General features: G+C 38.5%; 2 protein-coding genes, 1 long non-coding RNA gene and 1 pseudogene across 5 annotated transcripts in view; all 4 read left to right on the top strand.

The window, feature by feature from the left end:
- The first annotated feature begins 11,304 nt into the window (after positions 1-11,304).
- Positions 11,305-12,232, top strand: LOC148801730 (uncharacterized). Its single transcript, XR_016083793.1, has 3 exons — positions 11,305-11,483; positions 11,595-11,805; positions 11,940-12,232. It is a non-coding gene; the product is annotated as an uncharacterized LOC148801730 (long non-coding RNA).
- A 12,973-nt stretch (positions 12,233-25,205) lies between these two features.
- Positions 25,206-61,754, top strand: LOC104589773 (putative leucine-rich repeat receptor-like serine/threonine-protein kinase At3g14840). 3 transcript variants are annotated; one of them, XM_088901240.1, is made up of 24 exons: positions 25,206-25,477; positions 26,104-26,263; positions 43,235-43,306; positions 43,427-43,495; positions 43,609-43,680; positions 43,772-43,843; positions 44,002-44,073; positions 44,179-44,250; positions 44,358-44,429; positions 44,548-44,619; positions 44,699-44,770; positions 46,812-46,883; positions 47,002-47,067; positions 47,240-47,302; positions 47,411-47,446; positions 47,607-47,647; positions 57,688-58,070; positions 58,148-58,346; positions 58,674-58,820; positions 59,246-59,364; positions 59,488-59,698; positions 59,845-60,082; positions 60,886-61,036; positions 61,164-61,754. In XM_088901240.1, exons 1-24 carry the CDS (start codon positions 25,375-25,377, stop codon positions 61,560-61,562), a joined length of 3,033 nt encoding a protein of 1,010 aa, XP_088757366.1. In that variant the 5' UTR covers positions 25,206-25,374; the 3' UTR covers positions 61,563-61,754. The 3 variants fall into 3 exon arrangements, with proteins under 3 accessions (XP_088757366.1, XP_088757367.1, XP_010246510.1); XM_010248208.3 differs by having other exon boundaries at positions 25,207-25,477; positions 47,604-47,647; XM_088901241.1 differs by lacking the exon at positions 58,674-58,820 and having other exon boundaries at positions 47,604-47,647.
- A 3,305-nt stretch (positions 61,755-65,059) lies between these two features.
- LOC104589781 (protein trichome birefringence-like 23 pseudogene) lies at positions 65,060-65,963 on the top strand (annotated as a pseudogene).
- Positions 65,964-109,361: 43,398 nt separating this feature from the next.
- Positions 109,362-113,302, top strand: part of LOC148801729 (putative LRR receptor-like serine/threonine-protein kinase At1g07650) — a 4,021-nt gene continuing 80 nt past the window's right edge. Inside the window, exons 1-5 of the mRNA XM_088900414.1 lie at positions 109,362-109,398; positions 109,866-109,931; positions 112,689-113,071; positions 113,149-113,205; positions 113,281-113,302. The exon at positions 113,281-113,302 is cut by the window's right edge and continues 80 nt beyond it. Coding sequence (XP_088756540.1) covers positions 109,362-109,398; positions 109,866-109,931; positions 112,689-113,071; positions 113,149-113,205; positions 113,281-113,302 — 565 coding nt within the window. The remainder of the gene's footprint in view (positions 109,399-109,865; positions 109,932-112,688; positions 113,072-113,148; positions 113,206-113,280) is intronic.

Raw genomic sequence — 113,302 nt, 5'->3', positions numbered from 1 at the left:
CAAGGTGACGTGGACCATCTTATCATATATATAGATATATTTATACTCCTAAACTGAGCCATAAAGTATAAATACAAATAAGTGTAGTGCAAATACATACAAAATACAAGGTGTTGCACTCTACATACTTATATTTATACTCCTCCCAAACTGAGTCATAGAGTATAAATACAAATATGTACAGTGCAAATACATACAAAATAATACAAAAGACAAGGTTTTTCACTCTACATATTTGTATTTGTGCTCTTTCCAAACTGAGCCAGCCTGCGTTTGGTTATAGTGCAATCTTATTTGCACTAATACAAATGAATATGAGTGCAGATGAAAAGAATGTAATTTTTTGTTTAGTTTTGTTTTGAGTTTTACTTTATTCTGTTTCAAGTCTTATTTTACTTGATATGTACTGAAATCAAACAAAAATAAAGATAAATCTTGAAACAAAAATAAATAAGAATTTGGACCAAAAACCATTTGCACTACCATAGTTTTGCATCAATACATGCAACCAAACACAACATAGGCTCCATTTGGGAATTGAAGAGTGTAAATACAAATATGTACACTGCATGCAAAACCTTTTAAATGGTTCACATTTCTATTTTAAACTTTGTATTTTCACTGAACATATTTGTATTTACACTCTTCCCAAATGAAGCTATAAGGACAAACTCCGGTACAAAATATTTGTAGTTGAACTAGGGAAAATTCCGGATCAATACCTTGTACTTTGGCTCAAGTAACAATTTGGTCCCCCAAACTTTAAAATGCAACAATTCAGTACCCGAACTTTCAAAATGTGACAATCTAGTACCTAAACGTTCAAAATGTGACAATCCAGTACCTGTCGTTAACCAGTCCATTAATCAACTATTAAGTGACACTTGAAAAGTCAAAAATAACCTAAGAATGACATCTAATTCTCTTTATCAACCATCCAAACATTGACAATAAAATGAACAGTCCCAAATTCTAGATTCTTCTAAATAGTCACCAACTTTTTTGAATAGAAGAGGCTAGGATTTGGGACTGTCCAATTTTTGTCAATGTTTCGATAGTTGATAAAGAGAATTAGATGGCAATTCAAAGGGCATTTTTGACTTTTCAAATGACACTTAATGGCTAATTAATGGACTGGTTAATGACAGGTGCTGAATTGTCACATTTTGAAAGTTTGGGTACTAGATTATAACATTTTGAAAGTTCGATTATTGGATTGTCGCATTTTAAAGTTTGGGAACCAAATTGTCACTCGAGCCAAAGTACAGGATACTAATTGAGAATTTTCCCTTGAACTTAATTATGTATTCGACAATACAACCAAAGAACCACAAGAAGTTCAATGGAAGAATAACAGTCAATTTGGCTTTTCTGTGGAGTGGACTCTTTAACGGCGTTAAGAGCAATTAGCATAGAAAGCAAAAACCAAGGCAAAAGAATTGGCTAGTAAGAAATTGCTCTCGCCCCCTGTATTAACAATTTACTAGTGGAGGGCACTTGCGAAAGCAAGGGCTGGATTGGAATTGTAACATTGCTATTTGTTACATTAAAAAAAAAAGCAATGGTTTCTTAATAAGAAACTTGCAATTATAAGTACTCAAGTCTTGAAACTCATATAAAGACTTAAAAGAGATCATCATATTTTCGTTTTTTAAATATTGCTTCAGCAAAGCATCTCATATAAAAGAATACGATCATACAGTGATAGTTTTGAGTTCTACTTCATAGTTGTCCTTTGTTCACATCAAGAACTCCCAATTGACCCAGATGGTAGGACCGTTTGGCTTGGGAACCGTCCAGGTAACCAGTTCCATTTTACCCTAAACCTGGTCCCTGGCCAAAAATCGTTAAACCAATTCAACGGTTTTTGGACATTTTTTATTTTTAATTATTTTTTTATTTTTAATTTTTGTTGTCAAAATGGATCATCTATTCCAACCAGATGGTTGAACCGTTGACCTAGAAACCAGTGGCCATAAAGGTTCTGTTTCCGGGTCATTTTTTCTAGATGTCAGTAATTAAACAAAATAACTTTATAGTCATAGTCATGGGAAGACCATCCAGGCAACTGGTTCCATCTTACCCCAAACCCAGTCCTTGGCCAAAAATCATTGAAATCCACCAAACTAGAAAAATCAAGGAAAAAATCAGAAAATCGAGTCCAAAGTTCCACTTTGAGATGGAGCAAAACATACATGCAATCAAAGAAAGAGACAAAGCAGATCGTCTTACAAGAAAATAAAAAAAAGAACATTGCACAAGAAAACCCAAAGAAAAAAACAAAAGGAAATAAATAAAATGGTGGTAAACCCTAAACCGTTTTGGGAGGATCTTGAAAACGAAGACCAAACAAAAAAAAAACAAAAGTAGAAAATGAAAAAAAAAATGAACCTATTGCACACGCTCGAATAAAGCCCACAATAGAAGAAACCTTTGAATAGCGAAAATCCAAAAGCATAAAAAGCCATGGTTTTCGAATTGCCATTGACCCAGACAGTTGGACATTTTGGCCCAGGAACCGTCCAAGCAACTGGTTCCGTTTTACCTGAATCCCGGTCCCTAGCCAAAAGTTGTTAAATTGGTCAACGACCCATTGAATCGGGTGATCGAACCATTGACCCGTTGACTCGTTCAATGGTTTTTGTCCATTTTTTTATCTTTTTTTTTTTTAATTTTTGTTGTCAGAACGAGCCATCCATTCGAACTGGACGATTGAACCATCAACCCAAAAACCAGTAACCAAAAACGGACTATCCATTGGTACCAGATGGTTGAACCGTTGACCCAAAAACCGGTGGCCAAAACGGTTCCATTTTTTAATCGTATAAGTCACACACTTGATTTTTTACCTGCACTTGTAGACACCATTTAGTGTAGAAGCATAAAAAATTAACGACCCGTAAATTAATGGAACCACTATTTCCTCTTAACTTTGGGTCAGATGTTCAGCCGTTTGGGTGGAACATGTTACATGTCGACTCATGAAATCATATACTTAATATGATTTTAGGAATCTGTACATGAACATTTGAGTATATTTTTATTATTTTCTTTGATATGCTCTAAAGGACTACACAAGGGATAGTGGATTTAATCAAAAAGAGTTATCGTATTCAATGTTACGTGCCCATTGTGTGGGCATGGGTATAATGGGTTATATGTAGTCGTGTGAGAATTAGAACCTATATGTTTAGACTTTGTTAGAGAATCATCATGGAAGAATTTTCTCCCTAAAACGGTTTGGTTTTTATCGGAGGTCTCTCATTTCTTTGGAAGCAGACTAAAACTACAATTACGTCCTATCTACCAGGAATGTAACAAATGGTATTAGAGGAGTCTGGATTTTTTGCACTCGGAATGGTGTATGTTATGGGAATGAGGGTCCTGATAATGCCCTCGTTAGTGTCTTATTTTTTTTATATTTTAAAATAAAAACCTAAAAAGTAAATGAAGATAATTTGAATTATCTGGTGATGGAGAAAAAAAACCATTTGTGTGAAAAATAAGCAGAGAACTTAAGATTAAAAAAATTTTGAAACAGGGACTTTTATTGATGAATGGCATAAGAAAAAATTCTTCTTCTTCTTCTCACTTTTTACAGATCCTCTTGCAAGGTTTTGCTGCCGCCCCATCAGTGTATTTGCAAAAAGAATCCTTCTTCTCCTCTCCTCTCTTGAACACCTAATTTCAGCAAGGGGAAGATACACCAAGTGTTCAAACCATTATTAAACACCAGAAATGTTGACAAAAAAACCCAGAGAAACAGCAGCTCTCTAACTCAGTCCTTTCACTAGATAGTTGGCTCCTCTAACCCTTAAAACAGAAGAATGCATGTAACCATGGTTTTCGAACTGCTATTGACCTAGATGGTCGGACCATTCGGCTTGGGAACCGTCCAAGTAACTGGTTCCATTTTACCCCAAATCCGGTCCCTAGCCAAAAATCGTCGAATCAGTCAATAACCCGTTTATCCGGGTGGTTGACCCGTCGACCCGTTCAATGGTTTTGGGTTTTTTTAATTTTTAATTATTTTTTATTTTTTTAATTTTTTTGTCAAAACGGGCCACTCATTTGAACCGAATGATCAAATCGTCGACCCATAAACTAGTGTTCAGAACGGTTCCATTTCCGGGTCATTCTTTAAATCCATGCCTGTAATTCATCCTTGACTGAAAACTACAAAATTATCTTCAAACAATATGAGACTTGTAATTTCAGCTAAAGGTTGAGGACAAAAGCACAATTCTATTTGCATATGACTCCCACTCTTGATTGAAGATTTGAGAAAAAATCAAATTTTATTTATAAAACTTCTTCTCTAAAGTTGTAATCTTTAATGGCTTCTGCCCCTAGCTGAAGCGTGAAGAAGAAAGGGAGTTTTAAAATCGTTAATGGTATCCATCGATTCTTGTTTAAAAGAAATTACATCATACGAACATAATGGGAAAACTTGTCGTTTAGCTTTACCGCACATGCAAACTAGTTGTCCATGTGAAACTGCATGATGTGTTCAATTATGATTGAAAGTGCGTCCCAGCACACACCATTCCGAGTGCATGAGATCTGGACTCGTATAAGAGCTAGTTACCAATCCCGGTTTTAAATTTCAGATTTCACAATGCAACAAAAGATTCCATCATTAGTCATTGGCTAAGAGCAAATGATGGAGCGACTCATGCAAATGTTTGAGTCCCTCATGGCTCATATCGATCAAATGGAAGGAAAGGATGTGTCACTGGTGGATAATCTTAAGCATATGGAGGTCTGTGAAGTGGAGCCAGAGCAAGAGAGGCAAATCATGACGATGAAGTTTTTCGCATCGAAGTTCTGCCAAACATGCAGCTAGGGCTCTCAATTGGAGGTTCTCATTGGTGATGAGAATGAGATCAAAGGTATACAAGACAAAGAGGAAGAGCCCAACAAGCAGGAGGTTGTTGCAAATGTTCCTGAATACGCCATAGCTTCTTTTGTGTTTTAATTTCTCCCACACTCGACTTGTCCAGTTCCTCGTTAGATGCCACTACTCAACTTAATGATGCAAGAAGCGATGAGAATCTAAAGCAGACTGTCTTTAGATCTACAAAGTTACCCCTCCAATGTACTTATTTTTTACAAGAGAACTATTGGGAAATGGGGTCACTAAAACTTGGAGGAGAAGCTCTGAGGCGTGTCTAAAGACACTGTCTTTAGAACGTTATTTACCCCCACTTAGTTTTACTGAATTTGCTGTTGTGTTATAGGCAAATCCATTCTCAGAATACAACAGAGCATTTGGCAAGAATCTACAACTAGCAAAGTTGAAGAGTCTCCAAAAAAACCTTCTGTGAGACAATAGCAGACCGGACTGAGAGAGAGACAAAGTGATTTTCAAAATTGTGTGTGCAAATGCTTGATTCACACTCCTTAAAAAATTTCTAAAGAGTCATGGAGTAGAGGAAGGTATTGGTTTAGAAAAGGCTCATTGAATAGTCACAATTTCAAAAATTGTGACTGTTAAAAGGTAGTTAACAGTTAATGACTGTTAGCTTTGAACGGTGCCTCTTGATCACACCTGATTGAATCATACGGTCAGCCTCGCACCAAAAGTCAAAACTGCCATTCGCAAGCCACACGAGTGTGAGCAAAGTGCACCTCTAAAGCGCCTCATTGTGCCACACACACGTGTGTGCACACATTGCGTGGTAGCAAGCATCCATACTCTCCTCTTCATATTTAAGGAGTGTAAATCAGTTCCTATTAAAAAACCCAAAACAATTCTTGTAATTTTCCAATGTGGGACAAGTTAAAAATTGGTTTTAGTAAGAGAAAAAACTATTTTTTCAAGATATGTGTGTAGGTGTATTTTTTCATGTAATTGACCAATCAAACCCCATTGGATTTAATCTCTAATGAGATTAAAATCCAATAATTCCCCACTTTGATTGATCAATTACATAGGTTTCTCTCGATCCAAACTTCTATGACATAATTATGCATACAAAAGGTGTTTGATAACTTAAACCTTTTATTAGTACACATATTTCAGAGATTTGTCAAAGTTATTGGTGGCAAAACCTTAAACCAATTACTCTCAAGACAGACCAAAGATACCCATACACATAAAATGTCCGATCTCTGCAAGAGTTTCAAATTTCGCCCAACACTGTTATGGCCATATGCTTCTTTCTTGGTTTCATGAACAATCCCTTGAGCAAACCCAAGCTCTCATGAGAAATGACACCACTTCTATATTCACGTAGGTGAACTTCCACTATGTATTTTGTTATTTGGCACATTTTAGAACTTCATTTAAAGTTTAACTCAACCTCTCATCATAACAGACAACATTGTTTATATTGTGATGGGAAATTTCTTAATGTCAGTGCTAACAATCACATTGTTGTAACTTATTGTTACCTATTAAACCCAATACTGATGTTTTTTAGTTCATGTCGGATTACCATTACAGGTGACTAAGTAAAGGGTTTTAATCCCATCTCTTTAGTTGTCGTTCTTACCAATTCTCTGGGCAAACATTTGGTAAGTGGATCAGCCAAGTTTTTACTGGACCTCACATAAGTTATAGTGATGACTCTATCTTGAATCAATTGCCTAACAAATTCATGTCTCAGACGTATATGTCTAGACTTACCATTGTAGGTACCACTATAGGCTCTTGACAGATTTGCCTCACTATTATAGTAAATGGAAATTGGAAGCATAGGACTAGGCCAAAGTTTTATATCCAATAATAAATTATTAATCCATTCAATATCTTTTCTAGCAATTGATAAGGCTATGAATTCGGATTCCATGGTCGAGTGAGATATACAAGTTTGTCTCTTGGATGCCCAAGAAACCGCACCCCCACCAATGACGAAAATCCATCTAGAGATGGACTTGTTATCTCCATTACTAGTAATACCCTTCTAGTACAACTAGATAATCATAGTAGAATAAGCTAAGTTCTAAGGTTCTTTTGAGGTACCCAAGAACTCTCCCAATTGCCTTCCAATGCTCTGCACCGGGATTACTTGTAAACCGACTAAGTTTATTTACTCCAAATGCAATATCAGGTCTAATACAAAACATAGCATACATCAAACTTCCTACTGCACCAGCATACTCAAATTGTGCAATTGCTTTACCAGAATTTTCTATTAGCTTAATACTAAAATCATATAGTGTGCTATATTCTTTAAATCCTAAATACTTAAATTTCTCAAGTATTCTCTCAATATAATGTGATTGTCTTGATGCATAATCCCTACTATGCTTTTTAACTTTTTTAGTTGTTGAGATTCCTATAATGGATTGTGAAACTTGTAGTCAAGTAGAAGCTGTAGAACTATTGATATTTCCGGATATAGTAAGGCCTGACATTGCTCAATATACACTCATTTATGCAAAATGAATATGCTTTCTTGATGTGATCGCTACCATTATGAATCGGTAATTTTTTTTGCTAAATACCTTTTGGAGACTAGTTCTAAGAGAGATGTCTTCATTGGTGAGGAGTTGAGAGTGGATATGTGCTTAAGAGGGTTTTATGATTGGAAGGGTTAGAAATCAAATTAGACATGGCCAAACCAGATCTAGTGGCTGGCCGAATTTGTAAGATTTTTCTAACCTAGCCACGGGGAAGATGATTGGTGAAGGACATCTCATTCATGGTCTATATTGTTTTGATCATCATAAATTAGCTCTTAAGGCTAATAATACTCAAGAAGATGTCTCTCGGGTATGGCACAAAAGATCGGGACACCCATCAGATAAAGTGCTACATCTCTTGCATCCCACTCTTTTTTTGGATTCTAATAGTTGTGAAGTTTGTCATTTGTCTAAATAGCATAGACTTCCTTTTGCACGTGGCTTGCATCTTTGTGAAAAACCATTTGAATTAGTACATTTTGATTTGTGGGGGCCATCACCTATTGATTCTTAGGAAGGTTTTAGATATTTTATTACTTTCATTAATGATAAGTCTCGAACCACCTGGATTTATTTGCTGAAATCTAAAAGTGAAGTGTTGAGCATTTTCAAATATTTTTCCAAATGGTTCTTACTCAATTTAATGCTCGGATTAAATTTTTTAGAATTGATAATGGTACTGAGTATGATAACAAACCTTTTACATCATACCTCAAAAGTGAAGGGATCATTCATGAAACCTCTTGTGTAGGAACTCCTCAACAAAATGGAGTTTCTAAGCGAAAAAATAGGCATCTTCTTGAGGACACTAGGTCAGTTATGTTTCAAATGAATCTTCCAAAATATTTATGGTCAAATGCAGTTTTAACTAGTTGTTGTTTGATCAATAGGTTGCCTAGTAGAGTTTTGAATGATAAATCTCCTTTAGAAGTTATCAAAGGACACAAAATTGATATCTCTCACCTTCGGGTTTTTGGGTGCATTTGTTTTATTCACCTACAAATGTTGGAAAACTTGATAATCATGCTTCTAAATTTGTCTTTGTTAGATATTCTTCTACAAAAAAATGGGTATAAATGCATGATCCCAAAACTAAGAAATTATATATCTCTCAAAATGTCACATTTGTTGAGAATGAGTCATATTTTCAAAAATCTTTGGGTCACTCAAGGGGAGAATTATGGTTAGTTTACTCCTTTTCTCCTTTTTAGTGAAGATGTACATGTGAATGGCATTACAAACCAAATAAGTGAGCACAGAGATGTTCATGAAGAAGGTCCTCCAATCTCTACTTAAGAAGATAGTGTTGATCTTATGGAACCTATGGTTGAACCTAAACTTGATCCTACAATACAATCATATACACCATTCAATGACCAAAATCTTCCTCGAAGGTCTTCGCTTGTTCATCAACCTTCCGCTAGACTTCAAGATTTTTACACCTATCATGCAACTTCCTTCCCAATTCAAGACTATGTTTTCTATGATAATATATTTTGTTCTCACTTGGCCTTTCTAATTTCCATCGAATAACATGTTGAACCATCTAGCTTTGGTGAAGCTAAGAACCATCCAATATGGAGGAAGGCCATGGATGAAGAACTTCAATCCCTCAACAGAAATCACACATGGATGAAAAACTTCAATCCCTCAACAGAAATCACATATGGATCTCCCTCCTGGGCACCCACAATAGTCTCATAATGACTTGGTGTGCAAATTGATAAAATCAATATATGGTCTCAAGCAGTCTCCTCAAGCCTGGTATGCCAAACTTAGTTCAACACTTATGACTTGATTTTACAAGAAGTGCAACTGATTCATCTATGTTCACTAAAGGGAGTGGTTCAAAGTCTATTATTGTTCTAATATATGTGGATGACATAGTCATTGTAGGTGGCAATATTCTTGGTATCTCTAAACTTAAGGAACATCTTAAGAAAATGTTTGATATATATCAAAGACTTGGGAAAACTAAAGTATTTCTTAGGCATTGAAATGGCTCATTCAAGTAAAGTCTTGTTTCTTTCCCAAAGGAAATATGCCATCAAATTGTTAAAAGAAACAGGAAAATTAGGAGAAAAGCCAATTGGAGCTCCTATAGATTACAAGGGAAAATGCAACTTTAATAATAAAACTTTGACTGATAAGGCGAGATTCTAGAGACTTGTTGGACGATTGATCTATCTAACTATTACTAGACTGGACATTGCCTATGCTGTCAGCTTTATTAACCATTTTATGCATGATCTTAAAGAGGGATTCATGGAAGCTGTAGATCAAATTTTACGATATCTCAAAGGATCACCATGAAGAGGAATTTAGATGAGAAATGATGGACATGCAGAAATTCAAGGATACTCAAATGTAGATTGGGTTGGCAATCAAATGGAAAGGAATTCCACCTTGGGATATTATACACTTACTGGGGGAAATCTTATTACATGGAAAAGCAAAAAACAAAATGTTGTATCTCACTCAAGTGCAGAAGCTGAATATAGAGCCATGGTCTCAACAGCTAGTGAATTAATTTGGTTGCAATCTCTGCTTAACGATTTAGGGATTGCATCTGAGAAGCCTATAAAGATGTTTTGTGACAATCAAATAGCTATACACATAGCCACCAATCTAGTTTTCCATGAAAGAACTAAACACATTGAGGTCAATTGTCATTTCATTTGAGAGAAAATTCAAGCCAAAATCATTGGACTCCTTGTGTCTGAAGTAGAGAGCAACTTGCAGATATCTTTACTAAAGTTATTGACAAGGGACATTTCCAACAAATTTTATCCAAGTTGGGCTCCATAGATAATTTTAGCCCCAACTCGAGGGGGAGTGTTGAACAACTGACCTAATTACCAATATTCCTGCTCATTTATGGAGCAATCTTGTTATTCTTGGAAGTTGAATATTCCTTGTATTGTGAAAATATTGTCATGAGATTTCTTTCCCTTCTTGTACTTATTTTATCTTTAAAAGAGTGAAACCATGGTAGTCTCCCCTCATGACAGAATTGGGGATTACCTTTCGTGGAGTTGGTCTTAGTACTGAATCATGTTAAATTTCTGTGTTCTTTAAGTGGTTTGCGTAGGTTGTTCTTTTGTCATAGGGGGTCTTACTAAATATCTTTTAATAAAAATCTGTCATTCCCTTCCCTTCCCTTTTCTTTTTTTTTCTCCCTTTTCTTCTCTTTCTTTTTCTTTCCCTTTCTTTTACTTTTTTTTTTTATCTTTTTTCTATCTTCTTTTTTTTTTCTATCTTTTTATATGAGGTGTGTGTGAGGCACATGAGGCGTACACCTCTAACATGCCTCATCAAAAAAACGTATGAGGTGTACGCCTCTTGCACCTAAGGCATATGCCTTGGAGGTGTCAACGCCTCTGGCATACGCCTTGAGGAGTTTAAGGGACACCTCGCCTGGAGGCACACCTCCTTCAGAAGGTAGAAAGAAGAAATCAGCAGGTGTCATAGCTGGAATCATGGTTTCAGTAGTGGCCCTTGTCCTCACGGTTCTAGGTACCATTTGGTAGAGAGGCTGTCAAAGACACAAAAGCACAATGGACCAAGGTGGGAGAAACCATGTACAAATCCTTTCAGAAAGAATGAAATTAATCATTTCATGAAGGAGGGAGGGGATAAAATAGAAAAAAGAAAAAAGATTTATCCGTTGCTTAACATCATAAACAAATAATAACTGGTTTACAAAGTAATGAACTTTAACATAAAATAGTGACTTGAGGAAATTATACATATTATGAACATTTTAATCTTCAGAAAAGTTTAAATAAATAGGAAAAAGTTTTATATGTTCATAATTTATGGTCTATATTCTGCTTATCATTAATGTCCTTACTGACATGAGTTTGTTGCTTGTGAATGTGGACCCCTAGTGAAAACTGAAGCATAGAATGCAAGTTAATAGTTACAGAAATTTATTGTCTTCTAATCCACACTTATTCAGCTTTGCTTCTTTGACAGATTCAAGAGATCCTGCAAATTGGCTCCTTACATTGAAGCAAATAAAAGCTGCCACAAACAAGATAGGAGAAGGTGGTTTTGAGCCTGTGTACAAGGTATTCTATCATCTTACCATATTGATTGATCATTCTTTCATGTTCATCAAATTGCATGCATCTCTTTCATGTAAATGCCAAATAGAAGAAACTGTTGTTACTCAATTGCAGGGTCATTTATCAGATGGAATCATAATAGCAGTTGAGCATCTTTCTTCCAAATCAAAGCAATGAAATCGGGAATTTGTCAATTTGATGGGCATGATTTCTGCTCTGCAATATCCACATCTTGTAAAATGTTATGGATGCTGTATTGAAGGAAATCAAATTCTGCTAGTATATGAATTCATGGAAAATAATAGCCCTACTCATGCCTTGTTTGGTAAGATGAATGATATTTTGTTTCACTGACTTCTTTTCCTTTTCTCTCTTCTTTTCATCATCGTTTCTTGTGGACCAGTATATCTCAAAACTAACATATTACTTTGTGATTTGTGTTAATTTGATGATGTGAAGGTCCAGAAAAATACCAACTGAAATTGGACAACTAGGCAGAAGATCTGTATTGGGATAGCAAGAGGTTTGGCTCATCTCCATGAAGAATCAAGATTGAAGATTGTTCACAGGGATATCAAAGCTACTAATGTACTTCTTGACAAAGACCTTAACCCCAAGATATCTGATTTTGGCTTGGCCAAGCTTTATGAAGAGGAGAATAGGGAAGTGGGAGTTAATCTGCTCTACTCTGTTAAAAGTCATTATTGGTGGTTGTGAGCATTTTTTATATCTTAGCAAAACAATAGGGAAGTGGGAAAATCCACAACTTGAAATTCCTGACTTCCACTGAATAGTAATGGATTCTACCAGTTGCAGAAACTAGAGCAGTTCAGTTTCTAATTCATGTTACATTTGACTCTTTCCCTAGGAAAATATTTAGTAGAGGTGGCGATGTGTGTCCAATTACCTATATAACCAACATACCCATCGTGGATTAGTGCGTTCTGGATCCAGAAAGTTTAGACCCAAGAATTACTATGTTAAAATTTGGGGTTAAAATCACATTATTATGTTCAACTTGGACTGTTGGGATTCTCTGCACTTACTGCACTAATCAATGCGTGACAGGTTGACAGGTGTTTCATTACATGTGTGCAATGGAATGTTCATGTGTGGGTAAGGACACCTGTCTTAGTGATTGCTTGGTCCAGTTAGTGCAGGAAAAAAAAAAAGTGCAGCAGATCCCAACTCTAACTTGGATCCATAGATCCATTAGGGATTGGGTCCATATTTGGATCACTTTTTTTTTCCTTTTATAATCAACTGTCATGCAATGAAATTTATATTTTAGTGTGATCCAAAAGCATTTTGTCAATTTAAACAATACCCGATTGTTTCTTATCATTAGGTTCTGTAACTACCTATGTCATGTCTGGGTGACTGGGCCTTAACCCAACATGACCCTGATACTGATGCTGATAAGAGGGTCTGTGTCTGGGTATATATGGACCTGGCCTAAATAGAATTTCATGAGATCAACTTTTGCAGTATAAGAAATATTACCCTATAGTTTCAGGGTTGACTCTAATCTCATTTAAGTTATGTTTGGTTTGAAAGAAAAAATAGGGAAAGGAAGGGAAACATAGGAAAATTTATACAAGGCTTGTAAAGATTTTCTTACATTTCCCTTCCTTTCTCTATTTTTTCCTTCAAACCAAACACAGTCTTGGGGAAAATATAATGTGATAATCCTGAATCTTCGGTGGATATATGGCCCCAGAGTATGCAATGAAGGGTTACTTGACAAACAAGGTAGATGCTTACAGTTTTGGAGTTATTGCCTTGGGAATTGCCAGTTTGTCACTGGGAAGAGAAATACTGCTTTCAGGCCAGAGGATTTTATTCATCTTCTTGATTGTTTAATTGTGACAGAAAGAGATGAAACAAAAACATCTGGAGGTAAATGTGGCTGGATGTCTACTTTCCTCATTATCTGTATACAAGTTTTGGCTACTAAAATGAATTTTTTGTTAGTGACTGACTCCATTTTAGTAATAAACAAATATATATAAAGTTCTGTTTTGACTCCATTTTCATCGAAGGATTTGTTACCATCTGATGTGGATATCCTCATAGATTCCTTTCTATATTAAAAAATAATTAAAGAAACACTTCCCACCATAAATAAGCAGAGAACAACTACTCCGTGGAAATAGAAATATTGGTGTTGGTTCTTGCTTGGGCTTCTGACCTTTGAGGTCCACCGTCCATGATACCCCATCAAATGCAGTGTTTTCTTTCTTCCTCACCCAACGAATCTCTTGCCTGCACGACAAAATGCATGTTTGCAGTGCAAATCCAGATAAGATGCAAAATTTGCACTTGGATTTCTGCCCACAAAAAATACATAAATTGCACTTAATCCAGTTTGCATGCATTTGTTTGTGAATATGCTTTACACCCTTACTGCGCAATTTACACAAATGCTCAATCCAACTTACTCAAGTTGCACCCCTACGTAAGATTTGAATAGTTAAGACACAAATGCGCAATTTACACTCAAGTGACCTGTCTCACTAATAAAGTGGACAAAAAAAACAAGGTGAAAAGCTTTTGTCCGCTTATAATGGCACTATATTGTTCTATAAAGTGTTTTTTATTAAAATACCCCTATAATTTTATGAATTTATTAAAACCTACCTTATAATTTGTATTTTACTAAATCATTCCCTATAGTTGCAATCGATTTACTTAATCAACTTTTTATCAGATGATAATGAAAAATGACAGTTTTGACCCTAAGCATCTTTGTTTTTTTTTTTTTTTTTTTTTCTTTTCCTCTGCTAATGGCATGCGTTCCATTTTCTACATGGTGTTTGTTATGAAGCAAAGATAAGAAAAGAGAAAAACAATGGTAAATTACGTGAACATTTTTGTATTTGAGGCTGTGTTTGGCTGCAATGCAAATAAATTTGTGCTGATGCAAAACCATGGCAGTGCAAATGATTTGAGTGTAAATTCTGACCTATTTTTATTTTAAATTTTAGCTTATTTTGTTTGATTGTAGTACAAATGAAGTAAATTTAGACAGAAAACAGAATAAAATAAAATCCAAAACAAAATTAAACAAGAATTTACATTTTTTACATTTGCACTGCCATGATTTTGCATCAGTACAAATTTTATTCGCATTGCAACCAAACACATTAGGCTCTGTTTGAGAAAAGTGCAAATACATAGGCTCTAATTAATCTTAGCATCAGTCTCCATGATGCATCAGAATCTCCTATCAGATTATTTATATGCATTGACCAATTCATACCCAAAGAATTTGGCCATTAAGATAAGTAAATTAATCTCAACCACCTACGTATTGTTGTTTCTACGTGAAATGTGAAATTTGACGTCTCAACTATAAAAGCCAATCATTAGTCCTACTTTGAATACAAAACAATGTGGAGAATAACATAATAAGATGAGAGAGAGAGAGAGTTGTATGTCATTTGCATTCAGATATTAATTTTTTTAGGTTTTTTCACTCATTCATCTTAGTATTTGCATTTATGTCATGCTCATGGATATAGAAATAGTAAAAATCGATTTAATCATTAATAATTTAATAGTGGATATAATTTTAAATAGAATGGAATTACGAAACATAATTTTTTGGGTCCCAGTCGAATTAAGTCAGTCTAAGTCCAACTCAAGCATTATTTTTTGGGTTATATATAGTCGGTTCAGGAATAATTTTACTCACATATTATATCCAATTGAACTTTTAGTTTTTCAAATGCTAACTTTCTTGGGGTTTTAAAAGAAATTTATACATACACTTCCTCTCTTCTCTCCATCTATTTCAGTTTCTTATAAATAAGAAAGTTGTATGTCAAATTGTCAATTGCTTTTAGTCCTAAAATAATAAAAATATTTTTAATTATTATTCTTTATTTTCTAAATGGAATTTAAATGAGTTTTAAAAATTATATTTTGATTACTTGTATAGGAAATGATTTAGCCTGACCCATTTAATGAAATGCATGATAGCATGGAGTATGGATCTGCTCCTCACACCAACCTCACAGCATATACCAGCCACACATGGGAAACATCTCCCATATTTGTATGTTATTATTCATGGGAGATGTTCCCAATACATGGTGGGATGTGGTTGTGAGAAGTGCTCTGTGAAAAGCATATCCCAATTTGATACCATGGGTCTTGTTCTTTATTGTAGGGATGTAGGTGGATGGGTAGATTAGGTTTATAGTCAACCCAGTCCCAAACCCTAAATATTGGACCTAAGGCCTGATTGCAAATTGGGCCTGAGATCAAGCTTAACCTTTCCAACCTAAGCCTAGCCTTAATTGAAAATTGACATATACGGGTTGGGTCCAAGCCCAAGTCAAACTTGGGTAGTTGAACTAATGGCTTATTTGGTTTGAAGGAAAAGGTAGGGAAATGAAGGGAAAGGGAGGAAAATCTATACAAGATTTATAAAGGTTTTCTTACATTTCCTTCAAACCAAACGCAGCCTAAATGACCTCCGACCCAAAGGAAAAACAGTTCCACTTCCAGATCCATTTTTAAATATTGCTTTTAATAGATAGAACTATTCCCCTAGACTTTCAAATCTCCATGGGCCATTACCACCTTTGTCATCTACGGAGCTGATTGATACCCATGATGCATGCTTATCTGAATTGTACCCGATATATCTCTTATAGTACGCTTTGTAAATAAATGCATACCAGAATAAAATACAAATTTTGCACCTGTTTCAATTTCATACTTGTTTATTTGGCTCAATTTAGGAAGAAGGCAAATAAAAATATGTATAATACAAATACAAGGTTTAGAAACACTGAATATAAGGTTTTGCATTGTACATATTTGTATTTAAACTCTTCCCAAACAAAGTCTTTATAACTATGAATTGCATTCTTATCTGATACAAATTTTGCATCCTTCGTATAAAATGGAAAACACGTTATCTTACTTCACCTTATTCCCAAACAAAACTGAACTTTCCTCTTACGTCCATTCTCAATCAGAAATGGTGCATATCAATAAAAACAAAAATTGATAGCGAAGTAAACCAGAATTTATAATCGACGTATTTACATGGACTTCCATGCACTCACGCAAATGCAAATAGAATAATACACACTGAAAAGTGAAAACCAATCTACCAAATAGAATATATAATCAAATATAATATTTTAGACCTTGGGCCTAACAACCATGCCAAATAAAACATGTTCATCTTCTTAAAGAATTGTGTTAAAATGAAAGGCGCGTGATATAAATGATGAAGTCGCATTCGAACCCGCTGATTTGACAAAAATCAATCTACCAAAAAATAATCAAAAGTAAGGAAATATTATTATTTAACAATTAATAATGAAAACTTTGGAAAACTTTATGCCTACTTACCAGTTGAAAAAGACCAAGAATTGAAGATAAATTAATAATCAAAGAAGAGTGATCAATTAATTGGGTGGCTTAGTGTGGGGGGCGTGGTGGGAATCTCCTCCCAACAATGACTCGGGAGAGTCAAGGGTTTTTGGTACAGGGGATGGGACCCCAGATCAGCTATCAATACATGGTCCCAACGCACAATGTCCCAACCAGCCATTGCAGTCAGAGATGTTCCAAATGTGTAGTTGCAACGGCCTGTTGGGATAGTTTTGGGAGAATTTTGTTGATAATAGATCCCCCGGTATTGTGTTAGTGGTAGGATTTTTCTCCAATAAAAAAGCAGTTCTAATATGATTTGTGTCCATACATTTCACCATAAGATTGGGACCCATTATGGATACAAATCATGTTGAAGCGGATTGGAGTGATTCCTTTGGTGGGTGGAGATTGGGATTTGCTGCGTAGCCCAATAATAAAAGGAGAGAAAAACAGTTCAGCTCAGGGTCAGAATTTTTAGGCCTAAAGCACAGTTGGAGAGGTGTGAATTGATATCAATTCATAGGTGGGTATTGGTGCATAGAGTGGGGGTATTTTACATTTTGAATGTTTATAGGTCTGCAGTGAAATTCAAAAATCTGCAATGAGCCCGTCCGTACGTTTCCATAAAAAAAGTCAAGATGACTGTCTACGACAAAAAACATCCATATTCTCAATGATAACACTTCAAACTTCACAAGTCCACCTATTAACGATAAACTCCAAAATTCCCTCCTGAACAATGGGGTTTATCACTTTACTACCTAATCTTTGAAAAAAATTTAGGGTAAACTATAAAATCTTCCTTGGGATTTCATAAGAACCTCCCTTAATTGTTGGAAAAAAGAAACAAATACCTACCTTTAATTAGTGGTCGTTTGGCAAGTCTTTTTTGAAAGATCTTTTGGAAGCTCTGATAGTCAAAAGACGATGTGAGTTTTTGCATCAAGATCTTAACAGCTTGAAGACCATTTGGTTAAGGCGTGTCTGTTTGCACGAAGATGAGTTAAAAAAAAGGCGAAAAGTTCCATTTGGAGCTTCCCGAAAATAGCCCAAAGTGGGCTTCCCGTGTCTTTTTGGGGTTGCGGTTTTCGGCAGCTAGATCTTTTCTCAGCCAAATGGGAAAAGACCAAAACACAGCCTGTCAGGCTTCTAAAAAGCCAATAGCCTGCATGAAAAGATGCACCAAATGGGGCTGACTGAGGTGAGAATTTTACCAAAATACCCTCATGAATAGAGATGGAGAGAGCAAGAAAAAAGAATTGAAGAAGAACAATCTAGCAGAGCAGTTTGAAGAGGAAGATGAATACGATGAATGAGAGAGATGAGATTTGCCATCATTCTATTCACAAAGAATAAAAACTCTCGGACAATGAAAGCTAGAATAGGCTTAATGGTTTTACAAATCTCACTCAAGTGGGGTTTTTGAAAATCTGGTTTCAAGAAGATAGGGAAAGGTGAGGGGAAACGAAATTGACTCTCAATCAGAGTTTATAGACTCAAAATGAATTAACGGCTAGGCTGAAGAGGAACATGATTCTATATAGGAAATGGTTTATAGACCAAGCATTAGATGATGTAGGTGTTTGGCATCAATGTTGTTGCTTCAGAGATGTTTTATGAGAAAATGATGTTGTACGCATGAGGGTCTGTTGCACCGTTTTCTCAGAAAATTACTCCTTTTTTTGGCATCAATGCTACCACATAGGTTGTTTTCTTGGAAAACGGCACTAGTTTTGTTTGTTACTAGTGTTGTATAGCCCTTTTTGACATTGGTCTATATTATCCAATGCCCAAGATGATGTCACATCATTGCACCGTTGTCAGCAATAGGCTGTTTTCTGAGAAAACATTGAATTTGGCATTTTTCAGACCACACTTTTCCAATTTCTAAGGCGTGGTCTAGAGCAGTGCTTTTTCTTGGAAAAACAATGCTAAATAAAAGGTCATTTTCTTAAGCACCACTTTTTCTAATGTGGTGCCATTTTCTCAAAAAATGACATCAATGCCAAACAATGTTTTATGGCATGGTCCGGAGCAATGTTATCTTCTACACAAAACTCTTGGATAAATGAATAGTTTCTAAAACATTCTTTTATTTTTCATTATTTTTTTTATTGCTAGATCCCTTATCCCTCATCCTCTCCCATAAAAATCATAGCTACATAGATTAAAGATATGAATTGGGATCTACTCCTCAAAGAGCTTGCCTCACATAGACCTCATAGCCACATCTCCCCATGAATAATAAATACAAGTATAGGAGATGTTCCCAATGTGCAGTCATGATAGGTTTTGAGGTCAGTGTGAGGCACATTCTGTGAGGAGCAGATCCAGACTCTAAAGATACAGTTGCATCTATTTTCATTTTCAAGCAACGATTGCTCTTCGACATTCATTTCTACTGAAAAACCTCATACTTGTATAACTTCTTCTATGACCCACAAACCTTATTCCATATGGTTATGAAGATGAAGCTTGAGTTTTGAAAATGGTATGAAATTCTTTAGAGACCTCACATTAGATGATCTCGATGGGGATGACAAATTTGTTTTTTGAAACTCTTGTTCAGGATGATGGTTTTGAAGCTTTAATCCAAGAAGCTCTTTCCATCTAGTCAAACATCTCGACATCTGGAGAAAAAAAAAAGATATAGGTCCACACTAAAAGAAATCCTTAAATCTCCAATGAGATTGCACAGTATCCAACGAACTGACCACCACAGACATCATTGAAGCTACTACAAGTATCAATTATCTGATAAGATTTCTCCGATCGAAATTATGTTCTTTGGTCAATAAGTTTTAGTAGATGCTACTATTGGAAGGGTTAGAAATCAGATTATGTATGGCCGAACCATGCTTGATAGCTGGGCAATTTTCAAAAATTTTCTAATCCAACTCAGGAACCGATTTCCCGATGATTTTGAAATCTAAAATTTCTAGATCAATTTTGCACTGAATCGGACCAGATTTGAAAGCCAAGTTAAAACTGATCATACCTGATACAAAAACCACAAATTGAAGCACCTAGAGTAGTAGTTCACACCCAATATCAGTTTCAAAAATTGGCCTCCAACTAAAGATGACGCAATGTACAAAAGAAACCAATTCAACAACACCATTTCAACAAAACTGCTATCCAATTTGCTTGGATCGAATGGGATTTGTGAGCCTAATTTCCCTAAATTTTCTCTTGCAAAAATAAAGTAGAAAAACTGATAAAAATAAGTTCTTGTAATGGCTAGATCATGCTAGGGTTCCTAGGAGGCAAAGGAAAAGAGGAGAGAACAAGAGAGTGGAGAGAATTATCTGAATTGGACTCTCCCCTCTTTCTCCTTTATATAGAGCATTCTCTTAATCTAATTAAGAGATAATCCAAATCAAATTTGGATCAGGACTCTATAGTTAATTGATAAGCATTATCCTCTTAAGAGGAAAAGTGCTCCATACCTATATTTATGCCTATTTTCAACCCAAGTCACTTGACAATTTGATCGCTTAATTAATCATATTAGTAATGAGCCTTAGGCCCATTTTCTCCAATAGCTCATGTCCATAAGTGTTTCATGGCCACTTTCGGCCTGAATATTGTATGGCATGGGGGACCCCACAAAGGTCTCAGACAAGTCCATAAGGGTTTGACCCTACCCCTAAAAGAGGTTAGGCCGAATTCACTACTCAGGGTAATGAACCTCTAACCCAATCAGATTGGGCTTTGGGCTTAGTTTGAGCCCAACATTTACAATTAAATGATCATTGGATTCAACCACCCTATGAAGATACAAGGATAATGAACTTATGTAAAATAAAGCTTATTATGTAATCAACCCTATAATGGTCTCTTACACTTAACCTCTCAGCCCATAATCATCATAACATTACTCACAAGGAAGGACCTCTCCCCTGACTGCAAGATGTAAAGTCACACTCTCTTCTCGGATGGAACCCAGGATTTAAAACCTTTTGCAAACATTTTTCATAAAATAGTAATAATATATAAACATATTTTGCAAATCAGATTTCAAATACAATTAATATCCACTGCCGACAATTTAGGTTTCCATCAGAGAGAGTGTAAACCCTGATATTCACTTTGTCTAACAAATGGGCCAACCCTATCACTATGATCATTCACTTAGGTGATTTCCCAAACTGCCCAAACATGCCCAAGTATTTGACCCTCAATGGATCTCACTAGTTGGCATATCAAATGCAACTTAATCCAACACCTAGTGTAATATCATAATCAAGTATAGGGTAAAATGCAACTTTCTAGTTTTTGCCCATCTATCTCCAAGGTCCAGAACATAACTAGAAATTGGTTCAGGTTCAATGCTTCTTGTAAACACCCACTAGCTGTGCTTAGGGTCTAACCCTAGTAACTGAGACAAGCTGCTCCAACTGTTTAGCAGCACACCAGTGTCAGCCTTGTCAGGATAAACTCTCCAAGTATATCCAATGGTTGAAAACATTCTAAACTAACAAGAGTCTCTTAAGTGTCCAATTTAAGGGTAACTCAAAGAAAACATACCAATATAAACATGAAACAATAATGTACTTTATTCATTTATAGATAAATGTTTATGTACATCAATCTAATTGGAGTTAAGGATATACACTATCTAACAACTACAGTTTCTTCATTGTTGTCAAAACTATTGAAGTGAAATAAATAAAAGTAAGTTTGTTAGTTATTTTATGAAGGGTAAGTTTGGTAATTAAAAAATTTAACGCACTAAGTATGTTCCATCGTAAAGGATAATGGAAGGGAGGTTTGTTTTTATATTTTATGCAAAAATTTAAACTCTTTCTTTCTCATGTTTTTGCCTCCTTGAAGCTTCCATTTCAAGTTGTTGCCTCAAGGGACTAGAGAAACATGGAAGGCCTCAAATTTTAAAACCTGAGTTTTTGGATTATGACATGTAAAACAACCTTCCAAAAAATTGCAGGAGATGTGCATATGTGATGAAATCAGACTGGCACCCCACAGGTGCCTGACATGATCATCTCATTGTGCATTGGGAATATCTCCCATACTTGTTATGGGGAGATGTTTCCAATACACGGCTGTGATGGACTGTGGGGTGCATGTGGACTGAGCTCTGTGGAGCACTAATGAGAATTCATGTCATCTGGTTATACTGACCAAGTGTTTGACACTATCCTATCCACGCTTAACCCTTCAAAGACCAATGGGGAAGTTGTTGCATGGTTTTTAAAACCAACCTAGTGACCGAACTAGTTAGGGATCCGGTTACCGGGTAGAACGGTTGGCCCATTCTGACAAAAAAAAGTAAAAAAATTGAAAAACGGTCAAAGCCATTTGAATGGTTAACTGGCCGGTTCAACTGTTTGCTGACCAAAATCAATGGTTTTTGGGAAACAAGTGATTTTAGGGAAAAACGGGTGACCGGTTCCTGATTTTTTCGGTCCGACCATCTAATCCGGTCTAGTTTTGAAAACCATGAGTTGCTGTATGAATGGTGGGTCTGATTATTCTGATTTAAAGACCAAGAAAAACACCTTGCAACCTTTCCACTTTAAACCTGGTTTGCCGAGGGAAAAAGCCCTATTTCTAATGTTCAAGGTGGAAAACTCTAAAAAACAAGATGAGAGCAAATATTTTCTAAAAGGGTAATTTGGGTATTCAAAAATATGGGCAAGGAGTATTTTTTGGTCTATGTGATTATGGGCTTGTTTAGGAAGGCTTCTGCATTGATTGAGCTGTGCTGCTGACTGCTAAGCTGCTTCAAAGAAGCTATCCAATTTATAACTTTACCTGAAAGTTACTTTTTCACCTCTGGATTTTTTACCAAACATGTCGTTTTTCAGTTCATGTACCGCTTAAAGCAAATGTGTGAAATACCTCAATAGTAGTTTGTAAAAATTGTTACATTTTTTATACTTTTTTTTGAGAGGCTATACTATTGGAGAAGTCAATAAAGGCATCATACTATAAAATCTGGTTATTTTTTGCATATCAGCTGCATTTATCATCTAGACCTACGGTACATTAGAATCTCATTTGGAAAATCAAAATTCCTTTGAAATTCTAGATTTTTTCATGTTAAAGGCACCGTGGAATGGAGTAAAGACCAAAGAGGAGCTCTATTTTTTTTTTCTTTTTTTGCAGGAAACAAACAAGTTCTGCACATTTTGTAATTCAGAGTTTGAATCATGGAAGCATCTCTTTCTTTATGTGCCACTATGCCAAGACAGTCTAACTTACAACACAATTAGGGGGTTAACCCTAGAGTAGAGATGGCAGTTTATTGACCTACCCCTGTCACAGCCCGACTCACCCTATATATATATAGCCAAACATATTATATTAAATAATATAACATAGCTCTAGGTAGAATAATAAAAAAAATAGATTTATAAGTGGGAATAACTAAGAAGAGGCAGGGGGACAGGGTTGGGGTTGGGATTTCTAGCCCCTTTGTGTTATGTTTGGTTTGAAGGAAAAGGTAGGGAAAAGAAGGGAAAGATAGGGAAATCAATACAAGATTTGTAAAGGTTTTTCCTACCTTTTCCTACGTTTTCCTTCAAATCAAACATAACCTTAGGGTATGGGTGGGATATTCTAATTCAGGGTCGAGGATGGGGCATGTAAAACTCAACCCCAACCTGTCCTGTTGCCATTCTTAACCCAGAGGAAGTTCAAGACAAACAACTGTGTCACTTTGTCACTGAATCAACAACAACTAAGTTGAAGTCTCTATCAAAAGAAGAAGAAACACAATTCACATTATTAAATTTCTAATTATATCTCAGCTCATTGGGGACATGAGAAATGCTAAATTCCATAATAAAAAATGAATTTGTCTAATGCAGCTAGAGAGAGCTGAATCTTATTTGTATAAGAATCTGGAGATCAATATATTGTTAATTTGAATAATCAACATTCAATTCCTTCGGCGAATCTCTTAGTATATGTTGAAGGTTCTTACATGCCACACAGATGGGAGGCAATACTGGTTGTCATTCTTAGAAGTTGATTTGTTGTCTATGAAGAATTGAATGTAGAAGAAAGCATCGTCCTTAAGGCTGTGTTTGTTTGTGGTGTAAAATGTCATTGTCGGTTTGGTTTTATCAGCGTTTGGATGAAGTGTAAAACACTATCAGCGTAAAACATTACTTCCAGTTCAGTTTTGTCCATGTTTGGATGGAGATGAGATTTACATCGTAAATTAATGTAAAACGTCAATTATAGTGATGTTTTACATAATAAATTTTAAGCAATTTATGGAGTAACCAAGAGGAGAGAGAATTAGTGGCATGAGTTAAGGAATGAGAGGGAGTTAATGGCATAATTAATAAGAAGAGATAATTAAAAGAGTAAATGGGAATAGAGATACTGATGAGTTAACGAAAAGAGTTAAAAGTCTTAATGCGTCAGCTTGGCACATTCCATTTTAATATACAAAAGATATAAAAGCTATGTGAATAAACCTTTGCCCATGATTTGGCTTATGATGCATGTAAATATAATATAATAATATGTAAAAGTGGCACTCATCATCTAGAACAAATTCTTCATCTTAACGGAGCATCTCTTTTTTGGCCCAAAAAAAAAAAAAAGACAACTGGCAACTTTTGATACCACATTAGGGACAGGATGGGGTGGGGGATGGAATTTATATATAATTCTCTAAAAATCTATTTCAAACCTGATGATAAATTATTAAAATACCTCTGATTTTTTTTTCAAATTTTCAAGGCTATGTTTGATTTAAAAGAAAAAAGTAGAGAAAGGTAGGGAAACTTTTATAAAACTTGTATGAATTTCCCTACCTTTCCTTTCCTTTCCCTACTTTTTCCTTCAAACCAAATACAACCTTAGGGTTTAATAATCCCATTTTTAAAATACTCTTAGATTTTTATAATCCTATTTTTCAAATACCTCTAATATTTATTGTGCTTTTAAATAATTGGCACAGGGTGGGGAAACTTTGAAGATTCTCTATTCCCAATGGACTAGGAGGGGTGTCCGATCCCACCATTGGAGATGAGGCAAGAGAGGAGGCAGTGAATTCAAATCAGCCCCCCACAACATCCAGGTGTATTAAAAACATCTTGATAATCCTAAAAATAATGATGTCATCATCGAGAGATGTTCTCAATACATGGGGGGATATGCTGTATGGCACATTGCGGGGGACTGATTTGCTATCGGAGACGGTGCCCCGCCCGAAACCCGTTTCATTGTCACTCTTAATACTGTGACCTTGGTGAATGTGACTCGAAATAATAATAAAAAGAAAGAAATAGTGATGTGATGCGTTGATTTTATTTACAAACCAGGTCTTTGCGCGATGAGGGGCCCATCATTTCTTTTTCTTCCCGGGATTTTTGGGATTTATCAATAAGTTTCAGGCATGTTCAGAGAACAATAACAACCCCGAATTTGAGGTTCTCTTCCTTTTTTTCGAGAGCAAATCTAAGATTTGAGGTTAGTTCTCCTTGATTATTCCTCTAAAATTCGATCGCTGAAGATGATCTTGGAACGTATATTGGTGGTTTGGGTTATTGGGTTCAGCTGCTTATTGGCACTTGAGCTCGGAGCTGCTCAAGAGCCTACTCTCGTGTCTGATGAAGGTAAGAAGTAGATTCTTTTCCCTTTTCCTTTTCAGCTTAATTTGAAAAATAGAACTATACATCTCCTCTTCCTCTTCTTCCTCAAGAATCATTCTATAAACAACCTACCTAAATTTTGTTTCATTTGGTGATCGAAATAATTATCACTTTGATTTTAATTCTGGCCTAAAACAGCAATAACCCATAACCCTTCTTTGCTTTTCAATTGATCTGCTTATTTGGGTTGTATTTCATGCATTGTTGTTTTTACCGGAAACGCTTTTGCTGATTATTACAGACTGCAGTTTCTATCTGAAATGTCAATTCCCTTATGCATTTTTTTCATCAAATCAGATTTTAACCTAAAACAATTCCGATAGAAACAGCAATGTTACCAAACACAACCTTGGTGATTGACAGGCTTTTCTTGCTTTCTTTTTCTTTTCTATTTTCTATTGCTGCTGGAGGAACTTTGAGAAGTACAAATTAACGTGTAAAGCTAAAAAGTCGAAAATACGAAATTAATTTTGGGTAACATAGCAATCTGGAAAAGAAAAATGGAACAAATCACTACTCCCACGGCCTTTGGGTCTCTTCTGTTCTCTGAAAGGAATATTGTGCTGACTGTTTTGACTCTTCTGATGCAGTGGAAGCTCTCCGTCAGATAGCAACCAAACTGGGGAAGACGGACTGGGACTTCACCGTGGATCCATGCAGCGGTCAATCGGGATGGAAGACTGATGCACCCAAAGAATCTCGGAACGTCGTCGAATGTGAATGCAACGCCACTTGCCACGTCACCATCATGTACGATTCTCTCACTGAATGCCATATTGTCATACCATCCACATTTGCTACGATAGCATCGTAACCCTTTGCTTGGGGTATGTTTGGTTCTATTGGTTTTTATTGATTAAGGCCTTTATTGATGGAATGCCTATATAACAGTATTTATTCAATAAATGCCGACAGAATCAAACACGTAGTAAGTCAAAGTCTTTGATATATTGCTATGACCCCACCAATGTTAAGCTACTGCATAGATCCAAGGCGGCTATGATTTTCTGTTTTAACCGTATGCACTATAAATAGTACCATAGCAAATATGAAGATAAAGTTGCACCGTCATCATGGTCCCACTACGTATGAGATGTATAGTATCAATTTATGTTGAAAGCGTGTTGGAATACGTTTTGTTGGGAGCAGATTTGATCTCTAAATGGATATTCAATATCCCCTCTATATCAGTTACAAATCTCCCCGTATTTGAGTCGAACACCCCCCCACCACCACAAAAAAAAAAAAAAAAAATCAATTAATGACTAATGGTTGGCAATACATGACTGTTACTTGAGTTTGAGTATGATGCTTGAAATAGGCATGAGGTGTTTATATGTAATATGTGTATGTTTGGCATCGATGTTGCGGATAAAGAAAATAGTGTTTTTTTGTTTATGTTTGTTAGAGCAACAGCAATATTTTTTATTTAGTATCAGTGCTTTATTAGGAATGGTAATTTTTCTCATTTTTAACGGGGATCCGATTTCCCCGACCTGATGGGATCAGAGATGGAGATTGTTTTGGTGGGGCAGGGACTGAGACGGGGATTAATAGGAATCCCCAATTAGGGTTGGGTCGGGATGGGAATTGAGGTCCCCGCCCTGCCTAGACCCCAATTGTATATATATATATATATATATATATATATATATATATTATTTAAATAATATATTATTATATATTTATATTATACATATCAAAACATATTTAAAAATTATTTATAATTTAAAATTTTTATTTATTTTAAGTAAATTTATTTTTCAAATAAATACTTTTATCTAAAAAAATTCTGGGATTGGGTCCCCGCAGGGAACCCATCTCCATTGGGGATCGGGGATGGAGGACAAATTTTACCCCTGGCAAGGATATATATATATATATATATATATATATATATATATATATATATATATATATTGTTGATGTGATGAGGGAGATCTGTGGTCCGAGGTCCGATATCCGCTGTGTCCGGTACCCAGGGTGGATGAGAATCCCAATATCGATTCTACAGGGAAGGAGAATGTTAGAGGCCTTGGATGAATACCCGAGGTGAGGACTCTGATGGTCAAGTTAGCAAGAGGGTACAAGGTGGACGAAGTCTAAGATGAGAACACCCAGACGAGGTCACAAGAGAGCAAGTAATCTCAAGAGTGAGCTAGAGAGTTGGAGTATTTGATCCTTTACTTGGAAGGGGTTACCTCCTATTTATACTTGAGGCCACCAAGGGGCAGGTGACCTCGGACAGCCTAGATGCAGTTCGTACCAAGGGCACGATCATCTGGGAGTGCCAGGTGAGGGCATGCAATTGGCTCTGCAAGGCTTGCCAAGCCCAGCCTAGTATGCACCTTGATTGGTCCAACGCGAGGTGCTGACTTCAGCTTTACCCACGACCCGATTGGTTCCACTCTGTGCTTCGCCGCTTGACGCGTGTAGGCTCACCATTGGCCCAGGTGGGGGCCCGAGATAGAAGGGGCCTCAATTTCGGCCGAAGGGAGTGCATTGTCTCGTACTAGGAGGCATCGATGGACATGTGCGCATCGTGGCCTATGGTGGCGTTAGTATGCCTTTGAATTGTGAGGATGACCGAAGCTAATGCAGGGCCTCGACTCAGTTGCACCTGTAGAGGGGGGCCATGGCTTCGGCTCTAAGTTTTCTATGGCGCAAGGTGGGCGAAAGGGAGGTTTGCCCCCTAGTCTTGTGAATGTTGGGTGCATCTCGCGAGGCCTTGTCTTCGGCTAAGGGTGCCGAGGAGGAAGCACAAGGGTACCCGAGCTGGTGACTTGGTTGCTTTGTAAGGGAGTCTCTTTATGCAGTGTCGTGGGTCATGAAGAAAGTAGTTCCCGGAGCCAGATACGGGTCACATTGGTCGGGAGTCCCCGAATAGGCGAGTTGGGGGCCGAGTCCTCAACAGGTTGCTGAGTAATTGCCGTAGGGAAAATGGGACACGAGTGAACCAGACCACGGTTATGCTAAGTCAACACGGTTGGGCTGACTAGTGAGTCACAGTGAGGAGGTGCTTTGGTTTGCCAAACATCGTTTCATCTACCCGAGGTAGGCCACGCGTGTCGGTCAGCGGATAGGCATCAAAGGTGGTTGTTCATCAGTCGTTGGATCCCGCGTGATCTGGGCCATCCATTTTTCTTTAAATAGGGGCCTCGGCTTCGGCCATCACTTGTTCACTAGTGCCTTTGCTTCCAAGAGTTTCTTGCTTCCCTAGAGCCCTCGGTTTCAGTTGCTCGCCTTCATCTCTTTCGTCCTCGTCTTCTTGCGTTTTGTTTGGTGCTATTTTCTTGTAGAGATGCATGTGGATGCCAAAAGACTGCTACTAGAGAGTGCCTTGACCAGGAAGAATGGCCAAGTAGAGGACATCTCGGGGGGGCAGACTCCGAGGAGAGTGGTTGTGGTACCACCACAAGGGTGGAGAAGGGGTCCACGCCCGCCAGAGGGACCCCATGTCCATAGGCCCCTGCTGGTGGGGCCAACAGAGGGAAGAAGAAGGCCGAGAAGGATTAGCCAAAGAAGACTAGCTAGAAAAGGCCAACCAAGGTGCCACCAGCACCTCCCGCAAAGAGGCATGTGCACAGGGACAGCCCAGCCAAGGGCGGTGTGCCGAGGAAAGGGGCTCCTACTACTCCGAGTAGACTGCCTGCGAAGGGCTTGCTGCTAGGCCCTCATTTTCTCCTCCCTCCACTTCCAAGCCCAACAAGGGGGGAGCGCCTGAACTGTCTCCACTACCCAAAGTGGGGCGTCCGCGAGGGGGACTCCATTGATACCGAGGGAATCGACACAGCCCTTGTCAAGGGGATGGTCCCTCCGGGGGACCGCTTAGACATGATGCAGACAGACCCCATTGCCATCGTCGACGAGGGGATGGACTTCTTGGCCGAGGTGAGTTTCCTTCTCTTTTTGACGTGCTGCTTGCTAGCTTTTATTGTCTTTACTAATGGTGTGCTTGGTGCAGGTCTGCCGTCACTATGTCAGCCTCGATGATTGCCTCCGCCTCCTTCTCGAGCATGCGACTCGACTTGAGAAGAAGAATAAACAGCTTCAGGTGTGGGTGGCTTCAACGAAGTGCAACCTAGACGAGACCCTCATGTTGTTGAAAGAGGAGAAGCTGCTCCGATAGACGCTGAAAGATGACTTAAATGCCGAGAAGGCTCTCATCGCTAGAGCTGAGGACCGATTAAGGAGGTCAAAGGCTGAGGTTGAGGCAAAATACTGAGATGCTATCGTTGTTTGACAACAGACACTGGAGTACCAACAGTACCTGGGCGCACTATAGATCCGCAACCTACTTGGAGGGGATTGACGACACCAAGAAGGCTCTTTTGAAGATGGTGCCAGACTTTCCCATTGACCAGTTGCAGGTGCTCCTTGACTCTCTCGTCCTCGGAGGACAAGGCTGAAGTTCCCACCAAAGTTGCAGACGCAAGCATTGAGGATCCTACCATTCCTCCAACCGAGGGCGAGGCCTAGCCGACTTTAGTTCTTGTTTCTATCTCTGTTATAAATGTGCTTGGCCTTGAATGCCAAAAATTTTATAAGTTGAGTTGTGAAGGGGAATGAGAACTTTTTGTATACTTTGTGCCTTTGTCTTTCTTTTCTTCTTCCTCTTTCTCTTTTTTTATCGAGTGGTCTATGCCCCTTCCCTTTCAAATGTTACAAGTAGACAAAAAATAATCCAAAGTGGCTCGTTAGACGTTCGCTTTAGAAAGTTAGCCTGACACTTATTCCCTTAGACGAGGCCGAGGTGGACCTTCGAGGTGATTGAGGTCACGTGCCAAGGTGAACCGTCGGGACGGTCAGGGTTACTATCCTCTTTCCCTTGCCGCGCTATTGTGGAGCCAAGGTGGCTGCCTGCTACCGAAGAGGTCCCCAAGTTGTGTATCTTATGCCTTTTTGCGGTTGCATTTCTTCTTGTGTTTCATGTAGGGGTCGGTACCCCCTTCCGAAAGGTCACAAGTTGCAAAAATTCATCGTTCAATAACCCATATGCTCAATTGCCCAGGTAGGTAAGGCCAAGGCCCAGCTTCGCCGCCAAAAATCCGGGACCCCCTTCCTTAGTGAAGAGAGGGAGGCACACGCCATTTCTGTCCTGGCTACCCATCTTATGGGGAATAGGGCACATGAAACCGCATCTAGCCAGGGCTGCGTAGAGCTCATCCGGTGCCATGGACTGCACTGGTCTCAACAAGGTGGTGTTGTCGCCTTCAGCATGTCTGTTCTACCATGAATTGAGTTGAGCAGTGGGTCGATGCCACTTCTTGATCTTGGATGAGGACTCACTCATTTGGAGGGTCTCTCCGAGGTTGAAGCCAAAATTAAGGGCTGACTCGTTAGTTGCAGTTGAGGTCCAATAGGTTCCCTCTCAGAAGGGATGAGCAAGAGTGTGACCTCCAGCGGGCCATATGCCTTGGGCCGACGTCTGGTCTAAGTGTATAACCTTGGCAAAGGTTGTATACCGTGGCCAGGCTGTATAGCAAGGTGGGGGACCTGGCGACTAGGCGTACTACCTCCTAGGGTTGTGTGCCTTGGACTGAGGTTGTATGCTGCGGAAGGGTGCTCGGTCGAGACAAGAATGTATACGTTGAGGGTTTGAGGCGAGGTAAGAGAAACTTGCTTTATTACAAAATGTGTACATGGTTGGCCGAAGTCGAGCTCTTGAGGTTACATAGTTCGGCTTGCGGGTACAGCCAAGGCCGAAACGTTGGTGATGACTGATTGCAACCGTTGCTATTGGGTGAGGTGATGAGGTCGGATGAGCGACTCAATCTCATCTTGAAGGTCGTAGCACTCCTTGGTGTCGTGGTTGATGCCATAGTGAAACATGTAGTATTTTGTTGGGTCACCCCTCTTAGGGTTCCTCTTTCTCTTCCTAGGCCACTTTACATACTCCTCCCCTCCTACTTGCATGAGGATGTGTGCTCGGGTGGAGTTAAGCAGCGTGTACTCGTCATAGGATGAGACCGGTGGCTTCCTGTTGGTGTCGTCACCGCAGTTATCTTCATGTCGGTGGTTGCCATGGTAGAGGTCAGCCTCTCCACCTCGGGGCTCGCTGACCGAGGCTTCCTCTGTGGCGATGTACGTCTGTGCCTTCAAGGCTGGAGCCTGGAGAACCAATGCTGAGCTGCCCCCTTGAGAGTTGCCTGGAAGGCTCGACACATCTATGTGTCAGAGTACCCATACAAGAGCATGAGTACCCAGAAGCTCTCTAGGTTCTAGTCTAGATTTGAGTTGCCTTCGTAAGTCTCTAGTATGGGGGCTTTAAAATGTTGTGGAAGAGGCTCCGAGGTGATGGTGGCAGTGAAGGCACCCATCCTAGTGGAGGGATACTGTCTTGTCGAGGTGTCACCTCAGCTCTTCTTGACTTGCCGAAGTTCGTCCTTCACCACGTTGAGTTGTGCCTGTATATCGGTGATCTGCTCACCAGTGGGTACCTCGGCTTCATCCCATTCTCCTCGTCGGTGGGACGGGCTGGCTACGTCTCAGTTCCTTTTGGCCCATCTGTCGTCGAGGTAGTCTCGAAGGTGCAAGGTGCGAGATGGAGGTGGTGTTTCTTGTCGGCAGCGGTACCCTTGGCTTTGACGTTGGTTGCAACACCATACTGATTCATTCTCCCTTCGACTGAGAGGTCTTGCATGCCGAGGGGGTTGGCTCACACGTCGGTTGCTACCAGGTTCAGAGGGCTCGGCCTGGTGGGAGTCAGTGGAGCTAAGGGCTAGCGGGTCCGCAGACTCGCACTACCCCCACTAGCCCGATGCCCGGGCGGGGCGGCTTCCTGCCTGGGGACACACCTTAACACGCCGACGAGGTGGTCCAATCGGTCTAGGACCTCTTGGAATTGCTTGTTGGTGACTAAGTTCTGGGCATTCCTGGTGTTTCATATCATGTTGAAGGAAGTCTTTATTGCAAGTTAGATTGAAGGAAGTCTTAGCGACATTCCCATAGACAGCGCCAATTGTTGATGCTCAGATTGGCCGTGGTCAACACTGTCAATTCACCCCCAAGTCCAAGTAGACCCGAGGTACTAGAAGTCTCAGGACAGGTGTGGCTGAGGAGTGGAGTCTGAGATCAGGGAGATCTATGGTCCGAGGTCCGATATCTGTTGTGTTCGATACTCGAGGTGGATGAGGATCCCAGTATCGGTTTTGCAGGGAAGAAAAATGTCAGAGGCCTCGGGTGAAGACCCGGGGCGAGAACTCCGATGGTCAAGTTAGTAAGAGAGTACGAGGTGGACGAGGTCTGAGATGCGAACACGCAGACGAGGTCACAGGAGAGCAAGTAATCTTAAGAGTGAGCTAGAGAGCTGGAGTATTCAATCCTTTACCTGGAGGGGATTGCCTCCTATTTATACTTAAGGCCGCCAGGGGCAGGTGACATCGGATGGTTTGGATGTAGTTCGTACTGAGGGCGTGATCATTTGGGAGCACCAGGTGAGGGCGCACGATTGGCTCTGCGAGGCCTGCCAAGCCCAACCTAGCATGGGCCCTGATTGATCCAACGCGAGGTACTAACTTCAGCTCTACCCGTGACCCGATTGGTTCCACTCTATGCTTAGCCGCCTAATGCGTATAGGCTCGCCATTGGCCCAACCGAATGTGCCAACATCATATATATATATATCAACAAATATGACCAATAAGGGAATATTCACGGAGAAATTTGATTGGTCAAGGCTCTTTCGGTATCATTCAGTATCATAAACTCTATCTAAACTCTCAAATAGTTTAAACTGAATCTAACTACTTTGGACGATTAATGGAATTGACCTTGGGGTCTCAAAAATATATCATTATAACCAAATTTGATTCTTATATAGTGTACCAATGATGATGTTTTGATTATTTTATATTAAAAGTTTATTTATTATTTATGCAAGCATGTATGTTGTTTGGGCTTTAATTCTAATTGGGTTTAGCCTAATTGAGTGGCGTAGATCATATTAGAAATTGTACCAAACCGTAATCGTATCTTATGGTATGAGATTCTTTCTAAAATGCACCAACTGGACCATGAATACCCCCAATAAGCATATTTTAAAAATGTGTGCCATTTACTGGTTAAAACTTACCTGTCCCAAAGCAGTTAAGTATAATCATTCTAGCTGAAGTGACTTTCTTATGAAGTATAATCATTCTCACTAATTTGTATTGATCAATCCAAAAGGTTTCAGGTAGATATATTGATTAACCCAGATAAAAACAACAATGATACCAAATATAATCAAACTTGGTTGAAAATAAGAGTTGATAAATTATATTCTAAGTAATAGTTGTGCATGACAGGGCTTAGGATGTAATTTAATTTATTCCAATATCAGTATTAAAATAAATAAAAATCATGAAAAATAGAAAAGAAATCCCATATAAGAGCCCCAAGTCAAAGAAAAGAAATACCCACTTTGAGAGACCTCGGCTATATTATATCTATGACTAAAATGATAGCAAATACGTAGAAATGAAGCGAATAAGGCGAATTTGGAATATTTAATTTTGTATTTCTCATGAAAACCAACTATCAGAAATGTTCAAATTGATATTTCACCTATTATTGTTGCAAGTACCTGAAAAAGTAATTCAAGCCCAAAATAATTTGTCTTTGGTTTTTCTAAGAACTTAAACTCAGTAATCGATAGGCCATACAGCAAATCATACTCTTATTGTGTACATCAGTTGACTTCAATATTGGAAGAAGGTACCTTGATTCTCCATAGTGTGACGTCAATGCTGAAATGGATCTCTCATCAGTAATGTCAATGTAAATTGGTTAAGAATAATAGAGAAAGAAGTGAAGCGTTGAGTAAATGGAGGGGCTAATGGAAACCTTTCCTAAAGATCTTTGGAAAGCAAGAAATTAAAAGAGGGCAAGTAGGATAATTTGTTAATGACTCAAGTCATGAGTGGAATAGAAGGAGCTCAAATCCTCTAATGTTTTACTTGTGCAAGGCAAAAAAATGACATTTCATATTTGGACAGTGAAATTGAAATGGAAGACAGATATCTTGAAGAGAAAAAAAATACAAAATTTGGGGTAAATTGCTGAAACTTCTCCTGAAGTTTTTGGTTGTTGCTGAAACCTCCCCTGTTAGTTTGGTAATTGCAATCACCTTCCCTAAGCCCTCTGTCATAGCCGCAAGTAGACCCCCTTTGTTATAATCTTCTAAAAAGAGGCATGAAAATGTTCAAATACCCATACAGTTACTTCAGGCCACAATGTTTATTTTCCAAATTTTCTCTTCATATGAATTGCTAGTTCAAACCCTTCCAATCTCTTTTCCAAAATAGATTTATTTTCAAACTTGACCTTCATATCAATCACTCAAATCTAAAGCTATTATTTTAAATTCTCTATTTTTATTGTTTATAAAGTTTGTATTGTTTTTTTTTCTATAGAAATCAACCTCAATAGTAATTGTATATGTATTTTGGACATTTTGTACCTCTTTTTTAGAAGATTCTAACAAAGGGGATTTACTTGCAAATATATTAAAAAAGTTAAGGGGAGATGATTGTAATTACCAAATTTCAGAGAAAATTTCAGCAACTGTCAAAAACTTCAAAGGATGTTTCGGCAATTTACCCAAAAATTTATATGAAATGTATTGTAATTCAAGGGGGAATGAAAAATGGGGGACAGAAAGCAAAATAAGATAAAACCACACACACAAAGGGAGATGATATTCTGATAAAGGGCTATGAAGTTTATGGTTAAAAAAGATTAATAATGTTGTGCGCTTATAATGTTATGCTTACTAGATTCTGACTTAAAGTATACAATAGATACTTTCCATTAATAACCTATTAAAAAATGATGATCTTATTATTTTAAACACTCAAATTTTTAATTTGTTCATGAATTACAATATTGGAGTGTCTATTGACCAAAATACCTCTAAAAACTTTTTTTTTGACATATTTCAATAAAAGGAAACACTCCAAATACGTAAAGGAACCATCTTTAAGGCATTTTTGTACTACTTATAGATGATTTTTTTTTATTCAAAAGGAGATCCCATGGTGTTTGATGTTTGTTGATGACATGGTTTTAATTGATGAAACTAACAAAAGATTTAATGTAAAACTAGGTTTGTAGACATATACATTAGAAACAAAAGGTTCCAAAATAAGTAGAACTAAAATGAAATATGTACAATGTATAATAATAATAATAATAATAATAATAATAATAATAATAATTAATAGGAATGCAAACCAAGGTAAACTTAGGATTGGAGACTAAGTAGGCTATGTTTGGTTTGAAAGAAAAGGTAGGGAAAAATGGTTCTTTCCCTACCTTTTAAATTCTTTCAAACCAAACACAACATAAAAGATAACTTAATGTCACATTTTCCAGTGTAGGGGTGATCATGGGCTGAGCCGGGCCGGGGTTTGCACTTATGATAAGGGCTATAGCTTAGGCTCAGGCCCGGCCTGGCTTGGGGCTTTGGGCCTGTAACATAAGCCATAGCCTATGTCTACACGGGCTTGGACTGGGTCGGGCCTGATTCTGGGCCAATGTCTTTCATATATAAAACATTACATATCTAAAATATTTTATATTAAATGACATAACATGCATATAAACTTTATTTTATATATTATACATGTTATGTTATAATATTTATATATAATATAATGTAAAATAACATGTATACATTATACACAAAATATGTAAGTTTAAATATATGTGGGCCGGGCCAGGCTTGAAGTATTAAGTCCAAGCCTGACACTAAAATTTGCGGGCCTGATGTGGGCCCGGGCCCGAACACAAAACCCAAGCCCAAGCCTGGAATTTCCGGGCCAGGCTGAAATGATCACCCCTAGTCTTTTGTGATTGGAGAATATTACTTCATCTAAAAGGACAATTTTGTAAAATAAAAGTTTGGGCAGTTAAAAAAATCTATGCTACTATTAAAATTATGAATGAAAGTGTATAAATTTTGTTTGATTAAAATACCCCTATCTTTGAACTTGGTCCCTCTCTAATTATGAGGATAAAAAATTTAATTAAACTACTACTTTTCACCCCTCTCGTTAAATCTTATATTCAAGGTATTCATGATAAAAATGTGCTTATCTTTTAACTTGCTCTCTCACTCTTATTGTGAGGACAAAAAAATGTAATTTGAACTGCTTTTTACCTCATTCCATTCTCTCTCATTAAGTCTTATATTTGATGTATTAATTCTCATTCTATCTCATTAAAGCTTATATTTGAACTAATTTTTTTACTAATAAATTCTATCATTATTTTCTTTGCTTCATATAAAGTATTTCATCTACTTTTAGCACTATTAATAATTAATATAAAACCCATGTTTAAAACCAACCCAAAAATGACATCATTCTTCCATCTTGGTGGTGGGTATGTAATTCAACCATCCAAGTCAAATGGGTCAACCGATGATGTCATAGTTAAATAGCAAAACTTTTAAAATGAGAATAAATACAAAAAATTTAAAAAATGTATAAAATTGGGAATATGTATTAAAGATAAGGATGTATGGTAAACAATGATTGTTTTTATTGATGTTGGAAATGAAATACAAAATTTAAAACTGACCCATAAAAATGAAATTGTATTCATATTTGTGGGTGTATCAACAATTCAACCTTTTGGATTAAATGTGTCAGGCCTTGATATCAAAATTAAATAATAAAAATTTTAAAAATGATAAAAACCAAAAAATGAAAATAATACAAAAATTCACTAATATTTTAAATTAATCATATTAAATAAAATAAGTGTGATGAAAAAGAATTGTTTTATTGATGATGAAAATGGAATACAAAAAATATAAGGCTTATGCAAAAATTAGCTTACATTATTATCTAGTAGAGGGTCACCAATTTAACCTTTTGGGACAATTGTGTCAGCCCTTTATATCATAATACAAAATATAAAAAAGATAAAAAACAAAAAAAAAATGAAAAATGAAGAAATTTTGTAGTAAGACATTTGGGCACATCTCTAATATTATATATCCATCATGTCATACAAAAAAATAGAAAATAGAAATAGAAAATTTTGGTGGTAAGTCAGTAGTTCAACATTTTAGCTCAAATGTGTTAACCCTTGATGTCATAATTAAATAATAAAATTAAAAAAGGATAAAAACATAAAAATTATAAAAATAAATAAATTTTGTAAAAACCATTTGGGCACATTTCTAATATCATATATTCATTATATTATACCAAAATAAGAGTGATAAATAGGAATTATTTTTATACACAAAATATAAAAAATTGTTGAAAATTTTGAATACATATTATTATTATCATCATTATTGTCAAATATTGCCACGTGCAAAGCACGTGCTTACTTATTAGTAAGGAGTATGGTAGAAATACAAATGCTTAGATTGATGAGTCATGGTAAATCTTGAAAGGACAAGATTAAAAATGAAGTCATACAAAATATGGAATAAAATGAGAGAGAGAGAGTATGTATAAAGAGATTGCTCAGATCACTTGTACAAAAAACCATATATGACACTTTGTTTGAATAAGTGATCGATAACAAATTAAAAGGGATAAAAGAGTTTGGGGAAATTAAAAGCAAAAATAACTTGGGTAGAAGTAATCAATTACAAATTAAAAGGGTAACTCGCATTATCCTTCTGTTAGTTAACCCATCACATTTTGTTTAATTATACGTAACATCACATGATATTAGTTTTGCCCTCCACAAAATTTCCCAAGAGAAACAAAGATATTTTCCTGGGCAGATTTTAAAGGTAATCAGTTTATTATATATACTGGTTTGATGAAAAAGCTGTTATGAATCCACAAGACTTTATTAGAAGGGCATAAAATAGGTTACCTAATACTAATATAAAAAAAAAAAATGTTGTAGTTAATCCTCTATAAATACCTATTACACCACTTTTATCCTTTGTGAAGCCACCATAGTCGTTATTGCACAAATCAGGAACCTATAAACCTTCACAAGTTGCTACTTATATTAAAGCTTCTGGCATGAGTGCCCCTTCAAGTTGTTACCCAAATTTTTAGTGGACAAATGTAAGAGTGGCAGTGAGATGAAAAACTAAGATAGATTAATGATTGATGCACAATGTCAGGAAGGATATGAGAAAACAATGAGAAAGAAAAGGGTTAGAGAGGAATGAACAAGATCATGTGTTTGACTTTATCAAGTGTCAATTTCCATTTTGAGCTTCTGGTGTTTGATTGTTGTAACCACACCTTTGACTTTATATATATATACATAAGTCAAACTATTTTGCAGAAGAATACTCCTTGTTGAAGTTTGTTTCATTTCCCCATATTCCCTACTGTTGGACTTGTTACATAGCCATGGAGACCAAACCCTTAGTACCCCTACATGCATGAAGTAGTGACTAAGGTCTAAGGTCGCTAACCTCAACGAGCTATGAAACCAAGAGGATCACATTACTATCTGCTTTAGTCCTTGATGGTCGTAGTATTTATGTTGTCATCAATTGTTCTTTGAGAGAGATACTCCATTTTGGAACTACCGACCACACCTCCTGGTATCTGAGCTAATGGCATATGGGCATAGAGAGGAAACGATACCAAAGAGAGTTTTGTTTGAGACTTGTAGAGGAACAACCCCTCGATGTAGGACCTTGAGAACTACATCACCAACATCGACAAAAGATTGGACCAGATTTCAATCAGGTCTTACCAACTTGGTTCATGAGCTTTATTATAGGAGGACTTCCAAAAGGTCTCACCTGTCCCTTCCCCAGTTCCCCTTCCTTATCTCACTCACCCCATTGACATCGCATGGATGAGTATGGCAATGCCTCAACATCATCCACTTGGCAATTTCCAGAGTTAGACTGTTATCACGCCAAACATAATGCAATCACTATAAAAGCCCTACTGTGACACTATGATTGTCGAATCAAGTGAGAGATTATTGAGTTTGTTGGAATGCTACACCCTGAAGACTTTGTTGACTAGTTAAGTAGAATTAAAAAGTTATTCAATTGCAAATGGGTTCATAGGAGAAGAATCTTCCTTCGTGGCCCTTAAGCTATGAGGTTGATCCCTCGCGCCCGGATTTCCTACCAACTCAATTCTACAATTCTCTCTACTTACCCAATAAAACAATGCCACACGTCTTTTGAGTCTTTAACATTGCAAATAACATGGACGGTATTATTACCCCTCCGTTAGACATGTATTCCTTAAAAAAAAATATGCATGATTTTGCCTTTCTCTTCTCTACTCGGTGTTATCTCCGGCCCATGGAATGACTATAAACCCAAGTGCACATCTCCGGCCCATGGAGGCAAGTGCCATAATGCTGTTTTATAGGAAGCCGTTTAAAAGTTTCAACTTCCTACCAGTGCACATCCCAGCCATACTCTCTTAACTAGTTAAAGAAAAGGAGCTAAAGTGAAATTCGCAAAGTGATGTTTAATAAACTTCTCAATGAGTAAGTCATACACTAAAAAGGTTTGGTGTGATGTAATAATACATATGGATGCTTGCCATTTGCTTCTAGTGAGGCCCTGGTAGTATAACGGGAGGGCCAACACCTATAGTTTCACCAAGGGAGACGTGAAGTATATACTTAGGTTGTTGTGACTCCAGTGAGGTCAATAGAAAACTTGTAGTATTGCAATCACTCTAATGGATTACAATGAGTTTGTAGGGGTGCAAGTCAGGTTGGCCCGAGTTAATAGTTTACACTGTTTCGGGTTCGGGCTTCGGATTGGGCCTATTGAAAATTTGACAAAATCCTAACCCTTACCCGAAAAAGTTGCACCCCTAAGTTTGAATGTAAGAGAAGTTAATGCTGGTCCTTAATGAGTACACACACCTCTTTCTTGAAGAATTACTAGATAGCCTCCCTCCTCTATGAGACATCCAGCACCAGATTAACCTCGTACAGGTACTCCCCTACCTAACTGACCCCATTATAGGCTCAACCATTGGGAACTTGTAGAGCTGTGGTGACAATTGGAAGAATTACTCAAGAAGGGACACATTAGGCCAAGCTGGCCTTAGTCCCTGTGCTATCCTTCCCTTGCTCATTCCCAAGAAGGATGACTCCTGGTGGTGAATGTATACAGACAACTGTGTCATCAACAAGATAACAATGAAGTATTGATTTTGCATATCATGATTGGGGGAGATGTTGGATTAACTCAACCAAGCCATAGTATTTACTATGACTTGAAAAGAGATTAACATTAGAATCTCTTTAAGCCAAGTGATGAGTTAAAGACAACTTTCAAGACCAATGGAGGATTGTACAAGTGGCTAGTTAGGTCATTTGGGTTGTCCAATGTCCCGTCTACTTTTATGAAGGTTATGACTCAACTTTTGTAGCCTTTTCTAGGCAAACATGTCATTGTATATTTTGATGACATTCTTGTACAGCTGAAGTACTGATGAACACACGTAGCACTTACAGGAAGCTTTTTATGTTCTAACTAGGGCTGTCAATAGACTGGATTCGGGTTGGACCCCATCTAGTCCAAATATCTTTTGGATGGGTTGGACGGTCCAAAAGATTATATGGACTTGGACTGGTCCAAATATAAATGGTTTGTACACATAATGGACCGAATTTGGACAAAGCAGTTTGCCCAAGTTTAATATAAAACTACTTTTATTACAATACTCTAAAGTACTTTGAAGTATTTTTATGAAATCACTTTTAAGAAAGAACTTTTGCAAAAATATTTTTATAAAATCATTTTTACGGAAGTACTTTTATAAAAGTATATTCATAAAAGTACCCTTATGAAAGTGTTTTTATGAAATTACTTTTATAAAAACACTTTTATAAATATATAGACTGTCATGGTCAATGACAATTCAAAAACATTGGTTCAGAGGTTTAGGTAAGTAATGTCTAGAATTTAGAAAATCGTCCCCAAACCTGTCCTATTGCCATCCCTCGCTACCCCAATGAAAACAAGAAGGGGAATTTTTTTTTTTTGTTTTGTACTTGGAGGGAAGGTTAAAGAGTTGGTCGGAATATACAGGCGAGGTTTAAGTATTTTATCCAAAATAAAAGCACTATGTAGGGGGCATTCCACAATGTGAATTGTTTTTCTTGTTGTGGGTTCCAAAAATAAATCAAAAATATCTGGTTGTGTTTGTTTTCTGTTTTCAAAACTAAAATAGAAAAACATGTTCTTGAATCTGATTTCAAAAACATATTTTTATCTAAATATTGAACTTCATGTTCCATAAATCATCTACTTTCTATACTAAAAATTTTGTTTTTGTATTAAAAAGTAAAAAACAATATTTTGTTGGTTTCAAAAACACATACTGTTTTTTGACATAAAACCAACTTGTTTTTCCTTTTGAAAACAAAAACAGAATTAAAGGACATGTGTTTTGTTTTTTCTAATGTGACGATTCCAAAAACAAATGAAAACAAAAACATTCATATTGTAGAATGCCCCTATTCGTTTGACTTTAGTTATCTATATACTTAAAGCATTGGGAGGGTGTACGACAACATTGGGGCGTTGACATTTACATGTTTTTTGTTCTCTAAATTATTGACACGCCTCTCTCTCTCTCTCTCCCTTTTCTTCTTTATTCTCTCATTTCTCCCACCTCTCTTTGTCTAGAAAGTTACAAGGATGTTACAAATAAGACAAACCTCCATATATAATTGCTTCTATAATATTCAAAAATTACAATAACGTCACATATAAGACAAATCTCCTTATATAATTGATTCAATGGCATTTGAGAATTCTAATAGTACCACTTACAATTATTTATGATTATGACATCCTATAAATAAAATGCCATTCCTCTTCTTTCTCAACTCTCTCTCTCATTTTCTCTATCTCAACTTTTACTTATTCATTTATTTATTTTATTATTATTATTATCTAAACATTTATTTATTTAATAAAATTAAATAAATTGTTTATTTTAATAAAATAAATTGGTAGAATAAAAGAGATGTGACATTTAGAGATAGATTCCAATAAAACATTTATTTATTTATTTTACTAAATTATTTATTTATCTATATTTAATTTACTAACAAATTATTTTCTTCCTTTGAGCCCAATATTTAGTGTTGTCAATTGGTCGAGTCTAGTTCAAGATAGCCTATACTAGTCCCATCTCAATAGACTTTTATTTATTTATTTAAGAAAAACTAGGGCTGAACTAATGGGTTGGGTCTATCTTGATGGAGCTAAATTGATTGAACATAATTATAATGGTTTTTGTTCCATAATTTTGTCTTGATTAATTATTGAATTGATTCTCATTCTTACTTGTCTAGAATTGATTCAGGTCTGGAACCAAACATTTTATGAAATATATAATTTTTTATCTTTCTTGTATTTTTTATCATGTTTTATAAATAAGATAATATTAATTAAAAATGTTTAACTTATTAACATAAAAATGAATTAGTATTATTTTGACTATTGTTTTTAATATAATAAGGTTTATGATTCCATCCAATTAAACAATCGGTTCAAGACTAATTCTACGTGATTGTTTATTATTCATAATAATCTAGTTATAGTTATTTTATTTTAAAAATATAAAAATTAATATCTCCAAATAAGCTAACAAAATTGTATCTCTAAATGGCATTTTTAAATTTTGCCGCTGCTCCCCGCTAGTAGATATTAAGCTGGTCTGAACTCTGAATACATTTTTTAGGTCGAAAACTGGTTTGAATACTGCTGATCTCTAAAATCCTACTTGTTTGGCCATTGGAGTGCAGAGTCCTTAAATCTCAGGGTCTACCAGGCGTGCTCCCGTCAGAGTTGGTTAAGCTTCCGTACCTCAAAGAACTGTAAGAGCTTCTTGTATCATCCGTTCTCCCTTGAGTTCTACTACTATCTCCTCATCACACGTTCGTTTATGTTAAAGTAGTACCTAACTTAACTAAAACTCATCTCGATCTTTGTCACAGTGATCTCACCCGTAACTATCTCAACGGTACAATACCTCAGGAATGGGGTTCTATGAAGTTGGAGATAATGTAAATAGTGTATTCGCTTATTCTCTTGTTCTCATGGCGTAACTTAGCATTCAAAAGTTTTTTTTTTTTTTTTTCTTTTCTGTTTTACAATCAATCAACTGTTGTTACTGCAGCGCCCTTCAGGCAAACCGATTATCGGGTTCAGTACCCAAAGAACTTGGGAACCTCACCACTCTCCACCAGCTGTAACTTCTGTTTTTCCCTTGTTTTACTTAAATATTTTCAGCGGTATAGTTTTTCTTTGTTTATTTTAAAACTAAATAGTTTGAATTTCAGGGTCCTGGACTCCAACCAACTCTCTGGAGTTATTCCTCCAGAACTTGGCAATCTAGTCAACTTAAGAAGATTGTAAGTTCCTTCTTTCATTACGCGCTATTTATGGCTTCTTATACTTCTGGTTTTTATCGAATTTCCATACTTTTAAAGGATCTTATTGTGTAAGCTGGGTTATTTCTCTTTCTTTTTTTTTTTTTTTTTTTTTTTTTTTTTTCTGCTGGCTGTTCCAGGGTACTTTCATCGAATAATTTCACGGGGCAGTTGCCGGGGAAACTTTCTAACCTGATCAGCTTGACGGATTTGTAAGTTTCCTCCGGAAACTATATGCCTAAATTTAGATTTCTTGTCTTTGTCATATTGATTCTTTTTCTTTTTAACTGTTGATGATAATCTGTAACGTAGTGCAGCCGCATAAGTGATAATCAGTTTAGTGGAAAAATACCTGGTATTATTCAGAACTGGAAAAACCTCTCAATGTTGTAAGATATTTTTCTTTTTAATTTTTAGTTTCTGAATGTCTTCTAGAAGTAGAATTTAGAAGCCACTCACAATCACATTTATTTCATTTACATTTGGTTAATGGCAGATGGATACAAGCAAGTGGTTTTGAAGGGCCCATTCCTACTGAGATTTCTCTTTTGCAAAAGCTAACGGACCTGTGAGCAAAGATCCTCTTTATTTCATATTGTCTTTGTTGTTTTGTGATAAATGAATATTTTGTGATCTTTAATGAAGTAGTTTCTTGTATTTACTCTTGGTGAATTGTTTAAGTGCAGGAGGATAAGTGATACAAATGGACCAGAAGAAAGATTTCCACAACTGAGTAACATGACAAGCTTGATGACACTGTGAGTTGAATTTTATATATATAGAAGATTATCTATATTGTGTTGTTTGAATTGACACTATTTTCATTCCTTATTATAGGATGTTAAGGAGTTGCAACATTACTGGAAATTTACCTGAATATCTTGGACAAATGACAACTTTGACAACTTTGTAAGTCTCCCCATCTTCTGGCTACCTGCTACATGTAAGTTCATTTGAAACTTGACGAATCTAGCAAACTTATTCCCTTACACCAATACTGACATCAATCAGAAGGATAAAAGAGAAAATATTAGGAAAACTAGATTAATATGATTTGGATACAGAAGACCAACTACCACATCAACAAGTTCTTTTTTTTGGTTCCCAGTTGCCCAATCTTGCAAATTCATCCTCTTATACCAACGCCAATGTCAATTAGAAAGATAAAAGAAAAAAGTGAAAGAAAGTCAAGGATGGAAATTGGTAGGGTAGAAGTAGGGATATCTGTTCTAGTGATGGAAGCTCATTTTAATCAAACAAACCCTTGCCAATCTCAAATTATATTTGTCAGTCATGTCTGTTTACAAATCACTAGCCAATATCCTGGATAATGGAGAAGGGCTCCATTTGGGACAAGTCCAATGATCTGGAGAAATTACAGTTAGAGGATTGGGCTCAGCTTTCATATCAAAAGGAAGAGTACTTGGTATACAACATATCCAAATAATGCTGCTCCTTCTCTCAAGTGACAATGGATATTCTGGAAAGATTACAATGTGTGTTGGAGAAGAATCATTGCAAGCAAGTATTGTTGGGAATCATCGCCCTTCATGGAACCCTATGGATATAAATGTCTGGCACATTATTCATTATCATTTGGCTGGTTTTAACAACCAGACATGTAGTGGATTGTAAAACCTTCGGCTGAAAATCATGACAATGCGGGTTCAAGTCTAAGGGATGCCACATTGTGCAAAAATTGCCAAAAGTTAGGTCCTTATCATGTCCACTCCTCCCAAGACCCCAAATAATTGGGACCAACATTGGGTGGTGGACTTTATTGGAGAAAGGATATTAGATCCAATTTTTGGGGAGATAGCTGGTGCAGTGGTAGATCTTTGTTCCTCTCCTTATGACATGGTAGAAACTAGAGAGATGGTGTTGTAAATTATTTGCAACTAGTGGTTGGGATGTCAATTTGATGAGTTTTCTTTTCTTTTTCTTTTGTCAGACAGTGAATGGAGTCTAGACCCTAGTGATCACTTATCCATCAAATCATTTTTTTTCTGGTGTTTGTTAGCTAGGTTATCAATTATTTATTTTACCCTTTGGCCAGACAGACAGCCATTTGAGCAGGAAAATATCATATCTAGATATTTCTACACCATCTGATTTGGTGAGAGATTTTGGGTGCAAAGATTTCTCCAAATCAGTAACTAGTAATTTGTATCCAAAGAAAGGATTAAAATATTGATACATGGGGTCTAGACTGTAGTGATCACTTCTCCATCAAATCATTTTTATTTTCTGGTGTTTGTTAGCTAGGTTACCAATTATTTATTTTACCCTTTGGCCAGACAGACAACCATTTGAACAGAAAAAGTGCACATCTAGGCATTTCTACATGATCTGATTTGGTGAGAGGTTTTTGGGTGCAAAGATTTCTCCAAATCAGTAACTAGTAATTGTATCAAGTGGGTATCAGTGTGTATTGATATGACCGATATGTAGGTGTTTTTAATTTTTTTATACTTTTTTTTTTTACTTATAGGTATAAGAGGGCCCCACTCCCACCTTTAAACTTTTAACAGTTTTTAAGAAGCTTTTGTATTGGTGTATCCAAGTGTATTTGGGTACACCGAAACAGATACGGTATCCCCCAATACGGGCATATTTTGTTGATATTTTAGTCATTGGTCAAATGAATTGTTTTATCAAGTCTAATTTAAATTAAAAATATTATCATGGAAAATTGGAGAACTTTTAGATTCATATTAGAAGTATAATACTAAAAAAAAGGTGTAGGTACTTAACTGGTGGTTATGTACATGTCTGTTACTTGACTTGTGGATAGGTACATTACTCTAATGAATTGTTTTGAGATGTTAATATAAACATTCAAAGTTAGGAGTGGCCTTTGATGGAAACATTTAGAAACAATGTGATTGTAAGGAATACTTTGGGCCAGAAGCTTTTCTTTTATTGTATTTGTGACCATCTTTCTCTGCAGAGACCTCAGCTTTAACAAGTTGACTGGGCAACTTCCAGATAGCTATGAAAAGCTGTCAAAAGTGGATCGCATGTAAGTGTTATAATTCTGGTGTTGGAGTTGTCACAAATTTCTAATTGCCTCTCACAATGCTAGGATTGTGCAAACAATTACTCAACCATGTAATACCACTGATGTCACTTTTTTTTAGATTTCTGACTGGGAACATGCTAAATGGTTCTGTGCCTAGTTGGATGCAAAATAAAGGAGAAAGCATGTAAGTTTTCTGTCAATTTCTAGTTAGGTGATGCTTATTACCTACTTATGAAATAGGAAGTTTATTATTTCAATCTAAAGGAAATTAATATTGTATATATTATATCTTATTATGCAATGAACTCTTTTCAAGAAGATGATTGTTCTTTGTTCTTTGTATCTTTAAAATACAGTGATCTTTCTTACAACAATTTTACATTAGAAAGCTCGAGGCAAATTAGTTGTCGAGGACACATGTAAGAACATCTTTTCTTGATTCAATGTGCTTGTAATTCCAGTTTGATGTGGCTAGATATTTGTCTTGATTTCTAAACTTTTTGCTTTTATATTATTTTTTTTTCCAGAAATTTGTTTGGTAGCTATTTTTTGGGAAACTACTTGTAAGTTTCTACTTTCTTATTTTGGAGAATTTCATCATAGGTTTTAGATATAGTGAAGAAATAATGAGTCATTGCTTTTTGATTGTTTGTTCCCTAAAAAAGTTATAGTATGATAATCTCATAATGTTCACTTACTATTTACTTCATATTGATCTAGAAGTGGAGCTGATCCATGCGTGCAGGATCTTCCTTGTCTGCGAAGTAAGTATATGCTTTTTAATTTAGAATTCAGGATTTTCCTTTCTGGTTATGAATTTATTCTGTGATTTTATTATCTTATCTTTTCCCATTATAAATGTTACATTGTGCATCATCTCTAACTAGATGAACCAAGAGTTTAAGCGATCAATTCATTAAGGACCAGTGAGCCATTTCAAATAAAGATACATATTGGGCTTTGATCAAGTGAAATGAAAGGGCGTTTCACTGATTGTGATCGGGTGGATGGCTCAGCATTTCAATATTCAATTGGCCCTTGGTCTCTTTGCTACTTATTAGAGCTTTTTTTATCATTAGAGAGTTGATCTTTGTGGTTACAAGGCCACAGCCAAACCCATGAGGTAGAGACGTAGAGTTGCTACATACTAATTCAAGTATAGGACCCATCAAAATCATACATTTGAAAGAGATAAATGTCCAATATACCAGGGAAACATTGATGATATTGCTGCAGTATTTTGTTGCAGGGTTGGTTCCCTCCCTTCAAAGTTTGTGGGTCTTCCATCGGGAAACCACTGCAAGTCAAAGGAAATTTGGGACCCACTGATTCATAGAATAAGATCCAAATTATCCAGCTGGAAAAAAAATAATTTATCTAAGGTAGGTAAAATTATCCTAATCCAGAGTGTTCTCTCAAACCTACCTTCTTACTTTATGTCCATTTTTAGATCTCCAGCCTCGGCTTTGAATAATATTGAGAAGCTGAGAAGGGATTTCTTGTGGGATGGTAAAGAGGAGGATAAGAAAATGCATTTACTGACTTGGGCAGAGGCATGTAAGCCTAAACACCAAGGTGGAGTTGGCATTCAGCCACTGGAACAGATTAATAATGCTCCCCTAACCAAATGGTTATGGCGGTTTGGTACTGAGAAATATGAGAAGTGGAGATAAATTAAATGTAAGTGTGGGGAGGCTGGTCTTGGTTGGGAATTAGACCCTGTTATTGAAGCTTATGGCACTGGTTTGTGGAAGGAAATCATGAACAACAGCGATATCTTCTTCAAGTATTGTCATCTTTAAATCAGGAACAAGTGAGAGCATGTGCTTCTGGAAAGACTGGTGGTATGGAAATGGCCCACTCATCTTTGCTTTGGCCCAAGTTTAAGCTGCCTGAATCTGTGACTCTTAGAGGAGAATGCAAATGAGATTGTATGGTATACCACATTGAGAAGTAATGCCAATGATTAGGATGTGGAGACCCTATTAGCATTGTTGCAAACTGTGGAACAGGTAAAGCCTCAACCAATGCTTGAAGACTGATTCTGGTGGCCAAATGAAAAATCAGGGGTGTTCACAGTCATATCAATGTTTCAAAACTTGGCCTATGTGGAGACAGAGAAACCCTATTGAGTGTGGATCTAAAAGTAGAAGGTCCCTCAAAGGTGATATTTTTCCTTGGGGGTGCTATCAAAGGTAAAATCCCAACCATAGATGTTCTGAGAAGAAAAGGAATGTGCATCATCGACTGGTGTTGTGTTTGTGGGCAGGCTGAGGAAAACGTATAACATTTGCTAGTAAACCGCAGCTTCTCCTATTCTATTTGGTTTCATGCTTTGCAGCCTGGTGTGTGTTGGGTGGTCCCTTCTGATATTGAATCCTTGGTTTCTTCTTGGAGGTCCCAAGTCTTCAGCAAGAGGGGTAATGTGTTATGGAATATGATCCCTCTAGTGATCTGCTAGTGCATTTGGAGGGAGACAAATGGCAGAACCTTCAAAGAGCAGTTCCTTCCCATTGAGAAGATGTGTGCTAAGATAGAAAGAATCATGCTGCTGAAATTGGTAACAATTCATATTTTGTTCAGGGGATTTAAGTCCAACCGTTTTCAGCAGTCTTGGGGAGGTATTTTATGGGACGACAACTTTTCCGTGTTATGGTTGTAATGGCACTATGAAATGTACTGTTGTACTAGGTTGTTGAGGAAACATCTCCCTCTGCAGCCATTTATCTCTATTCACCACCTTTCAAAAAAAAGAAAAAACATAGGTAGGAGGCTCTGTTGACAGTGGGGAAGGGGTATCCCCACCAATCCAAAATGATTGCTTGCTTAGGTGAGTTGAAAAAAGTGAGGACATTTAACCATTTTCAAATCGAAATTAATGCTACAAGGTTAGAAGGAAAGAAGCTCGTGCCATTATCTGTGTGCTGGTCATTGTTGAAGGAGTGTAACAGTTGAGTTTGGTACTTTGGAGCATCATGTGGAGTCAAATATTCTGGGTAAAGCTGAGAAGTATATGGTGTGGTGGGCTAGATGTTACGAAAAGATGCAGCATTTAAAGCTCCATAATTTCTCTTCCCTTTGGGGGGGGGAATTATTTTACAGTAAAATTTTGCTGTATACTTTATCCATTTCATGCAAAACTGATGCTCATTTACATGTTTTGTTGAGGGAGCCTTTCCCTCCTATTAATGAAATTTATACTTCACCTATCAAAAAAGGTTAGAAGGAAATAAGAAAATGTTTCAAGTGAAATTTTTAGCATAAACAAAGATTCGAAGTATTAGAAAAAATTCAAACTGAGTGGAACAAAATAAAGGAGGGGAGCTTGTGTCAATATTTCACCACCTTGGAAAAAATCAGGCATTGATAGTCTTGTCCTGTAATGCTAATTTTTGAGCATAATCGATGAAATTTCTTTTATCAATAAAAGAAATTTTGTTGTAATTTTTAGGAATAAATGATTTTACAATTTATTTACATGATTTAAGTGATACAATTTTCTTAGAGAAGTAAAGAGGATCTAGAGAAGGCACAAAAAGAGCATAGCCAACCACAAGAAATAGACCACTGGAAGGCTTAGTTTGAAATGCAAATTCATTTGCACTGCTGTAAATGCATGGGAGTGCAAAAGGGCCGAGTGCAAATTCTGGTTTACTTTTGCTTCAGATTTGACTGTCCTATTTGTTGGTGAGAACTAAAATGAAGTTACCTCCATTTTATATGAAAATGAATGGAGGTAGGAGGGTTATCTGTTTAGGAGTGGGGTAGGATGCAAGGTGAGGTGGTCCCCGACTCCCCACTTTATACGAGAGAGAATTGAAGTAAGAGGAAGGTGGTGCAAATTTTGTTTCTGTTTTTGGGATGCAAAATTTGCACTGCCAGTGAGTGCAAATGACACAAAAGAGTGCAAATTTTGTATCAGGAAGGAGTGCAAATCATAGTTACAATATATAAACAAGCAGATATAAAACTGAACTGGGTGCAAAATTTCTACCTGGTTGAGATTTACACTGCCAACAAACAGAGCCTAAGAGTTAAACCAAAAGTAGCCTCCATCCAAGGGATTAGGCCTCTGAAATTTGATACAAATTGGCCCCTCAAACCTCTTCTCTGTATTTGTTTGTATTCAGTTCTATAGAAGAACAAGAAGAGAATAGAAGAAAAAGAGGTTTAGAAGAAATGGGCAGCACCTCTCTCCAGCTCTCCAAGACAACTTTTATACTAGGGCAATAAGAAAGAGATACAATGACAAATCTACCCTTGATTAGTAGGCAGTAAGAAAAACATAAAAACAAAGTAGGCCCGGGCCCATTTAGCCCAGGAAGTTACACAAGTAAATGTTATGACATAACATAAATAGGCCCAAGCCCACAATGCTAGGCTACAAAACGCTCCCCCTCAAGCTGAGCATAGATATCTATCATGCCCATCTTGCATAACAGCTCCACAAATCTGGATTTTGTGAGTCCTTTAGTGAAAACATCAGCTAGCTGTTTTGTTGATGGCATGTAGGGAATACAGAATTCTCCAGAGACAATCCTTTCACGTTCAAAATGTCTATCTATCTCGATATGCTTCGTTCTATCATGCTGGACTGGGTTATTTGCAATGTTAGTTGCAGCTTGATTGACACAATAGAGCTTGAGTGGTCCAGTTATATCTATCCCCAATTCCTTTAGGAGGATTCGAAGCCAAAGAAGTTTAGCAACACCATGAGCCATGGCTCTGTATTCAGCTTCAGCACTTGATCTTGCCACAACAGCCTATTTCTTGCTTCTCTACGTAACCAAATTTCCACCCACAAAGGTGCAATACCCTGATGTAGATCTTCTGTCTCCACGGGAACCAGCCCAATCAGCATTTGTGAATGCTTCAACTTCTATTTTGTCATGCTTCTTAAATAATAATCCTTTCCTAGGACATGACTTGAGATATCTCAAGATTCTCTCTATTGCTTTCATATGTGAGACTTGTGGATTATGCATGAATTGGCTAATTACATGGGTTGAATATGCAATATCCGGCCTAGTGAGAGATAGATACAACAATTTTCCAACCAACTGTTGATATCTTTCTTTATCAGGATAAGGTTCCTCATCACCTCCTTGCAATCCATGATTTTGCTCTATGGAGGTGTCAGCAGGTCTGATTCCGAACTTCCTGGTCTCCTTCAGCAAGTCAAGAGCATACTTTCTCTAACAGATGTAAATCCCTTCCTTGGATCTAGCCACTTTTATTCCCAAGAAATATCGCAAGTGCCCTAGATTCTTGATTTCATATATTTTGAGGCTAAGAAACCTTTTAATTCCATAATTTCCTTTGTATCATATCCAATAACCACCATATCATCAACATAGATAATCAGAGTTGTCAACTTCTCACCATCCCTCTTATAGAACAATGTATGATCTGCACCACTTTGTTTATACCCTATTTCCTTCATTGCTCTGCACAATCTCTCAAACCATGCTCTTGGGGATTGTTTGAGACCATACAAGGCCCTTTTTAGTTTACACACCTTTCCTCTCATGTTGTATCCTAGAGGAGGGTCCATATACACTTCTTCCTGCAAGTTTCCATTTAGGAAGGCATTCTTAACATCCAATTGATGCAGTTCCCAGGAAAAGTTTGCTGCTACAGAAAGTAACTCCAATTGTATTTAATTTGGCAACTAGAGCAAAAGTCTCCTTGTAATCAATACCTTCCCTTTGGTTGAACCCTTTTGCAACCAATCTAGCTTTATATCTTTCAATAGTGCCATCTACTCTATGTTTAATTATGCAAGCCCACTTACGCCCCATAGTGTTCTTCCCATCTGGTAGATCTAGCTCCCAAGTGTTTGTTTTCAATAATGCTCTCATTTCTTTATCCATAGCTTCCTTCCGTTTGGGGTCAACAACAACCTCTGAGAACGTAGGAGTAAAAACATAAGACAATGCACAAACGAAAGAGTGATAGGTAGGAGACAAATGAGAATACGAGACAAATATATTTATAGGATGGAGAGGCAAGATCGAACTGGTTTCCGCAAAGCAATGGGAAGATCGGGATCAAGACTAGTGGATGTAGTGGGAGCAACCATACCTTGACCAGAATCCAATTGGTTGCAATCATGAACTAGCAAGTCTCTCTTTCTTTTCCTTTGATAAACACTTACATCACAATGGTTAGGAGTAGTCACTTCTTTGGCTTCTTCATCACAATGGTTAGGAGCAGTGACATCTTCATCAACTGGACAAGTAGACTCAATAGGTTCAGAAGGAATTGGATCAGGAGGAGCAATTGGAAGAGGAGTAGGAGCAGGAACAAAAGGATTAACCCCCTAGGAAGTCTCTTCCACCCCATTAGTCTCTCCTTGAAGGGGATTTTGAGGAGGGTCAAAAAAGGATCGAGTCTCATGAAGGGTGAAGTCTTTTGTAATGAACTTCCTCCTAGTAATTGGATTTAGACACTTGTATCCCTTTTGTGTAGGAGAATAGCCTAAAAACACCCCTTGGATTGCCTTTGGATCTAGCTTTGTCCTTTTAGGATCCTTGATATGAATGAAACACACACAACCAAAGACCTTTGGGGGTAAGGAAAAAGTAGGTTGATTTGGACACAAAAGAGAAAAAGGAGCCTTCATACCCCAAACTCTAGTCAGTATCCTGTTTATGAGATAAGATGCAATGAGAACAGCATGAGACCAGAATTTCTTTGGCACCTTGTTTTGAAACAAGAGAGCACGAGCAATTTCCAATAGATGTCTATTTTTCCTCTCTGCAACTCCATTCTGTTGTGGAGTGAAGCTGCAAGAGGACTGATGTAAAGTTCCCTCATCTTCAAAAAATACATTTAGAGAATTCTTGAAGTATTCTCCTGCATTATCAGAACGGAATTGTTTAATCTTATTCCCAGACCGATTCTCAATCATTTTATAGAAAACCATGGTGATTCTAGGTACTTCCTCTCTTCCTTTCATCAAGTCAATCCAAGTACATCTTGTAAAGTGGTCAATAAAACTGATAAAGTAACGATAACCATCCATAGAAGTAATGGGTGAAGGACCCAACACATTGGAATGAATCAAATCAAAAGGAGCATTAACTTCATTATTAGAGTTCGGATCGCTTGTTCTACAATGTTTAGACAACTGACACACTTCACAAAATAGACTCTCAATTGACACATTTTGAAATAATTTTGGAAACAAGACTCTTAACAAGGTAAAAGATAAATGACCCAATCTAGTATGCCAAAGATAGATGGTAGCATTAGACTCCTTGCATTCCCCAATGTGACTTGTTGAAGCTTGATGAGCTGAAATGATATCTTCATTGAGGTAGTAGAGACCACCAGCCTCATGACCACTCCCAATCGTTTGCCTCGTCAGCTGATCCTAGAAAACACAATGTATGGGGGAAAAGGTCACAATACAATCCAAGTCTTTGGTGATCTTAGAAACTGAAAGCAAATTTGCAGTAAAGTTTGGAACATGCAAAACAGATTTAAGAGGAATATCCTTTCCAAGTTGGATATCCCCTTTTCCATGAATAAGGGAAAGAGAACCATCAACAACTCTTACTTTATCTTGCCCAGAACCAAGACGATAAGATGAGAAATAGGAAGAATTGTTTGTCATATGTTCAAGGCACCTGAGTCAATCACCCAAGGGTCATTCGGATGAGACTGAATAGCAGTAAGGGCAGAAAACATACCTGTCTTAGCAAAGGATGAGGAAGGAATAGTGGATTGTTTGAATTGAGTCATAGCTCGATTTAGAATGTCTACCTCTGCTGCTGTAAATTCAGGGAAGCTGCTTGGGAAAGTAGTGGTCTGTCCCATACACGAAGAAGCACTCGAGGTGATAGGCTTTTGCAATTCATCCACCAGATTTGAACTTGCTACATGTCCATAAGGTCTTGGACCTTTATTCAGCTTTTTCTCCTTCCTAAGAGCTGCTGGTTTAAGGTGAGGATGCAAGACCTAGCAGGTTTCTTTGGTATGTCTCTCTCCCCCACAACGAGAGCACTTCAGATTTCTTTTATCTCCTCCTTTCCCTCCTTTTTGTGTGGTTGAAACAAGTGCTGAATGTTCACCCAGCTGTGGAGGGGCTTCTACCTTCATTTCTTTTCTCTGGATCTCCTCATTTCTAATTAAGTAGAAACATGCTGCAAAGAGGGAAGTTAATCTCTCCCCAAGATCTAAGAACTGATGCTCTCATAAGAAGAGTTGAGTCCAGCAAGAAATTTGAATACTCTCATTTCCTCAGTTTGCTTTCGGTGCATTTTTTGGTCCTCAGAGTTCTTCCAATCAAAAACAAGATGATGATCAAGCTCTTCCCAAAGCCCCTCAAGAGTAGCAAAGTAAGTTGCAACTGATAAACTTCCTTGAGTCAAGGTTGTAATGTCTTGTGTCATTCTAAAAATTCTTGCATTGTTTTTCCTTTGTCCATAGGTGGTAGATAATTTTTCCCAAATCTTATGAGCTGTAGGATAGTGTTGGACTGTTCTAGCAATCTTTGGTGTCATGGAAGATAACAGCCATGTCATAACAAGTGCATTTTTTTTTCTATCCAAGTTCCATATGTAGGTTCTTCCTTCTTAGGTTCTTTGACTTGTCCATCTATGTACCCTAGTAAACCACGACTTGTGATGTGAAGTTTTGCAGAAATGGAGCACTCCTTGAAGTTGTATTCATCTAGTTTCACATCAGTGATCTGAAGATTTGGGAAGCTAGTGTTCTCCATGTTGAATAAGCTTTCACTTGGCTGACTTTCCTTGGAGGTTATGTCACTAGAGTTTGAGAACATAATGAACTGTTTCTGATGTGAAATTTCACCCAAAAAACAGAAGAGAACAATCTGTACTACTGGCCTGTAGACTGGAGAAACTCCTACACAAAACAACAGGACAAAAGTAGAGGAACTTGGGCTGCAACACAAAACAAACACCTGGTCTGCAACCAGACACTGTTCAGCTTCTAAAAAATTGAAGTAGAGGGCAACAACCTGTACTTCACTCCCACTCTGATGGGAGCCTCTAACCGAACATAAAAAGTCTTCCACAAAGACATCTAAAAACCTTCTTGGACTGCACCTTCCTGCAGTTCAAAATCTTAACCTGCTTACTGCAGGTTACTGTAGTAGTCCAGAGACTACTCACAGCTTGTCTTGCCCTATTGGAGCATTACCGAACTTTTAGGTTCCCTTGGATCTTCTCCCAAGGGAAAACCCAAGAAAGCAACTGGGTTTAGAGCACCACAAGCAGAACTAGGGTTTCTTTAACACCCTAAGTAAAGAAAATGAAAAATAACAGAACAGTATATAAGATTTTGAATCAGTGGTTAGGATAGTATCAATGCTCTGATACCATGTCTGTATTTGTCTGTATTCAGTTCTATACAAGAAGAAGAAGAGAATAGAAGAAAAAGAGGTTTAGAAGAAATGGGCGGCACCTCTCTCCAGCCCTCCAAGACAACTTTTATACTAGGGCAATAAGAAAGAGATACAATGACAAATCGGCCCCTGATTAGTAGGAGGTAAGAAAAACATAAAAACAAAGTAGGCCCAGGCCCATTTAGCCCAGGAAGGAAGTTATACAAGTAAATGTCATTGACATAACATAAATAGGCTCAAGCCCACAATGCTAGGCTACACAACACCTCTCCAGTAATACTGAATACCTATACAAGGATGTCATATCAAGTTGATGCTCCAGCTTTGTCTTGTCCATATCTGGGTCATGGGTTAAAATATCCATACATTTCCTAATATTTCCATGACATATTTCCATTCTATGGGTACCAACATAAAATATTACCAACATAAAGTATTATGACATAGTTGATGATGATACTGTAGATATATGGAGTAGAGATATTATTGCCTGCCTAATGGGCATGATTACTTCTTTGAGCAAAGCCCAAAATTCTTTCAATCATGAAGTCAAATCTTTATTATGCTTTGCTTAATAAATTATTTGGGTGATCTATTAGAACCACTTGCATTTTCTATGAGTTTAAATTTTGCTTGAACTCACTCTATCATGTAGTTTACAGGACAACTTCTCAATGTATTATTTTGTCTACTAAACTTAGATTTTTTAGATTTGTTTGATGGTTGGGAACAGGGCAGTAATTTAAAAGGGTGTACCCATGCTTTTATCATTTCATAAAATATCATTCTATATGCTCACATATTTCACAATGTGTGTACCATGTATATGAATTTTATATTATTTCCATATGACATTTCCAACATGTTTCCTATATTTTGATGATCGATATATTATCCACTGACACTAACATTCTTAAACCTTTCTCTGGGTAACATAGTCTCTCCCTTTGCAAAACCTGCAGCTATAGAACAGCTGATCTAGGACTTGACTTGAACAAGATTTTCACACCTAAAAAATCCAAGGGTCGAAATAAAATAGATGAATGCCTTCCAGGAGGTATATGTAGGAAATAAGTTGAGGGTGATGACCCTGAAACTAGAGGAAGCCCTCACCCAAATTCATAATTCCATTAACCAAATGAAATCTCCATATCATGGAAACTTGAGAGAAATGCAACAGCTCCAAATCGGGGAACCTTAAGTCTTTGAACACAATGCTTCTTTGTACTCACATTTTATGGTATAAAACCTTGAACTCCTCTAGATCCATTATAGGAGGCCCAACGAATGATACATTTTTTTTATGTTAACCTTTTCTGTGTTTTAATCTCTTTTACAGTTTAGACTGGAAGTCTAACTATCCAAAACACACCCTTAGCCAACTATGGCTTATCCATGATTACTAATCTGTTGTTGCTTTTGTTCTAGATTGGCATGAACTCCATATAAACTGTGGTGGGAAAGAAATAACTATAGGTGATATTACATATCAAGCTGATCAAGAAGCAGGTGGTCCTGCAACATTTTTCCAAAGTAAATATGACTGGGCATTTAGCAGCACTGGTTACTACCCGGATGATGGCATCACTGCAGATGAGTATACGAAAACAACTACATCAAGACCCTTGAACAATCCTGAAAACTCTGAATTGCACATGTCAGCACGTCTTTCCCCACTCTCTCTCACATACTATGGATACTGTTTGCTAAATGGAAGCTACACTGTGAGGCTCCACTTTGCAGAGATCATATTTACAAATGGAAGAAATTATAGTAGTCTGGGAAGGCGAATCTTCAATGTTTATATTCAGGTAGCTTTTATTCAATTACATTTTAAGATGTTCATTCAATATCTTATATGATTCTAATTGTAACTTGTGTAATGCAGGGAAGATTGGTGCTGAAGGATTTCAACATAGCAGATGCAGCAGGTGGAATTGGCAAGGCAATCAATAAAACTTTTAGCCCAGTTAATGTGACAACTGGTACTTTAGAAATCCGCTTCTATTGGGCTGGGAAGGGGACAACTGTAATCCCTTCTAGTGGTGTTTTTGGTCCTCTAATATCAGCCATCTCCATGGAGCCTAGTGAGTCGAATACTTTTCCAGAGGTCTTGTTCTAATAAGCTTTTCTCTGTACTGTCTGACATGAGTAACATATGTCATAAATATTCTGTTCATCATCAAGTGTGAAAAAAAATGACAATGGAACATGGGCTACTAAAATTAGTGATTTATATTGACGAATAGGGTAAACCTAATTGGTTTTTGTATGCTTTCCTTATTGTTTAACTTGTTTGCTTGTGTCAATGAAATACTTTTACAAAATTGGTTTGCCACATCCTGTTAACTTGATAGTTGTGTTTTTCATCTATCTCCAATATGTTAAGCGTGGAATATTGTTTCTTCATGCAGACTTTGTACCTCCTTCAGAAGGTGGGAAGAAGAAATCAGCAGGTGTCATAGCTGGAATCATAGTTTCAGTCGTGGCCCTTGTCTTTATGGTTCTGGGTACCATTTGGTGGAGAGGCTGTCAAAGACACAAAAGCACAATGGACCAAGGTGGGAGAACCCATATACAAATCCTATCAAAAGAATGAAATTAATCATTTCATGAAGGGGGAGAGGGATATACTTAATAAAAAAAAAGGAGACTTCTCTTGCTTAATGTCATAAACAACTAATAACTTATTTACAAAGTAGTGAACTTTAAAATAGAATAATCACCTGATGAAATTATACATATTGTACACACATGAACTACTGACATATAAAATTTAATTAAAAATTAAATGATTAGAAAAGTTGGCTTTATATGTTCATCATTTGTGGTTCATACTCTGCTTATCATTAATATCCCACTGACATGATGTTGTTCCTTGTGAATGTGGATCCCTAGTGAAAACTCAAGCATAGAATGCAAGTTAGTTACAAAAATCTATTGTATTCTAAGCCATATTTCTTATCCGGCTTAGCTGCTTTGACAGACTTGAGAGGTCTAGACATGCAAACTGGCTCCTTTACATTGAGGCAAATAAAAGCTGCCACAAACAACTTTGATTCCACAAACAAGATAGGAGAAGGTGGTTTTGGGTCTGTGTACAAGGTATATTTTACAATCTACATAAGAACCCACAATCTTGGTTGATCACTCTTTCAGCATACATCTCTTCCTTGTAAATGTCAGATAGAAGAAACTGTATGTTGTTTACTTGTTACTCAATTGCAGGGTCATTTATCAGATGGAACCATAATAGCAGTTAAGCAGCTTTCTTCAAAATCAAAGCAAGGAAATCGGGAATTTGTCAATGAGATAGGCATGATTTCTGCTCTGCAACATCCACATCTTGTAAAGCTTTATGGATGCTGTATTGAAGGAAATCAGTTGTTACTAGTATATGAATTCATGGAAAATAACAGCCTTTCTCATGCCTTGTTTGGTAAGATCAATGATTTTGTGTTCCTCTGATTTCTTTTCCTTTGCTCTCCTCTTTCATTTACTTTTTTTTTTTTTTCTTAGGGACCAATATTGTATCTAAAATCTAACATTTTACTTTCTGATTTGGGTTAATTTGATGATATGAAGATCCAGAAAAATGCCAACTAAAATTGGACTGGCGAACTAGGCAGAAAATCTGTATTGGGATAGCAAGAGGTTTGGCTTTTCTCCATGAAGAATCAAGATTGAAGATTGTTCACCGAGATATCAAAGCTACTAATATACTTCTTGACAAGGATCTTAACCCTAAGATAGCTGATTTTGGCTTGGCCAAGCTTTATGAAGAGGAGAATACTCACATAAGTACTCGAGTTGCTGGAACCTTGTGAGTTCATATACTCTACTCTGCCTATAAGTCATAATTGATGTCTGTGGGCATTTTCTATGTCTGAGAAAAAAAATTAGGAAGTGGAAAAATCCACAACATGAAATTCCTGAATTTCCCTGAATGGCTACCAGTTACAGCAACCAGAGCAGTTCAGTTTCTAATTCTTGTTACATTTTAGAACTGAGTGCTATTATGTTAGATTTTGGGATTTAAAAGACACATTATTATTTTTTCAACTTGGACCATGGCGATTTTCTGCACTTATTGCACTAAACCAATTTGTAATGGCCTGACAAGTGTTCCATTTCATGTGTGCGAAGACATTTATATGAGAGTAAGTACACCTGCCATATAGTGATTGCTTAGTGCATTTAGTGCAGGGAACATGTAAGTATATGAAATGTATCTTGAAGTTTATAGGAGGGAATAGAGAAACTGCACCTTTTCCTTTTATAATTAATATCATTTAATAAAATTTATATTTTAGTGTGATTCAAAAGCATTTTGTCAATTTCAATAATACCCAATTAGTTATTATTATTTGATCAGTCCAGATCTGAAGCCACCTATTTCATATCTGGGCCTTAACCCAACCAGACCCTAGGGCCTGATACTGATGCAGGTAGTGGGGTCTGGGTCTGGATGTATATGGACCTGCCCCAAATCTGACATGTCAGCATGCCCTGTTAAGTAGAATTTCATGAGAACAATTTTTGCAGTATAAGCAATATTACCCTACTTTTCATGGGTTACTCTAATCTCTGTAGGGGAAATATAATGTGTTAATCCTGAATTTTCAGTGGATATATGGCACCAGAGTATGCAATGAAGGGTTACTTGACAAACAAAGCAGATGTTTACAGTTTTGGAGTTGTTGCCTTGGAAATTGTCAGTGGGAAGAGAAATACTTCTTTCAAGCCACAGGAGGAATTTATTGATCTTCTTGATTGGGTAATTGTGATTTTTGATTTATCCAAAAAAAAATATTTCTATGTTTCTTTTTCATCATTCAGGACATCTAGATGTTTTTGTTTCATCCTTTTTTTTTTTTTTACTTTTTTTTCTTAATAATGTCTAGGCCCTTATCCTGAAAGACCAAGGAAGTTTGTTGGATCTAGTGGATCCAAGGTTGGGATTGGAATTCAACAAGGATGAGGCTATGAAGATGATTAATGTGGCTCTGTTATGCACTAATACATGTGCGCCACTAAGGCCTACTATGTCTGCTGTGGTGGGCATGCTTGAAGGCCAAGCCTCTGTCACAGAGTTTGTATCAGATACAAGTATCTCCAGTGTGGAGTGGAGGTTTAAAACTATGATGAACCATTATTCACAGGTTCAGGATCATCCGAGCATCAGCGTGAGCCAGACTCAGAGTATGTTGGGCGGATCATGGAGTGGGTCCTCTATGTCAGCTCAAGCCTACCAATATGGATCCCAAATATTGGAAGAACAGAGAGCAGTGCATGATGGGTGATTGGATGTACCTGACATGTATATATATGGTGTATATTTTCCTCATTTTTTATATGCTAATTAGATACATGGAATTCCATCATGAAAAACAACCGTATTCAAGTTTTGGCTACTAAATGAAAATCGTCTTTAGACTCGGTCCATTTTACCAATAAACAAATGTATATTTGATATAAATAATAAAGGTCTTTTTTGTCTCTATTTAGATTGTACTAGTGTTCTCAAACCAACCACATAGAAGCATCAGAAGCAATTGGAGGAAATACTAGTCTTTCGGGTAACAAGGGGACAAATTAGTTAGAAAAACTGGTCTTTTGGGTTTTCAAGCATGCCTATGGTTTTCCTATGGTGACAGTAGCCCTCCAAACTTCCTTGTTGTAGGAGACTGGAGTCAAGCACTAAAGTGGTCTGTGTGAAAGACGGCAGAAGGCATGTATGTATGTATGTATATAGTTTTTTGAGCTTGAGTGGGATAAGGTTGGGCTGGGCTCACATTGCCTAAGGGCTAGGCCTAGGCCTGACCTCAAAAATTAAGAAAGCCTAAACATTTAGGCCTGGGCTCCACCCAATGACTGAAAATCCAAGCCCAACCCATGTAAATTTGTAGGCTGGGTTGGTTCAGACTCGGGCTGGGCTTGCTCAAATTGCACCCTTGGATATAGATCCTCTTTTAGTGTAGACACCTACTAAATATGAGTCCATTAGTTTGATTCCAATATGGATCCATATGTTATACAACAGTTGTAAGTGTAAATTATTTAACAAGCCAGTGCTTTATGTTACCCATTTAATTAGGTAACTTATTTATGTAGTTAAAAAATCCTAATTAACTTAATTAGGTAGCATAATTATTAATTGTTATTACTAGGGGTGTTCACGGGTCGGGTCGGGTTGGTTTCATGGGATTTTCCCAACCGACCCGACCTAGTCGGGTTACCAGAGGTGGGAACTGAAACCGACCCACTGATAGGCCAAATCGATCTGGTCGGTTTGAGTCGGGTTGGGTCGGTTTGGGCCGGTTTCGGTTTTGCTCCTGTACAAAGCCGAATAAACTCTGAATTAGTTGAGGACTTGAGTTGAGGGGGGCGGACCAACCAAGTTAAGTTAGAGAATAGAAGATTTTAAGAGAAGACAAAAGTAGAATTAGAAGACTAGTAGGAAACTAGGAATTCTAATTGTAATTGCCTAATGGGCCTTCTAGTTCTAGTAGGAATTCTAATTATAATTGCCTAATCTAGGTAAAAAACTAAAAAATGACACCTAATTAATTGAATTCTAATTGTAATTGCCTAATCTAGGTAAAAAACTAAAAAAGGACACCTAATTAATTGAATTCTAATTGTAATTGCCTAATGGGCCTTCTATTTCTAATAGAAGTCTAGAAGACTAGTAGGACTAAGGAAACTACTCAAACTAGGAAGTAGGAACTACCAAACTAGTAGAAGAAAGACTAGTTCGGTTCGGGTTGGGTCGGTTTCAGTTTTCTTATGTCAAAACCGAAACCGACCCAAAATATCGGTTTTTGTATGTGCCCAACCTGAAACCGACCAGTACGAATGAAAACCCGGCCGACTCGGATTGGGTCGGTCCGGGTTGGTCGGTTTGGTCGGGTTGGGCATTCTTATGAACAGCCCTAGTTATTACTAATAAAGCTATAAAAGTAATAATTTTAATACATTTAAGTCATATTTAAAATTATAAAAATCAAATTAAATTTGTTTATAATAATAATAATGATAATTTTTATTAATTAAAAGTCCAATTAAAGTACTAATATTATAAATAGAATTAAGTTGTAATAAAATTAGTTTTATAAATAAAGTTAATTAAAAATATTAATCTTATAAAATTAATTTTACTATGAAAAATTTATTAATTTTAAAACTAATTTTTATTAATATAGATTATGTTTAAAATAATTACATTAATAAAGCTTTAAAGTAAGCCCATAGCCTAACCTGACCCATGACCACATCTAATTAAGAATATCATAGGGCTCCTTTTACCTCATTTTCTCTCAAAATGGTCTATACATAATAAATATAAAAGAAAAAAATGTCAACCCAATAACCCATAAACCAATTTCAAACTTAAATTAATAGCTCTTGAGTTTTCAAAATGTGTCACAAATAATACAATTGAAAGACTACGATACGTGTTGGGTTGGTATCAAGTTGAACCCTATAGGGTTGGGTAGGTTGACACGGGTTTGACTCAACCTACCCAACCCTCCCATGCTTCCACTCAAACCCAACCCATCCCGACTCAATATTATACAGTTTCTAAACCTGCCTCACTCGGCCTGTAGGATTCAACTCGGTATCAACTCAACCCGTCCCATTGTCTTTCAATTGTATTCTTGTGATACTTTTTGAAAACTCAAGAGCCATTAATTTAAGTTGGAAATTGGTTTATAGGTTCTAAGGTATCACTTCTCCAAAGTGAAAGAAAAAAGTGAAAAATATCATATACTTTAAGGTTAGAGGTTAGAAGTTAGATCAAATTATAAGAATACCCTTTATATGCGTAGGGGTATTATGACCTGATGGGCGGAGGAGGCAAACCTGAATCCGATTTGGGTTAAATAATCAAAACTCTAATCTAACTAGGGGTGTTCATAAAAAACCGAAAAACTGAACCGCAAAATGCGGTTAACCGAATCGATCGGTTCAGTTTTGGTTCGAGATTTTTGAAAAACCAAAGGAGCGGTTCGGTTTTCGGTTAACCTACAAAAAATCGACAATTAACCGAACCAATTGGTATATATTTTTAATATATGTCACATATTTTCTATGTAATTTATATAAATATATATATATATATATATTCATTATATATATAAATATATACTTATATTATATTTATAATGACCTATTTATAAATATATTATATATATTATATATTTTTCAAATATTTATAATATATTATATATCATTTATTATATAATATTATACATATATTTGTATAATATATATTATAAATATAAAAAACCGAATAACCGAATCGGTCAAAAACCGAAACCGGTGGTATCGGTTCGGTTTCAGTTTGGAGAATTGGAAATACCAGTATCACCAGTTCGGTTTAAAAAAAAGTGCCATAGTTTGATTAACCGAACCGTAGACACCCCTAAATCTAACCCAACGCCCGTTTTAAGTTAAAACAATCATTGAAAGAAATCATAAACTTTAAGGTTGGGGGTTAGAATTTAGACCAAATTATAAGAATACCCTTTATATGTGTAGAGATATTATGACCCAATAAACCATGTTAGTTAAAATTGCACACGATTTGGGTTAAATAATCAAAACTCTAACCTCACCCTACACCCTAATAAACCCTAATAAGTCTGACCCTAAATTGATCATGTAGGGGTGAGTCAAGTTGAATTTATCATTTAACTTGACCCCTTGACATCCCTATAAGAGATTAGCCACTCTCACTACGGCTTCATTTTGGATTGTAGTCAGAACAACTAAACATAACTCAAAAATATAATACATGAGTCATTGGTTTGGATTAAATTGGCTCATCAATTATAAATGTCATGAGGCTCTTTCTATTTTAACTTTGCATACATTATACGGGTCCCGCAACCATGTGCAGTCACTGCTTTGCGTTCTCTCCAAGGTAGAAAAAGCTGTACAAGTCTATCATGATGAAGAATACAGATCCAGAACATGGCACTTCCCTTCCTACAACCTCACTCTCTCAGTGATTTGGTCACCTTTCCTTGTAAAAGATGCCATTTCTGAAGACATTAACGGAATCTCAACATCTGAAGTACAGCTTTATCTCGACAAACTTGGAAAGAATTGGACAGACCAATACCAAAGTCTAGATCACATGATAATTTCTGGAGGACAATGGTTCCTCAAGTCTGCGGTCAACCATGAGAATAACACTATTGTGGGTTGCCACTACTGCTCAGACAAGAGCTTAACTGAGCTTGGATTCGGCTATGCTTATCGCAAAGCCCTTCATCTGGTACCTACTTAACCATATTAATTGCAACATCCAATCACAAGGGGCTGATTTTGTTCAGGACTTCAACACAAGATCATTTAATTTTGAGAATGGAGAATGGCACAATGGTGGGACTTGCGATAGGAAGAGACCATTTAAAAAAGGGGAGATTGAAGCAAAATTGGCAGAAGAGATTGAGTTAGATGAATTTGCAAAAGCAGAGAGCATAGCATCTGAAAATGGGGTGAAACTGAAACTTTTTGACATAACCCAGCTTTGTTTATTAAGGCCTGATGGGCACCAAGGTCCATACCGACATTTCCAGCCATTTGCAGTGGATAAAAATGCAGAAGTTCAATATGACTGCCTTCAATGGTGTTTTTCTGGGTCCATAGACTCCTGGAACGATTTATTGATGGAATTGGTTGTAAATGGCTGAAACCCTTCTGGGTTCTTCTGAATAAAACATTGTTATTATTTCCTTGACATCTAAGGGGATTTTGAGGTCTTCGGATCGCGATTATTGGAGAGATTGGAGGGGTTGATTCTGCCTTGCCTTGTCGTGTATCACCCTATATTTCTTTCCAAATGTCTGTCTCTTTGTATGGGTGGGATATGACCACCATCCGTTGTCGAGTCGGGCCGATGACTAGTCTTTCTTTGTGTGTATTGTCTTTTCCTTTGGGCCTTCGTGGGGTTGGGGATGGAGCTGGAATTGCATTCTGAACTGGAATGAAGGTAGCCATAGCATTTGGAATGAAAATTGTAATCTACAAAAAATCAAACTTTAGGTACATAGTGATGAATATAATGGCAATGATTGCATCAATGTTGGTGACGATTCAGGTTTGAGAATAAAAAATACCAGCAATACTCTTTGTTCACTTTGACTCCAACCCATTAATTCTTAAAAATGTTTTTTATGTGCCTGACATCACTAACTTATTATTAGTATTTTATCATTTCATTTAGAGCTGTTCACAAGGAGAACCAAACCGAGCAAATAGGACGAACCCAATTCGATTTCGTCAGTTTTTCAAAGGTATTGGTCCGTTTTGATTCTTAAACTGAAACCGACCCGGTCTAACCTGAGCACATGCTTATCTAAGGTTTGGTCAATGGGGGTGTTGATGCTCAGAATGGGTTGAGGGCAACTCTGTAGCTTTGTTTCCCAGACGAGGTGGTAGATGGAAGAGTTCGTTGTGGCCGAGGTCAGCTCAGTTCAAGGAGGACCGAGGCCGAGGACCAATGGGGTCTGAGGAGGGCCTAGGCCGAGGACCAGTGGAATCCGAGAAGTGTCGAGGTCGAGGACTAGTGGAATCCGAGGAGTGTCGAGGCCGAGGACCTACGAAGAAGGGGGTGGGGACTCTGGCAGTCAAGGTAGTGAGTGCGTAGCAAAGAGGGCAGATGAGGCTTGAGTAGAGTAGCTCAGACGAGGTTGCCTAGGACATAGAGAGCTTGGAGTAGCGGGTTTCCAACCTAGGTTTTTTTGATGGTTACCTTGAGGGGGGTAGCGCCTATTTATACTTGAGATTGCCATCCAAGGTCGCTGTGTATGGCCATGCCATTGGTCCCGCGTTGCGCACCGCACTCAACCTCGTGTCGGTGTGCTACTAGCCTACCTAAAGCGCTTACATCAGGGGGTTTTTACCATGATTTTCAAAACCAGACTAGATTGGATGGTTGGACTGGAAAAATTGGGAACCGGTTCATTTTTCCCCAAAACCGGATTTTTGCTAAAAATCGTTGATTTTGGTTAGCAAACTATTGACCCGAGTGGTTAACCATTCGAACCGTTCGATGGTTTTGATCGTTTTTTATTTTATTTTTATTTTTTTTGTCAAAATAGGCTGACCATTCGGTTCAAATAGTCGGATTGTTTGACTTGGGAACCGGACCCCTGACTAGTTCATTGTCTGCGTTGGTTTTAAAAACCTTGGTTTTTACTATTCAGTCCACCCCTAGAAATCTTAACTCCACCATAAAGGTAGAATGAATCCTGATCATTCATCGATGCCAAATCCACGGGCAGGATGTGGTTTATAGGGGGGCTATCAGTAGACTAGGAGGGGACTATAATTTCAGATTTCTGAGATGGATTGCAGCCTATTTATCCGTAGTATTATTTTTTATTTTATGAAAGTGAGCAATTTAAGTCTAAAACCTAGCTTGACCCTTAGGCATGGTAGGATGTGTAGTATACTGACGAGATAATAACAAATTAGTAGGTTGATTTATATTTAGGGGAGTTAGAAATCAGATTTATGAGCAGAATTGCAATCCACATCCTGCCCATAAATTTGACATCAATTCATGATCAGGATGCATTACCCTGTACTATAGGGCTGTAAAATTCTGATCTGGACTGATTGGTCATTCTTCCATTATTATTATTATTATTATTATTATTATTATTTTAGAATGCATTTATTAAATGAGTAATCTAAATGCTTGTACAATTGTAACTTAAAAAGAATGTTTTTAGGCAACTATACTAGCAATTACTTATGCCAACAGTGAGGTTTCAACCTTTGAGATACAATTATGACAGAATAGATAAAAGTTCCTTTGGGTCATGGGCCCAAACCCCAATTGGTCTCAGTTGTTGAAAATGAACAAACCGACCATCCAATAATCCTTACTACAAGTCGGTTTTATGTCTCTTCCCGTCAGTTTCGGTTGGCAAACTAGTTAATCTGAGATATTCGGTTTGGTTGACAAAATTAAATATAAGTGAATTGAACCAATCTGTGTCCAACCCTAATTTCATTCGTGACTACAATGTGATATTTAAATTTCATCCTTCTTTCTTTATTGTGAAAGATCAGCAAGCAAGGCAAATACTACTTTGCAGTGCGAATAGCAAGGTCTATATCAATTATCTCTGCCAATGACATCTTCTATATGGTCAACATTAGGGTTTCTTTGGACATTTGGCAACAGTGGCACAGTCGCCCATTTAGCTCTACTTTTTCTTCCATTGTTCTTAAATATAGTCTTCCTGTTAGTAACACTATTTCTTCATTCTATCAATCATGTGTGTTAGGTAAAACTCATTGTTTGCCTTTCTTTTCTACTACTACACATGTATCTTCACCTCTTGAGTTAATAGTATTGGATTTATGGGGTTCCTCCCTAGTTCCATCTGTTCATGTCTTCAAATACTACATGGTTTCAATTGATTGTTTTTCACATTATATTTGGTTTTCTCTTCATGATAAAAGTGAAGCATTCTCTACATTCATACAATTTTAAACTTGGTTATGAATTAGTTTAGTTTGCCTATTGTAAGATCTGGAAAGATCATGGCTGGTTCAAGACAAGGAGTAGCCCACTCTCAATCTACTACCCACAAATTGTTACTACATCCCTGCCCACAAAACACCATTGTTGTGTATTGGGAATATCTCCCCATGAATGAGAAGGGACTTGTGTGTAGAAATTGGAGCCTGGAATTTGCCACCCATTTTTTTTAGAGGAAATAAGCCCTCATTTCAGTTTTGACAAATTATTTTTTCCTAATATAGTGACTCCATTTTTCCACCAAAGAAACATTCAACGAAAAGATTATTGATACGAATGGATTGGGAAAGGTGAAGTGTTAGACACCTCTTTCTCCAAACTATAATGACAACACAATTCTGAGATGTTCTTCTCTTCCTCTTGGATCGATTTGAACTCATCTTTATAGAGAAAATGGAAGAAACAAGTATGAAAATCGTTCTCCATGTGTCTAGGATTTTAGGAGGAGGTTAACATGTAAGAAACTAATGATTTGTGCGTGGAGATTGCTTGTAACCCATTGTTCTTTGTAGAGGCAATCATTTGCCTTAATCTGGGTTTGATTTGATGTGGTTTCATGCATCTAATGTGAGGCCTAGGCATGCCTAACAAAGTTGGATCAAATTTAAGGCTTCCAATAATACAAAACATAAATTGGAGTTATCCATAAAGGCCGTATAATCTTTTTTAAGCTTTAAGTGGGGGTATCTTGGGGTTTTGGGGCTTTTTAAGTCTAATAGGCATAAATTTATTGGTCTAAGTGGTTTGGAGAATCTAATGGAGGGTTGACATCAAAACCCACCATTTTGAAGTCTTAGATTGGGACAAATGAAAGAGTAATCTAATCCAATGTATAAAAACAAAATCTTCCTAATTTAATGGTCAAAGAATAGAGTTAGGTTATGAAATTTGATATACTAGGATTTGTTGAATCTCTAATCCTAGTGGTGAGGTCTGACTAGTCAAATGAGGCTTGGATGATGAAGACCTATGGCTAGTAAATTTTTATCAATGAGATTTAATAAAATAGAATTTTAATTTGATGGTGGGTCAAATGATAGAGTCCTGGGATGAAATTTGATGGATAATCATTCCGGAATGTCTAGAAATCATGCACATATTGGTTGTATTTGTTTATATTGGAAAACACCCCATTTTTGCCAAGATTACATTTTAACGACCTTAGATGAATAAAACTAGAATGACCAAGATCAATACATTTTCCACTAGGTCAAAGCCTTTCACATGATTCAACATTTTAATATATACATGCCAAATTTCAACTCAAAATTTCTTTGTTTAACTATTTGATCATCAAGGATTTCAATTCTATGTTCATGACTAAATCATACCTTTATAGGCCAAATAATCAAGCCCCTCATTTGAGTTGAAAAACCTCAAAATTTCCTACCCATCCAACCCAGTCCTAAATTCCTTCATTTCTTTCTAAAACTAGTGAGATTCCATTTCAATCCCTCATATGTTGATGAATTATAAGCCAAAACCTTAGTCTAAACCAAAAACAACCAAAATGTGCATGATTGTTCTTTTCAACACAAAAATGGGGTGTTCTCCATTGTAAATTGTTTAGTTCCATAAACAAATCAAATAGATTCAGAAATCATGTCATTGTACATGTATTTTTATTTATAAAACTGAAAAAAGAAACAAATTCTTGAATTTTTTATTCGAAAAGCATGTCTTCATATGGTGATAGAAATAATGTTTCATAAATCATAGAAATTTGTTTTTTGTTTTAGTAACCATTATTTTGATGGTTTTGAAGACATGAATTGTTTTCTTTTAAATAAGGCCAACTTATTTTTACTTCTCAAAACAGAAATATAGTTGCTTTTTTTGGCTCTAACAATTTTGAAAAACAAATGAAAACAAAAACAGTGATCAAACCAAATTCCATGACATTTTCACATATGTGTAGAGGAATGAACACTTCTTGGAAAAGACATAATTGTGCAAAGATGGAGTACATTATTTCTATTTGTCCATGACTTACGGTGTTCTCCACGAGAAGTCAAAAATAGATTGTGCTCCCTAGACAAAGACAAACTATATAACATTGAAACTCTAAACCTAGGCTAGCAAGGCCTATTAACCTCATGTGTAGAGTGTTGAATTTTAATCTCATAAGAGATTAAATCCAATGGGTTTGATTGGTCAATTACATGAGAAATTGCACCTACACACTTGATCGAAAAATTAGTTTTTCTCTTACAAAACCCAGTTTTGAATTTGTCCCACATTGGAAAATTATAAGCTTTGTTTTCGGTATTTTAATAGGAGTTGATTTACATTCCTGAGAAATAGTAGAAGAGAGTATGGCGCTTTAGAGGTGCATTTTGCTCGCACCCGCGTGGCTCGCGAAGGGTGGACCAAGATTTGGTTAGCAATCATGGACTTGGCCAAAACATGTTTGACCTATGCGGTTGAATTGTTGACCTATTTGATCTAGTCATTGGAGCACATGTTACAAATTACAATTCATATGAAAAGTTTTGAAGGCCATAACTTTGTACTCAATGGATTGGGTGATTTTTTTTTTCAATTTGGTAACGTTTTTTCAATTTATGTGTTCCAAGTTGTTGAAGTAGGGGTGCATTCGAGCCAAGCCGAGCTGAATATTTGGCTATTCGAGCTCGGCTTGTAGGAATAGTATCAGGCTTGATTTCGAGCTTGGCTCGGTTCATAGCTCACAAGTTCGAGCTCGACTCGTGGCTTGAGCTTGACTAAAAGCCAAGTTTTTTTGAAAAATAAAAATTATATGTATAAAATTATTTTTTTTTATTTTTTAGACAAAAAATTAAGAGTTATAAAAATTATTTACTATTACATATATATATATATATAAGTTATTAATGCTTAAATCATTTTTTACTATTACATATTAGTGTAGTAGAAATGTGATCCTAAAATGGATGAGTGAAAAAGCTAAAATGGTTAGGATAAAAAATGAAGTCATTCCAAGGAACCTAGGGCTAGCTTCAAGAGGTGATGAAATGAGAGAGAGAGAAAGAGAGAGAGAGAGAAGATTAAGATGGTTTGGTCACATGCATAGCACACAACCAACCACTTTAGTTATGTATAATTAATATTACACACACATTCAACTCAGGTAGTTGAACCAGTGACCTGCGACCCAAAGAGAAAACAATTCTGCCTTCAAGTTAACTTTTAAAATACCCAACAAATTTATGTTTATAATTTTCTACTATATCCATGCATATTTGAATTGTATACGATATATCTCTTATACTATGTACGGAATTCAAATTTTGCATCCGCATCAATCTCATACTTGTTTATTTGGCTCAATTTGGGAATAATGCAAATAAAAATATGTACAATGCAAGCACAAAGGTTTAAAAATACCGAATATAAGGTGTTGATGCTCAGAATGGGCTGAGGACAACAAGGTAAATTTGTTTTGCTTCTTGGATGAGCTAGCTAGTGGATGGATCCGAGGGCTGCCGAGGCTGAGGGCTAGAGGGGCCCGAGGTGCGTTGTGGCCGAGGGCCTGCATGTGTCAAAGGTTAGGTGAGGCTGTGCTCCTGTAGAAGCCCGAGGCCGACCAAGGTCAATTCTGCAACAAAGGGAACGATAGAGGCCCTGGGTGATAACCCGAGGTGGGGACTCCGATGATCAAATTAGTGAAGGCGTAGTAGAAAAGGTGGATGAGGTTTAAGGAGTTTGGACGAAGTCGCCAGAAAACTAGAGAGCTAGGGAGCTTGGAGAGATGAGAGTCTGGCCCCTTACCTTGGGGGAGTCACGCCTTATTTATACTTGAGGTCGCTTGAAGGTGGGCGGATCCAGACGGTCAGGATGCGATCTGGCCCTGGGTGGGCGGTCATCCGAGCCCGCTGCGTGTGGTCGCGCCATTGGTCCCGTGTTGGGTGCCGACCTCTGCCCTACCAGACTTGCCGATTGGCTCCACCCTTGGCCACGTGTCGACGTGCCAATGGCTTGCCTAAAATGGCTACACCATTTGCCCCCCACTCTCGAGGGCGTGATGGAGGTCTTAGCTGAGAACCTCGGCTTTAGCCGAAGAGAGTGTCATCCTTGCTGGGAGGCACTGAAAGGCGCTGAGTGGCCTTCTATGGCAAGGACCTCGATTGTAGCTAGGTTGGAGAGAGTGGTCTTTGGGCGTGGAGGTGTTGGTCCCAATTTTGGAGTTGTTTAGGATAGCCTGGCTTGGGAGCATGTAGACAACGGCTATGGCCAGGGCCTCATTAGAGGTAGTCTGGTCTATGAGCATGTAGACGTTGTCCTCGGCTTCAAGGGGCTTCCATTAGTTGTTGTGCCGAAGAACATCGAGGTGTTGGCCTCGGCTTCAGAGAGCTCGGTACCGTGTCTTGCACGGGTACGAGGTGTACGTGCCCCCCCTGTCATGTGCTTCAGATGAGCTGATGAGTCCGTGCACAGGCCAGACATCAGCTTCTGTTCAGTCACCATTGTGTGAGGTGCAGATGATGGGAGGGTGTGTCATGGCCGCGCACGTGATGAGTTCTGGCGTCGGGTGTTGTCCGCGCACATGACGGGTCTCAGCATTGAAGGTCTGGACTGTTCTCGAGGTGGGCATCGAGCCGTAATCGTACACAAGATGGTGGTGGTGTTCCTTTGCATCTAGTGCAAAGGGCTGGTCATTCAGGTTAATTTGGTGAGGAGCCGTGCTGAGCCCCTAGTGGCAGAGGAAGCTTTGACGCGGGCTGGCCTCGGCTTTACTCGCCTAGGTAGGAGGATTTCTATTGTCGGCCTGACACGTTGACTCACTTTCCCATTGATAAGTATCGGTTAGCTTGTGCTTGTGTAAGGATATCACTGAATGCCAAGGACTTACTTCTTGATTAGGTCAAGTTGTTGGAGAGGACGCTGGGCGAGGGCCCGTTCGGCAGACAGGTGTCAAGAGGGCACCACAGTCGGGTTGGTTAGTAGGGCACCTTGGCCAAGAGGGCACCTCAGCCGAGAGGGCATCTTGTCCAGGTTGGCTAGGAGGGTGCCTCGGCCAAGTCGGCCGTATGGGTGGCCGAGGGGACAATGCCCCAAGCCAAGGAGGTGAAATCTCAACGAGGAGGGGCATGCATCGGCTGAGGTGAATTTGCCCCAAGCCGAGGTGGTGAGGTCATCGATGAGGAGTGGCGCTTGACCGGCGAGAGGCGGGTAGAGAGGGCCACTAGGGTGTAGCCGGCATTGTGGTGATGGGGCAAGGTGAGCCTAGAGAACCATCGGTGAGTGGCCGAGGAGGAGACACATCCGAGGTCTCAAGTGCCTGCGTCGGAGGCCGAAGAGGTCGTTGGGGTTTAAAGCCCATTCTAAGCTGCCCAGCATGGAATTTTTATCTTGTGCCTTTGTTGTGGTTGCGTTTTTTCTATGTAGGGCTCGGTGCCCCCCTGTCGAGAGTTCGCAAGTTCTAAAGATTCCATCGCTCAATAACCCATCTTCTCAAGCACCCAAGTGCGTAAGGCTGAGGTCGAGCTTCGCCACCGAAAACACGGGGCCCCCTTCCTTAGCGAGAAGAAAAGGGAGGCATACGCCATAGCTCTCCTAGCTACCCTTCCCATGGGGGACAGAAAGCGTGAACCTATGTAGGGCCGAGGCTGCGTGGAGCTCGGCCGGCGTCACGGACCGCCCTGGTCTTAGCGAGGTGGCATTGTTCCCTTCAGCATGTATGTTCTGCCATGAATTGTGCCAAGCAGAGGGCTGATGCTAGCTCTTGAGCCTAAATGGGAACCCGCTCGCTTGGAGGGTCTCTTTGAGCGAGGCCGAGGCCAAAATCAAGGGCCGTCTCGTCAGCTACAGTCGAGGTTCATTAGGTCCCCTGTCAAAAGGGGTGAGTAGGCGTGTGACCTCCAGGGAGCCGTATGCCTTTGGCTGACATCCGGTTTGGGCGTGTTAAAGGAAGGTGTAATCCATCATATGGATGGCCGAACCATGCTAGATGGTTGGGTGAAATATCAAAGTTTCCTTTCACCTTCCTGGAATGAAATTCCTAATTTTAGAAAAATTGCATTTTTCAATGATCATTCTTGCATTGAAACTGGATCAAATTTGAAACCAAAAGAAGGGAGAAGAATACCTGATACAAAATCCACAGATGTAGCTTCCCAAAGTGGTAGTTCACACCCAAATCGAATCCCAAAACCAACCTCCATTGAAGATGGCGTAGCTTGAGATGAAGCCAGTTCAGCAATGCAGTTTTCAGCAAAAATGCAATCCAACTAGGTGGATTGAACAAGGGAGATGAGCATGAAATTTCTCTGATATTTTCTTGCAGAAATTAGAGAAGGAATTGATCTAAATCAGTACAAGAAATTTGTGGTCGAACTAGGTGTCTAGACGGCAAGAGCAGAGGGAGAGAACTGAAAGCAGAAGATGATTTGGAGTAGTTCACCCCCTCCCTTTTTATAAGCCTTAAAAGAGCACCTCTCCTAATCTAATTAGGAGATTTGTAATCTAAATCTTTATTTGGATCTGAACTCTATCATCATATAGGCCTTATCCTCTTATGAGAATGGGTGCTCCAAACCCATATTCACCCATATCACATGACTGCTTAAGCTGTCATGCGACATCTTGATTAATCTTATTAATCATGGGCCTTAGGCCCATTAAGCAAGCGGCTTACGTCCCTAGTTAGTTGTTGGTCTATTTAGGCTCAATTTGTATGGCATGAGACCCTAACAATGACCTTACTTAAGCCCACATGGATTCGGCTCAGCCTCTGAGAAAAGGCTTGGCCGAATTCACTACTAAATACAGTGAACCCCTAAGTCCATCACTATGGGCTCAAATGGGCCCAATATTTATAGTTAAATGATCCCCGAGTCCAGTCATCTTATGAAGGCCCAAGGATAATGGACTTAAGCAAGATATAGCCCATCAGGTAAATATCCCTTAATGGTCTCTTACACTCAACCTCTCAGCCCACAATGATTAAACACTGCTCGACAGGGAAGGACCTCTCCCCTGACTGTATGGTGTAGTGTTGCACTCTCTACTTGGATGGTCCCGAGAATTAAAAACCTTTTGCAAACATTTTTCTTGAAACATAATATGTATATATATATATCATATAAATATATTTTGTAAAACAAATTTTAAACACAGTTGAAATTGATTGTCGATAGTTTTGGTTTCCATCAGAGAGAGTGCAGTCCTGATCATTCACTTTGTCCGACAAAGGGGATGATCCTGTCACTATGATCACTCACTAAAGTGAATTCTTAAACTTCCCCAACATACCTAGGTTTTGATCCCCAAAAGATCCCACTGATTGGCATCTCAAAGACAGCCCGATCCGATACTCAGTGCAGTACCATAATCATGTCTAGGGGTTATGTGTAACTTTCTAGTTTTGCCCATTAGTCTCCAAGGTCCAGGGCATAACTGGAAAATGGTTCAGGTTTAGTGCTTCAAACAAGCACACACTACATATGCTTTGGGTCTAACCCTAGCAGCCGTGACAGGTTGCTCCAACCTCTTTAGCAGCACATTAGTGTCAACCTTGGTAGGATAAACTCCCCAAGTCTATCCAATGGCTGAGAACATTCTAAACTAACATGAGTCTCATAAGTGTCTAGTTTAAGGGGTAATTACACAGAAACACACCAATGATAACATGAAACAATTATGTACTTTTATTCATTTACAATAAATCTGATTGGAGCTAAGGGCGTACATTGTCTAACACATGTAACCTTGGTGAAGGTTGTATGCCGCGACCAGCAGATCAGTCGAGGTGAGGGACCTGGCGACTAGGCGTATCACCTCCGAGGGTCGTGTGCCTTGGACTGAGGTCCAGTCCAAGTGTGTAACCTTGGCAAGGTTGTATGCTGTGGAAGGTTGCTCGATCGAGACGAGAACGTAAACATTGAGGGTTTGAGGTGAGGTGAGAGAACTTGCTTTAATTCCAAAATTTTGTTTACATAGTCGGGCCTGCAAGTACACCCGAGGTTGAGCTCTTATGGTCGGTCCTACGGGTACGTCCGAGGCCGAGCTCTTGATGATGACTGATTACAATCGCTGTTGGGTGAGGTGATGAGGTCGCTGCCGACATACTGCTTCAGATGTGGATGATGCCACAATGATACGTGCAGTATTTTGCTGGGTCACCCCTCTTGGGGTTCCTCTTTCTCTTTCCAGGCCACTTCATATACTCCTCCTCTCCTAGTTGCATGAGGATGTGTGCTTAGGTGGAGTTGAGTGGTGTGAATTGGTTGTAGGATGAAGCCGGCGGCTTCCTATTGTTGTCGTCGTCGCCATGGCTATTTCCGTGTCGGTGGTCGCCATAGTTGAGGTCGGCCTCCCCACCTCGGGGCTCACTAGTCGACGCTTCATCGACGATGATGTACTCCTGCGCCTTTTTCAAAAATTTTGCCTTAGTTCTAGGCAGCGTCTTGGCGGCAGAGCACTTAAGGGCTGAGTAGGGGAGGAGGCCTTGGATTGCTGCGTGCATGGAGACCATGGGGTTGAGGTTGTAGACCTTGAGTTCTTCTTTCTTGAAGCGGTCGATGTAGGATCGCAGGCTCTCACCGTGTCGCTATTGGATGACCATTAGCGAGACGACACTCTTCTTGCATCGTCAACTGCTGATGAAGTGGGCGAGGAAAATGGTAGCGAACTGCTCCCAGGAGCTGATGGAGCAAGGTGGGAACCCGGAGAACCAGCGCCGAGCTGCCCCCTTGAAGGTTGACTAGAAAGCTCAGCACATTAAGGCATCAGAATACCTGTAAAGGAGCAAGAGTGCCCGGAAGCTTTCCAAATGTTCGTCTAGATCCGAGGTGCCATCGTAAGTCTCCAGTGTGGAGCCTTGAAGTGATGTGGAAGAGGTTTCAAGGTGATGGCGACAGTGAAGGTGTTCATCCGGGTGGAGGGGTGTTGATTTTCCAAGGTATCACCTCGGCTCTCCTTTACTTCCCGAATTTCATCTTACACCCATCGAGCTGCGCCTGTAGATCAGCGATTTACTGGCGGATGGGTACCTCGGCTTCATCCTGGTCTCTTCGGTAGTGGGACGGACCAGCTGCGTCTTGGTTCCTTTTGGCCCATCAGTTGTCGAGGTAGTCTCGGAGGTCTGAGGTGCGAGATGGAGGTGGTGTGTCTTGACAATGGCAGTGTCCTTGGCTTCGGCTTTGGTCGCGAGTCCGTGTTGAATCGTTCTCCCTTTGGCCGGGAGGTTGGAGGGTCCTTAGCGAATGACTCACACTTCGGCCGCTTCTGTTGGACGTTGAGGGGTCGGCCCGAGGAGGTTCAACAGGGCGCTTAGCCGGAGAAACCCTGCGAAGAGCGTCCACGGCGATACCCTAGGTTTCCAACGGGGTGGCCACTCTGTAGGCGGCCTCCTGCCGATCGCCCCACCTCATCTAGCTTTTGCAAGAGGTTGTCATGCCAATCGAGGACTGCTTGGAGTTTGTCCTTTGTGACCAAGTTTTGTGTAGTTCTCTTGTTTCTAGCCATCTCGTTGGAAGCTTAGCTGTAGATTAGGAGAAGTCTTAGCAATCGTTCCCACAGACGACGCTTGACGCTAATTGTTGATACTCAGAATGGGCTGAGGACAACACGGTAAATTGGTTTTGCCCCATTATGTTCCTTTTGCTATTAATTACGTCTTCTGTCAATATATGGGTCAAACCCCATTCCATTACTTTCCTTCTTCTATATCATCTTATTCATGATTTGTTTCTTTTAAATCAAATTTTCTCTTTTAATTATATAATTTCTTTATGTTTTAAGCTTATTTTTTCTTTTTTATTAGTTCCTGCAACGAATTAGATATGGTCTTCAATGTTGTTGGCTGGATTTAAACATATTTGATACATTGATCTTGATGAGTGATACTGGTGAACATTCAACTTCAGTTGAAGCTAATTCAAGAGAGGGTGTAAATCGACAGAACCAGAGATGAAGCAGAAGCATCTGTTGGAGATCAGGTGGATATTTTGGTTCCATAACCAGCAGAAGGCTAAGCAGGGTGCCGCTTGCGAACCTCTTTCTTCACAATGTCCACGCATCTAACAATTGACACCGTTGAATACCATCAGATATTTTAGACTAGAAACATTTACGTAAGTGTATTTATCCATATGTTCTTTTACTTCCTAGGTACATAAATAAATGTAATGGCCATTTCAGCCATAAAAATTCATTATTAATTAAAAGGAGCATTTTTATCCCATCAAAGTGTTGGCAACTTTCTCCCAGATGAGAAAAGTTATTTATCCACTTAGGAGATGAGGGTAAGTGATACTGATGAAAGTAAATTTTCCTTGATCCCCACATAAAATCTAAAAAAAAAAATAAAACATGAATTTCTTGATCAATGAAAACTAAATCCCATTGACCAATTTTTCACCTCTCAAAATCTAAATAAACGATTGCCCCTATGATATGGGATACGTCAATGAAAGCAAGTGGACTGTTATAATCAGCAAAAATGCTGACTTTGACAGGGTTGAGGCCTTGATGGCTCTAGTTGCAGAGCAATTCGACGAAAGTAATAAGAATGTGGTGTTGTTGCAAGTGTAGGTCAGAGGCAAGATTAATTTGCATTGTGAACTAGGATAGCAACCAATGAAGGTGCTCAATCGAGCACCTAAAGCTTCTATGACGACTCCAAGAAGGATAAATCAATCAAAGACTGGTTCAATGTGAGAGAACTCTTGTGCAAGATGAAAAATTGTGCCCCAATCTCACTTTTTGTGAAAATACAATGAGAAACTTGATCATATTATTATTATTATTATTATTATTATTATTATTATTATTGATGAGGGTTAGCTTGGCCCAGCCCACTGACACCTGACAACGTCAGCCATAGTAGGAGGGAGCCCTACTGCCTCTGTATGGAGCCAACCACAAACCGTCAGACGTACCCACCAGGGCCTGCAGCCTGACCTTGTATGGCTCTTATCTGGGGCATTCATCTTCACCCACCCCCAACACGCTCAAGTATAAATAAGAGGTAACTGCCCTTTAAAGGGGGCCGGAGTAGAGAAACTTCAACACCACTCACTCATTTACTCCCTGCACCAACCTTGTCTTCTTAGCATTAATTCAGGGAGATCTAGTGCATTCGAGGACTCTCTCCAAGTGCTCTCCTGCACCCTCCCTTACTCTACACGTCGTACTAACTTGAGTGTCGAAGCCTCTGCCTCGGGTATCCACCCCGAGGCCTCTGACACTCCCTGTCTTGTAGTATCTTTGGTCACCAGGGACTTCACCTTGACTTGTAGTCCTCAGCTACCATAGTCCTCGGAAGGAATATTTCGCCTCGGCTTGTGGTCCTTGGCTTCAGTCAATCTTTTCCAAGGCCCCGGGGTCCTCGGCCAACACTCGGAACCTGAAAAGTGAATTTACTTTGTTGCCCCTGACCAATCTGTGTGGCAACAATTATTATTATTATTATTATTATTATTATTATTATTATTATTATTTCTTCAAGCCAAGAAGGAACCGGGGTCCTCGGCCAACACTCGGAACCTGAAATGTGAATTTACTTTGTTGCCCCTGACCAATCTGTGTGGCAACAATTATTATTATTATTATTATTATTATTATTATTATTATTATTATTATTATTATTATTATTATTATTATTACTATTATTATTATTATTTCTTCAAGACAAGAAGGAACCGGTTCCCAATTTTTCCGATCCGATCATCCGGTCCAGTCTGGTTTTAAAAATCATGGTTTGAAGAATTTGATGAATTAACAAATCACAAGCCTTTCTTCACACCCTCTTGGATTTTATTATTCTGAAAATTTGAAGAATTAGCAAGGGTAAAAGAGATTTTTAATAATTCAGTTAGATGTACTTTAAGAGGGGAGGTCTTGGCCCAATTTGAAAAGGGGAAGGTTTCAGTGTTTTGAAGAACTATTAAGGAGGTTTAACTCTTTTATCCATTTAATAATGAAAACTTTGAAAAACTTTATGCCTGTCAATTGGGATCTCCAATCTCCTACTCACCATTACACAAACCATTCCCACATCCATACCCACACCATTGGTAGGACATTAGGATTAATTGCCCAATACAAATGCTCCGTAGGTATGGATGTGGAGACAATTTGTGGGTAGGAGATATGGAGTGATCAATTGATTGGTGGTTGAATTGGGAAATAAACATTTCAACACCCCCCACTCAGAGTTGAGGATTATGTACAAGCAAACATCTCCCATGAATGAAAAGGGAGATTTTGACTCTACTTATGCTTAATGATTACACTTCAAACTTTACATAGTCCAATTATAAGGATAAAGTCCAAAATTCCCTCTCCCGAACAATAGGGTGTATCACTTTATACCTAAGCTCGGAAAAAATTTAAATGTTCCTGAAAGAGTAAAATGACCATATTGACCTCGTTACACCCTCAGAAAATAGAAAACCCATTATTGTGATCATGGTTTTTAAAATCGACTCGGAGGCCAAATCGATCAAAGGCCCGGTTATTGGGTCAAACGGTCTGATCGTTCGGATTGAATGATTGGCTTGTTCTGACAAAAAAATAAAAAAAAAATAAAAAATGGTCAAAACCATTCGAACAGTTAATCGCCTGGGTTAGCGGTTTGTTGACCAAAATCAATAGTTTTTGAAGAAAGCCCGATGTTGGGGAAAACCAAAACCGGTCACCTGACTGGTTCTTGGTTTTTTCTGGTCCGACCATCCGGTTCAGTCTGGTTTTGAAAACCATGATTGTGATACGTCACTGAGCTGACACCGTTTTCCAAGCTTACACTAAGGTGATGTTTGGTATCGATGGCGATTTTTTGAAAATCACTGTTATGTCAGAGCCACGTTAGTATTAGAAGAATTTGTGTTATGATTTCTGTTTGGTTGGTTGATTGTGGTGATTTTCAAAAAATAACCAAAAATTAATTATTGAAATCAATCCTTTTCAGGGATCACCTATTTTTTTGGTGATTTTCTGATTTCTAGCTGATTCTAATTTTTTTTTAGGATAATATGGTATCCAATATGGCATTGAATAATAAATCTAATTAAAAATAATTGTCCCTTAAAAATGAGTACTAAACAGACTCAAAAATTAACTTACATGGCATAAATGATACCAAACAACAACTTTTTGTGATTTTTCAAAAATCACTGATTTCTGGATAATCAACAAAGAAAAATCATCATTAATGCCAAACAACACTGCAATTGAAATTTTCATAGGATTTTTAAGTGATGATTCACCCGCCCTAAACGCAATCATGAGTAAAGTTTCTGAAATGATGCATGAGGCATGGCAACGGGTCGGGTTTGGGCGGGGCACCCCCTCCCTGCCCCCACCCCGTAGTCAAAATACTTTGCTCTGTCTCTGGTGGTGGGGTGGGTTAAGGGCAGGGCATCCACTCTCCGTTGGAGACGGGTAATTTTTAAATTTTCCCTGCATCAAAGCAATTATTTAAGAATTATTTATTTTACAGACAATTTATACATATAATATAGGAATTTGGAGGTATTTTTCGAATTGAATTATAATACTTTGGGAGTACTTCAAAAATGGAATTATGGGATTTTAGGATTTTAAGAATTTAGGAAAAATTTAGAGATATTTTAAATATTAATATTAAACCTAGAGATAATTTACTAATTTTACCTTCGGGTTCAGGGATTTATATACAAAACCAGTCCCCACCCCGTCCTCAGTTTGAGCAAAAAATATTTTCCCCATCCCCATTTAGGGTCGGAAAAAACCTGCCCGTTCAAGGCCTCCCTAGTTTTAGTACTCTTTTGTAAGTTATCTCTTGTGCAGGAAAGAACCGTAAATGTGATTAATAGCGGCCTAAAAATCTTCTAAGAAACAATTCTTAACTCTTGGATTAAATTATGTCATGTGCTTCCACGAAAACAAACTCCGCTCCTTCATTTTTTGAGGCGAGTGTCCTTTGAAACAGGGGGCTCTTCTTGTCCTTTGGAAAAAAAAGGGCAATTTGGGTATTGAAAAATATATCATATCTCACATTATCACATGATGAGCAAGGAGCATCTCCTAGTCTATGTGATTATGCATTGATTGAGATGTGTTCACAGATAATTTTACTACAAAGTCAAATTTTCAGCTCATGTAAAGCTAGTTTGGCTTTCTGGTTTTCTTACGAAACATGGTTTATCTTCAACTTTTGTTACTTCTTTTTTCTTTTTAGGGTTTTTTAGGGCTTACACAACTGGATTAATCCATTTCCCAATGTGCTCGCATCGTCTTCATCATCCTCGAAGTATATAATTCCACATCGTCAGTTCATTAAATGTATTAAAGTTAAGGGATAAGTGGACTGCAATCCACCATTGCAGCCTCCTCTTAATCTATTAAAAATCTTAGCTCTACCCTAGGAGTGGATTGGGAGCCCAAATTTAAGGGACGTCTTGACTCCAAAAAACTTAATTTTTATTATAACTTGCCCTGTTCTCTTGAATTTCAATGTGAATTTTCTCATCTTCTGTTCTTTTTCAATCTCACCTACTTCCACCTCACCGGACCACCAGCCTCGCCATTACAAGTTCTCTCCCTTGTTTTTTTCTCTGTTTCTCCTTTTCAATTATTTTTTTCTCTCTCCCTCCGAATTTGTCGCCATTACAAGTTCTCTCTCTTGTTTTTTTCTCTCTTTCTTCTTTTTAATTATTTTTTTCTCTCTCCCTCCGAATTTGTAATCCAATCTCTCCTTCCGAATCTGCAATCCAACCCTCCCACCGGCACAGCTGCAACCTCCGAATGCCGCTACAAGAAGATCTTATGATGATGGAGCTACCTTCATGTGTAAATTTGAGTTCTGCTATGGTTTGAAACTCATGCTGGTTGCCATATAGACGAAGGATTGCAGAAAATTAAATTTGAGGCGATGGTTACAATCATATATTTTATGATAAGGGAAGTTTAGTTTGCTTGTTTTTAGAGATTAGAATTATCAAAAATCCTCTGTATTGTGGTTTAATGAAAAAGTGATAGGATATATAGAGAATATGATCTTAATTTTTAAATAGATTGTCTCATTCAATAATATGTTATGGTCTTAAACCTTTGCAGTCTACAGGCATGGATCCATTTCAACCACTATAATAGCCATTGTTGCTTGCGAACAAGGTCTAGAATAGAATCACTTTGAATGAAACAAGAAATAGGGTGGGCTGTAATTGGAAGTCCCAACAGTTTTAAGCTTCAGATGTATCACAAAAAAAAAAAAAAAAAAAAAGAGATAGGCTGGAGAAGGTTGCAATGGAAGGCGGTAGCAGCAGCGGTGCCGGTGGATAGACCTGTTCATAGGTCAGGCTCGGGCTTGAATTTTGTCAAATTTTGAATGAGGCCCAGCCCAAAACCCGAGTCCGACATAGTGTAAGTCAAGCCCAAAGCCCAGCCCATGAACAGGTCTACCGGTGGAAGGGATGGACTGCATATTCAGAGGGAGAAAGAATAATAATAAAGGACTGGAGGAGGGAAGAGAGAGAGAGAGAGAGAGAGAGAGAGAGAGGAGAAAAATAAGGGAATGATCTTGCAGTGGAATAGCTGGTGGTCCGGTGACAATGAAAGTGGATGAGGTTGAAGAAGAATCCAAGCAGAGAGAAAGAGAGGTCAAGATTCGACAGAGCAAGGTGGGTACTTAATTTTTTTTTTTTGAGTCTAGATGCCCGTTAACTCTAAGGGCCTGATCGTTAATTTGCTCTAAAGTCTAACATCTGAAAGTGCAATAATTACATTAATAGGTATATTGGTATTGGCGAACTTTTTTTTCCTCTAAACTTTGAATGCAGAGAATGTTGTTTTGAATTCTAAAAATTATCAAATATCCATTTTGACCCCATATATGATAATTTTTGTTTGTCTTTTTTGGGGGTATCATTGGAAATAAAAAAGTTGTACGACTGAATTTTAAGAGATAATAGATAACAGGAAACTAACAACCATTTTTTTTAAAGTTAAAAGATTTCTCGTAAGAGATAAACAGGCCCACAAATAACGTGGAGTTTGTGATCTCTCCCCCAGTCAAGAAAAGCATCATACTGTGTTAAATCTGGATAGAGAGTTTTTATAGATCAGCTGCCTCAATCATTAACAAGCTTTCTTTCTTTCTTTTTTGTTTTTTTTTTCAACAGAGATTCTGTACCTTCTGTAGTAAATGAACTTTCGATGACTTGGGTAAATGAATCATGGGAAGTGACTTAAAGCGCTTTTAACTGTTTTATCACGTAATTGTAAATCCAAATGAGAATGTTGTATAATGACCGTTTTATCAAAAAATAAAAAAACAAAAAGGTGACTTAGGTAAATGAACCATTCAGAAATCATTTTTTTTTTGTGGGGCTTATTAATATGGAAATATAAATTCGAATTTTTCTTTTTGTTGAACCCACCAACTTTTAACACAACCCCATGATAGAGATGAAACTTGCTTTTGAACTATACACCTCCTCCTCCTCCTCCTCTTCTTCTTCCTCAGGAATGATTCTATAAACAACCTGACTTTTATTTCAGTTGATGAAATATTTATCATTTTGATTTTAATTGGGACCAAAATAATAACCCATAAAATATCGCACCACCCTTTTTTGCTTTTCAGTTGTTCCGCTTATCTGGGTTGTGTTTGGTTTCATTGCTGTTTTTACCTGAAACACTTTTGGATTGATCCATAGTCCCACTCATGCATTTTTCTAGGTGAGCTGAAGTGATTATGATGTGTGTTGTGATAACAGTATAATACATATTTCTCACCATTTGTTAAATTAGGTCAGCCTAAAATGATTGAGGTAGAAACACCATTTGATCTTGCTTCCTTTTTCTTTCCTATTGCTTCAGAGAGCTTTCAACTGAAGTCTCTGCAGTCCAAATTTATACAACCAAAAGCCTAAAACACGAAACTGATTTTGGGTAACATCGGAAGAAGATGGTCCAATTAATCTTGATAAAAAGATGGAACAAATCACTGATCAGCTTGTGAACTGAGACTGATTCCTACGGCTGTTGGGTCTCTTTTAATATAATCTCTCTAAAGAGTAAAGAATCATGTTAACTGTTTTGAGTCTTGTGATGTCAGTGGAAGCTCTGCGTCAGATAGCAATCAAATTGGGGAAGACAGACTGGGACTTCACCGTGGATCCGTGCAGCGGCCAATCGGGATGGAATGTTGATGCACCAAATGAACCTCGGAACGTCATCAAATGTGAATGCAACGCCACCTGCCACATCACCACCATGTACGTATTGCCTTACTAGCGAGTAGCAAAGTGCCCCCAATGATCAAGACCCAAGAGAGTTGCATACTTGCATATCCATAAAAAAGAAAAGGTCAGGAGGGTTGCACAGACATACCATTAAGAAGACAAACGGAAGGAAGAAAAAATCTGCTGCCAGCCTGCCACCATGGTTATAGGCCACTAGGGCCTAGGGGTGATCACTTTCAGCCTGGGCTTCAACATGCATTAGGCCCACAAATTTCAGGGCCAGGCCTGGGCTTAAAGCCCGACCCAGGCTTATGTTTTAGTTCTGGAACCTGGGCCAGGTTGAGCTCAAGCCCGGGCTACATCTCATATGTGCAAGCCCAGCCCATGATCACCCCCTAAATGTGACTCCCCAGTGAATGGCTATCAGTATTGTATTGCGTTTGAAATAAAGAAAAAAAAAAAAAACAGAAATAAAATAAAATAAAAAATCCATAACACAACCAAAAGGCTTTGACCCAAATCAAATCAATTGATGTGATCAACATATGGTGTTCATCAGTGATCGGAGACTAAAGTTTTTAAAACCGATCAGACAACGAATTGGTCAGGGTCCGGTTCCTGAGTTGAATGATCCAACAGTTTAATTAAACGGATGGTCCGTTTTAACAAAAAAATTAAAAATTGAAAATAAAACGGCTAATCTATTGGATGGTTCAAATGGTTTGATCGCCCAGATTAGTAGTTTGTTGACTAAATCAACGATTTTTGATAAAATAACAATTCTGGGGTAAAACCGAATCAATTACCTGACTGGTCCCTGTTTTTTTAGTCCGGTTTTGAAAACCATGTTAGAGACCATATATGACCACGGTTGCAGTAGATTTTTCCTCGAGGAAGAGTATTGTTCATGATTTTGAAAATTGGACCAGATCAGATGGTCAGACTATTTGACCTGGGGAACTGATCATAACTCTGAATCTGGTTTTGGATTCAAAACCATTTGACCAGGGTTTGGACCAGATGATCGGATCATTTGACCCAAAAACCGGTGGTCAACGTGATTCTATTTCCGAGTCGGTTTGAATGCAGCTCTTCTATAAGTTGCCTGCTTTGTCTTTATTGGTACGATCGAAACCAGTATTTGGTATTGCCCCTCTTGATACTGAGCTGCCATACCGGTTAATTTAAGAGTGCATCCTACACCAGGCATCTGGAATATTTTTTATATGTCTCACGGGACCCAAGCAATATTCCTAATTTGTGGTGTAAGATGCACTTGTAAGAAAACTTGCTAATGTCTAATGGTTTGGATATGGGATGATCATTTCAGTCCGGCCCGTACAAGCCCAGCCCGGAAATTCTGGGCTTGGGCCTGGGTTTTGTGTTCAGGCCCAGGCCCAGGCCTACATCAGGCTTGTAAATTTTAGGGTTGGGTTTGGGCTTAATACTTCAAGCCCAGTTCGGGCCTGGCCCATATATATTTAAACTTATACATTTTGTGTATAATGTATACATATGTATACATATTATTTTACATTATATTATATATTTTATATATAAATATTATAACATGACATGTATAATTTATATTATGTGTGATATTTTATATTATATAATGTATAAAATAAATTTATATGCATGTTATATTATTTAATATATAAACATTTAATGTTTTATATATGAATGACATTGGCCCGAAATCAAACCCGAACCAATATAGATTTGAGCTAGGACTTATATTTCAAGCCCAAAACCCCAAATTGGACTGGGATCAGGCTTAAACTATAACCCTTATCATAATTACAAAGCCCGGCCCATGATCACCCCTACGCTACATGATAAAATTATTACAAAATAATTCATGTGAAACATAACACACATGATAGGAACTAGGAAGCATATTTTTGTCGCGTTTTCCTTTCCACTAGAGAGTGCCGTGTGCATCTTAGAAAACGGAAGAAGCATTCACACATGGAGAATTATCATAAACGCTTGCAGTTGTATTTTCTACCTGGGGGTTGATCAATGGTTGGCATACAACTGTTACTTTAATCTGATGGTTGAAACAGGCATTAGGGGTGTTTATCTGGTCCTGTCAAACTGAACCAAACGGTTTGGCTTGTTTTGGACTCAGAAACGGTTTAGTTCATTTGGGATTCTTTTAGATTTCAGTTTGTACTTTTGGGTCAGTTTCTTGAATTTTAAAAATCAAATCAAAGCAAACCTTAAATTAAAAATATTTTTAAACTCCTCATTCTCTCTAACTCAAGTCTTAACTCTCTCTCTCTCAACTCAATATTTGAATAGTCTAAATCAAACTAAGTCTTTTGGATGATTAATGTAATTGACCTTAGGGTCCTAAAAATATATCATCCTAACCAAATTTGATGCTTATTTAGCGTATCAATTATAATTATAATGATTCAATGATTTTATGGTAATTAAAAAATTATATTTGTTATTTATGTAAGCATATATACTGTTTGGGCTAAGTCTAATAGATAAGAATCCGACTATCCACACATGACATCGCAGCTACACATAGGAAATATCTCATCCTCATACATAGTATTATTATGCATGAAAAGATGTTCCCCATACACGAAAATGGTGTATTGTGAGTAAAGTTATTGTAGACAGGAGATCTAGAATCAATAGGATCCTACAAAAGCGATATTGGATTCATGTTTATTAAAGCATAATACACTCAATGAAGTGATCCCAAACATATATTAAAGCATAAACACATTTGATAAGAGCAAAAAGTGGATCAAGAGCAACGATTGAGTTGTAAATTATCTTGTTGGGTCATGAGAAAGGTATGCAAAAATAAGCATAGAAGGGTTTATGTTGTTTTTCCTTTTCCCTTGTCTCCGCCACAACTAAGTCACCATCAGTCAGTCATTGAGTAACCATATCATTTACGAAAATGTTTGAGAGCACCCTTCATATCACACATGATCCCACCCAATCCCTTATTTGTCTTTTTTTGATTAAAAGCAGATATTCTTTTACCCCACACCCATGAGCACTTGTGATGTTGGAAAAATCCCCTTATCCTGGGCTGTATTTTCCAACTAACCGAAAGTAGTCTTTCCCTTCAACTAGCAATCCATTACTAACTTGAGAGAATTAAAGTGGGTGGTAATTTTCTTGGAGAAGACTTAGAAAGAGCATAAATGCATATTTATATTATAACTCTTTTCAAATTGAGCCATTTGCTCTCTAGATATTTGTATTTATATTCCTTCCAAACTGAGCCTAAGGCTTGGTTTAACTTTGAATCTGAAGTATCGCTTTTATAAGAGAATTGTCGTTGACATGTTTTTGGGGATTAATTATTATGCATTTTGTCTTCCCTGCCAACCACATAAAATCATTTTGTGTGTTTGTGTATTTATTTTTTCTTTAAGTAGTTTCTCTGTTATCTTGTTGTAACATTAAACCAGCAACGATCCTGACCCAATTATAATTGGAATTGGGTCAGTTAGGTTTAGATAATTAATGAATTGTTTATCAAAAAATTGGTACTCTTGTTTTCTTAGAAATGTTTTAATTTTTGGATAGAAGACTTAAGTATATCCTGAGTTTTCATAAATTAATTTAAATATATTTTCAGTTTTTCAATTAGATTAAATATACCCTTTTACCATTATCTTTGATGGTTTAAATGAATGGACAGTTCTCCCCTTTATTAAAATGCATGTGAAGCATGCATGGTTGTCTTCTACTTTGAGACATCACCCTGCAAATGGGGGACTTCTTCCAACATACAAAACCGCAATCTTGTCAGTCTTGGAACCAATGAAAAAACTAAATTTCGAAGCCATGTATAATAAAAAAGAATCCATATCACCATTTCAATGTGAAGTTCGAATGAATTGATAATTCCTTGAAAGGAATTTAAAGCCAATCCTAAACTAGTAAATCCAAAAAATGGCAGAAAATCGGTGCACCATGTGTGGCTTAACCACATAATCTTTCATCTTTTTCGTCTTACATTTATTTGCTTTTTGTTTGTTTTTACAGACCTTTTTATAGGTTTCTTTACCTTTCCCTACTTTTTCCTTCAAACCAAATACAGCCTTAGTGTTAATGAGCAAAAAACTAAACTAAGTGCTCAAGAGGGAAATTGGGCAGAGGCCTCCTTGGGCAATAAAGTCTTAGGACATGCAAACTCCATAATGAGCTTTGCCTTCTCCTACATTGGCCCAAGTTTAGGACATGCAACCTGTGATCACTATGTTATTGACATACAGTATAAACACTACAATCTTTTACTTGCCCTCTCTTTAAAAAAAGTTTATAATTTGATTGACATTGTTGTAACCCTATTTTCTAAACAACCAAGTGGAACCTATTGAACTAGACCCTTGGTGACCGTTTCAAACTATATAAAGACTTCCTTAACTTATACACCTTTCATTCACTGCCTTGAGCACAAAAGTTAAGGGCTGAACCATATAGACCTCCTTCTCTAAATCATCATTCAAGACGGCATTTTTAATGTCCAATTGATGAAGCTCCCAACCCAAATTAGCTACATAAGAAAGTAGAATACTGATAGAATTCATTTTGGCTATAAGTGCAAAGGTCTCTACATATCTTACTCCATATACCTATGTGAACAGTTTTGCTTCTAATGGAGTCTTATATCTCTCCAAAGTAACATCCACCCTATATTTCCCACATACCATTCTTATGTAGTGTATTAATTTATTTCTTCATTGCATTTATCCATTTATGAACAAATAAAGCCTTTGCAACACCTATAGAAATGGGAATACTGCCAATGGTAGAAAGGAAGACATGAAAGGAAGGCAATATATTATCATAAGAAACATAATATGATATGGAATGTTTTGTGGTGCACAATCTAACACCCTTCCTCTTGGCAATAGGAAGGTCTAGATTACCAACAATCGATATATTAATATTAATGGGTTTAGAGATATTAATAGGAACAAGAGTACCTAGTTGGGGAGGGTTTTCCTCCAAAGAGTCTAATGATATTGGTTGCATCTTGCATGGCTTTAGGTTATTCCATGACTCTTGAATTTTGTTGACCCTTGCAACAGTGGAGAAAGACATGAAAGTGAGGAGGGTTAGGAAGAGAAAGGAGCAGAACCTAAGTGGATTTCTCCTCAACCCTACTCTCCCCCAATGGAGAAATAGGAAAAACAGGGTTCATTTTTTTTTAAAAAAAAAATGACACGTCCATGGAAATATAATCTTTATGAAAAGCAGGATCAAAGCATTTATAGACCTTTTGAATAGAAGGATATCAAAGAAAAACACAGGGGATTGTTTTAGGATCAAACTTACCACAAGTGGGGGATAAATCATAAACAAACACTAGCAACCAAAAACACACATTGGAATGGAAAACAATGAAACCTTAGGGAACAAAAGTTGGTGTGTGATCTTGTATTGTAACAACTGAGAGGGCATATGGTTGATAGCATATGTGGCAACTAAAACATCATCAATTCAAAAAATGCTTAGGGACATGCATATGTAATAACAGGCCCAAAGAAACTTCAAGGAGAGTGATTTTTCCTTTCAACAACACCATTTGTTGGGATGTTTTTACACGAGTTTTGATGAAAATTTATATTTTGATTTAAAATTGGATAAAGAACATATGTTGGAACTCTTTCACAATTTTTGGGACTTCTCTAGAACACATTAGATAAACCCATGTGTAATGGGAGTAGTCATCAATGACTGTGATAAAATATTTATAGCCAATATTAAGAGGGAGAGTAACAGGGTTCTATACAGTAGAATAGACAATATGGAAAGGGAAATCCGATCTTTTATTTCTTAATGGAAAAGAACTTTTACGATTTTTACTCAATTAACACATTTAACATTATAATGTAGTTATTAACATAAACATAAATGGTTCTGAAAATAAAAATTTCAAAGACTCAAAGGACATGTGACCAAGAAGGTTATCCCATAAATAGACTTGACTATCACAAGACTGACTCATATACTTTGTAGCTGCAAGACCAACTTTATTATTCGGCATGTAGAAACCATTTACTAAGTTCCCTTTACCAATTATCCTCCCATATGCCAAATCCTAAAAAACACACACAAGAATGAGGAAAAAATGTTACTAAACAATTTAAAGAACAAGAAATGCTACTAATGGATAATAAGTTAATAAGTAAATTAGGAATATAAAGCACATTTAAAGGAGAGAATTCAAAAGGTAGAGTGATAGCTTTTTGACCAGTTATGAAAGAGAAATAACCATCAGCTAGTCTTACCTTTTCTCTGTTAGAGAGAAGGGTATAAGATTGAAACAAAGAGGATTTAGCGGTCATATGGTTGGAGGCTCTGGAATCAAAACCCCAAAGAGATTCTGAAGGCTTAAAGGATACATGAAATGCATATGTGGTATTATTTAATGTAGATGCAAAGGAAATCGAGGGAATAGGGGTGGAATCCATTTGTTAAAGTGCCTTACCATATAACTACAAATGGTTACAAAAGGAATTGATGATATCTTCATTGGGATCCTAACTAGAAGGACACCCTTGAGATGTATTCATGGAAGAACCAATTGCTTGCTCTTGAGAAGCCATATTTACAGAAGTATAATTCTTTTAACTTAAGGAATGGCCCTAATGTTGAGGACTTGGTTTTTTGTTCTACTCTAGTATTGATTTCTTACTTAATTCTTGAGCCCACTTTGGTTTGCCAAATAGGTCCCTACAACAATTTTCACGTGTGTATATAGGTCTTTGACAATGAGTGCACCACAACTTATCCTTATCATCCCTTTTATTTTAGAAAATCACCCCTCTTAGTGGTATTCATAACACTCCTTGTTGCCAAAGCTATTTGCTCCCCCTCAAAAGTATTCATTGCACTACTACTTTCCTTGAATTGTATCAACACATACACTTCATTGATAGAGGGAACATCCTTGACACCAAAGATTTAGACTCTAATGGGTTCAGCCTAAGTAAAAATGCAAACACACATTGTTGAGAGACAAGGGCCTTATAGGCCTTAACTAGAATCCTTATCACTCTCCCACTCAATGTTCTAAAAGTGGTCAAGTTCCTTCAAAATGGAAGAGAGAGCAAAGTAGTAAGCAAACAAACTGTGTTCTCCCTACTTGCATGTAAAGGACTCTTCTTGCAACTAATAAATCCTAGCATAGTGCCTCTATTTAGAATACGTGGATTTTGCGTATTCCCAAATCTCATGGTCTGTATCGACCCATATAAAATTTTGCTTAATCAATGACGACCTGGTGGTAGGAAGCCAAGACATGATTAAGAAATTCTCTTGATTCAACATATCATGTTTAGTGGTACTAGTTTTTCTTCAATGTTTCATTGATGTAACCTATCTTCCCCCTATAAATGATGTACAACTTGGACTAGGCCAAATAATTTCTACCATCAAGAGATGTAAAAGTTATGGTAAATTTTATATGAACTAGGCCATTATTCAGCCCTCTTTGTCCAGAAGTAACACTATAAGTAGAAGTGTCATCAGAAGATATTGTTGCAACCTAGCCTCCTCAGTTCACACTAGGTTCCTCACAAAACAAATACTGTTATACCCCAATAGCAATTTCTTAAGGGGTCGAAGTATAGGGTTCACACAAGAAGTAGGGGGTTCATATAGGAAGAGGCACACACCTTCCGAAAGCTGATTTGACCACTTCCATATATAGGCAAAGGTAATACTGTACCCATTTTCAAACCTCACGACTGCTATACAGAAGAAATCCACAACTACCACTCCACAAATAGGTCATAGCTGACCCATTGAGGACACACTCCTCATTACATGCAACGGGATCATATGATCCATAGAAGGAGTTCTACTTTCCATTATAGCATTCTGTCACCAAGATTTTGAGTTTTCTTGGCACATGACCAAAAAGAGAACTGCACGACGACCCCTAAAAGTGTCTCCAATCAAAAACAATTTTCTTGTACTTAGTTTCGACCCAAGAAAGTAAAGAAGGAATATGGAGTATGAATCTATTATCAGGCCTTCAAAATCCACTTTAATACCATATTAACAGTAAGAAGGAAGAAATTGAAAGAAGAGAGAAAAGAGAGAGGAAGGAGAAAAATTAAGGGCCAAAAAGATGTGGTTGGCGACATCTCTATTAGCATTTATAGAAGGGAAACTTTACAATAAAAAAAAAAAACAAAAAGACAAAAGTGTTCCCTGTGGCACATACAATGGTATTTTTACACAAAAATATTAATTGATAAAACTAACAAAAGATTAAGTGCAAAATTAGGTTTATAGTCATCTACATTAGAAATAAAAGGTTTTAAAATAAGTAGGACTAAAGCTATTTGGTTCGAGCTCCCAATTAGCCACCGGTGGCTTGGTGTTAATGCTTTGAGTGTGAGAAATTGGATTTTCTCTTGGTTCCTCTCTAATGGTGATAATAAGGTGACATTTGATAAATCTGAAATTTGAAGTCTAAAAAGTTAAAAAGATATTAAAAGTGTGTGAAATCTTAAAAGAGGTATAGATGTTTTTCTACTTTTTAGAGGATCTGAATAGATAATGTTGTTTGTGTTGGATTAATTCTATAACATCTGAAATTGCTTTGTTTTACTGTTTTACCCCTATAAGGTTATAGCAGGCTATTTTGTAATTGTGAATGTAGTTAGCACTATTTCATATAAAATAACTTATCAAATTCAAAATAATATCAAAATTATACAAAAAATAATAAAAATAATTATTCAATAATAAAAAATATTAAAATGTAATAAAAATTAAGGGTAGTTCGGCATATCGCAGGAAGACCTCCTGCTCGACTACCGTACCCTACAAATCTGGGGACAACAGCCATATCCCTCGTCAGACAGCGTCATGCCTGCCACCTTTGGAGGGTGCCTCACACCTGACAGGCACGTACCCTGCGATGACGGCCTTGCGCGTGCCACCTCAGCCCTTGCCAGTAACGGCTGCGGTAGGCTGACAGTGGCGGTTATACCTGCCCTGTCAGAGGCCAGTGGGCCAGATGCAACGGATTTCTGCTACAAGGAGTTTAATATGAAGGAGGACAGGTATGATCATTATCATCTTCTACACTCGCGCTATCTGCACTCTTAGCCTTCGCCTTCTCCTTGCTTCTCCTACAGAGTATTAACTTAAGCATCAGAGTATTCCCGCCGGGCAAACCCCCCGGGGATTCTTCTTCTTCTCCATCTCAAGTATCTTCTAGGAGCCACGTAAGTGCTAGCTAGGAGTGACCGGATTGCACTACATCATTTGGCGCCGTCTGTGGGAAATGCTTCGAAAAGCCTTTCCCTAAACCTTCACAGCTCTTTCTTCATTGAAAACTCAACACTCATGGCTTCCTCTAGCAACATCGGACGAAGCATGGAGATGGATAACTCCAGGGAACAGCCCCAGCTTCCTACTGTCTGCATCGGACAGTTCACCGTCCCCCTCTCTGCGGACGGGATCCCTAGTTTGAATGTGCCTCTTACAGGGGCACCCGTCGTTGCTCCACTCCCTACCACAGTCGAAGCAACCTTCACCGAACCCTCGGTTGTGCCCCCAGCGGCCAACTCGAACCAACTGGAGGACTTGGTGCAGTGCAGGCTCAAATGCAACAGTTTCAACAGTTCCAACTCTATCAACAACAGGTGCTACACCAGGTCTCCCAATACTAGTATCAGCAGCAATTCCCTCAGCTGCCTCAACCTCAGCTTCGGCAACCGCAGCTCCCTCCTCGGCACCTAGCCTCACAGTGATCTAGGTCTCGCCGTCAAGAGGAGCACCTTTCTCGCCAAGGAGAGGCCACCCAGAACCCTCCTAGGAGCCAGGCCTCCTCCCGCGGCAAGCAAGAAAGACCGGCCACTCCGGTCTCACCATGGGCAGTCAGGTCGAGAGGACCTTAGCTCGCTAGGTCCACGTCGCCTCAGCCCTCAAAGCCCGATACCCCGTTCCTAGAGAACCGGTTCGAGATCTTGGCCGTAGGCTCCAAGCAAGATCCCTCTGTTCGTAGCCATCACCAGCGACCTGAGCTACTTCCTGCACACACCATTCCGAACAGCACAGAGGTGAGCAGTACAAACGCCGAGCCCGCCAAGAAGCAGAGACGCCACCGCCGAGCTCACCGATCTGCCACCCACGACCTGCCCGAGCTCGAAGGCAAAGAAGAGGTAAGCTCGGGCGAAGTCAAGGTTCCCCTCCTTTCAGTTCAATCCCCCCTATCTCCCAAGCTCCTAGCAGTCCCAATGCCTAAAAATTTCAAGCTCCCCCCTCTTGACAAGTACGACGGGTCGTTGATCACGTAGATGCCTTCCAGTCGCAGATGCACCTGGCGAGAACCAATGAGTCGTGCATGTGCGTGGCCTTCTCCACCACTTTCAGAGGAGTAGCCCGCACATGGTACCGGAACCTGGCGCTCGGATCAATAAGAAGTTGGGCGCAATTCATGCAAGCCTTCACGTCCCACTTCGTTACCAGCAAGCGGTGCCCACGGACTGAAGAAAGCCTCCTCAACATAGTGCAGAGAGAGGGAGAATCCATCCGAAGCTATATCAAGCGGTTCAACGATGCTTGCATGCAGATACCGCGCCTGGACCCCGTCGTGCGCCTCACAGCAGCTAAGAAAGGCGTGACGCACAAAGAGTTCAAATGGCATATGGTCATCAACCAACCGGCAACCATAACCGAATTTCTTAAGCTCGCGGACAGGTTGGTAGCCACCGAAGAAGAGATCAACTAGAAGGGCAAGGGCATGCCCGAAAAGAGGAAAAGGGAAGGAGAGCCTTCCAGTCAAGGGGACAGCCGAAAGAAAAAGGATGCAGCTCGGGGGGCAAAGCCGGGTCAGTCGTTCCGAGCTCCTGTAGCAGACCGAACTGATTACACCCCACTGAACGCAAAGTGGGCCGAAATCCTGATGGCGATCAAGTGGCCACCCCGTTTGAGGGGAAATCCCAATGAGAGAAATAAGAATTTGTACTACAGTTTTAACAGAGATCACGGTTATAGTACCGAAAATTGTAAAAACCTCCGCGATGAGATTAAAGAGCTCATCCATCGCGGATATTTAAGGAACTTTGTACAAATAATAATAATAATAATAATAATAATAATAATAATAATAATAATAATAATAATAAAACAGATCGGCAAGGGAGCACGGTAAGGATGTTCTCGAGTCCAACAGTAGGCCGACCGAACAGTCACAGAGGCAGCCTCCGGAAGAGAGGCTGGTTCGGGGCACCATCCACGTGATAGTGGGAGGTTCGATCATCGTGGGATGTACTTCAACAGCAGCTCGAACGTCAGTTCGTGAAGCCGCCCGTAAAGAACAGAATCCTCCGAAGCGACCGAGGATAGAAGAGCCAATTTTCTTCACGGAGGATGATGCGCGAGGGGTCCACTACCCCCACGATGATGCACTTGTGATAAAGTTGAGGATCAACGACTTCGAGGTCAGGCGCGTACTCGTTGACTCGGGCAGCTCGACAGATATCCTCTTCAAAGCCGCGTTCTACCAGCTTCAGTTGCAGAAGAGTGACTTGAAGCCCACGGACACTTCTTTGGTGGGCTTCAACGGAGAAGAAGTCTGCCCCCTTGGGAAAATAACAGTACCTGTGGAAGTCGGCACATGGCCCTGCGTAGTGAGACTCAACCACGACTTCTTGGTGGTCGCGACCCCCTCCCCATACAATGCCATAGTAGGTCGGCCGATCACCCATATCCTATGGGCGGTGGTCTCCACCTATCATTTGGCTATGAAGTTCCCTACAAACTTCGGTGTGGGGGTAGTGCGGGGCGACCAACTTGAGTCCCGCAAGTGCTATGTCGCTGCCTTGAAGGGAAAGACCAAGGTGGCCGACGACCTCGAATTGGAGCGGCCCACGGAGCAAGGCGAAGAACGAGTCGTGCCCATGGAAGAAACAGTCGAAGTCCCGACCTCAGCAGCAAACCCAGCTCGAACGCTTCATATCGGTGCTTCCGTCCAAGAACCTCTACGATTCGAACTAGTAAGTTTCTTACTTCAAAATTTAGATATTTTTGCATGGTCCGCGGCAGAGATGCCCGATATAGACCCTGACCTTATAACTCACAAGCTGAATACTGATCCTATAGTTAGGCCCGTTAGACAGAAGAAACGCAACCTAGCCCCAGAGCGGTGGAAAGCGGTCGACGAGGAGGTCGAGAACCTCCTCGCACCTGACTTCATAAGAGAAGTCCATTACCCGATGGAAAGCGGTCGTTGCAGATAACGATGTGCTTGGATTTTACTTCTCTGGCTAGAGCTAGTCTAGGTATCAACGTTTTGTACTCCACTTCATTGTTAGATGCCGCGAACTCGAAGCGTAGCGCGTACTCCAGTTTCGTGCCACTTGGGCCGTGCAAAACTATTCCGGCTTTGCTGCCCTATTGGTTCGAGGAGCCATCTACGTGAAGGATCCAGGGCTCCTCATCCCAGCTTGCGCTTGGCCGAACTAGGAGAGATGCCACACTGGCTGCTACCTCACGGGGCTCAGACTCGACCGGCCTGGGAGCTTCGGGCTCACCCGAGTTGGGAGCCTCGTGCTCAACCAGCCTAGGAACTCCGGAGCTGAATGTGCACTTGGCGATAAAATCTGCTAAGGCTTGGGCCTTAATGGAGGTTCGCGGCTTGTACTGGAGGTCATACTCGCTGAGCTCAACGGCCCACTTCATCAACCGACCAGAGACCTCGGGCTTAAGTAAGACTTGCCTCAGAGGTTTGTCGGTGAGGACGATAACAGTGTGAGCCTGGAAGTATGGGCGGAGCTTCCGAGCTGCAATTACCAGTGCGTATGCTAGCTTTTCTATCTCTGGATATCTCGTCTCTACTCCCTACAATACTTTACTAACATAATAGATGGGTCATTGAACCCGGTCTACTTCCTTTATTAGCACTGAACTGGCCACTTTGTCACTTGCCATGAGGTACAGTTCTAAAACATCGCCCTCCTCGGGCCGGGTTAAGATTGACACACTAGCGAGGTATTTTTTGAGCTCATCAAACGCGAGCTGGCAGTCTTGGGTCCACTCGAACCCTTTGCTCTGAATTGCCTTAAAGAACGACAGACAGCGGTCCGGCGAGATGAAGCGGCTCAGGGTGGCTATGCGGCCATTCAACCTCTGAACCTCCCTCAACTTCCGGGGTGGTTTCATATCTAAGATGGCCTTAATCTTATCTGGGTTGGCCTCGATGCCGCACCAGTTAATGATGTATCCTAGGAACTTTCCCGAGGTCACACCGAATACACACTTGTTTGGGTTTAATCTCATATTAAACTTATGCAAAATTTCAAAAACAGAATGCAAGTCTTGTATTAATTCATGTGAAAATTGGGTTTTGACGACCATGTCGTCTACATAGCATTCTACTTTTTTGCCAATTAATGGTGCAAACAACTTATTTACAAGCCTTTGAAAGGTTGCCCCTGCGTTTTTCAACCCGAAGGGCATAACCTTGTAACAGTATAGACCGAACTCCGTGATGAAGGCAATATTTTCTTCGTCTGTCAGGTCCATCTTGATATGGTTATAGCCCGAATAGGCATCCAAGAAACTTAGCAACTCGTGCCTTGAGATTGCGTCTACCAAGCGGTCAATTCTGGGGAGCGGGAAGCAGTCTTTTGGGCAAGCATGGTTTAGGTCAGTGTAGTCGACGCACATGCGCCACTTGCCGTTGGCCTTCTTACAGACACCTCATGATGAAATCGTAGCTTCCAGATGAGAAAGGGGGGCAAACTCTTGCTTCTTCCTCCTTGGTTCTCTCTCTGAAGACTGAAGCTCTCTTGGAGGAAATTGATGCCTTGGGTGCTGGTCCGCCCCCCCTTTATATAGATTTGGGGAGAGGGCTGCTCTCCAACTCCCTTAAGGAGATTATCCTCAAACTGGAAAGTCCTAGTCTAATTTGAACTTATCCTACCTAACTCTTATCTCTTATCTTTTTAAGATTACAATTTGAGAATTTAAATCTGATAAAACTCTTTTATTGAGATTACATTCAACTTCTATTCTAATGGGACTCTTGGATCTTGAATTCGAACTGGGCTTCTTTAACAATTCGGGCTTGCTTCAAGACTCTTCTGCGGAATGGGCTTCAGCTTGTGAAATGGGCCTTACTATGAAATTTCTCCAACTTTGGGCCCGAATTCGTCTTCGATGCGGATTGATTCTGCCAAGACCCAAAACATAAAAGTTGTGGGCCTTTTCTTTATCTTTCCGGTGTTTCTTGAAATGTCCAAATCGGAGTCCGGAATTGAGAGTTATGCCCATATCACTGATCGGTGCCGAAACTATGCAAAAACACCCGATTAGCCTTGTTTTCTTCCATTCGCCTATCTGCTTGCCCTGAATCGAAATACAAGAGTAATGAGTCCAATTAGGTACCAATTAAGTGCAAAATACTCAATATTGAGGGATAAAGATATGACAAATTTTATTCTCATCAAATCCCCCCACACTTAAACCTTGCCCGTCCTCGGGCAAGTCAGAATTCAAGTAAAAAAAGGAGAACAATAATAAACTAGCTATCCTACCAATTTTTAAACCCAACTCTCCTTCGTCTTTCTCTACAAATATTCTAGGTTAATTATTGTGAACCGTTAAATCAACACAACCAAGTCATACATGACTCATTCATCAGTCAATCCAATTTTTGCTACTGCAAACCAGGTAGTAAATCAGGGAAAACCTTTTTATCTTCTCTCTCTTTTTATTTTCTTTTTCTCTCCTCTGAAGAAGTGAGTGCATTTTATGCTCCATCTCACTTTTGGATTACTTGGTCAATAGGTGCATTTTATGCACCATCCTACTGTTTGAATTACTTGGTCAGTAGGTGCATTTTATGCTCCGTCCTACTATCAAATGACTTAGCTGGTAAGTGCATTTTATGCTCCATCCTACCATTTGTAGCAATGGTAAAGTATTTGCCCTGTTTACTTAAACCTGAATTTAGGACTAGCTAAAAAGGGAATGGCTTCAGAAAGGTCGTGTACTCCTTAATTGTGCCTCATTACTAGGTCCACAAGAATTTTCCCAAAATATTGTTTCAAATGATTTCAAAAGAGTTGAGTTTTTTTTTTTTTAAATGAAACGGTTAAAGCCTGTACCCCCCCCCCCCACACTTAAAACTTAATAAAAGGTGGAAACTAAAAGGAAAACAAGTAGAGAGAAAAAAAAGAAAAGGAACAAACTTCCCTGATGCGGTGGAAGGTGGGTGGGGTGACAGAGTTTCATGCCCTACTCTGCATAGGTCGGACTTTCGAGGGGTACCTCTTCCACATTGTATACCGGGAAAGAGTTTAAGCCTAGAATGGAAAAGAAGAACTTTTTGGCCAACTGCAAAATCTTTCCTTGAGATCGTCTTGTCATGGAAGGCTTTTGTCTTTTCCTTGTAGATTCGAGAGCTCTCATAAGCGTCATTGCAGATCTCTTCTAGTTCTTGTAGCTGCAACTTCCTCTGTTCTCCTGCCTCATCCATGTGCATGTTACATTGTTTGACCGCCCAGTATGCTTTATGTTCTAGTTCCACAGGGAGATGACATGGCTTGCCGAATACCAAACGGTAGGGAGACATACCTATAGGAATTTTGTAGGCTGTGCGGTAGGCCCATAGTGCATCGTTGAGTCTCAGACTCCAATTCTTCCTTCCTGGGTCAACCGTTTTTTCAAGTATGGATTTTATCTCCCTATTGGACACTTCGGCTTGTCCGCTTGTTTGTGGGAGGTATGCAGTGGAAATTCGATGGGTGATATTGTATTTCTTGAATAGAGCTTCCACCACTCGGTTGCAGAAGTGAGTGCCTCTGTCACTTATTATCACCCTGGGCATTCCGAACCTGGAGAAAATGTGGGACTTGACAAAATCTACAACAACCTTAGCATGATCAATCCGGGTAGCTTTAGCTTCTACCCATTTCGAAACATAGTCCACAACTAGTAGGATGTAAACATTACCGAAAGAGGAAGGGAATGGACCCATGAAATCTATACCCCATACATCAAATATTTCACATATCAGTATAGGGGTAAGTGGCATTTGGTCTTTATGGCTTAAATTACCTGCCTTTTGGCATTGTTCACAGGCCTTGCAGAACATATAAGCATCACGAAATAGGGTAGGTCAAAATAATCCGCACTCCAGTATCTTACGTGCTATCCTCTTTGGGCCAAAATGGCCCCCACAGGCATATGAATGGCAGAAGTGAAGAATGGAGGGGATTTCGAGGTCGGGCACACACCTTCGAAGGACCTGATCGGAACATTGCTTCCATAGATATGGGTCATCCCAGATGTAGTACTTGGCATCGCTTCTTACCTTATCCCTTTGAGCTCTTGTTAATTCTCCTGGTATGGTTCTAGTAACCAAATAATTAACTATATCTGCATACCATGGAATTCCTTCTTGAATCGTGAAAAGATACTCGTTTAGGAACTCGTCTTTCAAGGGTGTTGCCTCTTCACTTGTAGTCAGCCTACTAAGATGGTCTGCAACCAAATTTTCTACACCCTTCTTGTCGTGGATTTCGAGGTTAAATTCTTGTAGCAAGAGAATCCAGCGGATAAGCCTCGGCTTTCCTTCTTTCTTGGCGAGCAAATATTTTAGGGCTGCATGATCAGAATAAACAATCACCTTAGTACCCAATAAATATGAACGAAATTTTTCTAAGGCAAAAACTACAGCTAAGAGTTCCTTCTCTGTTGTTGAATAATTGCACTGGGCAATATCAAGGGTTCTCGAAGCATAATATATTGCATGAGCGGCTCTTCCAACCCTCTGTCCCAGAACAACACCGATGGCATAATTGCTTGCGTCGCACATAATCTCTAAGGGAAGATCCCAATTCGGTGGCTGAATGATTGGGGCTGAAGTCAACGGTTCTTTCAGCTTATCAAAGGCTGCCCTGCACCCTTCATCAAAATCAAACATCACATCCTTCTGGAGTAGATTACATAAGGGGCGAGTTATCTTAGAGAAATCCTTGATGAATCTCCGATAGAATCCTGCATGTCCAAGGAAAGAGCGAACTTCCCGAATGTTCATGGGATAGGGCAGGGATTTAATAACATCTACTTTTGCTTTATCAACTTCGATTCCCTTAGAAGAGACTACATGCCCTAGAATGATGCCCTGGTCGACCATGAAATGGCATTTTTCATAATTCAGCACGAGGTTCTTTTCTATACACCTTTCAAGTACCTTTGTAAGGTTAGATAAGCATGAATCAAAAGAATCTCCATACACTGTGAAGTCGTCCATAAATACCTCTATAATTCTTTCCACATAATCTGAAAATATACTAACCATACATCTTTGGAATGTGGCGGGAGCATTGCAGAGACCGAATGGCATGCGCCGATAAGCAAAGGTACCGAAGGGGCAGGTGAAGGTAGTCTTTTCTTGGTCCTCAGGTGCAACTAGAATTTGATGAAACCCTGAATAACCATCAAGACAACAGTAATGAGATTTGCCAGCTAGTCTTTCAAGCGTTTGATCGATAAAAAGGAGCGGGAAGTGGTCTTTTCGGGTTAACGAATTCAACTTCCAGTAATCTATACACACCCGCCACCCATTTTGAATTCGGGTAGGCACTAACTCACCATCTTGATTTTCGACCACAGTCATACCTGTTTTCTTTGGGACTACTTGTACCAGACTTACCCACTTACTGTCTGAAATGGGATATATTATCCCGGCATCTAGAAGTTTTAAAACTTCTTTCTTCACTACCTCCATCAGCGGTGGGTTTAATCGGCATTGGGCTCCGATTGCAGGTTTGGAGTCTTCTTCCAAGAGTATTTTGTGCATGTAGGTAGATGGGCTTATCCCCTTGATATCAACTACAGTCCATACGATCGCTTCCTTGTGTTCCTTAAGTGCTTGAATTAGTTTCCTTTCTTCTAGTGCATCGAGTTTGGAGGAAACTATCACAGGTAGTGTCTCCCCCTTGCCTAGGAACATGTATTTTAGGTGTTTTGGTAATGATTTCAGCTCCAGCTGGGGTGCCTGCACAATAGATGGAAGGAGCCTTGTGTGAGATAGGGGCAAACTAATGAAAGAAGAATTATGAACAAATTCAAAAGAGTTCAGTTCCGAAGTCAAAGTTTGTAGTTCTGAATTCAGCATAAACTTCTGCTCTGCTCGTTGCAGTTGATCAGGCCCATTGTTAAGTGCAACTCTCAATGTGTCTTCATCTTCTAGCTCAAAAGTCTGCTGCACTAAAGAGTCAATAACATCTATAGAGAAAATAGAATGTGCTTCATTAGGGTATCTCATGGCATCATAGATATTAAATTTAATGATCTCACCATCGAATTCCATGGTAAGTGTCCCCTTATGCACATCGATTTTTGTTCTGGACGTCTTAAGAAAGGGTCTTCCTAGCAAAATTGGGGTCAAGTTGGAAGAGTTATCTTCTTCCGTGTCGATCACATAAAAATCGATAGGAAAGACCAAATTATTAACTTGGACTAGGATGTCCTCTAAGACTCCCTTCGGGTATGTAGTAGACCGATCAGCAAGTTGTAAGATCACGCCCGTTTCTTTTAATGGTCCGAGATTCATGGTTGTATAAATAGAATGAGGCATGGCATTTATTGAAGCTCCTAGGTCTAGCATAGCTTTTTTGATCTAGACATTTCCTATCTTACAGGGAATGGTAAACATACCTGGATCCTTGCATTTAGGGGGTAGTCTTTTCTAGAGAATGGTTGAAACATTTTCTCCTATATGGACCTTCTCATCGCCTTTCAGCCTTCTCTTAGTAGTGCACAGCTCCTTGAGAAATTTGGCATAGCGGGGTACTTGCTTAATTGCATCGAGGAGGGGGATGTTTACCTCAACTTTGCGGAAGGTCTCGAGAATGTCTTTGTCTTGCTCCTCCTTCTTGGATTTTGTGAATCGGCTAGGGAAAGGTGGAGCGATGACTATGGATTGGGGTGGCTTTCCGCTTGAATCCATTTGGGATGGTGTCTCCTCTCTGGTTGTATCTTTGGATGCTTCTTGATAGGGTTCATTCAGTTCCTTCCCGCTTCTCAATGTGATAGCGCTAGCATTTTGTTTCGGGTTGGTCGTGGTCTGAGAAGGTAGCCTCCCTGATGATTGGGATTCCATTCGAATCATAGCTGTCAAAAGCTGGCTGACCTGATTCTCCAGGTTTCGGATACTTGTCCTCGTCTTCTGTTGAAATTGTTGAGTATTAGTTGCAAGGGCTTTCACAATTTCATCGAGAGACATACCTGAGTTGGGAGAGGCTGAATATGGTGGAGCCGGCGGCCTGGTTTGATGCTGATGTTGGAAGCCGAAGGGCTTGGTTCCATAGTTCAGGTTGGGATGATCCCTCCATCCTGCATTGTAGGTGTTCGAGTAGGGATCGTATCTCTTTTGCGGTAATCCTCCAACAGCATTAGCTTGTTCGTAAGGTTCATCTTGAAGCATAGGGCACATGTCAGTTGGATGTCCCGGAGTTGAGCAAATCCCGCAAGCCTTCACCATTTGTGTATTACCTGTGGCCATTTGATACACAAGAGAGGTCAGGCTTGCAATTTTCTGTTCTAGGGAGGAGATGTTTACCTCGTTAGCATGACTTGTTGCAGGGTTGAGCCTATAGCCGAACTGTTGAGAGTTGGCTGCCATGTTTGAGATCAACTCTCTTGCTTGTATAGGAGTTTTGTTCACCAACACTCCTCCGCTTGCTGCATCGATCATACTCCTATCCATTGGTAGTAACCCTTCGTAAAAATATTGGATAAGGAGCTGGTCTGGAATTTGATGTTGTGGATAGCTGGCACACAGTTGCTTGAATCTCTCCCAGTATTCGTAGAGAGTTTCCCCATTGAATTGTCTTATGCAACATATCTCCTTTTTGATGTTAGCAGCTCGGGAGGTAGGGAAGAACTTCTCAAGGAATTGCCTTTTCATATCATTCCACGTGGTGATGGAACCGGAGGGTAGGTAGTACAGCCAATCCTTAGCCTTATCAGCTAGTGAGAAAGGAAAGGCATGCAGTTTGATCTGTTCCTCGGTAACACCTTGAGGCTTCATGCTTGAGCATACTACGTGGAATTCTTTTAGGTGCTTGTGAGGGTCTTCGCCTGTAAGTCCACGAAAAGTAGGGAGTAAGTGTATAAGACCTGATTTAAGTTCAAAGGGTACCGCTAGATCTGCATATTCGATGCAGAGAGGTTGTTGGTGTAGATCCGGTGCAACTAGCTCTCTAAGGGTTCTTTCTTTGTTGTTGGCCATGGCTTCTTCTTCAGAATGGTTGGATGGCTCAACGATTTCTGTAGCCGACTTCACTCTGGAAGTGGGGAGTGATGCTGATTGGTTGCGGCGTTGCTTGGCTTCTTTCCTCAAGCGGCGAACTATGTTCTCGATCTTAGGGTCGTAGTGGAGTTCACCTACACGAGAAGAGCGAGGCATAAACCAAACAAAAGGAAATAAACCTACTTAGGATGCCAATCCCCGGCAACGGCGCCAAAATTTGGTGGGTGCCGAACCCAACCAAAGATAAATAGTCTTGTTTTGGGTTAATAATTTGCAGATAGTGATGAGCAAGGTCATTCTCCACAGGGATTGGGTGGATTTATTTCTAAGTAGATGGATTAAGGGGGGTTGTAAGCTGAGGAAAATAAGAAAATAGCAGAAAATATCATAAAACAAAGATTAAATCGATGAGATATGGCTTCCGGTTGAAGGGACAAGTTCAGCTTTGATTCGTAGCATTGATCCTTGATGCAAAGATAGATTCATATGTCTATGAATAAATTGGTTATAGCTGTTAACAAGCTCTAACAGCCAGCCTTTACTCTTATTATTCGACAACCAAAACAAGCTCTTTGATTGCTTCCCTTATTAATAGGCAGTCCTAAACAAGCTCTTAGGATTTAACCTATTAATAGCATTAAGAGGGGAGAGACCCAATTCTGGTCAGTGATCTCACAAGCTCGGACCGTTTAAACCAGATCATACATTTTCCTAACATAGATCGAAAACTTTTTTGCATTCAATTTATGTTAGTTGCCAGCATGATCGAACCCACCAATCATATACGAAATTGGAGGTTCAATCGGCCATGGATTATTTCCATTGAATGAGCAAGGGGCCCTTCTTGCTTAATCAACAAAAATAATCCTCACAGTTAATTCGCAGAAAATATATGAATACCCAAAAACAATGAACTGAAATAAAAATCAATTAGATCTCACAATGCTTACAGAATCAAGGCTTCCCTAACCCTTCAACCAGAAATAAAAATTTACAGACACCTCATGATGAAATCGCAGCTTCTAGATGAGAAAGGGGGGCAAACTCTTGCTTCTTCCTCCTTGGTTGATTTCTCTCTCTAAAGACTGAAGCTCTCTTGGAGAAAATTGATGCCTTGGGTGCTGGTCCGCCCCCCCTTTATATAGATTTGGGGAGAGGGCTGCTCTCCAACTCCCTTAAGGAGATTATCCTCAAACTGGAAAGTCCTAGTCTAATTTGAACTTATTCTACCTAACTCTTATCTCTTATCTTTTTAGGATTACAATTTGAGAATTTAAATCTGATAAAACTCTTTTATTGAGATTACATTCAACTTCTATTCTAATGGGACTCTTGGATCTTGAATTCGAATTGGGCTTCTTTAGCAATTCGGGCTTGCTTCAAGACTCTTCTGCGGAATGGGCTTCAGCTTGTGAAATGGGCCTTACTACGAAATTTCTCCGACTTTGGGCCCGAATTTGTCTTCGATGTGGATCGATTCTACCAAGACCCAAAACATAAAAGTTGTGGGCCTTTTCTTTATCTTTTCGATGCTTCTTGAAATTTCCAAATCGGAGTCCGGAATTGAGAGTTATGCCTATATCACTGATCGGTGCCGAAACTGTGCAAAAACATCCGATTAGCCTTGTTTTCTTCCATTCGCCTATCTGCTTGCCCTGAATTGAAATACAAGAGTAATGAGTCCAATTAGGTACCAACTAAGTGCAAAATACTAAATATTGAGGGATAAAGATATGACAAATTTTATTCTCATCACTCTCACATAACATTATTCGCCCAACTAAACTAATAACTGAGCTTTTTGATATTTGGGTATGTCCCATTCAGAGTGAATAGACTAAACTAAGTCGAATTTTCCTTCAAAAATTCTGGTATATATTCCAAGTTATTTGAGAGAAAACCAGTACATATAAATAAATGAATATTTTATTTTATGCATAATAAGCAAATAGGGATTACAAACAACCATATTTCATGAATAAGGCTATAGATGGCCTTTAAATAATGATTGCATATTATCATGGTGTGAGGAACCATGATCAGCCAAGTTTTCTAAAGTGGGATGTAGATGGTTTCTTTCCTCACACAAGGTTATTTTCGGGGTCAAAATGAAGGAACCATAATCAGCTAAGTTTCACGGACAAATCTATAGATGGTTGTCTCCTTACATGCAAAATAGTGAATATTATAGGTTAAGATGGAGTAAGGAAAGATAATCAACCGAGTTTCAAAGACAAGGCTGTAGATGGTTATCTTACATGTATTTCAGTACGAGACAAGGAAGAAAAGAAAGAAAACAATAAGGGAAGAAAGAAAGGGGTGAGAGGAATAAAAGGAATATGGTCCTCCATCTCATGTGGGAGGGACAGGGAATATCATAGTGAAGAGGTGTGGGACATCCTTTCCTTTAGCCTTATCCTTCGCTTTTAAAGGAATACTTCTTTTCCCATATTTTTTACAGAGTCAGGGATGTCCTTTCCTTTAGCCTCATTCTTCTTTTTAACATTAACAAAGGTGGCCATCGCCTCGCGGCCCTCGCCTTTGCTTATAGGATTTTTGTCGACCTTTTTCATTTCTGAAGGAGGAGGATTGGGCTTACGTGTCATAGCCTTTTCCCTAGAAATATGTCTCTCCACACTACTGGCTTTAGAAACCAATGCATCAAATGATTATAGTTCTGTTGTGCCTACAAAGGCAGCAATCTTTGGCAAGAGATTGTTGACACTCATTTGTACCACTGAAATTTCCTTTAATTTCTTAACACACTAAATATTCATGTTTCTCCAGCATGTAATGAACTCATTTACACTTTCATTTGGCCTTTTATTTCACTTCAGCCAAATCTGCAATTAAAAATTTCACTAGTCAAACTTGAACTTGAGCTAACTTCAGAACTTTGTAACAATTGAGCCCTCGCTTGACTGATAGGGCCTTTATAAGCCTTGAACTCTTTGTTGGTCATAGTATGTGTATATGCCACTAGTTCAAAGTAGAAACCGACTTGTTTAACAAACATGCATCAAAAAATAAAAGTCCATTTTTTTTAGCTTTCATGTCCTATTTTACTTTCTTTGATCTTTCGGCAGCAAAATCAATAAGGGAAATGGGAGCACTACTTTGTGGCTTTCTAGCCTTTGGAGGTCTCTTGGACCTAAGCTTACGAATGGAAATTCCTTCAATTGTAGAAAAAGGCTTTTGATTAAAAATATTAAATATTTTCCTTCCCCCAAGAGGAATAACCTTTTCCACTTGAACTTCCGAGTTCAATTGGGGCTTCAATTGTGTAGATGAAAGAGCATCTATTGCCTTCTCTTATGTAGCCTTAGTAGAGGCTTGGGGACTAGATTCTTCCTCAAAAATAGCCACCATCATGGGAAATGGTTCCTACCATGATTTGAGTTGGGACAATAACTCTAGCCCTTGGTTTGGCAGCCTTCACTAGGGAAACTGCCTTTGATTTTGTAATCTTCAAGGTTGATGAGGCAACCTTCTTGGTTACCTTTGCCTTTGGAGGCTTAAAACCCGCCTTTTTGGTAGAATTGAGCATAGTTTGTTTACATGGGCTCCTTTATCTCTTTTTCCTTCATGATCTTTTTCTTGATCTTAGGAACCAAGGACATGGTGGTAGCAATAAGAGGATTCACATCCACAGTAAACGTTGCTTTGTACGAAGGTTTCTTTGAGCCCCCAAAGTCGAAAGATAATTCAACTTGAGCATTAGACAAATACAGAAAGTCCAGGACAATTCAATGGAAAAATACAAAAAGGACACCCCTAAAAATCTTTTTTTTTTTCTACAAGAAAAAGAGAAACATTTTTAAGTATTAAGAAAAAGAGAAGATGCAAAAATACTCATTCTTTATTACTTCAGGAGACAAATCACAAAACAAAACAACACAAAACAATGTAGCCTCGACCCAAGGGATTATGCCTCTGAACTCTTATACAAATTGGCCATTTAGACCTCTCTCCAATAATACCGAGTACCTATACAAGGGTGTCATATCAAGTTGATGCTTTCCAGATTTGGCTTTGCTATATCTAGGCCATGGGTTAAAAGTTCCATAAATTTCCTAATATTTCCATTTCCATGGGTACCGACATGAAAAATTCCGGAATTGACATACTCCCCTTTGAAAACTACCAATGCTATGTGGAGTATAGAAGATGGTATTATAACAAAATTGGTGATAATATTGTAGATGTGGAGTAGAGGTATAATTGCCTACCTAATGAACATGTGGAGACACTTGATGTACTGTAGTACTATGGTCCCTGTTGTAATTCATTATATATATATATATATTTCTTGGATGATTAGCTAGAGGGTTGTTTGAGAAGTATGTTTTGAAAAGGACGCCCAACAGGTCAGTTTTTTCCTTGTTTTCTCTAAATCGGCTGATTCAATCAGCCTAAGGCTCTAGAGTTTGTGTCACCTAGGCCTCATTTAACTGGTTATTAATCTATTTTGAAGAATGGTTTGGATTTGGTAGGGTTTTGATCCCATGATGTAATTGACAATCCTGAAACTTTCCTTTTTGGGACTGACATCAATATAAACCTATTGTTCTGAGATTTCTATAGTATAATCTCATTTTACTTGAAATATTACTTCAACATTACTTATAAAGTATTACTGATTTAAGTTGGGTGGTGTGTCTTTTTGGGTGACTCCCCCATCTCCTAGAAATGCAAGAAACAACAAACAATTTCTAAGTAATCTACAAAAGTCGAATGTAGGGCTATGTTATTTATGTGTAATGAGATTGTTTGTCTTCAGTCTATCCTTGTTGATCTTGGTGTTCACCTCCCTTACACCTATCCCTCTCTATGTTGATAACACTAATGCCATCAAAATTGCATCTAATCTAAGCACATTGAGGAGGACTGTCACTTTATTAGGGAGTTGTTTCTTGTTGGTTCCATCTCTCTTCCACATATAGCTTACGATTTGCAGATTGCTAATATACTTACAAAGCCTATGACGAGATCTAGACATCTATATCTTGTAGGCAAACTAACATGAAGGTAAATCTTCGTTTTTATTTGCATAATAGATATTTGGTTGATCTATTCAAATCATTTGCATTTTCTATGAGTTTAAATTTTGCTTGAACTTACTCTATCATGTAGTTTACAGGACAACTTTACAATGTATTATTTTGTCTACTAAACTTAGTTTTATAGTTTTGTTTAATGGTTGGGATCAAGGCAATAATTTAAAAGGTGTACCTATCCTTCTTTTATCATTTCATAAAATATCATTCTATATGTTAACATTTCACAATGTTTGTACCATGTCTGTGAATTCTACATTATTTCCATATATACATTTTGATGCAGTCCACAATCATATTTTAAGAAACATAGAATCATATGGCTAATTTTTAGCGGACTTCTAACAACTAGTTTTTCATTAAAAGCTCCAACAACTAGTTTCTCATTCAATGCTCTAATAGCTAGTTTTTCATTTAATGCTCCAATTAGTTTTTCATTCAATGCTCCAACTAGTTTTATTTTCTATATAAAGCCCTGGAATGTCAAGCTAGAGGCATCAAGTTATTCCCTTTGTTTTGAGAATCTTAGAGCTTTCTTTGAGAGTTGAGAGAGTCCCTTCTTGGGTGAGTGAGTCTCCAACCTTGTTGCCTCATTTTATAAGCCATCTCATATTAATGAAATTCTATCCAATTTGCTTCTTTTATTTTCTATTTCTTTGAGCAAATTTATTTCATTATATTTCTTCATATTTGAGCTACATCACATTTCCGACATGTTTCCCATGTTTCACTCACTGATATATTCGTTGACACCAACAATTTTAGACCTTTCTGTAGGTAACCTAGCCTCTCCCTTTGATAAAACTGGAGCTATAGAATTAGCTGATCTAGGACTTGACTTGAACAAGATTTTCAGATCTTAAAAATCCAAGGACCTAAATAAAATAGATGAATGTCTTCCAGGAGGTACAAGTAGGAAATATGTTGTGGACAATCACCTCGAAACTAGAGGAAGCCCTCACCTAGATGCATAATTCCATTAACCAAATAAAATCCCCATATCATTGAACCTTGAGAGAAAAGCAATAGCTCCACTGTTTGAAGAACCAAACAAGGATCCATAGTTCCTCAATGAAGATTTGAGGAACTAAACAAGGTCCCCAAATCAGGGAACCTTCAGTTTGTGAACAAGATGCTTCTTTGTAGTCACATTTTGTGGTATAAAACCTTAAACTGCACTAGACCCATTATAGGAGACCTAACTAATGATACATTTTTGTTTTATGTTAACCATTTCTGTGTTTTAATCTCTTTTTCATTTTGGACTGGAAATTTAACTATCCAACACACACCCTTAGCCAACTATGAAGTTTTCATGCATGTTAACATAAGGTATATCCATGATTACTAACCTGTTATTGATTTTCTTCTAGATCGGTATGAACTCCATATAAATTGTGGTGGGAGAGAAATAACTATAGGAGATATTACATATCAAGCTGATCAAGAAGCAGGTGGTCCCGCAACGTTTTCCCAAAGTAAATATGACTGGGCATTTAGCAGCACCGGTTACTACCCGGATGATGGCATCACTGCAGATGAGTATACAAAAACAACTACATCAAGACCCTTGGGCAACCCTGAAAACTCTGAATTGTACATGTCAGCACGTCTTTCCCCACTCTCTCTCACATACTATGGGTACTGTTTGCTAAACGGAAGCTACACTGTGAGGCTCCACTTTGCAGAGATCATATTTACAAGTGGAAGAAATTATAGTAGTCTGGGAAGGCGAATCTTCAATGTTTATATTCAGGTAGTTTTTAGTCAATTACATTTTAATATGTGCATTCAATATCTTATATGAATCTAATTGTAACTTGTTTACCACAGGGAAGATTGGTGCTGAAAGATTTCAACATAGCAGATGCGGCGGGTGGAATTGGCAAGGCAATCAATAAAACATTTAGCCCAGTTAATGTAACAACTGGTACTTTAGAAATCCGCTTCTATTGGGCTGGGAAGAGGACAACCGTAATCCCTTCTA

The sequence above is a fragment of the Nelumbo nucifera genome, chromosome 3 (assembly GCF_055504915.1).
Source record: "Nelumbo nucifera cultivar China Antique chromosome 3, China Antique-T2T, whole genome shotgun sequence".
NCBI lineage: Eukaryota > Viridiplantae > Streptophyta > Magnoliopsida > Proteales > Nelumbonaceae > Nelumbo > Nelumbo nucifera.
Note: the sequence above shows the minus strand (reverse complement) of the source record. Positions and strands in the feature narration are given on the sequence as shown.

What these genes read in the sequence shown, in the direction of transcription:
- LOC104589773 (XM_010248208.3), top strand. Translation starts at nt 25,375, where the DNA reads ATGATCTTGGAACGTATATTGGTGGTTTGGGTTATTGGGTTCAGCTGC. An exon ending in TACTCTCGTGTCTGATGAAG is followed by an intron (nt 25,478 to 26,103) that starts GTAAGAAGTAGA and finishes CTTCTGATGCAG; the next exon opens with TGGAAGCTCTCCGTCAGATA. An exon ending in TTGCAAAAGCTAACGGACCT is followed by an intron (nt 44,430 to 44,547) that starts GTGAGCAAAGAT and finishes GTTTAAGTGCAG; the next exon opens with GAGGATAAGTGATACAAATG.